Here is a 121,896-nt window from a genome sequence, read left to right as displayed (position 1 = left end):
TTGTAACTGCAATCAGGTCTGAACAGACCAAATACCCTCAGTCACTCGTCATACAGCATCCCCTCAAGGCCCTTCACCATCTTTGTTGCCCTCCTTTGGACACTCTCTAATAGTTTTGTATTTTCCTTATATTGCAGCATCCAAAACTGCACACAATATTCAAGGTGAGGCTGCCCCAGTGCAGAGCAGAGCAGAGCAGGACAATCCCCTCCCTTGCCCGGTTGGTGATGCTGTGCCTGGTGTGCCCCAGGACAGGGCTGGCTCTCCTGGCTGCCAGGGCACACTGGTGACTCATGTTCAACTTGATCAGGACCCCCATGTCCCTTTACATGGTGCTGCTTTCCAGCATCTCATTTCCCAGTCCGTCCATGCGTTCTGCCCCATCCCAGGTGCGGAATCCGGCTCTTTCCTTTCTTGAACTTCATACAGTTGGTGATTGCCCAACCCTCTGATTTGTTGAAGTCTCTCTGCAGGGCCTCCCTGCCTTTGAGGGAGGCAACAGCTCCTTCCAGTTTTGTATTGTCTGCAAAGCTGCTTAGTATCCCTCCCAGTCCTGCATCCAAGCCCTTTATGACGATGTGTAAGAGCACAAGAACTATGATAGAGCCCTGTGGAGCCCCACTAGTGACAGGTCACCAGTCTGATGTCTGTATTCACTGTAATCCTTTATGTCTGACCTGTGAGCCAGTTGCTCACCCATCCTATGATGTGTTTATCCAGCTGTGTGCTGGACGTTTTGTCCAGAAGGATACTGTAAGAAACAGTATCGAAAGCTTTACTGAAATCAAGCCCCTGATCACCTGGGTGGGTTACTTTGTCATAAAAGGAAATCAGGTTTGATAAGCAGGACTTTCCTCTCATGAAGCCATGCTGGCTGTGACCAGTAACTGTACACCTGGCTTCTCTCAAATCAGCCCACAGAGAAACTGAGAGGTCTGGACTTGTGCCAGCGTAATGATCTGGAGTACACAAGACCAAGGTAGTTAAGAATGCTACAGTTTTCCTGCATCATTTCCTTGCCTGTGTAGATGCTCAAGATTCACATCAGGTGTACATGCAGAAAGATGAACTGCTACCTTCTGAATGTGGCTTTGTGTCTGAAGCCACTTCCACCCAACTGCTTACCAACCCCAGATTAGAAGTCTTCTCTGCTTTTGTCTTACTTTCCACTTTCTTCAGATCCTCTGAATTTCCATCGAGTCTCTCAGAATTTCCGTGACATTTTTGACCTTTTGCAGGTCCTCAATCTCTGTTCCATTTTTGGGGAAAATGACACTGCAAAAAGTCCCTTCTGCAGCAGCCATCCCGCCTGGACCAGCTTGTCCTTCCCACTATTCTCAACGCGTCCCTTCTAAAATGTGAGCTACTAAATCTGGTTCCATATGTGAAACATGTGGTATTGCACATGTTGGAACATCTGATGACAAAGTAACTTCAAAAATAAGGACATTTGTCCTAGCTTGTCGGCTTCTGGAAGGTTTTTAAGCTGCTACTAACCACAGACTTCCTCTTGGCTGAAGCCTGTGAGTGACAACATGTGCAAGCAGAGAGCTCATTAACAGTCAGGATGTTTGAGGGCGGTGCTCTGTGTGGAAAGCATGTTTAATTTTATCAGCAAATCAAGCTATTTTTACTCACAAAGTACTCTGTGAAAATGACAAGAGCATGGGAGAGCTGAAAGATTGTGAGATTTAGAGGCAACTATTTCTATTTTGAAGCCTCTGCTGAGAAGATAAAAATTATTGAGGCTCAAATGCTGCATTCCAGCATTTACTGTCTCTCTTGACAGTAGAAGCACTGTGGGAGACAGAAGAGAAAAAATTAAGTTAGAGAGATAATACACAGGAAGCCAATGTTATGTTATATTAAAAACAGCCAGTACTTACAGTGACAAGCTTGGAAACTAGAAAGGAAATACTGCAATACTAAAGTATGCAGAACATGTTATGCTTATATTCTTTACCCCCCCCCCCCCCTCCTTTACAAAATAATATTAAGCACAGAATTATCACCAAAAAATGGCAAGAGATAGATGCCAAATGGGCAGACTACTTCACGGATCAGTGAAGAAGAACCTGGCTGTCTCCCTTGGGTACAGAACTGTTCTGATCTTAGAAGCAGATGCAGATCATTTGTATATGTGAATGGTGTCTTTATGGTTTATAGAAAAAGCCTAAATAAGGAAAATCATCTCTCTTACCTGTGCTGAAGAGAGAACACAGTACAGAACCGAAAATCAAGAAAAGAGAAAGCTGATCTCTTCCCAGTCTATTCAGACCAGCAGTCCACTCCCCAGTGCTCAAATTAGGTACTTCTTGTGAAGTAGGCACTTTCTTCAGGAAGGCTGGAGCTCAAGCATTACAAGTCTAGCTCAGGCACCTGCTGGGTGGCAAAATAAATACTGGCTTTGCTGGAATCTCCCTGTGCAAAAAAAAGCTCTAACCCAAACAACTGAAGTAAACACTTACAGCCTAATCCTCTTGCAGTAGAGGAACTGTTGTGAAGGTGCAGAAGAAAACAAAACACTTACTGTCATTCTTTTTTGATCTGATAATCTTTTAACAACTATGGGTTTATCTTTACTAAAACATGTAGCTTGTGGTAAAGCTATTTGTATATTTCATTTTTTCTAGAACAATTGCCACAGAAGTTTGTAGCTCCATTGTCTGAAAAAAGATCAGCATAAGGTGTACATAGTTTTATTTCTATGGCTTTGCATTTTTCTGACGGGTTGTCTTACTCTGTGAGACGCTTGATTCTTTGTGAGGCAGCTTTACTTCAGTTAGGCAGGTTTAAGACCTTGATTTTAGTTCTTAGGCCTAAGTATGTGTCATAGAAACCCATACAATAGCTTAAAGTAACATGTCTTGCAGCATGGCTCATTGGCCATCAGTGGTGCTGATGCTACTGCCAACCCAGTATTTTGTCTTACAAAGGGGAAATTCTGGCATCTCAGAGTTCTCCATTCTCATCAGCACTTCTGAGGATCCCAGCTTGGTAAATCTATCCAAATTACTACTTTGCATGATGCCACACAAGTCAGCTACGCTGGAGACTCTCAAAATACTAAATATGCATGGGTTTTGGATGGTGAAGGGGGCAAGACTGTAACCTGATTTTGGCAAGTGTGTTTTTATTCTGTCATCCTCCTTTAGTTGTTTGAGAGTCTGGGTGAAATCCTCGTATTGAATCAGAGGTGAAACTCACACCGTTAAGTGTGAGGTGCTGGTGTACTTTGGTGTTTAAAGATCACAAACAGTGAAATATATGTTGAGGCAGAATTTCCTTTCCAATGCTATAATTTTGACATTCTTCTGCTAAGGAGCTCACAAATCTTATTTGGCACCATCTACTCAGCATGCTATAAAGGGCAGGAAGCCCAGTCTTTAACACTTATTAACATGGGGCAAGTAAAGCATTAGCAGGCAAACTACTGGCTCACCACCTGGACAGAAGAGAAGCATGCTTTTTCTCCCTCGCATTGATTTCTGGTCCTTGTGTTTTGCCTGATAAATCAAAAATTAGATTATTATTTAATAACTAGGTATTCATAATATGTCCAGCATCTTCAGGCTGTGTATCTATATGTCTGTACTACAGATGAAGCGTTTTTAGAACCCATGAAACTACTGGCTTGTTTCTGCTGTCTGTTGCATGTGGTGTCATTGACAAAGGCTGTGTCGTGTGTCTAACCACAGGTGCTTATATACCATAAAGACTCTTCTGGGAGCCAAAGCATCATACACTGAGGGCAAGAACTGTGTTATCCTCTCTGAATTTCACCCTGCACACCATACTCAAATATTAGTAGTGTTTTACAGAGGATGCCACCTATTGCCTAGAGGTCAGCACTGTCAGCAGCTCTCACTACACCGTCAGCAGGACAGGGACCTCACTTTCCTGACAGCTGGATGCCTTAACCAGGAACAAGGGATCAATCTCCTTATGTGAGCATATTCCAAGGTCAGGCAAGGGCTGGAGATTCTGAGACTATACATTTTAATTCAAACACCTGAAGTCAACATCTTGTTGACTTTCCATCTCCCAGGAGATTTCAACTAATCTTAGACGTCTAAAAAACCAAAAATCTACGTTTGAACTTTATGCTCCTACTGTAGTTAATAAAGAGGGCTTTTAGGAAGACATCCACAATAGGTTGAATGTCCCTCTGTGGGTACCCATTTCTTCCTTACAGCTGCAAAGGGTGACCCGCTCAGACAGCTATGGAACTTACAGGTGTAGAAACTGGAGCAATGAGTCATGATCCACGATCGAGATGTCCGCATCCCATCAGCACACACACGTAGACGACAGCGTGGCTGAGAAACCCCGCAGCTGTGTCTACAGCGCCGAACTGCAGCATTTCTGAAACTCACTGCAGATTTTAATAGCTGTCGTCTACCCTAAAAATACATTTGCACCTCTTCTCCTTTCTGTAGCGTCTTGCGCGTTCTTTCTCCGGAGCTCCGGCGAATAGCAGGACCAACCACTCCTCCTCGGGACACGCTCGGTACCTGTCCTGCTAACACACCTCCCGCTCGGTGCGCCCCTTCCCGGGCGGGGGTGAGTCCCGCCGTGCCGAGCCCGCCCCTCCGGCCCTGCCCGGGGGGAGGGAGGGAGGGAGGGAGGGAGGGAGGGAGAGAGGGAGGGAGGGAGGCCGGGCGAGGGGCAGCTCGGAGCCCGGCGCAGCGGCACCGGGAGCAGCAGCAGCCCGCGCCCCGCCGGTGGCAGCGGCTTCTCGGGCGGCAGCGGGGGCAGGTGCGGGCGCTTCCGCGTCGCGCTGCGAGGAGGAGCAGGACGAGAAGGAGGAGACGGCGGCGAGAGCGGCGGGCGGCGCGGCCAGCGGCCCGGAGCCGGGCCGGCGTGCCCGTGGGCGTGCTCCCCGGCGGGGAGGACCGCCCGCCGCCCACATCCCCGCCGCCGCCGCCGCTAACTTTGCTTCTCCGCAAAGAGCCGCCCTCCGGCAAACAGAGGGTCGGCGGAGCCGGGGTCCGAGCCGGCCCCAGAGATGAAGGGCCGGCGACGGTGGCGAGGCGAACATCGCCGCTTCGCCGCGGTGCTGGTGCTGTACACGCTGCTGCTGCTCCTGCTGGTGCCCTACGCGCTGGACTACGGGGCCAGGCGCGGGCGAGCGGACGAGGAGCCGCTGCTGCGGCGCTGCCCAAGCCTGGAGGAGGCGCTGAGCGAGTGGGGCTGGGAGCAGCGGCCGCCGCTGGACGAGGAAGAGGAGGAAGATGAGGCGGGCACGGCCGGGGCGGCGGGTAACGGCAGCGCGGGGAAGCGGCACATCTACCTGCACGCTACCTGGCGAACGGGATCCTCTTTCCTCGGGGAGCTCTTCAACCAGCACCCCGACGTCTTCTACCTGTACGAGCCCATGTGGCACCTTTGGCAGGCGCTCTACCCGGGGGACGCGCTGAGCCTGCAGGGAGCCCTCCGCGACATGCTGCGCGCCCTCTTCCGCTGCGATTTCTCCGTCCTGCGCCTCTACACCGCCCCGTCCGGCCCCCGCGACCCGCTGGCCCCCGCCCCGCCCGCCGCCGACAACCTCACCACGGCCAGCATCTTCGGCTGGCGGACCAACAAGGTGATCTGCTCGCCGCCGCTCTGCCCCGCCGCCCCGCGGCCCCGCGACGAGATCGGCCTCGTCGACGGCGCCACCTGCGAGGAGACGTGTCCGCCCCGGGCGCTGCGGGAGCTGGAGGCCGAGTGCCGCAAGTACCCGGTGGTGGTCATCAAAGACGTGCGGCTGCTGGAGCTGGGCGCGCTGCTGCCGCTGCTGCGGGAGCCCGGCCTCAACCTGCGGGTGGTGCAGCTCTTCCGCGACCCCCGCGCCGTCCACAACTCCCGCCTGAAGGCGCGGCAGGCGCTGCTGCGGGAGAGCGTCCAGGTGCTGCGCAGCCGCCACCGCGCCGAGCCGCGGGGCCCGGCCCGCCACCAGCAGCAGCATCTGCTGCTGCCGCCCGGGATGCCGGGCGGCGGGCGGCCGCCGCAGCCGCAGCACCGCGCCGAGTTCTTCCTCGGCGGCGCGCTGGAGGTGATCTGCCAGTCTTGGCTCCGCGATCTCCTCCTGGCCCGGCGCGCCCCGGACTGGCTCCGCCGCCGCTACACGCAGCTCCGCTACGAGGACCTGGTGCGGGAGCCCCGCGCCGAGCTGCGCCGCCTGCTGCGCTTCGCCGGGCTGACGGTGCCGCCGGCCCTGGAGGACTTCGTGCTCAACATGACCCGCGGCGCCGCCTACTCCTCCGACCGGCCCTTCCTCATCTCCGCCCGCGACGCGCGGGAGGCCGTGCACGCCTGGCGGGAGCGCCTCAGCCGCCAGCAGGTGCGGCAGGTGGAGGCGGCGTGCGGAGAGGCCATGAGCATCCTCTCCTACCCCCTCAGCGCCGCCGACGCCCGGTAGCGCCCGAGCCCCACGTCCCGGGCGCGCCCGAGGGCGGACGGACGGACGGACGGACGGGCGCCGTCGGGCAGAGCTGGGCGCGGGGGTCACCGCTGGCATGGTAGGCGCTCGCTTGGCGGGCCGGGCGTTCCCTCGGAGGCAGCCCCGGCCGAGGGACGCCTGCCTCGCCTCGGGTACGGGCAGCGCTGCGGGGTCCAGGCCCCCCGTACCGCTGTGGCTTCACTGTGGCCGTGTTCCTTCTGGGCTGCGTGAAGAGGGCAGGGGGGATGTTCTGTTTACGAGAAGCGTTTGGTAAGAGGTGTCCTCGAAGTACAGCGTCACTCTTGGAGCCTTGTAGCGTGAAACCGTGATCGTGTGCAAAGCACAGGTATGCTACAAACAAACTGCATGAAAATTTAAAAATCCCGCAAGTCAAGACTCTCAGAAAGGAACTAGAGGGCCTGGAAGGTGCTCCTGTGAGAGTATGGCCCTTCTGGAGCTCCGAATCACACTGACCTCTGTCTTACTGCTACTGAAACACGGGAGGCTTCTGTGAAGTCGCTGCAGAGGTCAGCAGGGGCCTGGACAGCCAGGGGGGTGCCTGCTGCGGGGTAGGACTCAGCTCTCCTGCTCCAAACCTGCTCTGCAGGGATGGTCTCTGCCCCTGTTCATTGCTGGTGCTGTAGGGAGGGGGCTGAGGGAAGGGGAGCTGTGCCCAGCGTTCTGAGCAGCAGGGTAAGCGGTTGTGCAGAGAGGGTAAGCATTCGCCTGCTTATGTGTTTTGAAGATGTTTGTGGCAGAAATCTTTGCTTTTCTAAAGAAATCTGTAATTGTTTTGAAAGTAGGGGTTTGGGGTTTTTTAATATATGCGTATATTGATATAGTTTGGTGATACTCATGTGAGATATAGGTGACTAACGTTTCTTTGGAACACGTGTAAGGGCGAATGAAACTGGAAGGCAAATGCTCGACATTTCCGTTTTGTCTTCTCTGTCAGATGAGAGAATCACTTTTCTTCCCTTGCTTCCGGGCTGACACATTGTGCCACGCTCAGGATCCTCCTTGATCACATCCCTTCCAAACAACAACATCCTCTCAGCTGGCAACTCTGGACAAAAGCAAATGTTTCCTAAGAGGCTAAGACAAATTAATCATGAAGTTCCCAAATAAAATCTTACATTAAAAAATGGAAAAACAAACAAATGGAACAAACAAACAAAAAACCCCTGAAGTTTTATTTTGGATTTTAAAAATGACGTGTCCCTGCAGATATCCTGCAACTTGTGTGAGAAGAGAGTGTGCTTATCTGCAATTTAAGTGTATCTGCAATAAAAGGTGTATTTGTTTCTTAACTTCCTGATATGGGGATAGAAGGTTCAGTTGTAATTTAGGGATGCAGTTTCATAACTTCATGGAGACTACTTTGGAATCTGTTACAGTCTTTAAATGGCCCCACAGGAGTGTACAGGATTACAGGGGTGTTTACATGCAGTCCTCAAATACAAACCCAGAATATGAGTTTCAAATTGAGGATAATCTAGGATCAGGAAGAAAGAAGTATTTATATAAAGTGCTGAAAATAAAGGCAGTTCAAAGATGTTATGTTATCATGGAGGAGGTGTTTGAATTGCACTGTACATTTTTGTGCTCTGAGTGTTTAGCTGTACAGCATGTCACTAACTTGGGATGAATCTTCATTTATTTTAGCTCTTTTTTCCCCTTGATCTTCCCATCTGAGAATATGTTGGCACAAGAAGCAGGTTTCTTTCATTATCTGACAGGAAAATGTAGTCATAAAAGTGTTTTTTAACAAATGTATCCATTTTCCTGCAGCATACTTCATACAGTTTTGCAACCTTGGGCTTCTGCTTGAAGTAAGAATTACAGGGTCTCATTTTGTGCTGGAAAACCTTCTGTGTTATCTGAGGGATGTTTCTGCATTCTCTCACTGTGCCTGTGACACCAAAATTTGTCTCTGGATGTTCCAGTGGCATTTAATAATGGTATTTTTATCGATAGATAATACCTGTACAATGCCTTGATAACCTGCGTCAGGGAACCTATTTTGGAAGGCTTTTCTGGGACTACACCCAGCCTGGCTTGTACTGACAGGTTTGAAAAGAAATTAAGATTTTTGTGCATACCAAAAGATGACACGGTACTTATTTTCTTAAATCGGATGGGAGATGAAAGTCTATTATATCCTGTTGATTTGTTCTTAGCAAGTTGCAGTCACAGAATTGTGTGATGCAACAATTAAGCATTCTCCTCACCTTGACAGGGAATCTCGTCATGCTCTTTCAGCTGGTAAATATCTTCCATGAATCTTTCAAAATTCACACTTAATTTCACTTAAAATGATTCATTATGATGAGCAAAGAAGTGTTAACATCTAGCTTAACTTGATTCTTATAGCTGGGAGGAAATCGACGTATTGGAAATTATTTGGTATTTTCTGAAACTGCTCCCATGTTTGAGCTTCAGAGGTGGTAAAGGGCCTTGAGGGGAGGATGTGAGGAGCATCTGAGGTCACTTGGTCTGTTCAGCCTGCAGGAGACTGAGAGAAGACCTTATTGCAGCCCACAGCTTCCTCATGAGGGGGAGTGGAGGGGCAGGCACTGATCTCTTCTCTCTGGTGACCAGTGACAGGACTGAGGGAATGGCCTGAAGATGTGTCAGGGAAGGTTTAGGTTGGGTATTAGGAAAATGTTCCTCACCCAGAGGGTGGTTGGGTACTAGAACAGGCTTCCCAGGGAAGTGGTCACAGCACCAAGCCTGACAGAGCTCAAGGAGCATTTGGACAATGCTCCGGGCACATGATGTGACTGTTGGAGCTGTCCCATGGAGGGCCTGCAGCTGGACTTTGTTCATCCTTGTGGGTCTCTTCCAACTCAGGATATTCTATGATAGGTGCATTTTCTGTATCAATAAATATTTCTGTTAGCAAAAGTTGTTCACTAGCCTGGTTGCTCTCCATGAAGTGATTATTTTATTTTTTTTTATTTTTGTATAATGAGAAAAGGGCTCCATTGGGCAAAGTGTACAAAACATAGCAAGTGCAATTTTTGGGTTGTATTCAGTGCTCCTGAATTCATTAGAAAACTCATCTAAAAAATCCATAGGGACTATCTGAGGCTGAGAAAGGAGCAAGTAGGCCAGAGTGACATCTTAGAGCAGTAAATGGATGACAATTGCTTAATGACTGGGGATGTGACATGTGCGCTTCAGCCACTAGAAGGTGTTCTAAAATTCTCCCGGCCAAAGAGGACTACTAAGGCTCACCTACAAACCCAGCTCATTTTTCTCTTCAGGGTGTTTTGATGGCATTGGACAGCATCATTCAGGGTGCTTACAGCACATACTTGGTCTTGAAACTCAGGCCTTGAAGGAAAAGCAAATGTACTGTCAAATATCAGTGTTGGTATTTACCTGAAAAGACAGAAACAGGCCTGATTAGGACAACCAGCATGGATTTTCAGCGGCAGAGATCTTTGGAACCAACCAGAACTTGCTGAAAGCAGGACACCTATAGTTAGACTGCATTTTGAGAGCAGCTGGATGTTCATGGCTTGGGCGGTTTGAGGTGAAGTCGCAGTTCTACTGGATGGTGTAAAAAATTGAACCGTAACTGCTCGTTTAGTGCAGAACATGGCATGATAAGCAAGAGAATAGCAAACACATTTTTATAGCCAACTTGAACTTAGAATCAGAGTGCAGGACTCAGCCGTAAAGTTTCAGTATTTCAGACTGAGGTTCATGAAAATTACCTGCTTGTGCTATGTTGCATACAATGAATTAACAACTTTAATTTATTAAAAAGTCATAGTGGGAAATGGGTACGGAACTGACAAATGCTCACAGACATTTCTGTCATCTTTTTTTACTTCTGGTTGTCACTCGTCCAATTAAGGGACGTAGAAACTTGAGCACTGTAATTATTCATGAAAAGCTGGGATATTTCCATGCCATAATTGTTAACTGCTCTTTTACAACTTCATATCTGTATATAAGTTGTTTCTTTTGGGAGGTAAACTAATGACATACTTGTGGGAAATTATGGAAGTCCAGGGCCAAGAAATACTTATTTCTACTTCTTAGGATATTACTGCTGGAGTCCTTGTAGATTCTCACAGTATGTACTTGCCGGGACAATAGAAATAGTTTGGTATCAGTTGCAATATCTAACAGAAGTGTTAGAATGGTTGTGGAGTTACTTATTTAACAACTTAAGTATTGCATGAGTCATTTTAGCCTCCTCCTCCCCCATCAGTCTGGGCATCAAGAGAAGTCCTGAGTTCCTACATTGAGTTCTCAGTATCACCACTTTCAGTAACTCTCAATGATAAAAATACCGCAGAGTTTCTGGGTTTGTTATGGTAACGCAATTAAACAACTGAAAGCCTGAGAGCCAACAAGCCCGACAGCATGTTCTGTTCCTTTCTTGAACACAGAGAGCTGTCATTGAGATTCTCTGATGGTGCATGTCATTTCTCAGAGTCACCATGCAATCCTTGACACACTGGGACTACCTGGGATGTTGTTTTGTCTTTCCTATTTAACTTGACGTCACACCTACCACGATGGAGAATGACACGGGAGGAAAACGATTTGTCAAACTTTGCACTGGCAGTTTTCAACACCCCACTGACAGTGTGTGCGTGAACGGGAGGCCAGGTCTAGACTCTTCTTCTGGTGTGTTTCAAAGGGGTGAATGCTGGGTGCAAACACATTGAGGTGGGTTTCAGTGGTGAAGGGGCCTGCTGTTTGTTGGTGAGACGTATATCTGGCAGTCTCTGCGCTGAACAACAGGCCGCAAGCTGATATAAGTTTTAGGGCTTGCAGTCTGGATATTGAGTACTGTGAAATTCTTGCTTCCAGCACTGAGATGTTAAGCTCTGCTGCTAACCTGGAGCGCCTGCAGTGCCATTTGTCGTTGCTGTTAAGTGGGAGCCCAGTCCTTCCCTGGAGCTTCCAAACTTGTTGCCCTGTTTCTAAAGGTCCAACTTTGCCAAACTTCAACTGTATATAGATTGAAGCTTTTTGTTGTGGGCATAAGGTTTAAGTCTCTTGGAATTTCAGTCAAAACAGTTGCATATTCTTTTCAGCTTAGGATGTGGCGGTCTTTTGCCTGTGTTCAAATATGCTCAAAGATATTTCTTTGAAATCATTTGTCAATTCAGTGTTTTGGGACAGGAACTCCAGTTTGCATGGGGGAAATTACCTCTTTGTAGAGGATGTCCCCTGTGTTTTCATTCTTACCTCTGCTTTCTAATCTGATTTGGCCAAATGTATTAATGTTTGTATAAAATGGATAGCACGTGCTCAGTAAAAGTGGTTTTGGTATGTGTGTGTATCTTTATTTTATACCAAATAAAATCTGCATTGGTCTTACCTCCAATGAGCATATGCAAACCTCTTTCTTTCACATGGAAAACTCAATGTGGTACAGTGGGAATCAAAACGATGTAACTACGGCAGGGGCTGCATCACTGGGCTGAGCAGGGAGGAGTCTGCCATTCCTGGTTCCCACTGATGCCTTCTTCCCTATCCCCTCTTTCCCTGTTGTAGTTGTTCCTAAGAAAGACCCCCAAATCCAATGTTCAGCTTTCCAATGCTTAATAATGGGAAGGACTATAAGTGAGAGGGTGAAGACATTGATGAGAGATGTGGTAAACATGAGGGAATGGGGAAAGGAATTCACTTTTAGTTGAGGATAGTGGGATTTATTGGGCAAAGGACTCGGGTGTGAGATGAAAGAGGGACTGAGATTTGATGGGGAGAGGCAGGAAGTAGTGACTGCTTTAATTGGAGAAGCTGGCTAGGAGTGTGTGAGGGAAGGAAGGAACATGGAGAGAGCAAGCTAGAAGTAGGGACCAAGAACTGGGAATTCCCCGAGTGTATTTTTGGAGGAAATAGAGGGGCAAGGCTCAAGGCAGGAAGTGGGGGAAGATGGAGAGCAGGGTGAGTCTGATTGCAGGGGGAAACTGGTAACCTCAGCAGCAGCTCTTGCTGTGTCCCGGTTCAAATGGCTGTGCAGACAGCTGGCAGTGGACCAGCCCCTAGGTGGAGAGCTGGTCCACAGGGCAATGGTGACTTGTCTTCCCCTATACTTTTCCCAGCCCACATAAACACATTTCTCCTACATACTAGACTTCCTTTTTTTCCCCTCTGTATAAGGAATTTATTAAATCTCCCCCTGCTCTCCTAGCAGCATTGGAGTGGAGTGCATGGGAAGAAATGCTCTCCTGCAAAACTGAAGTTTTAAAGCTCGAATTTGTAAAAGTAAGGTCTTTGCCCACCTTATGCTACTGTTGGGCTCAGTCTGTACCTACAAGAGATGTTGTGAGAGCTGTCTCACCCAGCTGTCTTTGTCTGAGCTCCATTTGGGAGTGTCTTTGCAGTCACTTCTGCTGTGGGCATTAGCACCAGCCACCAGAGCAGAGGAGTCTGGGGGAGGTCCTTGTCCATGTGCATGGTTCAAGTGACAGATGTTTGTGCACTTTTTTAAAAGTCCCAGTTCTAGCGGTGACTCACGTGCATATCACTGACATCTATTGTTTTCAGTACAAGCTTTTTAAAAAATGCCAGGAAACCTCTTGTCTATGCACATTGTTACAGAGGCGTTCAATGTCTGTGCTGCGAAGTCAAGAACTGAAGGAGTCAGATTCAGTGTCTGCTGCCTCTCCTTTCATGCTCCTTATCAGTCACGTATCACAAGTGGTTGTTTTTTCTCCAGTGCAGCACTTGATCAACACTCAAGGTTAGACACACCTGGGGCAGGAATGGATCATGCAGCATGTCTGGCACCATGAGCCTGGTCTGTGCCAGGGGTTCGAAGGTGTGCGGGAATCTAGTAGGAGACTGAAGGAGGTAAAAACTGAAGGAGGGTGATGGAAGCAAAAACTGAAGGCAACTGATGGAGGCAGTATCTCATGGCTGAGGTATTTAAAAGCTCTCAGAGGAGCTGGACTCAGTCCCTGGTGCCACCATGTCTGTGAGATGTTAAACAAGTAAGTTAAATTTTCTGAAGAGGCCGAGTCCAAATCAAGCAGAAGCTGAATGACACCTTTGGTATGCTGGAGCTGGCTTTGCAGAACTGTTGTAGCAGCAGTCAGGGTTCAGGTGTGCCTGGTCAGGGGGCACTGGTCGCTCAAGAGGTGACTCTGAACCCCTGAATGAGGTAGCTGTGAAAAGGGCAAATGTACGGTGGTATTTAAGCATTCTTTGTCATAGGCACCCGAGCCCCAAGGGGGTGAATTAATATTTTTACTAGATACAGAGAAATGTCAGATGAAATAACTTTGTGGAGAAGACCAAGCTGTGTGGTTTATTTAGTCTCAAAGCCAAGGTTGAAAGAGGACAGCAGTGCACAGCAGCATGAAGAGCAGTGTGGAAGAGAGGTAATCAAGCTGTGAGCAATGCTGGCATAAGAACAGATTTTTACACATCAGCAATGAATCATTTCAACCTGGAAGCAGGTTTTTCTTTTTAACCATGAGAACAGCATGGCAGGAAGGGATGGAAGAGACAACTCATTCTAAAAGACTTATAATTTAGAAATAGAAAGGAACTGATATGGTAGTGTACCATGTTATGACTAGATATGAAGCTGGTGGTCCAGAAGCCCTGTGATCCATAGGAAGTACTGTATAGAGTGCTGAAGTCTTCTGAAAAATCATCTTTAATGCACAAAAAAGACAAGAAAGATGCTTTGTACATTTTGTTTGTGCTCTGTGAAAAGGAGGGAATGCTGACTTTCATGGAAATGTTGTTAACTCCAGACTCCAGTTTGTTCTGGAGTACTCTGCAATAGGTTAGTGTCTCATAACATTTCCTATGAGAAAATCATTATGCCTCTGCCAGTATTTGAATAAAATATATTGGAGTTGTGTAATAAATCAAGAGGAGCACAAACACCACACCATTAACTCAGTAGTTTTTGCCCTTTTTTTTCTTGAGATGAGAGGAGCTGAAGGGAAAGGAAAGGTGGGGTGTGTTTGTGTAAGCGAAGGCTGCATGGCTGTTCATTTGCCATGGGTAAAAATCCCAGCTGTGCCAGCAAGTGCAGGATGCAGGACCACCCAGCCCTAGCACTGACCTTGCTGTGGCTGAGCTGTCTTTAGTGCTTTGCCATACAGCTGTGAAATGATTGGTCCCTTGTTTATTTATGCACAGGCATGAAACAGGTTTCAGGTGGGCTCTGGATAGGATCTGAAGTGCAGCACTTGTTAAAATAATCAGAAAAGGCTGTGGGGGATCAATCCAACTACAGCAGAGGCCTCTCTGATGGAAGATTTAAAAACCTTTCCTTGGTTTTCACTGTTATTTCAGTTGCTGCTTGAACAGGGATGACTTGACTGAATTGTGAGTATTCACCCACCTCCCTTTTTTTTTTTTCCCTTTTTTTTATAAAACCTGTTTAAGAACATTTAGTGATACTTTACTCTTTCTCAAATAGATTTAGAGATGAGAGGGTGGAGGGTGGGACATTTGCTACCTATTCCAAACTGCTTTTAAAACCATTAAGTACAAAGATTTCATCTAGCAGTTGTTTAGTCCGTTATGTCTGTATGCACACTGTTAAAAACTGCTCTCCCTCATCTGTTTGAATCATTCTTGATTCGGTTTAAGCCTGTTACTTCTCTTACTGGATGCAGAAAGCAGCCTGCTACCATTGCTCTTTGCTAACTTATTCTTGTCACAAGCATGTAACTATAGAATTATTTTTTTACACAATATAAGAACCCTCCCCCAAACAGTCAGCTTTCAAGCTTATTAATTTCCAATTCAGGTCTCTGTTTTACAGTTTTTGTTTCAATACAGCACTTTGGTTTGTTCATCCTTGCATATTGATCAACCTCCATACTCAAGTCCCACTTCTGTCTTCATGCCCCCAAATCAGATAACCAGATAAATATTTCAGTCATTTATATAACATCAATATCTTGCATGAAAAGAGGTGTGCTTTTGCTCACCTGAAAATTTGTTTTGTCTGTTCACAAGGTTTTTAATGTCTAAAATGTGGAAATTGATAGAAAGCAGGCCCCAGCCTCAAGGTGCCGCAGCAAATGAGGAGTTGCTTTAGCATGAATTTATTTTTGCATCCTTAAATTGTAAATTGGAAACCATATCTTCCTATTGACTCTCTGTAAGTTCTTATTAAAATATTTGCTGGTTGACTCTTCTAAGATCTTATAATCAAAGCAGTTGCATCCAGTTTGGACGATAATAATATTAACTTCCTGATATTTCTGAAACTTTGTTCCTTAATAGGAAAAGGAGTTAAAATCTTGACAAGCAGTATAGGTTATGTGTAGCTGCCTTGTTCGTTCTGCCCTGGAAATTTGCCCTCCTGCTGTTTGTAGCTCTCTAGTGTCGGTTAACGTGTTGCCTGTAAATTGGTAATGCTACCCCTGAAGGAAGCAGCTACTCAGCAATCTTAAGACTGCATTAACTTGGCTTATGTCTAAACTGAGTTTCAGGTTGCTTGAAGCTGTCAAAGTGTGTCTGGTCATGCCTGTACTATGGCTTCACAGGTACCTGCCAGGAGGGATTCCTGAGATGCTGAGCTGCTGAGGGCTGGCCTTGGAGCACTCCTCTGTATGCAGAGAGTAAAACTCCTTTACTGGCTGCTGAGCAGGTGAGTGATGCCCCAGCCCTCACAGCAAAAATCACATCCTTCAGAATAGTTAGGCTGTGCCTTTAATAAACATTATTTTAAAAATCTTTACTATCGCATGAAAGAAAGGGTCCAGGGATAAGTGGGAGAGAAGTCTCTTGTGATCTGTTACAGAATAGCTAGAATAATTTTGAGCTAGGCATTTAATTAATAAAACTTTTTCATCTTCTAATGATGCTTTGATCTGGGGAATGCACAAGTAGTCTAGGACCCTACAGAATAATCCTGGGACTTATTTCTGAATGCCTGCAGGGCTTCATCACTGCTCTACCCATGAGAAGTTCACTCCAATATTGAGAAGTTTTAGACTAGTGACAGTAAAAAGCAGGCAGGGAAGGTGATAAACCAACTGTAAAACATCTAAACCAACTGTAGTATTAGACGTGTCTAACTGTAAGCAGTAATTTGAGTACCTGTAATATCATAAGTATAATTAATACAGAGTGATCTTTACATCCTTTGAAATCCTTTACATCCCGACTCCACAGTCAAGTTTTGGAATAACTGCTAAAAGATAATCAGGTTAATTTTTGTAACCAAGTGATTTCATATGAGCATAGTATTATTCTCCAAATAAAGTGTGAAATTCTACAAGAAAAATTGCACATCCATCTTTGCAGATTTTTTTGGCTAAAGGCCCAGTACGGACCACCTTTGTACTTTCATTTTTAGAAGCTTTTTGGATTTTTTTTTTTTTTTTTAACTTACTGCTGCCCTGCCCCACACAGATATAGCATCTGTACTGAAGCATGCAGCTATGGATAGCTTATAGTAACCTGAGGGTGGTTTGCATTTGACCATAGCATTGTAACAGTTAATTCCTTCCTAGTGAAGGGAAATCTGTGGAAATTTGCTGCAATTCCCTTCTCCTCCCCTTCTAAATACCAGTGTCCAGGGTAAACCACATCTTGCCCTGTTTGTTTTTCCAGTAGGGCTTTACCAACGTGGATGTTTCTTGTGCTTGAAGATACTTTCTCCCATGATCCATTAGATGAAAGTGCACTATGCACCTTGGGGTCCCCTCTCTTTCACTGCCTGAAGCTGCTCAACACTGCTGCCTCTCTGGGGTCTAACCCCAAATTCCTGCTGTTGGCTGAAAAGCCCAGCTGAGCTGGTTTTGGCTGGGGAAGGTAAGTTTTTTCAGAACAGCTAGTGTGGGGCTGTGTTTTGGATTTGTGCTGCAGACAGTGCCGATAACACCGGGGTATTTTCCTTATTCCTGAGCAGTGCTTGCAAGGAATCAAGGCCTTTTCTGCTCCTCACCCACCAGTGAAGAGACTGGGGGTGAACAAGGAGCTGGGAGGTGACACAGCCAGGGCAGCCAACCCCAGCTGCCCACAGAGGTGTCCCAGAAGATGTGGCCTAATGCTCAGCATATAAAGCTGGGGGCAGAAGAAGGAAACGGGAGACATTTGGAGTGATGGTATTTGTCTTCCCAAGTCACTGCTGTGTGCGATGGGGCCCTGCTCTCCTGGAGATGGCTGAACACCTGCCTGCCCATGGGAAACAGTGAATGAATTCCTTGGTCTGCTTTGCTTGTGTGCACAGCTTTTGCTTTTCCTATTAAACCGTCTCTATCTCAACCCACAAGTTTTCTCCCTTCTGTCCTTGCTATTCCCACCCCCATCCCACTGGTGGCGAGTGAGCAGGTGGCTCCGTGGCCTTTAGTTGCTGGCTGGGGTTAAACCACATCACTGGGATGCATACACACAGTTGAAATCCCACCCTGCAGTTAACCCAGCTGGTCTATCAAGGTCTCAGGACAGAGAGACTGGGTGCAGGCAGGTGGCTGGAGCTCACAGCCGCGTCCAGCCCCAAGCATCTGGTCCGGTGTCTGGGAGCTGCCTGCCTCCCGCACACTGAGGGCAGCGGGAAAGCTCTGCTTCCTACTGAGTGCAACTTGTGTTTGCTGTTTTAAAACCTACCACTGCTGTAATAGCTCAGAAACAATTTTCTGCATAGGATGACGAGTGTACAGAGAGGAGTGGGGCATAGCAAACCATGGAGAAACGCTTTCTCCGCATTGTAGTGTAAAAAGTAAAAGCACTGCTGAGCAGATGAGGCTGGCAGTTCTAGCAAGAGAGACAGGTGCATTTCTGTACTGCAATTGTTATAGAAAATTTCATGCTGTAAACCGATTTTCTCTCTATGGCTGTGGCATGTGTTTAATTACTCATCCTTTCTTGAACAAAAGGTGCTTTCAAGATAGCTGTACGTTTACCTCAGGTTATAATTCCTTTTTTCAGATTGTATGTAATAATTTACTATTTAAATTCGCTTGCTTGTCCCATAACAAGAGAGCAGACATGGTTTTGTTTGAGATTTTTAATAGGGATGGATTTGATAACTTTATTTCATTGATGAATGTCTTAGGACACATAGTGTATATAGAAATAACCACATTTTCAATTATTACCCTACACAAAAACCGAATGTAAGCTGTCACTTTTTATTCTTAAAATTCTTCAGAAAAAGAAAACATCTCCTACCTTCAAAACACAATGGCTTATTTTACTTTAAGTGCTTCTTAGAAATCACTTTGTCTTGGACTGTGGATTAGTTTAGCAGGAATAGTTTTTACTTGGTGAACTCACTCTTGGTTGGGAAAAATAATAGATACCTGGATTAACAAAATTCAGTTGCTTTGAGACTACTGAACTCAGTTGTGGCAGAGGTGCCCTGGTCTTGGAACAGAAGCAATGTTAGATTGACAAATATCCTTTATTAAGGATGTTTAAGAAAATACAGAATGGTTGAGGAAAGAAAGTCAATGGGCAGAATGTCTGTAAATCTTCACGTAGAATGAAACTCTGATTGTCTCTTTTCATTATTTCCACTCCTCCTTTGTTTGATCCAGTTAAAATATTCAGCTGATGTTAGCATTCTGGAAAATTACTGACTATATATGATAGGATAATGGCAGACAAAGCAGGCTGTCCTCTGGGATCTCTACCGAGGCTCCACCTCCCATCCTCTCAGAGGACCGGCAAAGCCACCTACACATCGCTGCTCTGGACAGCACCAGCAAGCAGCGCCTGCACTGGATTTATAGTGCAACAGATGGTTTGTGAGTTTGGCTTCAGCTCTCAGCATTGTCTTTTTAGTCACTCCTGCTGTCTTCTGAACACTAACCAGCATGATTCCAAGCTCTTCCTGACAGGCAAGCAGCTATTTTATAGGTCGTTGCACCTGTAGGCGCACATGCACTGGAGATGCTTTTCACTAAGTGCAACAACCCATTTTACAATCAAGCTTGGGTTCCAAAATTAACTGAATATCCCCCACATTTTTCACTTTCCAATGATTTCCTTCTCTAGATCCAGCCCTACAAATCTCTAGATGACAGTGCTAGTAATCTCTTTCCATTGTGAAAATTGATGAAAAGATAAGAAACAGAACAGAGAATAAATGGTCAGTTATTAATCCACATAGATTCATCTTCCTTCAGTGACTAGGACAGCATGAGCCAAGGCTTCTTGAGAAAGGACTTTCCAAATATCTTATGGAATGAAATATATCATCCAGACCTCCTTCGTCTGCGTGATCATTCACTCTTTCTAACAACAGATTTAAAAGAACAGATTTAGAAGATTTAGAACACCTCTCTATTCCAGTCATGTTGATGTAAATCTGTATTTTATTTCTCTTCATAATAATGATTTCTTTTTTTTGTACCTTGCAACCCTTCCTAAAAGACAAGGGTATCAAAGCAATTGGTGGGTGCTCCAAGGTGGAAACCATTAATTAGATTCTAAGGAAGGGAATTCCAGATCAGTTCCATACTGTGCGAAGAGAGCTGAATTGCTGGCTTTGCCTTGGGGAAGGACCTGACAGTATCAGCCTTTTTCACTTCCAAGATAAAATATAAAGTTCGTGTGTACCACAAATGTGTCAAGCCACAGTAAGTTTTGCATTACTATCAGCCAAATAAGAAGAGAAGACATATTTCTGACTTGACTACAACTGACAACTATGATTATTTGTTCTAATGCAGCCAAAGGTGTAACTCAGTGTGAAATAATGAACTCCATAAAAGCTACCGCCACCTGGTACCTGTTACTTCCCAGTGACTCCAAGGTCTACTTGAAGTAAGGAAGTAAAAAGAAATGGAAAGATGATGCTGAGCTAGAACAGTAAACACCATCTTCGTACCGAACCTGAAATTTGTTAACAGAGCGGGAGTTCTAAGCAGCACTAACATTTCTTCTCTTCAGAAATTCTTGATGCTTGAATGAGGTCTCAATCAAGACATTCAAAGCTGAAGTTACTGCAGTGTCTTGTCCACATGAATGAAAGTTTAGCCAAGCTTGTACACAAGCCAGCTAGTGGCAGAAAGCCCAGCAGGTGTTTATTCCCTATCCTCCACTGCTACTATTCTCACAACACGGAGAGCTTTCACAATATTTTGCTTTCTCTCTCCTCCCCACCCACTGTTGCATTCAAATGAAAATTCCTTGTCATTTAACCTCTTTAGAATACTGAGTGCTCAAAGCAGGACTCAGAGACCTGCACACCGTTGGTGTGCTGAAGACCATGAAACCAAGCCCTGGTACTGCAGAGAGTTGCTGTACTTTACGTCCTCACTGCTTCAAGTGCAAATATTGAAAGGACAGTTGTTCTGTAGCTCTCAACACAACAAAGAGGATATGTCAGGGATATAGTAATATATCCCAGGTCTACTAACCTCTGCTTGCAGCAATTACTTCAGCAATGTTAAGGACATTTGGTGCAGCAGCACCCAGTTTCTTGCACACAAGAAACCATGTTTATCTCTTGGAAGGATAGGGCTTAAGATATCTTACAGCCCTCTGTGACAGCAGTTGGACCACTCCCAGCCTGAACCTATCATACCATGCAGGCTTTAGGTGCCTCAGGGGAACTGAAGCAACAAAAGATTTGGGCAGACAATCTACCACAGCAGCCTCGGTCAGAACAGCATGATTATGCTTTGGATACTTAGTGCATTTTTATGTTTGAAATTACTCTAAGACACCTCGTGAAACCTTACTGATACGTTTATATCTTAAGTGACAAGAGGGTAAGAGCTACAAGAATGGCAAACTGGAAATTTAGGTTAAATGCTGCTTCTGATTTTGAACATTATGAACAGACCAAAACTAATTAACAGGCAACCTGTAGCAGCCAGCCTGTAACTGTAAAGGCAAGGCAGAGCAACCTGTCTCCCTTAAAGGAAGGACACAAATTTGGGACGTCCTTAGGTGGCTCACATTCTCCTTGTTCCACCAGAACTGGCTGTGGGTCATGTGATTTTACCTCTCTTTCTTTACTTCTGATATCCCAAACTCAAATCAGACAAACTTACCTCAAGTGACCCTGTGTGCTGGAAGTTGTTATTTCACAACTGCTATTACTAATCGGCTGATGTGATCCAGAAGAATGCCTTCTGGTGTTCTGCTTTCTGGTATTAATCTGTGTCAACATCAAGACATTCAAGCCAAGCAATTTAGGACTGAAATTCAAAATCAGGCAGTGGAGGAAAACCTCCCTGATTAAACTAAAGTCTGGAAACAAAAGTCATAAATATATTAAAACACGGAACTGCATGACCTACTTCTCCCTGCCTCAGTAATAACAACTTCTGAGATTTTACTAGTTAAAAAATAAATCCAATTCATTTCTCATAGCTTAAAGTTAAGTATTCTAACATTGCAGCAAAAACCTTTCAAGTTGGGCATTCACTTTCTCTGAGGGAATGCAAATCTGGAGGGTTGGTTCGTTTTGTTTTTTTTCAATTAGAAACAGGAAAGTGACCTTTAATTGCAGCGTTTCAAATTATTGCCATTTAATTAATCAAATTTGCATAAGTTAGCAGTGTAGCATCGCTTTGAAATTGTACTCAAGCATCAAAGTGAAATTGGACTATTCTGCCTCTCTCTCTCCTTTTTAAAAATCTATTATCTAATACATTTATATGTGACAATTTCAAGCTCCAAAATGTAAAAAAAACCTGCAGGAAATGGGGCTTCAGAAAATTAAATTAAAATTATTATGTTAATAAAAGCTAGAACTAACACAAATCTTTTCCATTTTCCTAGGACAAAGATTCCTGCTCCCTTGCATGCACCAATAGAAATCCTTTCTGGCCCTGTACTACTGCACAAGAACCTGAGGGGAGCACTGGCTTTAGCCATGGCAGCTTAGCAGGTGTTCAATAAGCCAGGGCTTCTCTCCCTCCCTGCAGATATCTTTCTCCACCAGCAAGTTCCCTGACAGAGACAGTGCAGGCAATTAATAAAGGCTTTTACTCCAGTATAAATTATAACGAGCTGTCACCCAGTTAACATTCAGTCCCTAGATAAATCTTGAAACCCCCTGGCATTCTGGATGTCAGCAAGTCCATGTGGGGCACTGCAAAATAGATTATTATCAAGAAAGTACCAGAGGAAGAATGAATAAAGCAGCCAAACCAGATAGATCATTTTATTACCTGAAATTCTGAACTGATTCTAATATTGAATTGCTTTGCTATAACTGTTTAATTTCCATAACAACAACTTCTATACATTGCAAGTATCAAATTACGATATGAAATGTCATTTGAGTCTGCAACCCAGATTCAAATATTAGGTAAGCGTTTGCATCCTGTTTGTATGTGTGCATATTTCATAAAGCAGCTCCATATTTATCACATTAATGTTACCATAGAACTGCTCTCAAGATGACTACGGGAATTGTAGAATCAAGAAAACAGTAATGATATAAGGTTACTTTAAAAAAAAAAGTTCAGAGTTACTTTCCTTGCTCTGGAGTAGAGGCAAGTCAGTACTGCCCTGTAAAACCCTTTGGTTTTGTGAACAGTTAGGATGGGGTGCTTTTATTACTTTTGCATTATCCCACTGCCCTTGTTTTAGATAAGGTATGCAGAAGCCAACATAACTTCTCAGCATTTAGGACCGCAAGATTAAGGATAGCAATTGTTTATGGTGCTGTTCCCACAGTCGAGCTGCCTGTTTAAACCATTTCCTGGCTTTGTAACTCACTGTTTCCTCCGCACTTTCCTCCTCTTTCACTTTGCAGGCTTATTTCTACTGGAAGTTATTTTTCAGAATGGCACTCCCGAAAATTCCAGACCAAGCAGTATCTGTGGTTTTTCACTGCATCATATCAAGCTCTCCCCTAAACCTTGGGAAGCAAGACCCTGCTTCTGCATTGAAAATAAGGTTTGCACGGGCTGCTTCTTACAAAGAGTGTTTTCCAGTATAGGAATATTTGAATTTGTTAATCTGCGTGATTTCTACTGATTAATGTGTTCAACCTACTCAGCAGCTTTGTCCTACTTTCTGCAAGTCTGATTATGACCAAGATTGTTCATAGCCAGTCCAGAATATTTACTGGCTGCTTTTCTCCTGGATGGTCTGTGTGTCCTAGTCATGGGTTGTCTTCCCTTTCTTCTAAAGTTTCAGTGGGTCATGAGTTCAGTAATTTTGGAGAGGAATACTCCCTGCTGATGCATCTGTAAGTTCTCTGGTTTCTCCCCCAAAAAGGTCCTCCCCCCAAATGTTAAAGAAAAGCATACAAAGTTTAGACTTGAGAGTATCCAAATTCCATTCCCACACTTGTGCAGAAGCAGACATCATGTCTGCCAAGGCTGAGGTCAAGCATGTTATTCCAGGGAGCTGCTTCAGAGTTAAAAGAAACACTGAACCTTTCTTTGAAAGGCATGTGAAGCATATTAGTTCTTAGGGTTTTACTGTACTGTCCAGAATAAGACTAAAAGACATTCTTCTGACCAATACTGTCTAAAGAAAGACTGCAATTGGAGTTAAATTGATGTTACACATGAAGGACCATGCCAATCTTGACGAAATCACAGATTCTGGCCTCCCAAGTAGCATGAGCAGCTCACAATAGCTGTTAAGGTTGCTAGAAATCCTACTGTGAGAGCTTTCCCTCCCCCCCAGGAGAAAAACATAGTAGCCATCAATTCATTAATAAGATACATCATTTTAACCTTAGCTATTTACTTGCTTCAAATCAGCTCTTTGGAAGTTCAGCCAAAAATGATTTTTTTCTCTCTCTCTCTTCCAGTTAAAATTCCTGCAGTCCTTTCCCCAAAGGCAATTCCTTCATTGTAAAAGTAAATAACTTTTTTTTTTTTTTTTTTAATCTTTTCATAGGCCAGAAAACATGCATCCTTGGAATAGGGATAGACTTGGTCCAGTACCAAGTATGTGATACTTCACCCTTGTTCAGGCTTATCAGAAAAGCCAGCTTACATTGCATAGTAGACACGTAACACAGTGTAAACACACTTGTCATAGTGTTCCTCCTTGCTGATAACTGGAGATAGAGGATCAGAGCTGCTCCTGGAGCCAGCATCAGCAACGCTTGGAACACCTCTCATGGAAAGCACCCTGAAAATTCCAGTGTTGGGTGCCTTGTCCAGTGCTCTTGGCAGTCACAGGATCTGTTCATGGCTCCTCAGCTTTAACTGGTAAACTGTCTGTGCTCCCAGAGAAGGAAGGGGAATTGGCTTTTTTTGCAAAACACAAGGAGTTGTTCTGCTCAGCGATCTTCATTGGAGTTTGTTACTCTGCACCACTTAAGAACAAAGCTCCCTCATCACAGTTACAGCTTCCTCATGAGGGGAAGAGGAGGGGCAGGCACTGATCTCCTCTCTGTGGTGACCAGTGACAGAACCCAGGGAATGGCCTGAAGCTGTGTCAGGGGAGTATCAGGCTGGATATTAGAAAAAGGCTGTTCACCCAGAGGGTGGCTGGGCACTGGAACATCTCCCCAGGGCAGTGGTCGCAGCACCAGCCTGACAGCATTCAAGAAGCATTTGGACAACATTCTCAGGCACACGGTGTGACTGTCAGGGACGTTATTATGCAGGGCCAGGAGTTGGACATTGATGATCCTTGTGTGTCCCTTCCAACTGGGAATATTCTGTGATAATATATTAGTCTTACAATTCTTCCACAAAAAGACTCCTGGTTTCTTAGTCTCTTTTCCTAATAATGTGAGACAGTCATTACAGGTCAATACCCTTTATAAATTTACCTTGTAGGGACAGACAGGGAGGTAGATCATTCATTAGAGAAAACATTTAAAAGAAAGCAGACTAGACAACACAACTGCAAAGTTTCTCTGCAACAGGAAGTTCACGTACTGAGGTTAGCCCAGTAAGTTTAATAGTTAAGGAAAAACAGAGTGGGTATTTACTCACACAATTTTATGAGAGGAACAACTGAAATGGCAGCAAGAAAAACACACTTTTTGGACAAACTGATATTACATCACATTAGTGGGCCACAAACTCTTTAAAAAAATAAATCTTTTGAGACACGAGAATGAAATTACATTTTAGCATGCTTTAAATAGCTGAAAGGCTCTTCAAAGCATACATTTTCAGCTATTGGTAAAGACAATTATTATCTCCTCATCTGGAAATTAAAAAGCATTTAGCAATAAGTTAAAGCTAGCCTACATGTAAGTGGGCTAAATACTAGTCAGAGATTTTTCCCTTTTCACATTTAAGATGATATACTACAGTTCATCACTTCTGTAGCTTATATGCTGTTGTGCAATGCCCCACTGAGTTTCACATCTACTCTGCGAAAGAGAACAAGAGTAAACAGCTTTCTTTTAGGATAGTCACAAATGGTACAAACAGTAGTATTTGTTTGTCCGTTTAATTAGATGTTTGCTGTTTATCACACACAAGAACTGTAAGCAGTGTCCATGGATTCTTCTGAGCAATATGAAACCTCCTGGTTCCATGCAAATTGAATACTGCCTCTCTGTCTTTTTTCTCTCCTCCTCCTATCTGCTGTTTTCCCCAGCCCAAGTTTCCAACTGTCTTCATATGAAAGAAAGTTTTACTTTGTGACTGCTACCTGAGAGAGCCCGGGTCCAGGCTCTTGTCGGCTTCAGGTACATCTTAGACCACAGGAATCTGGATCTGTTTCTTTTGAGGCACTAGATGTTAGGCTAAGAGTAATAGTCAAGTTGCCCAAAGCCAAAGGGACAGGTAGCTCTCACTGCTTTCCTATTTAAACAGCTGGCCAGCGAAGAAATCTTATTTTCCCTTTTTTTTTTTTCTTCCCTGAAATAGATTAAGTACATTTTGCAGTAACAGATTCCCCAGTCTTTCATTCACACATCTGTAACCCTAATGTTTACTGTCCCATTTCACTCGAGTTTCCTCAGCCTCGTGAGAGAAGTTAACAATGGATCTCTCCACATTCAGATACACACACAATAGTTCTTTGTCTCTTAATAATTATCAAGTTTATAGCTGTCCTTTCCCATTCTCAAGCTAAGCCAAGACAAGCTCAGTTCTATGACAACATTTTCATGTATTTCTCTTCAGAGAGAGAGCTGCTGCAGCTGAACAAGACAATTGCAGCATGCTAGTTAGTTATACTTGGATTTGATAAGCAGTTGGAAAGAGGAGAATAACCAGTTTTCTCATCTGTCTATTTTCAGACATATAGAAAACCCCACTGTCAGCATCTTGAGTAAAAAATAGGTGACATCTTCAGACCTTAGTAAAACCACTTATGCGTGTTAACTTGTTTAAATAAACACCCCCACCTCAAGTGACACAGTGGCCTGCAGTCTTCCTTGATCCATTCACAGAGCAAGAGTTATTTTTACTGAGTCAGTAATCATGCATTGTATTCCAGAGGAAATACTAGCCGGGTACCCCTGCTTGTAACTTCATGATCTGCTGCTCCCAAATCACGTTCCAGTGCTTCCTCTGAACTACTTTTTGTTCTCCTGTTGTCAAGGTTAGTGGTAGCTGTGTGGGGGCCAGAAGAACCATTTGCAGTTATTGTTGTATCACCATATGTCACGGTAAGGTCACCATCATTCAGAATAAAATCAGAATCCTCTTCTCGAAGCTGTTCCTGATTCTGAAAAAAAGAAAAATCTTTACACAGTGAACAGCACCTTTCTTTGCCCAGAACACAACTGAAGAGTTTACCTGCATGTCAATACAGAAGAGATAAGGTTCCACCTTAAGAAATGTTAAAAATAACTTTGAACCCAGTGTTTGCAAATCAGCTTACTGTTCCCTGTATAACTACTGCTACTGGGGAGAGATGAGAGGGAGCTGAAGCCGAGAACTAGGTTACAGGACGGGTAACTGGGGATTTAGTAGCGCTGGAAATACACCAGAAGTACAAGACATGAGTGCTCCATATTGGGTTTTGCATGACAATTTAGAAGGCAGTACAGGAGTACAGTTGAGCCACTCCAGATACAAAGTTGCATATGTTGCTAATTATTCAAATTCATTAGTAACCTTTGCATGCAAGTCGATAAGAACTCAGAAAGCCCAAAATCTCTATATTCAAGGATTCCTCAACATGTTTTTGTTATACATCAAGAACTAACAATATTCTTTCAAACTATCTCCTTACTTTTACCTGTTACTAAATAAAGAATTACTTAACCTAGTTCTTCAGAATGCTCCTGAGCCATAAAGGATGGGTACTACAAAGTGCTTGCTTCATAGTTTTGTAGCCAGTTCTGATGTGTTTTCTTCTCAAAATCATTTAAGAAAGTGGTTCACAAAACCCTGTGAATTTATTTTAGCAGAGATGGAATGAAATATATAGTCAGAGTATAGAAATTGCTAAAGTGTAATAAATCCCTTAATTTCTCTATCACAGCATAATACAATAACAAGCAACTGTATCGTGTTCCACTCCTGTTTAACATGGTAAAAGGCAAAATAACTGAACTGGTCAAAAATGGGCTTTCTTCCTATTTGAAGAAAATTCTAATCTGTACTATAAGCTTGCTTTCTTGCAACTGAAAGCAATTACTTCCCCACATGAATGGCTCTGTACTGCTTAGCAGGAGCTGAGATGCGTATTGCCGTTCCCTCGGCAGGCTGGACACGGATCAGGCTGCGCTCCCAAAATACATTATTTTCTTCCACTGCGGCAGAGGAAGGGGGGCACAGGCCATGTGAGATGGGATGTCTGTGATCAACGTGAACAGAAAGCACTGCCTCTACTGCAGAACCGGAGTTCAGGGCACTGCAGATTGAAAAAGCTGATTAACCTGTCCATGATGAAAAATGCAGCTCCTGGCTAAATAAAACTTCCTGGGAAAGCTTCCTGTCATTATGTCAGAAAGATAGTCAGACAAAATAAAGCAGCAGAAGCTTCTAGATGATACAGAATATATAACTAACGAGGACTAGAAGAGGTGTCAGGAGTTTGCCAAAATCCACAAAAGAAATGGTGCAGTTCACTGTTGGGTGGAGGACAAGCCCTGCTTTGAAGGAATGCTAATTATCAGAACCTTCATGGCATCCAAATTTATCATTACTTTTTTTTGACAGGGTTTTAACAGTGCTCTGATAGAGAGCACTGTTCTCAAAGAGCAAAAACAGGTTAGGACTCTTGCTTTTTTTGATTGCGAAGGAAACACTGAACTACTGGCACCATCTTAAATAGGAAAAAAAAAGGTAGAAATTAAAGGGTTCAGCTATAATCAGCAGAAACAGCCTTTGCAATCTTTTTGTTAAAAAAAAAAAAGCTGAGGTACAAGACCAAAATGATTAAAAGGGTCACAAAATAATCAGTTTAAGAAAATGTGCTCTCTGGATATAGATTGTTTTGAAGAAGAGGCATTCAAATAAGGATGAAAATCAGAAAAATGAGCAAGAAGCAGGCAGCACATGACTGTTGACTGATTATGTTTTAAAAAGTCGAAGAAGCTGCAAAGGTGTATCACACACATTCCCCTTCATGGTGTTTGCCCTTGGAGAGGCACCAAGGAGGGGAAGGCAGAGCTAACAGAGCACCAGGAGTTATTGCTGTACCAGGGCCACGTGTGAAGTGGCTGCAGCAAGTTCCCAAAGCACCTCCTGTCTCCACAATGCTATTGAACAGTGAACCCCTCAGGTAAGAAACTGGTAAGAGCACATTACACCTGAGCTCCCCAAAAGAGGAGCTCTTGGAAGCATGACACTGAAAGAGAGGGTCACAGGCTTTATATTGTATGGCAAGTCCTGACTGTCCTGGTTTGTCCCAGGCTACGCTTATGTGTACCTAAACATGATCAGTTCCACAGAAAACACTGAGCTTTCTCTCAAAGCAGTGAACAAACATTGCCTCCTACAAGCCAAGGTCCACTTATTTGTTTCCATTCTGAATAGTACTGCAAGCAGCATAGATCCTATTTCATGTATTTCCCCAGAGAACACCCACGAAAAATCTGATGTATTTTACAGATTTACTATGTTTGCAAACAAAGAGGATTGGTGAATAAACCTATCGTGCTTCATGCAGCATGAACAATTCTTTCAAGAAGGACAGGAAATTTGTATCCAAATAGATCCACAGAGACTTGAAATACTCCCAAGAATAACCCTAAACAGGCCTCTGCAATCCCCTAAGGTTCTGTAGGAAAAGCTTCAATTGACTCAGAAAACACAGGTCTGAACGACACTAAATAAACTGACACACTAGAATGGCTAAAGACCTGAATCCCAAACTCTGCAAAAGCCTGAATTCTGCTTTGATGTGCTGACCATAACCTTGAGGGACCTCCCTGCAGACTCCTCTTTGTGGTAAAAGCTGTTCCTGCTCCTAAGAATGCATGCTGGAGATGCCCTTTTATTATAAAAATGAGTTCCTGCTTACAAAGGCAGTCTTTATTGCCTCCTCAAACAATGTTAAAAAAAAAAAAAAAAAAAAAAAAAAAAAAAGCACAAGCCAAGTAAGATGCATGTGCAAAGTGCTGGCAGTTGTCACAAATGCTGGTGCTAAACACAGCACAGGCACCACAGATAACAAAACTTGCATCAGAGGTTACTTATCTTGTGGCTCCAAAATGAAAGCATAAGTACCATGCATACAAAATATATTCCAAATTTAACCTGATGCTCTGTTTAGTTTCTCTTTCTCAGCTGAATTTAAATTCATCAAGGAAACAAAGTAATTTTTGCTATGAAGCTAGAGCCACTGAGGAGGGGGAAGGGGAAAGCCTGGCTGAACAGTTTTCTTATCCATTTTGAGAGTTACCTTCTCCAAAGATTGCAAATCAAGTTTCTTCACTGGGCTTGCATATTTATAAATTACTTCAATTCCTCCTAATTTCATACTGAGTTGTCATACTGTGTATGTGCAAGAAATACACTTTTTTTAAAGTGTGAAAGAGCCCCAAAATAAACAACAAAAAAGTATCCCAAGGTGTGCTTCTTTCAGTTAGAATAAATGACTGATAGAACAGAAATTTACTAAAAGTTTCAAAGGACGTTTCAAAAGGAAAAGTAAAATAACTGACCAACATCAGTTTGGGATAAGCTGGAAAGCCCTGCCAGTGCAGGTCATGCACTGAAGATAACACCAGAAGAGAAAAATAGTGATTAAAATTACAATTTTCAAAATTTGACTGCTAACTGCAGCAACTTCTCGAGCTTTAAATTCCAACTTGTCTCTCTGGGTTGGAAGCAGCCTAGTGGCACAGCCTTAAAGCAGTGGGTGAATGTCAGCAAGGAACAGTAACATCATCTCTGGAAAAAATCCACTGCACGTCACCCCTGTGGGCTGACTCAGAGCCCTACACATACTCCATGCAAATTGAGGCCTAGAGGACACGATCTTATGCTGAGGAATAAGTTGTGAGTGGGCTGCATTGTAGGATTATTTAACTTTCAGACTTTCAAACTCTCCTTTGGCATTTAATTAAAAAGACCTACTCCCACTTGTGGAGTGAATTCTAAGTAAGGTTGTGATAAAGTCAGAGAAAAAAAAAAAAAAAAGAAAGAAAAGAAAGAAAAAAAAAAAACCTGAAACAACAAAAGCAAAAAAAACCAATCTATAAATATACAGTCAGCATAGCCACATACTTACTGCTTTCTTCTCTATATAGCCATCATAACTCAGCCATGCACCTGGACTGAGATCCAGGATTTGACACTTGTTTGGGAAACATATTTTACAGCTATGTTATACTTTATTAAGTATTTACAGACTTTTTTCCTTGTTTTACTGAAAATCTTTAGTCTTTAATTCTCACAGGTGTACCATTTAATTGTCCTGGAAATACCTCACAAAAGCACTATTCTGAGCAGTTTCTTTCCCCACAAAGACATGACTGTTCTGTTGCTTCACCTGCATCTAATAGAAAGGCAAAAAGATTCCACAGCTTTTTAACCAGTAATGATATGTCATAGCCAAGTGTTGTAGCAAAGTCAGCCATGTAAAGAAACAAAAAGAGACACACAGCAACTGCAGGGTTCAGAAACCTTGAAAAGAAGCTAGAAATAAAACTTCAAAATTATATTCTTTCCTAAGACAAATGCAGCACTACAATGAGATAGGAACAGGAAAGAGAATAAAATAGGAAAGTTCCACATTTTACACCTTAACAAAGTATACAGCCTTACAAGCATTTTTAATGAAGTTAATGTCCTGTATCTATGAGCCAATCCATTAAATAGTAAGTTTCCACATCTGGTAGTAGCCAACAATGATGAGTAATGAGGGAAAAAAAAAAGAGCCAACTATAAGAGAAAATGAGAGCCAAAGCTTGCATGTTCATTTTGGCTAGATCCTCAGTAACTGGACAATTAATCTCATAAGATCATACATAGAGAGACATATAGGTAATGCACAAGTGGGCTAATTGGTCTGATGGATGCCTTCCAATCTAGGCACGTTTTAAGAGCTCCAGTGCCATTGCAAAGATGGGAACTAGGCCAATTTCTTGCATTACTATAGTTCCAAAAGGACAACAGGTATCTCAAAGTTCTTTGAAATTTTTCTATCAGGTGCAATTAAGATGGTAATGATACCCAGAAAGAAATGGAGTGAAAGATTTCAAAACTGTAATTAGAATTCCTAACCCTCTAGGAAAGGATTAATAGGCAATTGGTCCAAGGCTACTTGAGCATAGAGATATTAATATCCCAGAGAACCTGCAAATTTGAGATGTCCCACATAGTACTATGGGTTTATTTACAAGCAGCTCATGAAAAGATGTAGATTCCAGAAGCACTGTACAGATAAGAATTACAAGTATCAGGATCTTGCAAGAATAATAAAATAGAGCATTAATTATTGCAAGACAAGGCTGTTAAGACAGTGTAGTGACCTGCTACACTGAGATAAGTAACTGATTAATGGTTTCTGAAATCTAATCTCAAATTTCACAGTGGAAACAATGAAGGGAAGCGCTACTAGTTGGTTTTTTTCCAGCTGGGTAAGTGTGTCAATGCCATCTCTAAGGAAATCTCAAAGTTTTGCAGTAACAGGCAAAGAATCTTGTCCAAAAGTCTTGAGAAGGGACTGAATATTTTGAAGTGAGTCACTGGACTGGGTTATTGACTAGGCATGCAATTTCCCCATATCCTTAAATGTTATTTGTCTAATGTAGTATTTGAACAGTAAGATAATTCCTGATCTCAAACAACAGAAGCTTTTGCCTCAGGGGCGGGTATCTTAAATCTTTTCTGTCTAAGAAAACCGAAGACCAGCTGAAACCAGGACATTACCTAAAAAGAAAAAACAGCAATTTGCTGAAGTTTAATGGATTAAAACAAACAAACCAACCAACCAACCAAAAAAAACCTCAAAAACAAACAAACAAAAAAAACCCCACCCCCAAGAGGTATTGAATTGTTCTACTTACATCATAAACCTGGGGACTTGTCAGACAGCGGGCTACGAGGCCACACCAGCTGGGCAGCGTTGTGGTCAACGGAGGGCCACTGTGAGTGAGAATTGGCTTTAAATAACTTAAGTAGTTAAGGAAAACACCAGTGCTCAAAAACCACTACTGAAAATAAAGAGACAATTGTACATAAATGTGGTTCTGCCTTTGAACTGTGATATGCAATAATTGTACATAAAACACCCTCCCAACATTTTCCCCTTGATTGTTTCAAGGGCAGTTTCTTCACTCACTAATCTTCTGCAAGGACCACTAGCTAACTGTCTTCTTACAAGTTTCAAACAGTTGCAGTGTTTCCAGCTTCTGTGCTCTCAAGTAAAAAGGAGAAAGCAAAGGTACTTTAGTGTTGAAAGGTCCAAGTGTATTTCTTGCCCTGAAGATGTGAGCATGGTGTCAAGGTTGCAAACTATAGGTAGCAAGGTGACATTCCTGTGTGGTTCAATATAGGGAAATAGAGAAAATCTGTTCATTCAATGTCCTCAAAGCAATATAGCCACTTGATCTGCTGATTACTGAGCCACAGAGGTGCAGACAGAGATATTACCCTGGCAGTGCTCACAGGCATTTCTGAAGTGCACATAAGTTTACCACATAGAGCCTCAGAAAGGTAAAGGGAAAACTGTATGCAAGAACCATGTTCCACAGTGTTGAAGGAAAGCAGTGATGACACTGAGGGTACGTGGGAAAGGAAAGTGTCTTTGCCCCTTTTTTACAGGTCGGTGCCCCGGTAAATCCACACTTTTCACATGAGTACTCCACACTGATGATATGCCTGAAAAAATACCCCAGAGTCACAATACGTGTCTCTGTTAAAGAGCAGAATGTTGATCTTGACTAGCACATGAATCAATCAATTTCATTTTAAATACAAATATATTAGTTGCAGGCATTCTAGTTACTTTCTTAGGCCTCTAAGCACAGAGAGAATCAAGTCCATTTGTAAATATAAGTTTCCCTCCCAAGCCATTAAGATGCTCCAGGCAAAGAGGGGTTAAAAGGGGGCTGTTTTAGCAGAGCGCTAGCCCTTCCCTTTAGCAGAGCCTGGCATGAGCAGAGTTATGTTTCCTCCTTTCCTCCTTCACTGAAAGTGTGGTTACACCCATTCCTGGAAAGAAACAAGCTCTTTTCCCTTGCACCAACGCAGGCTCCACACTGCCCTGTGCCAGACAGGCAGCAACTCAGCCCTGAAAAAGCAAGCCCAGTTAAAGACATCTGCTACTTCATCAAAGTTGCAGTTTTCTCCACGTTTAACAGTTGTGGGTGAACCCACACTGAGAACAGCCCACAACATTAAGTGAATTCCACATTCCACAGGAATGAAGTTCCCACTTGTCCATGCATACAGAGCTCTGCAGACCATAGTGAGCTTTGGAGAACACTTTTCTGTCACTTACTTGCATCTTTTTCAAGTTAAGCTCTCTTAACTCTCAGCAAAAAAAAAACCATTTAGCCATGTGGCAGGTGGCAATTCTAAATATCATCCCATCCGTACAATTTAAGCCCACCCAGCCAATGCTTATCTGAATATCTTCTTCCAGCAGGAGGAGCAGATTTTACCTCTACACACAGTAAGACAGTTCTGCCTCTCAATGTCAGTGTCCTTGGCACAAACTTCACAGAAACTTTTCCTAAATATTGCTAGTCACCACTAGGGAAAAAAAAGGAATGCAGTGTCAGGATCCTTTAAGTTTCTGTGAAACAGGTAATTAGGCAGTAATTTTCTCTAGGCACTCCCCCCGGCCTGTGCTGCAGCGGCTAGGGAGGGACTGTTCTCTGCAAGCATCAGCTGAGGGAAGTCAGCATTGCCAACTACTCCTTTCATCGGGCACATCCCTTTTGTAAAGGTGGGGGGAAGAGGACAGCTCTGCTTCCTTCTTAAAATGACAAAAAAGAAGCAGTCAGCCACAGCCAGATCCTTTCTTGCTTTTAACACAAAAGCCTCTCCTTTTTTTCAAATAATAAAAATTAACCTTGAGGCACTTTGAAGCCAGTCACTAGAATTCTAAGAGTTAACTTGGAATTATGAACATTTATGAATATTTAAAATAGCACATACACTCCCTTCTGTGCTTTGGGTCAGTACTACTGCATCTGAAAGTATTGGTCACAGATTATATCCCAAAGATGCTATTAGGATCCAAACATTTTCAACATGTTAGCTGGGTTTACCTGGGTGTGAAAGCCTCATGCACAAGGCCTGGAATAAAACTATCATGCTCCAATCAGCTGGGCAATCTTTCATCAATCAAAGGCCAAGACCCCAGTGAAAAGACTCACATGCAAGCTGCAAGAACATTAGGGCCCTGTCACTGGTCACTGTGCATATTTAGCTGCTCCAGAAATTACTAGGAGCTCAGTATTGAAATTTCTTTGGGTTTCTAGGTGCAAGTGACTTGCCATGGCCACAAGATTATCTTCGTAATTTTCTGTTAAGTGACTGTAAGCTGTTGAGGAGGCGCAGCTGTGACATACTTAATGTGTCATAATTAATGACATACTGATTAAGTTAAGTAGATTAGAAAAAACCACAAACCCACAGGCATGAAATACAGGACAGCTACACAAAATTTGCTCTTAAGAATCTTAAGGTTATCTAAATAGTATAATAATAGCTTCAGAAAAGTTGTACAGTACTATATATACTCAGAGACACTCTGCTTTAACACCCACAGCACCTCCTGGATATACGTAAAGGGATAAGCTGGATCTCGTGTAGATTTTTAATTGCAGAACTTCCTCTTTAGAAATCAGCCACAGATTTTGGGACATCACGAAAGCAGATGGCTCTGCAGAGCAATGAGTCGAGGCTTAGACATGTACAATGAACTGGAAACCTAGTTTGTGCTACGAGCATCACTGAAAATAAGAACAGATTAATAGAACAAATCAGAGGACTAACAAATAGTTAATTATCTGTCCTATTGTTTAGGAAGGTACTTCATCTCTGTCTGGTTTCTGTCCTCCAGCAAGTGTCACACACCCTGCTTTAGGAAAAGGAAGGGTCTGACTGCTGAGCCAGTGAGTTCAAGCTTCAGTTCTGTGCCTTGAGCCTGTCAAAATACTTGAGAGAGTCAAACTTGAAAGATCAAGTGCTTAAGGCTACATATGGGTACATGGAAAGGGAGAAAGTGAACATTTCATGCCTTGAAACTAAGCTGTGTTTTCAAAAGGATACTTATGATCAAAGCTATACCACAGCCTGAAGAGCCAAGCACTTTCCTGCTTCGTCCTGTTCCTTCGCGCAGAATCTTGGCCATCCTAAAAGCAAGATAAAAACATGTTCAATTACTTCAGGCAGAAAAACGCAGAACTATACACTCCAATAATTCATAATATAATGTCCTGTAAAAAAAAAAAAAAAAAAAAAAAGCCAAATTACTCCAACACTGTACTCTAAATGCAGAAGAAAGCTGTTTAGAGACTTGCTTGTAGTGAGTTTACTTTCCCTAGAAAGACCAGAAATGACTGCAGAGAACCAGGCTGCCCTCAGTGCACTCAAGCTACCTTAACGACTCCTCTACCACCAAGCTCCCTGGAGCCTAAAACCTTATCTCACTGCTAGTATAGTAACAGATATAGAAACAACTTCTAAACTGACAAATAAGCCTAAATGATATTCCAAGACTGATTCCTATTCATCACTTGGTTAGCTTCCTTAAGCCTGGGTCTAGATCTAACTATAGATGTTTGTGGGTTTTTTGATGTTTTTTTCTTAAGCATGTTGGTTCCTTGGAAGAACAAAGGTAATTACCATATCTGATAAATTCTCAGAAACCTGATGAAATATATCTCATTTAAAAGAAATGTGCTTAACAGAGAATTCATGTAAAGATCACAACTGAGGGAGGTCATGTAAATCTCAGAAATGCTGGATCAACCTTGAAAGGGCTAATGTGTTAAATATAATCTCTTAACTAGCTGTGTTGCCAATAATCACACCATCTGGTCTGCAGCTGCATTTATTTTTACGTTTTTGTTACTGTTCAGGGTTTGAGTGTTTTGCTTTGTGTTTTTGTTTTGTTGTTTGTTGTTCAGATGAGGGGGGTGTTTATGGCCAGAGGCCAGAGTTAAACACAGGAAAACAAATGAATGCCTTGTATGAATCATCTTCCAAACTACTGGGAAAGTACAAGAGAGGATTACACTGTGTGCTTCTGACCTACAAAAAATCCACGGTCCACCAAGAGTTAAACCTAATACATTTTCACTCCCTCCCCATCCCAAATGATATATTTTCTTTAACTGTGACATATTGTTAATCTTGGCTTAGTGAAAGAAAGATGAATCCAAAGGGAACTGACTAATGGACTACATTAGCAATGCAATGCACAGCTAAAGAGGGAAACAAATGGGTAAGTTCTTTATGTTTACATGGGAAAAAGCAAACATGATATTTCCACAGCAGACACTGAATGAGAACAGAATACCCATGCTCTGTTTCCCGTTAAAGCAATTCCTCAATTACTGACAAGCTCAGTCTGAACTGGCCAAGCCATCTTTCCACAATAACCACTTCCTAACCTTGGTTATATGCTATAATTGTGGCCTTCACTGTAAAAGGTGTTTTGAGGCCTGGACTTCTGGTTGCTTCCAGATAGTTTTGAAGCAAAGTTCACCCTTACTGGTAACCAGCTCCACCATTTCAACATCTATTTTGTATGCTGGACACAGGCCTTTACAAAAAACACAGAGATGCCAAGTGCAGTTTCTTAAAGTGATGCTTCCTGAGCAAATACCTCTTACCTGTGCAACATGTAACAGGAAAAAAAAAATGAAGGATTGGAGGAAAAAAAAAAACCAAACCCACACAACAACAACAACAACACCACAACAACCCCAAGGTTTTCATAGAAACCACTATGAAAAAAAGCCAATCCCAAATACATTCATCTATCTCTGACCAGCCTGAACACCAGCATCATCAAACAACAATTGTTCCCTAAGCATCCCCTAGATCCAAAGTTACCTGTCATTCAACTTCCTCAAGTATGTTCCTACATAAGCAACCAGCTGTACTGCTGAACAGTGTCAAGCAGAACTCTGGAAGAGTTCAAACTAAGGTCTGGACAGAGGAAACTCTCATTTAAGCCCAAGGAATTTTTGAGTTGTTTTGGTTTTTTCCAGACCTTTCACTCCTCCTGTGAATCAACTCAAGTTTATAGAAGAGCCAAACTGAAAATTCTGTTATGAACAACATCCTTACAATGACCTTGTTTGCCAATAGCCTATTTCAGGGAAAAATGTCAATCCTTGGGTTGTTATGGATGCATGGAAAGCTTCACTAAAGATTCACAACAACAGTTTGCTGAATACAAACAGCAATTTGCCTGTGCTCCTTCTGCTTCAGCTAGGTGATAGGTAGTCCAGGCAGGATCCAGCAGGCATGTGGTTTGATATACAAGAGTCAAGATCTGATTAGTAAATTTAATCTTGGGTTCTAAGCAAGTCCAAGGGCTGAAATTTGGTATCCGTTAATGAAGAGCAGCCAAAAGTATAACCTCTGAACTGAGAAGAGTTATTAATGCAGCAGCATGCTAAGAGCAAGCATGTTGGGTAAGGGTCAGGGAGGTGGGGGAAGAGCAAAGTACATTGTTACATAGAGTATATTAGTAGATTTGGGAAGGTTTGTGATGCCTTACATATACACAAAAATGTGACCATGACAGCATTACACCCAAAAATCACAGAATGTTTTTCAGTGGGCATTACTTGAATATTACAAAGCAAAATCCCCTACTGACTTGCCATCTAGGAGAGAAAGGTTTTATCCACGCACACAATTTCTGCAGTTTTCTATTTTCTTAGTTATAAAATAAGACCAGCCTAATAGAGAAGTTATGTAATTACTTACTCCTTGTAAGACTTGAAAGCTGTCATTAGTAGGTGGAGGATCCTGATCTGGGTCAACCCCAACCCTACAGAAACATTAGGAAAACAAAGCAATTGGTGTTATTGAGGGTTGCAAATGCTGTAAGTTTGGTAGAATGCATTTTAAAAGCCCTTTAAGCACCCAGCAAAGCTGCATCAGAGGGGTTATAAGAATAGATTGAGGAAGAGCTGTCCATTACTCCCCTGCAGTTACATAGCTATGAACAAGATACTTTTTCACTCAATTAACTGCTTTAACTCTATGTTGGCATCAACTGTAACTGCTTACCTTTGTTGGCTATTTTTTTAGAACACTGGAAAATACTGGTTTTGTGTTAAAATGTGGATGGCATCCTCTTCAGTGGAGAGTATCCCTCATGTCCAGCACGAAGAAAACACAAACTAAGGATAAAGCCCAGCCGAAACATTTCCTGCGGCAAATAACTGCCAGGTAAATCTGATAATGGCTGAAATACACGATTTTTAAGAGACACACACATTCCATGTTTTAATGCACCATGGGAAGCACAAAAAATATTTGATAAAGGGACACAACATTCATTTGCTGCAAGTTTCATTCACCTAACACAACATAGCCACAGTGGACTAATAAGTGGCCTGTAGTGCAGCCTCCCATCTGAGTGAGGCAGGGTTTCTGTAACGAGATGGTGGGTGTTGACAGAACAAAATGTTAAGAAGAAACTGTCTACTCACTTTTGCATAGTTAGAAAGCATCTGTCATGGGCTGACACAGGTTTTTAGTTATGGAGGAATGTCGAGTGTTTTTTCCCCTGTCAGGCCCTTGGAATTGCTTTAGAAAGCACAGGGACCTATCAGGAGGCTGGTTTGGGATATTGGCATCTGTTTTGACCACTGAGGATGTCAATTGCGACTTTGGGCAGTACCCATATAAAAACCCTGATTCTCTGCAGGTCAGTCTCTTGCTTTCGGGTCAGTCACAGGTGACATCGTGGGCAGCAGAGGAGGGCCCGGCTCAGGCCCCGCTGCCCTTGGGGGTCGGGCTGGGCCCGGCCAGGGCTCCGGGAGCCGCTGCCTGCACAGGGAACGGCCCGGGCCGGCTGAGCCCCTTTCCCCCGGCTGAGCCCCCTTTCCCTCAACTGAGCCCCTTTCCTCAGCTGAGCCCCCTTTCCCCCAGCTGAGCCCCTTTCCTCAGCTGAGCCCCCTTTCCCCCAGCTGAGCCCCTTTCCTCAGCTGAGCCCCCTTTCCCCCAGCTGATCCCCAGCTGAGCCCCCTTTCCCTCAACTGAGCCCCCTTTCCCCCAACTGAGCCCCTTTCCCTCAATTGAGCCCCCTTTCCCCCGGCTGAGCCCCTTTCCCCCAACTGAGCCCCCTTTCTCCCAGGTGATCCCCCTTTCCCCAGCTGATCCCCCTTTCTCCCAGCTGATCCCCCTTTTCCCAGCTGATCCCCCTTTCCCCCAGCTGATCCCCTTTCCCCAGCTGATCCCCCTTTCCCCCAGCTGATCCCCCTTTCCCCGGCTGATCCCCTTTCCCCAGCTGATCCCCCTTTCTCCCAGCTGATCCCCCTTTCCCCAGCTGATCCCCTTTCCCCAGCTGATCCCCTTTCCCCAGCTGATCCCCCTTTCCCCCAGCTGATCCCCCTTTCCCCGGCTGATCCCCCTTTCCCCAGCTGATCCCCCTTTCCCCCAGCTGATCCCCTTTCCCCATCTGAGCCCCCTTTCCCCTGGGCTGATCCCCTTTCCCCAGCTGATCCCCCTTTCCCCTGGGCTGATCCCCCTTTCTCCAGCTGATCCCCCTTTCCCCAGCTGATCCCCCTTTCCCCATCTGAGCCCCCTTTCCCCAGCTGATCCCCCTTTCCCCCAGCTGATCCCCCTTTCCCCAGCTGATCCCCTTTCCCCAGCTGATTGCTCTTTCCCCAGCTGATCCCCCTTTCCCCAACTGAGCCCCCTTTTCCCATCTGAGCCCCCTTTCCCCCAGCTGATCCCCCTTTCTCCCAGCTGATCCCCTTTCTCCCAGCTGATCCCCTTTCCCCAGCTGATCCCCCTTTCCCCAGCTGATCCCCTTTCTCCCAGCTGATCCCCTTTCCCCAGCTGAACCCCCTTTCCCCAGCTGATCCCCTTTCCCCAGCTGAACCCCCTTTCCCCAGCTGATCCCCCTTTCCCCAGCTGATCCCCCTTTCCCCCAGCTGATCCCCCTTTCCCCAGCTGATCCCCCTTTCTCCCAGCTGATCCCCCTTTCCCCCAGCTGATCCCCCTTTCCCCAGCTGATCCCCCTTTCTCCCAGCTGATCCCCCTTTCCCCAGCTGATCCCCCTTTCCCCAGCTGATCCCCTTTCCCCAGCTGAGCCCCCTTTCCCCAGCTGAGCCCCCTTTCCCCAGCTGATCCCCTTTCTCCCAGCTGATCCCCCTTTCCCCAGCTGATCCCCCTTTCCCCCAGCTGAACCCCCTTTCCCCAGCTGATCCCCCTTTCCCCCATCTGATCCACTTTCCCCATCTGATCCCCTTTCCCCAGCTGATCCCCCTTTCCCCAGCTGATCCCCCTTTCCCCCATCTGATCCACTTTCCCCATCTGATCCCCTTTCCCCAGCTGATCCCCCTTTCCCCAGCTGATCCCCTTTCCCCAGCTGATCCCCCTTTCCCCAGCTGATCCCCTTTCCCCGGCTGTCGGTGAGGGAGAGGGGCGGCTGCAGCTCGGCAGCGCTGGCCATGTGCCCGGGGAGCCAAGCCATGGCTCGGCTTAATCACCGCTGGCAGCAGAGAAAGAAAACCTGCAGCTTCGTAACAACTCTGAGCTGAGCCGCCCTGGATGAGATGCGGGGTGGAAAGCAGGACATCCACCGGCCTCCCGACAGCGGGGCTTTGCATCTCTGCAGCCCGGGGCAGGGAGCACACGGCGCTGCAGGCCTGGGCAGATTTAACCCTTTCCTAGCAACATGAAGCTTCCAAGGCCTAACCCTTCCCTGAGAGAGAAGAAAGAGAATGGACATAGAAAAAAAAAAACCTGCATGAAATCAGTGGATCAAGAGTGAAAGAACTGATAATATTATTGGACAATGGGATTGAGGAAGTGGACATTTTTAACTGGCCTTCTCTGGGGTAAACTATGGAGAAATGGACTGTTCCTTGTAACATCTTCATGTTGTTTGGGGGAATTCTAGTTCTAATCAAAATTGGGGACTGATATGCTTGAGATCTAAGAGAACCTCTCAAAGTCCTCACTCCTGGGTTAAAAAGAGGTCTCAGCCTTTGAGACCTTTTAGAGAGAGAGTGATTTAAAGCCCTTGGCTCCTGGGGCAAAAGGAGGTCTTTATTTCTTTTGAGATCGAGACAATTTTAGAGATAGAAGAAGAGAATCCTTGTTTTGTACTAGAAGAAGCGTTCTTAAACAGTACCCCAGATACACTGAGAGGCCCATGAGTCGCCAGGGGAAAGGCTGCTAATGGGTGGAACAGCACAATCTGCAAAAATTCCGGGCGGTTGCAGATTTGCGACATTGGGATCCACAAGACTGTTTTTGACTTGTGGCGAGTGTCTCCGTGGTACTCTAGAGGGACTCCTCTCCCAAAGTGATATTAGATTATATTTAAATAGTGAAACTGACTGAAAATCAGAGGTTGTATCTCTCTATGTTGTTTAGTAAGAAGGTTAACACTTTGCAGGGGGAAGAAAGAGTGTTTTGGAGTTTCATTCAGTTTTGGTTTAGTTTTTTCCCAACTTTCTTTTTTCTATCCTTTTAGTGTGTGTTAAACAAATAGTTTTATTATCTTTAAGCTTGAGCCTGCTTTGCTTTTTCTCCTAATCTTTCTCCCACAAAAAGAGAATAAACCCTAAAACCACCACACTATATTTGGCAACCAAATTTTAGCAAACATGAAACCACTACAGCATCTTATTACTGAGCCATCCATGCACACAGGGCTCCTAGCCAAGATTGGCATTTAATCCTTGTAATTATGTTCGGGTTTTTCTGGTCTGGACTTGTCTATTTTATACTCTATTCATATCCTGATCTCTGTCATCTCTTGTAGAACTTAAACCTCCAACCTCAAAAGTTAGATAAGATGCTCAGTCTCAAATGTGTTTCAGTTCCACCATGTTGCATAATAAGTGGGGGAAAACACATGCAACAGCCATTGCAGACAATAAAATTTTGTTAACATCATCACTTCTACTCTCTTAGAAGGGACTGAGCTGGTGTGGTGCAATTTCCTTGTTACTTAGACTATTTGGCAGCTATTTATAGCCATGATGTTTATGCAACAGCCCTAAGAATCACCAGAAACCAAGAGAACCTTGCTGGTCAGACCATATCATTGGTGTGTCCCAGGGGCACAATGCTTGGATCAAATAAAAAGAGAACACTTTCAAATAGCTTCTGGAGCAGCATTTGTTTATAGATCAATAGAAGAAGAAAAGTTTTAAGTTATCCTTGTGGACTCACAGCCAGCTCAAGGCCTCACATGAATTAATGTAGTTCAGGGAAAATCCAGAAGGCTGTTCTGCAGCAGCCTCATATACAACTAGTGCTGACCCCGTCCTTTGCTTGGACTTTTTCGTTTTTCTGAGCCTCTTGTTCTTTCCTCATGACTTCCTTTTTCCACATATAGAGTCGCCTTGAACTGCAGGCACATTCAGCCTGGAAATTCCCAGGCACTGACCAGCCTCAGAACTGAAAATCTTCACCAGTTTAAGGGAACACTGGATAGACAGATTGAGTATTGGATTGTAACACATGCTAAAATAAAACACCACACCCAAGAGCTCTGAGAGCTTACAAGGGCTGAGATGTTACTGCTTTGGTTATCACTGCATAAGAACAGGTTTTGGCAGGGAAACTGGTTATCTGCTGTAGAAAGCTGGCAAGCAGCCTCAGGAAACCGACTCAGTACAGTAATGTATGTATACACATAAGAGTATGCATTCCTTTGTAAGTACACGTGAAAATAAAAATATTTGTGGCTTTCCAAACTGCACATGGGGGAAGGTTCAATGTGTTATGCGCAGCAAACAGGCTCACGTTGGCTGTGTAGCTGAGTGTGAATGGGAAGTTCAAGAATCTCATTCCAAAAGATGAACATAGCTTGCATTCCCCAAATAGTTTTTACTCCCTGGGCTACCTATTCACTTCACAGTACATAAGGAAACCAAACAATTCAGTGTCTCAGCTTTTACTTGGCTTAGAGGGTTGTGCATTTGTTTTGAGGATTTTAACTGTCCTTAGGCAGGGGAATGGGGCTTAATGGAAGCCCAGAAGCAGGATAACCACACTGTTCAGTGTAAAGTCATAGTATATCACAGACCAGGAATTTGGGTTCACTGTTGTGCTGAAGAGGCAAAGAAAACTTTCCTATACTAGAATGGTTCAAATTTTAGGAAAAAAAAAAAAATCATACTACAGATGTTTCTTTCGATATTGAAATAGTATATCCACGCAGAGTTGTCCATTTAATTTTTTTCAGTTATTCTTCAAATGAATTTGTATTTTGAATGTTTATATTTAATTCTTTTCCATAAATCATGTTAAAAAAAAAAATCTCTCTCGATGTCTGTTCCTCAGTTCAGAGATTAACACCAAATACATTTCCATTTTGAATTCTCACAACCACTTTCAGTATCTTTCAAACAATATGCTGCCATCCTCTACTCTAGCATCTATTGTATAAGAAACTTTACTTTTTGGTAGCAAGCCTGCCTGTTTAAGTGTCAAGGTCAAATACCCTGATCTCATGACAAGCATAACTTTTTCTTGGCCCAGCCTCAAGAATTCTAAGGAAGTGTCACCTTTATCACCTGAAACAAAGCAAAACCAAAAACCAGTCAAGTCTGTCCCAGCCTCCTTTACAGTGAAAAGAAGCACAGAAAACACTTTGTTCCTTCATCCTTGCTTAACTCCTTCAGTAATTAAAAGTATGAATAAAGCTGATGCATGTGTGTCTTCAACATTGATTTTCTTCTTATACTGAAGAGAAAAAAAATCCATTTCATATGCTTAATATATTTTAAAAGCTTCCTGTAATTTAAATGTGCTGCAAAGGTCAGTATCAGCTCTTATTTATTGAACCTGTTTTATAAATTAAGCTGTTACTGGATGGATTTACACAGATCCCCTCCCAGAGGTCAGGGGCACAGAGAGGGCAGCCTTGCTATAGGCTGGGCTGTTTTGCTCAAACCCCATAGCAGAAAGACAGGGTGAAAACAGAGTTTTATTGCAGAGACACCTCTGTGATGGGGACTGAGGGGCACAGCAGATGTGGCACAGCCAAGGCCAGGGTAGTGCAGATGCCAGCATGCATCTTTCTTTTCCCCTCTACACTTTCTGAGAGCCCTTTGCAGCAGTTGTGTGGGGATTCCCCAAGGCTGTACACGTAAGTGACTCTTAAAAAGAAGAGTTCAGATAAAAAATATGAGCAGTCTTTTACAGTAACAATGCATATATGTTTCAGAATTTGTGAAAAATCCATTTATTTTCCCCACTGGAATCCTTTTGGTGTCTGATAGACACCTTATTCCTTCAGTACAGACAATTACTAGCATGTAAAATTTAGACACTTTTATTTCAGCTTTGGGAAGGTCATGCAGGCAAGAGTATGTACTACAGTATAAAAATTAATCCCATTTAAGTGTATTTCTTCACTCCTCCTAATGAAAACTATTTTTAAGATGAGAAAGGCTTTTCATGCTTTAAGATCTCTGTAATAGCAAAGGGACTAATCTTGAGCTCCTAATGCCCAACACCAAAATACAGCAGTTCTGGCCTTAACAGACTCCTGGACTTCTTGGTCTTTACCCTACAGCTACATCTCCAGCATCACATGTTGGAGACGAGCTACTCAGATTTGATCTCTCAAAACATGAAGCTTATGTATAATTCAGTAATTTAAACAGTGTGGGAGAAAGTGGCTCACACACAAAACTGAACTAAGTGGATGGAAATGAATGGTAAAAAGGCATATAGAACTACATCAAATTTTCTAATACATTATTTTAAAATGGGTGGAATAATTTCTTCTGATACTTCAGAAACTTTTCCAGGACCCTACAACACATGGATGACAAGTTACTAAAATACTGGGCATTATTAGATTTAGCATGTGAAATTACTATGGCAACAGCCAAGAATGACTGGAAGAGATAATAGTTCTCAGATGGTCTGCACAAACTAACATATTGCATCTCTGGCAAATCTAGTAGTTTGGTGGAAACCTTCAAGTGTGACAAGGTACATGAAAACTTTTCATTGCTCCATCCCAAAGAGTTTTCTTTACATAAATATTCTGTATGTTTTTCTATACTTACACACACACATACACATCCCCTATAGATGTCAGTTAGAGATTTATCTTACTTTAAATTCTCTCTCTAACCATTTATCCATTCCAAAAGCACCAAACCAGAACCTCTACTCTTCTCTGGTTGATATCTGTTTCTAAAAATATATCCCCAAAGAGGCTGAGTTAAATAATCTATGAAGTTTCTTCCAACCTGAAGAGTTATACAAAATAACTTCAAGCAATGTTTAAGAATACCTTTGTGACTAAAGATCATATGATCAAATCCTCTTCCAAAGCCAGAAATTCAAGTTTTGCTTTATTAAATATCTATACACAGAGTGAAAGAATGTTTTATAATTTCATTTTTTTAGACATGATGTGTGATCCACACTCTCACAGCTCAGAATAAGTGAGTAGACTCAGAGCTGAGGAACATCTACAGCACTCTCAGAAAAGAAGCAGCAGCAGCATGCCACAGTATAGAAAAAGAGCACACACTCAGTGTTACAAAGATGAAAAAAGCCAAGCACCAGGTTAATGTGGCATCAAGGAAAGCACAGTGTCACCTGAAATACAGCCAGTGGCTTTCACTCATCTCTTCCACCGATGGAACATGGTCACCAACTCTGGTACAGTACAAGAATGCAATGTGAGTAACAAAATGCTCATGAGATGAGGGCTCTACAGAGCTCTTCAGCAAAACAAAGCAAACCAACAAAACAAAACAAAAACAAACAAACAAACAAAAAAATCCATACCCAATCAAAAAAGACAAAACATACATGAACAACAATGGTAGAGCAACGACAAAGTGACCAAAAATCCAAAATTAGCAACAGCAGCAATTTATGATTGACACATCCAGTAATGTTCTTCATTTGATCAGATCCCAGCTGACAATATGTCTGCAATAATGGCAGACTACATCCCCCAGAAAACCAGATTCAGTAGCTCTCTGGTGCTGCACACAGCCAGAGCCAACCTAAGACAATTCCTACCACTTCAGATCTGCACATGGCCTGAAAGAGAAAGACTTCACAGGAAGTAATCACGGGAAGCGATACATCTATGAGAGGGGTCACCAACACTGCCTGATTTCAGAGCACTCCAAACTCACTGGTAACAAGCACTAAACCACTCCACTGCTTTAACTAAAAATTGACTATCAGTTTTTGATTTAATCTCCAGTCATAGCAGAGTCTGTTTTTACTCCTTGCTTTCCCTTTTTCAGCTGTGTTTGCCGGGTTTTTTTTAGGTATAAATGAAAGCATTTTAGCCTTCCAGTATTTTTCACATACATTCCTTAGCAGCCTGTGGGGTTTTTCCCCCCATATTTTTCCACGAAGGTATGTGTCAAGAACTGTATATTGCTTACATGAAATAAAAGCCCAGATGATCAGAAATCCACAGAGGCCTCACTTTAGAAAAAGCAGGTGTACACACCCTGGTTGCAAGCTGACATCTTGACTAACCAAATATTTAAGGCCATAGCTTGTGATACGAAGAGCATGTACTCATCTAATCCTTGAATATCAAGGCAAATACCAGACTTTAGATAGCTTTTTTTCAGACTCCAGGTTCAATAGCTCTTTTCCCATGCCAACATACACTCCAGGTCAGAGTACTCTGCTCCCTAAAGCCATCACGGAGATGGTTCTGCACGTACAGGAAAAACTAAAATTAAAAACTGCCCAATAACTTCCCTTCTATGACTTCTTTCTCTTTCCTGTATCTTTGCCAAGTTAGTATACTAAAGTTCTCCCAGATGTCTGTAATGAGTGCAGCAGTTTTGGAAAATTTTAGCTATTTTGGAAGAGTTCAACTGTTTCTCAGAGGATGACTGAGAAAGAAGAGACCTCCCACCACCATGTTTTCAAAAAATTAAAACCCAATCCCTACAAACCTCTGGAATTAGGAAAAGTTTTCTCAGATTGTTTTTAGGATGCCCTTGGGTATTTGTTTACTTCACCTAACCAAGACAGTGACTCCTGAAACTGCTGGCCGAGGCTTGCCAGACCTTGGCAGTTCAACTCGTCTCAGCTGTGTGCTCTAGATGTGTCTCAACCCAGCTCCTGCAGTGTCTTCCCCACACTTTTTCTCTGTGGTGTGAATTGCTCTGTTTCAGAGAGCAAGAAGAGAGAAAAGGAAACTTCTCCCATGCTTACTTCCAGAGGAAGAGGTGATCTCTTTCCTACTAAGGGAGAGGCCCAGAGGGGTGAGGCTGGAGGCTGCACTGCATCACTATTAAGGGAGATTCAAGACCAGTGGTGAAAAACTGGAGATTGGGAAAGAAGGAGGAAGAACAGAAAAAATAGGGAAAGACAACTGGGAGAAACAGTACAGAAAGAGATGAGCAAGGAAAAAGGCCACAACAGAGGGCAAGGGACAGCCCCTGTGCCTGTGCATCTGCCCTCAAGGGCAGCAGAGAGTGGGTGAAGGATCTAAGTAATACAAGAATGGAAACAGGCTGCAAAACAGGAGGATGTAACCTCCTATCAGACATCCCCTATCCCATGGAACAGAAGCATGAGGCTGGATCCCAGCATCAGCACTTGCCTCCTGCATCCCAGCACACCGAGGTGTGGTATGTAATGCACATTTTACCATTGCACCACCCTGGGTAAGAGAATGGAGTAAAACTACCAGATCAACACTTTTACCACCATCACAGATAGTTAGGTAGCTCACATAGCAGCTGGATGAGAGTTAATGTTCCACATTTCTTTTTCATTTTGCTCTTTAACAGAAAAAGAAAAATCGCTAAATAGAAAGCTCTTTAAAGAATGTATATGCAAAGTCAGACATAAGGCACTAAATATCTAAGTTGACGTTGTCTGTGCAACCTTTAGCTTTTAAGGTAAAAATAAACTCAAATTATTTTAAAGTGTAAAGTATAATGCTTTGAGGTTTATAAAAATGTTTCTGAGTATAACTGAAATTACTTCATTAAGATAAGCAATAACTTCCACATTTGCAGCACGTTATGAAGGAGAGGAAGGTACTGATTCATGTGTTGCTTCATTCAACATGAAAAGAATCAGGTCACTAACCTCTAATAAAAAATGAAAACCACATTGTTTTGCAATACAAGTGCTAAGAGTTCCTTTTTTTTCAGGTGACAGATACATGGAACAAGAAGTCAGCTTTTTTTTTTAAAGGAGGTATTTTGCCAGTGGTTTTGATTTACATAGCTCTCAAGTTTGCTGAAACTGTTAAAGCTTCACCCAAGAAATTGTTTCTTTGTTTAGGTCTTAAAGGATGAGACTATTTTCAATATGCAGGTCATGCTTTAGTTTCTAAGAAAAAAAAATCTGCTACTAAGAAAATGTAACTGTTTACCACTCAAATGCTTGGATGTGTCTCACTGATTGTCAGCCAAGGAACTCTAACACATGATATCATGGCTTTAACTCCAGTTACTGATGTCAGTTTTTAGTTTCCTCAGCATTAAGTAGCAGATATCAAAAGTATCTAAAGATCCTGTTATTTTTTACTCATATTTTGAAATTGCGACCTCATTTTTCCAACCAGTTAAGCAGTAAACTAAAGTTATGCCTCTGCTACAAACCATAGGTCCTTTGCTTAGCTGCATATGAAAGCCTGGTCAGCGGTCTCTGGTAACCTACCCTATCTGAAAAGATACCTGCTCACCCAAATATCTGAAATTTTCAGAACACCAAGAGGAGGCAGAGAGTATTTTTGCCTATTTTTTTCCTTATACTGGTTTTTGCTTTAACAAAACTTAATTTCCATGTTAACCTCTCTACCCTTTACCTACATTTAGTATTTCGTATCATGGGAGGGAAGGGACCGACAGTAGGTAAAGAACCAAGCATGCATTCCAAATGCTACACAACTAACAGTGTGGCCAGAAGGCATGTGGGTGCCTCTTCCTGTAAGCAAAGCAATTGTGGATCCCTGTGTAGGCGTTGTCCCTTGCATGCACACAGCTGCTTCCCCAGGAACTCGGTGGTACTGGGGCAGGCTGAGACTCCTGGCTGGAGTCAGCTTCCTGGTACAGCTCTACTTAAATCATGCAGGCACCACCTTCAATAAGCTCCTTTGGTTCTGATGTGTGTCTTGGCTCCTCTGACTTGCCCAGACATGGGTCTTCTATTTACATCCACACTGAATAAAGGCCAATTGCTTCATGAGCACTAGGTAGTGGCTGACTAACCTGCCTTCCTTCCTTCCTGATACAGCTGGTACGACCTTCACATCGGAACTGGACTCCTAGGAGTCTCCACAAATCCTGACATTGAAGTCCAACATACACATGGCCTTCCTTTCACTTCATCCAGGAAGCAAACCGTCTTCTATCTTGTAGCCTTTTTTCTGCTAAACAATCCTGTATGCGACCATTACTTATTTCCAGCCTCTGGCAATCAAATTTAATGGGCAAGTACCAAGGCTCAGAAAGTATCCTAGGAACAAGTTAGCTACTGTACAGCCTCAGGACTGCATCAGCACTACACGCTCTGCTGCTGAGTGAGGCACTGGGACAGCATCACAGCTTCATCTCCTCCTGTCTACTTCTTCCACTGAGTAGAAGGGGATGGAAAAGAGATAACTGGTATAATTTTAAAATTCATCTGGAAAATAATTTGCCCCTTTTTTTTCTTTTTAAATCTGTAAAATAAGGTGGGTTTTTTTTTTTGTTGTTTTTTTTTTTAAAGGAGAAAATTATCTAACCACTGAGGGTACCACAACAGCGCCGAGTTTGTAATTCTCCATCAGCTGCACACAGCCGCCACCTCCTGGCACAAGTCTGATTTCATGTGTTCCCAGAAGGTGCAAACTCCATCTCGGGCAGGTCGGTGCCCACCGAGCCAGCTGTAGGCAGACCCGTGCAGTTCTCTAAAATGCTTCATACATAGAGCTCCCTTGTTGTAGATGTTATCCTTCCTCTGACAGGAAAAGTGACCTTTTAGTTTCTGCCAACCATGTCAAAAAGTGGCAGTTAAAATTACTGCTTACTCACAAGGATGGGTAAATCTCCCCCTAAAACTACAGCCAAACACTCAAAATTCTGCTTCAGTCAGCTACCTTTTGGTAGTTACCTCTCTGGGAATGGTACCATAGCCTTTACAGCTGTTCTGCCTTGTTGGTCACACTAATGACTTCTGCAAGCCTAGCCACCTCGAGGGATAAGCCTGGAATGGATATGGGATTAGTCCTCTCTGCCTGCAGCACCAGCTCATCAGCCAGGCTCATGGAGTCTCACTACTGAGCTAGATTAGCTAAAGGAGGAAGTACATAATTTTGGATGCTTCCTGGTTTCGATGGAGGAGGATGGCAGGAAAAAAACTGCAACTGCAACCGCAGAATGATTTTGCAGTTGGCCAAGGGCTGGGCCACATGCAAGAATTCAGTCCTGTCCTACTGCTGATGACTGAAGGAGCCCTGTGGCAGAGGCAATGGTTCATTGCACTCAGGGGCTGTACAGTTTGTACTGTGTTAATTCCCCTCTATCTTTGTCTCCCAGATTTCCAAAAGTTCCAAAATTATAATGTATATGTCTTTAACAAAGCTGATTTCTGATTCTCTTGCTAAATACATTCTCTAGCTACATCTCTTGATAAATATTCTCAAATATAAAAATACATGCAGTCAAAAGTATTAAGTATTAGCCAGGATTTATAGTCAGACGTTTGTAATCATGCAACTTACCATTTCCACAGATCTCCTCAAAACAGGAGGAAACACACCCTGAAGACCAGCAGGATCCCATTTATCCCAGTTGCTTAGATAACATCAGGTGTTGTTTAGCTTAGCACCACCCAATAAAGAATCCACTGAACTTAAAAACCTTAACAGGCCCATTACGAAGAGCCAAAAGAAAGGGAACAGTCTCAGTATAATAAGACTATAATATACTATATTATTAGTATAATATGAAATTTATATGGGACCAGATGAATTCTTTCTTTTCAGTATAGAGCTGCTTTATCAGGCAACACTATTGCATAACCTGCTAGAATGACAAAGACCTAGATACCTACTTGCAGAGCACCTTTAGGCTGAATCCCAGCAGCATCAGTACATTTTATTCACCAGACTGCCCCAACACCTTGTTCTAGAAAATACCATGTTCTAAATACCTACATATATATATATACTATGTTCTAAATGCTTCCAGCAAGCATCAAGCAAGTACTGTGGAGCTATATCAAATTAGCACAGCTGCCTGTTGAAAAGTGAAGTTTCCCCAGCACACAGCTGCACACCTACCTGATGTTCAGCCATGACAGCATGGGGGTTGTACCTCCACCAACAATCCACACAGTGAAAAACACGATGAGCAGAGTTGTTGAGAACATCATTTGGTGGGAGTAGGTAGCAGTATCTCGTATAGCCAGTGCAAATGCCATGGCTCCCCTGAGACCTGTCAGAAAGAGTGAAACAACACAGCTTCAGAAGTGCAGCCGTGACTGTGGAGAGCACAGCACCTTTCCTTGCTCCCTCCCACAAAGTGTCAGGCAGAAAGCACTGGGCTCCAGCAGGTTTTAATTTCTTGAGATTCCCTGATAAATTATGCCCTGGGATAATTTACAACAGAATGTTGTAACTGTTCTGGTTTCCTATGACTTATAGAATCCACAAGTGCTGTGAAAAGGTGTAAATATTGCCAGAAATTGACAGGAAAGGAAGACAGAAACAAACAAGTTGTGGACAACAGCAAAATGTTGTCTAAGTCAAGCAGATTCCTGAATCCAGATGAAAATTCAGACTTTTCCAGTTGAATTCATAATTGAAATGTGAGTTCTTGACATGACATTTTTATCAGCTAGAAAAATGTTCTAGTTAACTACATGGTCACAGGCAGACTATACTTTTCCTCCTCTCTTCTGCTCCCAGTTATGAACTTCACTATCAAAACCAAGCCATGGCATTGTGCCATCTGCAGGCTTCTTATGTAGAGGAATCACAGGATGGTTAATGTTTCAAGGAGCCCCTGGAGTTCATCTGGTCCAATTCCCCTGTTTGAACAACCCCTGCTCAACCTGCAGTAGGTTGCACACAACCACATCCAGATGGCTGTTAAATATCTCCATGGATGGAGATGCCACAACCTCTCTGGTCAATTTGTATAGTGCTCAGACATAGTAAAAAAGGTTTCCTGATGTTCAATCAGAAAGCCTCGTGTTCCAGTTTGTTCCCATTACCTCTGGGCCTGGCACAGGGCACCACTGAAAATAGCCTGGCTCAATCCTCTTTATATCCTCTTGTGTACAGAGGATTTCCTGGAATTTCTTGAGGATGCACATGTTTAGACCCACAATACTCAATTTGCCTTAAATTACAAACTTAAACAGTCATCTGTGTGATAGAAATTAGAAGGCAATTTAAGTCAAATACCTTTGTCCAACTAAGTGGGAAAGGTCACCCATAAATACACCTTAATTTTCTCAGCAGGTACCTGTTTCTTCACAACATGAACATCATCTCAGCTAGAAATAACCTTTTGGAAGAGATAGGTCTCAATTCCCATGTCCTTCACAAGCACTTCATATGAAAATGCTCTATTCCCAACTTGAGGTGCTGCCTGCTGTGAGCAGGTAGCATTTCAAGATGTCACCCACCCCAGACATGGCACACTTTCTTTAAAGGCTGAAAACAACCTGATGGCATACTGCAACAATCAGTAAGCCTTCCCTTTAGGATGCATGAACATGGATCATAAAACCAGGAGGTCACACTGTCGACTGCTTATGAGTTAAAATTAAGACTTTTTGCATTGCCCAGAATTTTTGCTCTTACCTGAAAACATCATCATGTGCTGAAAGCTCCAGCTGATCTTATGCCTTCTGCCCAAATTCAGCAAGAAGGAGAGGGGGTAGATATGTGCAGCTCTGCCCAAAAAGATTGCAACCTGTTTGCAGCTGAGGGTTAAGGATTTCTTTTTCCTGAGGTATGCAATTTTTGGTACCTGGCTTTAACATGAAGCTTTTGTTTTAGTGAGAGATTTACATCATGATATCAAGTGTTCTTCCTATAGCTGTGTATCTAAAGCAGATTTTCGCCAGTTTTATGCAACTTGTGCATTCAAAGTGATTGCACAAAATGCAAATTCTTACTGATACAGCAAGGTTTTTAGATGCACAATGAAATTACACCTGGTATTTAAATGACCAATTGTACAAAAGAAGTCCTGCCTTTGAAAATTCACACTTTAAACAATTATCACCACCACCATTCAATTTTGAGTTTTGGAACAACAGAAATGCAGCCCTGTATACAGAGGAGAAACCAACTTAAGACCAGCAAGTGGCCGCTCCATTATGAGTCCTGCAGAAGAAAAATCTCCTATTGGCTAGCAAATACGTACCATCACGGAGTTACTAGGAATATAAATCCAAAAGCCATTTGTTAGCACTAGAATGAAGTTGAAAAAGAATAGCAAAAGAGTATTGCAGAAATTCATGACAGTAGGTGGTAAGCAGCCCCACTGTGGTACAAAACATCCAGTGAAGAAGCAGAAAGCTGAAAACATTCTCCCCTGTATAAGAAGCACTTTGGGAAAAACTTGAATTGTGGGCTGAAAACCCACAAAATGCTAACACGGCCAGAAGCCAAACAAATGCTGATCACTTGCTGCTGGGATGGGAACATTAGAAGAATAATACATCTCCCATGGAAAAGAAATAAAGAGAATGTAAGAGCTCTAGACACCACTGGGTTGTTGCCATAGCTAAAGTAAAGCAATACTGTCAGCAGGGAATATCTCTAGGAAAATCAGATTTTGATTATTACTTTGTACAATAACACTCACATAACTATTCCAAGCAACTTTTATACCAGTCCTTTTGAGGACTGCAGAAATCAGACATCAGAAGTCATCAAGACAAATGTATGTAGGAATAATAGCTAAGATTTTCCCAAGGATGCTGAGGCTCTAGCTCTGCCTTTACAGTCCAGCCTTTCCTTTCAACAGCTGGTGATGTCTCTGCATTTCCCCCCTTCGAGTTGTTAACTCCGTAGGAACCACAATGGGTGCTAGTACTAGCTCCCCTCCTCACAAAGGTAGAAAAGCACTCTAGAGGCAACAGAGTGTAGTGGTAGAAAAAAGATATGGAAAATGTATTAAAAGGTGAGTAGGTAGAGAAGCAACTACCGAAAACAAACCCAGGGCAGACAGCACAACTTGAAAGAAGGTGGAAGGCCACACTAAGCATGAAAAATTGCATTGCTTAGTATACCAGATGCAACTATTCTGTTCATATCCTTATCCAATGTCTGTGGGGCTCTGGAGCATTTCTTAGGTCAGAAAAGTGGATGTGAGGTGACACAGGAGGAAATTTATTGCTGTTCCAGAAAAAAAATAAATGGCCAAAGGAAAATAAACACAAACGTGATAAATCCCAAAAATTAGTACAGAAAACAGTAGAAAGAAGAGAAAATAAGTACATCTCATACATGGCCATTTTTATATGTCCTTCTGTGGAGTTTTATCTCCATTGCCAATAGCCCTACTCCTACAGCAGGCAGGGGGAAATGAAGACTGGAAGACTAGTTCCCATTTCTTCATGCATACTTACAATCCTGCTGAATTTTCAAGCAGCCAGGTATATAGTGAGCAGAGAGTTACACAATCCATTTCAACAGGGGCAGGATGCAGAGCTTACATGGGTGACTACTACAAAGTGTTCAGTTTTGGGGAATTTGAGAGTCAGGTACCAAGTCAAACAGAGACAATGGCAGAATCTTTAATTTTAATTGTGTATCCTTCATGTCATGGTCTGCACCCCAGATCAATTCCTTGCTCCTCCCTTCTTCTGAGATGCTGAACTCTGGAGCATTGCTCAAAGATGATCTATTCGCCCATATTCCTTTTTCCATATTTGAAGTTTGCCCCTTACTTTCTCAAGGGACCACTGGAAGAGGAGAGAAAAATAATTCCTTTTCCAGGTCTCTAAAGTCCAAATACAAGAACAACACAAGCAGTGTTGGCTGTCAATGGCCAAAGCACACAGTAAAGCATATTAATTTATTTATCTAGTGAAATTATATGGCTTCTAACATTCAGGTACAGAGCCAACAACTGCGTGGCACAGAAGCCTTAGGGCTTTCATTGTAAGGTGTAACCAAAGATTTTTCTCAATATTATTATGCCTGCAAGACATTAGGGAAACTTAGGCCAGCCACCATCCTCTGTTTGGTAAAGCCGACGGACATCACAAGTTTTTGGGCACACAGGGCAATAAAGAAACCTCACACAATGTGGAAAAGGATACAAAAGCTCCAATAATGAAAATTGGGCTGAATATGTGCTTCTGGAAAGTAAACAGTGCCAAGCCCATATAAGAAAATATGAAGTTCTCAGCCAAGAAGTGCAGCACCTCAAAGAGCTAGAGAGAAAACCATCACATGTTAAAGGCGAAGTAAAAAAGATCCTGCAAAAACAAAAGTACATGGACTACTACAGCAATGCACTGTAAAAAAGATAAAAGACATCCTTGCCTGCTTAGTGCGACTTCTTGATTCAACTGACAAGTTATTGTATGTATAATGTGCCTGGGTAATTCCGCAGAAGAGGACAGCCACCACACCTGCAAACAGAACCACATGTAAAAATCAGCCTGTTTACTGTCAGCCCACCACCCTTCCCCTTCACGAGCTCTGTTTGATTTAGACATCACTCTTAACCTTGAGATTTTATGACTCTTGCATTCAAGTGAGGGAGATTCCAGGTTAGGGAGATGTTGTTTGAATCAAACTTTGTTACACAGTGAGCTGTAGCTTCAACATTAAACAGAATGCAAAGAAAACAACAACCCAGCTTCAAGCACAAACATATTTCTTGTTGAAAAGCTTTAGTGAGAAAGTGGAAAAATGGCTGCTGAGATGGACTTCTGTCTCCACGTGCTTGAATCCAAGCAACTCACCAGTAAATCCACAAGCTTCTGCAAGCAAGAAAGTGCTCCAGGACATCAAGAAGAAGAGAGCCGTTTCCAGCAGGGGGAAGCAGTGCAGCTTGGTAAACTTTGTCACGTTAAGTCACTTGTTAAGGGATCAAAAAGAAATCCTTTGGCTTCTCTGTTTCCCAGTATTTATGAAAAACACTTTTACGTACTTACGAAGCCCATGCTTGTTCGAAAACAAAACCACTTTTGATGCTGAAAAATGCAAATTCCAACACATCGAGGCAAACTTCAGACTCAACTTGCAACGATCAATTTTAGATATTTGTTATATATCTGTGGCACAAAGTGTGGCTCCACCTCTTAGAGATAATATTGTCTTATTCTATGGTTCCCTTTGAAGTTCTAGCAAGGAAGGGATATATACCTGCTGCTCCTTTTAGATTGTGTGTGCCTTGGCTTTTCAGGAGATTGGTGGGGGAATGGTGTTTATTTCCCCCTGCCAACTTCAATTACGAGTCTCACTCCCGCCTTCAAATAAAGCATAAAATGCATTCAAGAGCATTTAATTTACAGAGCTGTTCTTGATTACAGCAACCCTAAGATCAGTAAGATTTACAAGAATTTTTCTTCTCAGATTTGTTAATATGTCTTTTCCAGCAAGCATAGCTACTTCAGTACTTTTAAGGCAAAACAATTGCTGCCTACAAAATGTATTTCCTTTCCTTGTGCTGATGTGTTTCAGAGAAAAAGCCAACTCAGAGCAGCTCAGTCTTTCAAAGGAAAGAAAAAACTTGTTCATCTTGCAGAGGAGAGCAAAACCTGAGGAACATCAAAGCACACAATGAATTAATAATTCATACAACTACTGAAGAAGCAGAATAGATTTCAGTAGTGTTAAATTTTGCTCTTCACACACTACGAAAAATAGTTGTTCACCTATTTATAGAATCCTTTTGGTGGTTTTTTTTTTCCTAAGCACTACTCTGGCAGCAGGTAAATACCGAACAGCACATTGTATCTGAGGTGCAAACAGCTATGCACAGTTCATATGAAGGCAATCAGTACCAACTCTCCACTCACACCTACATCTTGCTGACATCCTCTGCTGACTTGGACTGGGGCAAACATATACTCCAGACACACCTTCAGCCATGACCTTACTTTGTCAGAAGGTTGCCCTCAAAACAAAGCCCAGAGCATCATTAAAAAAAAAAAAAAAAAAAAAATTATCCCTGTTGGCATTACACCAAATATAAAACACAACATACTTTTTAAACAGCTATTACTTCTGCACAGAAACCACCTCTAAAACTTTTAAGCTCAGCTGAATTCCTCCCCGCCAGTTGCCCCAAACAGATCCCTTTCCTAAGATCATGCTTCTGAAGCAGCAACATCCACCATAACAAAAATTGGAACCAATTTCCCCACAGAGTACTCAGATAATCCCAGTGCCTGGCTCAAGGGACATTCATGGATGCCTTAGGAAATTGAATATCCATAGTCACTCCATGGGAGAGGAAGGGGTTGAACCTTGTTCCCCTGAAGTCAGGCAAGGGGCCTTGTCAGAACCAGTTCCTTATTTCCAGTGTTTTCTGGCAGTTTTGTGAATCAAACTGTTTATTCCCCTTGCTGTTATTGTAAGTGACCATACCAAAATATTTCATTAAATCTGAAATTAAAATCTTTGTTCATCATTTTGGAGGAAGATCAAGGTGAGAGAAAAGCAAGAAAAAAAAATCAACATTTTATTATTTCATATAAATGATCAAATTGAAATGTTAACTGAAACTAAATTATTATTTATTTTTTCTTAACTCTTTTCTTTATTTGGTAGACATGATCTTGTATTTCTCATCTTTTCAACCTGTCAGGTGTTGCAATTTAGTAAATATATACAATGTGGTATTATAACTTAACTATTTTTAAAAAACATAGCTTGCTGAAAGCCAGAATAAGTCCTTGTATATTATCTGCATCATTTGGAAACCAAGTATTCTATCTGTTCTCAAAGGACAGTGCATCACTGAAGCAAACCCCTTACTCAGAGAGGTACAGGTATAGGTGCTTCAGGCTATAGAAATATTAACTTAATCCATAATTTATGGGTTCTAATCAGCTAAAAATAGTAAAATGCAACTTTTTTTTGCCTCTACAGCATTGTGTGACATTAAGGATGTTTCCAAAAGAAAATAGTCATATAATAAAACAACCAAAGAAAAAGAAAAAAAACAAAAACAGAACAAAAAGAAAAATATCCCCACCACACAAAATGCCACCACAGAGGCTTTGTTCTGAACGGACTCACATCACCTTCCTGAGCACAGCCATTAGAAAAAGCAAGGGCTGGTTGCTGCTTCAGAAGCATAATTTTACAAAGTGGATCTGAATGCATTTCAGCCTTAATTAGCAGCCAGCCAGCAAGCCAAAACCCGAGCAGTGAGAGCTATGGATGGCTGGTAGCCTAAAAGCCAGAGGAAGAATCGTGGTTCTGGGTCACACTGATTGCAGGTCAGTGGAACTGACACTGAATACTAAAGCATCAACAGCACATCTCCCCCATTACACTTAAAGGGTTTCCATTAGGCAGGTATGGCAGGAAAATCTGCACAGTGTGTATATAAGATACAGTTCAGACATTACTGCTTCAGAGTCACAGGCTCATGATCATTGTACAAAACACCACATTTTACCCCTCAGTCAGTGTTCAGAAGCCTAAGCACATCAGAGCAGCCTGGGATATATATAAGATAGGGTTTTACTAGCTGGTCAGAAAGCAAAGACTGAATTTTGTTCCTGAGGAAGCATCATGACTCCTGGAGCAGGCCCAGCTGAAGGTCTACTGCCTGAGCCTAAAACAAAATCCACACAAAATGCTTGCTAAGCTTGCTCAGAGATCTGACCAAATAGCAGCAACAAGCATCAAGAGAACAGAATAGTTCATGCAAGGCACATCACGTTATTAAGTTAAACTCTCATAGAGATACAATCTTTTCCAAGATGTATGACATCAAATTTCTGGCAAAAAGTTTAAATTCGGGACTCAATGGATGCTGTGGGGGTTAGAAATAACTGAGATTTTGCTTAAGACAGGATCAAGTACCATCTATCATAGGAGATGTCTTTCAAGACTAATAATAAAAACTAGGTTTTCTAACTCCATAAAAAGTAACTAAACATTATTAAGATGTGCCTGTTTAAGGCTCTCTCTTGGTTTCTTGCAGCAACATCACTAAAACTTCTACTATGACCTCAATTTTATTGGAAAGTGTTGATTTCTGTGGGTACCTATAGTGTCTTCCTATAGAAAAGAAGTCACATGAATATGATCACATCTTCTCACTCAGAATTAAACAAGCTAGAGTCAATTCTGCCATAATGGGAAACAGGAAAGCCCTGATAATATCCACATGTGCCATCTCAGCTGGAATAACCAAACATGAAAAAGGATATCAGAGCTGTCACAACCCCTGTCACTGCTCCCATCATGAAAGAACCACTGAATATGCCCAGGAAAACACCAACAGACTTGAAAAATGCTGCAGCATCAAAAGCATGGGTATTTTCACCTGTTGGCTGGTAGGCAACTATAGATCTAGAAAGAGAGAACACAATGATAAGTTAGAAGTGGCATCAGAGAAGATTTTTTTGTAACAGCTCCCTGAGCTACAGGGAGACAATCCCATGCTGAAGCCATGTGTGTCATTCTGGCCTGTGTGTGCATCAGGGGCCTTGGCAAATGTTTGCAATGGTTATCAATCCAGTTAAAGGCAATCCATTTAAACTTGAAATAATGTTTCTCGAAAAATGCATTTATTTTAGACAAATGCCAAAAGCAATTTAGTAATTTCAGAGTAGGAGTTCACGTGGTTACTTACGAGGACAATACAATGGCAACAGCATCATTCAACACGCTCTCTCCAAACAGAAGGGCATAGAGATCCACATCAGCATGCAGCTCATTAAATATTGCTAGCACGGTAACTACAAAAAGAAAAGAGGAAAACAACACTGGAACAACTGCATGAGCTCTGGAGCACACTTTCCAGTTTGGCTAAAGCAACAAAACTCAGGAACTGAAGTACAGGATCAAAACTAAAATAAGAAACAATAGTCGTGTTTACCTACAAGTAAGCAATTCCTCCATCAGTTTTAGGCCAGCTCCATTAGGAGGCGGCTCTTTTGCCCTCCCATCTGCGCAGTGCTCATAGCAAGGCCTCCATGATCAAGGGCCATGGGGCAGACAAAGCCCTTCTACCAAAGCCCTGATATTATTTTAAAGCACTTTCCATATAAAACACTAAGCAAAATGTTGTGCAGCTCTTCCTGCTCTTAAAAGCTGCATGGAGTGTTGACACGGGTTTATTATTTTAGCCACTGTAAAATGGTACAAATAATGCTAAGTGTTTACACTTAGGATACACTATGCCACAGGTGGGAGTTTTCACATAATTTAAAAAGGACAGGAGTGCTAAATATTTATAATCATTCTTTCAAGAAAATTCTGAGATGAAAGACCACAATCTAGAAGATGTTCCCATATACATGCTTCAAAAATCACATGGTGATTTTTTGCATAAATCGTATGCAACCACCAGCTATTCAGAGCTCAGCTCAATCACAGGAGCTACTTCCCATTTTCACACGAATCACCACTAAGCACCTCAAATAAACTGCTTTAAATGTCAAGCTTCACACTTCAGCACTCCCCACCCTGGCCCTCGAACTTTGCCAGCCCTGCAAACTGGTTTGTCAAGTGGAGACTTCAATGTGAGCCTGCTTGACTCTGAAGGATGTCTACGTTATTTGGGCAAAAGCTGAAAGTACTTGGCCAGAAAAGCATTCTTCTGCCTTAACTTGTAAAACATGAAGTTTATTTGAAAGAGGAAAAGAAAATCCCCCACCTAAAGAACTTAAAAGCTCCAAATGTTGCTCTTAAATTACCCAGCCTCAAGCAATGTAGCTGAAAAAGGAAGTCTTGCTATCCAGAAAATGCAATAATTTCATCTATTTGCAGTCTTATTAACAAAATATATTTAAGTATTTGAACAGGTGAGTTAGACTTTTCTCCAAATATGCCATGATGTTATACCAGTTCAGTCACCAATCAGCAGAGAACAGCTTTCAAAATACACAGAATTTGCATGCATTTCAGAGATACTAATATGACATAACTGAAAATGAGTCCTGTGAATATACAGCTGAAAATCCTAACAATGGGGTTATTTTGGAAGGTTATTAAAAAATGTTCATGGAGCTACCTGGATCAGTGGCAGATATTATCGCTCCAAAGAGGAGGCAGTCTGTATAATAGAATTTATCCGACAGCTGACCCACCAACTTCATTAGTTTCACAACCCCATACATGAGATTCCTGCAGAGAAGGAAGATAAAACGTTCCAAGTCAAACAAGCTGGCGTGTTTCAGACAGGCCGGAGGAAAGCAGAAGCAACAGTATTTCAGACAGTCTTGTTAATGCTACAGCACCATGGGACACTGCCACAGTGTAGCACAAAGCTCTCAGAGTGAACTTTCCTCTTTTGCCTATGAAGAAAACCAAGCAATATACGATCCAGAAGATACCATATAAAACCAGTAAGCAAAGACTGAGATCTTCACACAGTTAGCACAGAGTCTACATACTTCTTCTGTTTTCCCCCAAATTTTCCCTGCTCAAAATTCCCCTTGGTGATATTTCTCCCAACGCAATACATAGGCCAAAAGCTCTGAGGTAAGAATAGTCTATAGAATAATAGATTATTTCTCTAGTGAAATTCTTTGAGAGACAAGCCAAGGTCACCAATGCAATTCAGGATTTTTGTTATTCATATACAGAATATCCATATACAGGACACAGTAATATGAGCAGCGTGAGAGATTGTAGGCAAGCAAACCAACATGACCAGCTGTCAAACTAAATGTGTGTGCATATACATATATAAATATATATATATGCAGGCAAAGAGAGAGAGTGAGCTTTATCAGCTTAAACTTTAGTGTAGAGAGGAACTGATACTGGAGTTCACTTACCCAATAATAAAGCAAGACACTGCTGTTCCTAAAAAGGCATAAGCCAAAATGGACCCCAAATTCCTGAAAAAGTGTCTCTGCATAGGAAAAAAGAGGTTTATAGATGTACTTTAGAAAAGTTACATTGCTCATTCAGAACCACGTAGCGCACTACTTCATTTGCATCAATACACAGAAACACACCTCTATTTCAGAGAAACATTTCAATTACTGCTCTGTAAATTCAATCCAACTTCGATAAATTGAATAAACCAGATCAGTGCCATGCATTAGATTCTACATGTAGCTTACTGACAGAAAGCTTATTGACAGAAACCAGCACCACTTCATGGTGTCTTCAAGCAAGATCAGAATCTGGGCCCTTCTGCCATTAAGGGTCTGGCACATCGCCACTGGGATTCAGGGTTAGATCTGCTTCCCAGCATAATTTACTGCATTTTGGACATTTGAGAAGGACCAAAACAATTCATAATAGAACATCTTTTACTTTAAACAAAACTGACATTAATGTCTGGCCTAAGTTCAAAGGAAAACAAATTAAGTAGATGTTAATACATTTATACTCAAAAATATATGGGTTTTTTCTCTTAAAACAATATGACCTAACCATGTCTGGAGGAAATGAGATTTTTCTCACTGTAAGTAAATGCCTGAAAGGAACTACAATCCTGAACAAATCAGCAATCTCACATTAATATTTAAAAAAAAAAAAAAAAATCTATTCTCCTCAGAAGTTATTGCACTTACTTTCTTCAGGCTATAACCAGCATGAAAAATAATAGGAGGCAATAGAATGTTGAAAAAAACTTCTGGGTCAAATGTTACCTAAAAATAAAATACAAAATTTCAATTAGAAACAGACACACACAAATTGTTAGGACTTTTTCCTCCTTCGTTTTCTGACAGCCACTATTTTTGCTTGCTGAAATAGATAAGCCAAGCTTTTAAAACATTGGCCAGCTCTATTTGCACATAGGAGCAAAAAGCTGCAGCCCTTGTTGGTAAATAGCATCTGGAAAGAACAGTCATTGCATTGGTTGCTTATGATCTGGCAGCAGCCCCAAACACAGTCCCCTATTTTAAATTAAAAATTTCTAGTAGAAACTATGCTGGAGAAGATCTCTCTTATTGTGATACCTGATATTGGCATAGCTGCAGATGAGATGCTATTTTAGATTACTTTTTTGTGCAAGTTTAGCCACTGAATAGTTATTGTAAGCCAATCAAGTCAGATACAAGACTGGTTTTCAGAAATTTGGATCATAAACCTCTTCCATGTATTTCAGTAGTGGTTCCAGATATCCATGAAGGACTGTGCTACACTGAAGAACAAAAAGCATCAGTTAAAATGCAATGTGAAGACCTTCACACATATGAGACTAACTAGACTCTCTGCCTAAGCACAGGTTAGAAAACACCACAACTGTGCCCTCCCAGAGTAGGACTCATTTCAGCTAACTTGAGATACCTACAACAGATAGATACATATAGACAGCTACGCTCTCTTCATAATCTGCAGAAAGAAGTACTTTTAGATCACAATCATTTCCTTCAAAGTCTAGCTTTGATACACACTGAAGGTGATTAATTCCTGACACTGAATAAAAAGGCAAATAACACATCTGAATAACCGCTAATAGGTGAATTTCACTTCCAACACCAGACTGTCTTATTTAATGGTTTATAGGGTGGAAGCAGTAACTATTTCCTGACAATAAACAGATTTTAAAACTCTAGGGGGGAAAAAACAAAAAACAAACAAACAACAACAACAAAAACCCCCAGAACAACAGGAAACAATCACTTTTCACTAAGAAATTATCATTCTCCTTATACTGCATTTATACAAGGCAGCACAAAGCTCTTTTTTGTTTTGTTTTGGTTTGGTTTGTGTTTGCTTTTTGTTGTTGTTGTTGTTCAGCTGGTCTCTGTGAATTCTACATATGTTAGAAACATACATTAAGTCTTCAAACCAAGGCTTTTGGGAAAGTTGGGAAAGCACTACATACATGTAACAGAGCACAGTTTCTCCAGCAATGATATAATACAGAAGGTGCTTTTCAATTAAGCATTAAAGTGCTGCTACTATTAGGAATTCTGACACTTGACACTGCCTAAGGTTCAGATGGGATGGAGCGGGGAGGAGGGAGGGAAGCATAGATGAAGGAGAAACGTTTAGCCAAGCATACAAAATGGCACAGCCTCACCTTCCTCAACATGTCATTTTGCTCCACGTTGTGGATCTTCCCAGGGCTTATTTCCCCCTTGAGCGTATACTCGAAGAACTTGCCGCTGACGTTGACCAGCAGCGTGGTGAAGGGCCTGTCCTCCTGCGAGCAGCTGAATGGTTTGTCATGGCCACTCGTGGAGGGAGTCCCGTATCTCAAGATCACACCAACTATGAGTCCTGGAAGAGAGGTAAAAATCCATCAGGCTGATTTGCTACTCCCATCATCAAAGGGATCGTGCATGAACTTTACAAGCACGTGGGCATCAAAAATGCGGTGAAGTGAATGGTTACAATCAGTTTTCTGCAGAGGAAGAGAGGCCCTGAACACATCAAAACTACCAATGAATCTGAATAATCTGGTATTTGACTGAAGTGACAAACAAAAGATCCCATTTCAGTTTTTGTCTTCCTCACCCTCATTCACACTTCAAAACTGTAGACCCTCAGTCACATGAGAGACTGAACATTAGGATGCATCAAATACATTTCACCTGCCTTAGGACAGAAACGAGCAAACAGATTATTGCCAGAAAACGACGACTGCGGGAAACACGTGACCATGACTGATCTGGAATGCTGATGTTTGCCATATTATTTTATGTTTGTCATATTATTTTAACAGCAAGGATGCAGTTTTTAGTCTTACGATTCTAGGCAGGTAAACAATGCCTGTTGCACAATCTTCTGTGTACTCCAGAAACTTTAAAACTAAAAGAGAGATGACACGCACAAAGAAGCTGCTACATGTCATTTGCAAGCCTTTTCCACATTTCATATAAACAAAAATAAGGTGTAAATAAGCAATCATAAGAAATTTGGGATTCAGGAATATAGGACAAATTACTTAGGCAGCAGAGAAAATCCAACCAGAAAACACTACCAATAACAAATGCATCAGACACAGTAACAAAAATAATTCATAACTTAATGCCGGGGGCTGGGGAAGCACAAAGTTCTAACAGAGCGCCATTCCTGTTACAATGTACTAAGAAAAGAACATCTGCAGAGAGAACATTTAAGAGCAGTCAAAGTGATTTTGGTCTGGTAAGTGAACAAATGATACCCACTTACTAAAGGCTCCCCTGTTGCCTTAGGATGATCTGCAATTTAATCCTTATTCCAGACAACCACAAGATGCTTTTGTTGACAAGTCAGTAGTCAATTGGGTTTGCTCCCTGTGACCCTTCCTCTGCATCCATGGTTTTCCCAGATAGTAAATGAAGCTGACAGGTAATAACCAAAAAATAAATGAGGTAAAACAAACAAACAAAAAATCTTCCACACATAACAAAAACCCAAATAGATTTATTGTTATGACACACTGCAAAGAGTAACCAAACTGTGCCCCTGAAAACCTAACAAAGGAACACACCTCATTCTCCTAAAGTCCATAGTGACAAAACTGTTTTAGTGCAAGAGGATACAGCAGATAGCAGCAGTGACGCTAGCACAAGGCTCATCTCTAGACTTCCTTCTCTAAGAACAGAGCAGCAACATGATCATTCCAAAGTAACTGGAATTTTAAGTTACATTTTATTTAGAAAAGGGAAGTACATATTCAGAGAGAACATGGGAAGAGATCCCCTAAGCAAGATAAATCTATTTACTGACATTTCAAATGCTAACAATTTAAATACACAGATTTATAGAAGCATCTCCTAACAACACCAGAGCATTTTAAAGCTGTACATGATGGATGAGGCAGAAACACGGCTCTGCCCAGTGACAGGTTGCAGCCAGTCACCTCTAAGCCACTTCCTTTACAAGTTGTGCCTACAGACACCTTCACCAACCCAGCCAGGTGAGCAGCCTGAGATTTCTGCTGCTCTCACCCTACTCACAGCCAGGAAGAGCTAAGCTCACAGAATACATCAAGAAGACTGACTGTGGTAAAAATTCATCTAACCAGCATCAGACAGAAATCCTGTAGTAAATCAGACTGCAAAAAGAAAACTACAGATGAGCTTACACATATCTGTGGAATAAACAAATTCTATATTGCTATTTAGCTGAGAACAGAGAGAGGGACACTGGTAGCTTCTTAGGATCAGAGACTGCCCCTACTGAATGCATTGCAAAAGCAGATGGGAAACCCCATTAATATCGCGTTAGGAACAGGAACCTGAGAGCAGGAGGTGATTGCACTATATAACTGGATATAATCCACTTGTACATTTTCATCTATAATAAAATATACCAGTTATATGAAAATTATATTCATAACTAGTACATAGCATTTGAAATTAAACTTTCGATTCTCATTTTCCCATGGCCCAGTAGCACAGCTACAGGGAATTTTCATACACCTCCTATTGATAGCAAAGTGGATGAGTTTTTTACAGTGAGCACCATGCAGTTTAGGAGCATGTGGTCTGTACTGTCAGAGTACTGTCTTGCACCAGGATGTACCTGGACCAGGTGCCTTTGTTGGGGCAAAAGGCTGTCAGAAGCAGTCAAGTGGGTAAAGCTACCCAGAACTCAGTCATTAAAGGAAATATGTATGAAAACAAAAAGGGTCCAAGAAAGACACACAAATTCCACAGCCAGTTTCATTAGCAAAATACTAGACACTTGTTAGTTCAAAAGATGAATTAGAAGAATGGAAAGCTCCCTGACTTTACAAAGGTACCGGCAAACTGCTACATATATCATATAGTCCCAAACCATCAGGCTTTGGATATTAAAGTGAAACATTAAAGTACTCATTTGACAGAAGTCATTAGTGCTTTTCCTAAAATTATTTAAAGTTTTCACAGAAAACTTTATGGAAGAATTTTCTATTTTCCAATGAACATCATGTCTTTTTGCACACTAAAAAGTTACTTGATTTATGTGATTTCTATGTCACATCTCACTTGATAAAGCGACATTAACAAAGCTCAGACAGCTCAGTCATCCCCCCAAGATCACAAAAAACTAAAACCCCAAATGCTTTTCAGGTAGAAGACACAGCCTGATGTATCATCAGCATCAGGAAGGATGCCCTTCTAAGCTGTCTGCCGTTAGGTGTTACACAGAAGACCAGGTCAGCCTCTAATTCTCTCTGCTTCCTTGATTTCAACCATTCTGAATTATCAGAGCTGCAGCTGGAGAACAAAAGTAGAATAGAAAGAAAGATACCTGGAATTTTTCAATGGACAAGCCTAGACTAAGATTTACTTATAGGCTGTTAACATAAGCATAAATTCAGCATAAATATAGCTCTGTTGTTTATTTGGAAGCAATGAATGGTTGCTGGAATCTAGGAACAGATACAAAAGAATCAGTACATAAACTCTGTGTTACTCCTACCCAAGGTGTTACTGCTGAAGAATTTATGGAGAACCTGGAAGCAAAGCAAGTATTTTTCTGACTGCTTAAGAACACTACCTCTTCAAAAAGAGAACCTCTAGGCCAAATAAATCCAGCGCTGCTTTTTATTGCAAGACTGCCACAAGAGAGAAAAAGCTAAAAATAGGTACAAATACTTCAAAATTTGAGGAGGGCCTTACTTTCAAAATTTTGGGGTGTGGCAGCTACTGCAAGGACAAGTTTACATCATTGCTCAAAGACTCTTACGAAGGATTATCTTAAAAACTAATACTTAATAACCTGTATGCACAACTTTTATTCTCACTTTTAACAGAGCATTTATGCCAGCAGCTTGCCTGTACAATGCTGATCATGCAGGTTGTACACAAAGAACATCTTACTAGAAATGAGGTGTTAAAAGCTGGGAATATTTTGTCCTTTCTGAAACAAATCACTATTGATAATGAAAAATATTAGATTTCAGACATAGTCATAGAATCATTTAGGTTGGAAAATACCTAAGATCACCAAGTCCAACTGTTAACTTGGCACTGCCAAGTCCACCACTAAACCATGTTCCTAAGTGCCACGCCTACACATTTTTTAAACACCTCCAGGGATGGTTACTCATCCACCTTCCTGGGCAATTCCAATTCTTGACCACCATTTCAGTGAATAAAGTAAACCTAATATCCAATTGAAACCTCCTTTGATGCAACTGGGTCGGTCAACACCAATCTAACAATACACCATTTAAAATGTCATCTTTACTTTTGGTTTTGTTTGGCTACAGAAGTCACTGAAGTGAGAACACGGGTTCAGCAGGACGCACAACCACGAGTACCTTTATCTGGTAAGAGCTGTGGTCTGTGTGATTTCCAGCCCAGTTCTCTGCTGAAGCAGCCCTGAGGGTTCGGGGAGTGCCAGCTGGCGGCTGGCTGCAGGGACCAGAGGCGTTCACACTTCACATCACACGGCTTGATCAGTGAATTCACCCTGATCCGTGAATCAGGGGAGTGGATCAATCTGTGAGCTCAAACCTGTTTAGATACAGTTTCTTTCATACACTTCTGGTAAAGAGCCAGGTGCTGAAAACTGAGGGTCCTTCCCTTCCAGCCTTCAAACTGAGGGAGACTTGGCAGAGATTTTATTGCTCTTTGCAGCTACTCTCTGGGGAGGCAGAGAAGAGAGGGACAGAATCTTCTGGAAAGTGCACAGTGATTAAGACTAAAAGCAACAAACTTGTTGCAATGAAGCCGAAAAAAAATTAGGCAAGGTTTGTTTTTTAAAACAATGAAGTGGCTAAGCACCAGAACAGGCCGTCACAGAGGCTGCATAATCTCCTTCCTTGCATATAGCCAAAGCTCACTGGAGTATGGCAATGAGCAGCCCAAGCTGTGAGGGCCTGCTGTGAGCAAAGGGCCGGATAAGCCTGCCTCCCAAGGTCTTTCCCATGAACATTCGGGCCCCTCAGACAGATATTTCATACTGCAAAACTTTCTTTAAAATCACCTTAATTGCTTTCTGGATCAAGTCTTGGGGATTTCTGTTGCTTTGGAGCTGGGGTTTTATTTTGTTTAAATGACAGACTGCGCACCTAACTCAGTAAGTCAGAGCAAAAGAAGTAGCAATGGGTCTCATCATAAAAGCCAAAAAGATCCAGCAGACGAGGAAGGGGCTGCTTTTACTGCCTCAGTCCGCCCTGACTTGCCACCTACCTTGGGCCTCAACTGCCTCAAAAGCAGGCAAAAGGGGTGACCAGGAGATACTCAGCTAATTCCACCTAAGTACAGGAAAGCAGGTGATGTGATAGATTACATAAAGCGCTTGATACCAGTACTTCTCTCTCTCTCTTTTTCTTTTCTTTTTTTTTTTTTTTTTTTAATGCAATAGTAGTGTATTTTCAAAGTGACACTACAGCAAACCACTGACAGGTTTGTGAAGCTGAGCAACACCGTCAGTGGTGAGAGCCAGTCTTGGCTTGGCAGAGTTTGTCATCTCTTAATGCAGCCCACCCAGAGGCAGAACAGCACATTTTATGTACCTGGACACCAGCTTCTTTGGTGATAGAGAGTAAAATACTGTTTGCTTTTGAGAATACTCACAAAGAATATGTGGGAAAAACAAGGATTTCTTATATTTAAAAGTCTAGATTTTTCCTCCTTACTTCCAAACTGAACTTTCTAACAGCTTAAGGGCAAAGAAATAAAGCTGAAAAAAACTTGGCAAGAAGCATGAAAGAAAACCCTGCATGTATTTTCAAGGTGAAAGACTAATAATACATAGTGTTTATCACATAGGTCATTTTTCTTCTGGATCTTTGCATGCATCAAGATACCATACTTGGAAAGTTTTACTTTAAATAGCCTGAACACCAAGAGACAAAGTATTTTTCCTATTACAGTGTCAGGCTTTGAGCCTCACAGCCCACATCTTCAAATTTCACAGTGCTTTTGAGGAAGTTCCAACACTTGTACAAAATAATTCAAGCATTTTTTTTTTTCTGATCCAGAACTGAGCCAGTAACACTGCATATTAAAAAAAAAAAAAAAAAAAAAAAAAAAAAAAAAAAAAAAAAAAAATCTGATCACACGTTACATACCATCTCCAGAAGCATTAGCAATTTCATTCTCTGTACCATTTGCTTGCCATTCACTGTACTACCCTGCACAGGAGGGCAGTGGAACACCACTATACAAGCCCTTGAAGAAGGGTTAAGCAAGTGTCTGCAGAACCTCAGGCCTCCAACAGCATCTGCATTTCCCCTGCACTCAGCGCTGGTGAGGCCACTCTTCCAGTCCTGTGCCCAGTTCTGGGCACCTCACCTCAAGAAGAACATTGAGGTGTTGGAGTGGTTCCAGATAAGGGGAAAGAAGCTGGTGAAGGGTCTGAAACACAGGTCCTGTGAGGTGCAGCTGAGGGAGCTGGGGTTGTTTAGCCTGGAGAAGAGGACCAGGTCACCAGGGGTGACCTTATCACTCTAGAGCCACCTGAAAGGAGGCTGTAGCCAGGCGGGGGTCAGCCTCTGCTCCCAGGCAACCAGCCACAGGACAAGAGGAAATGGCCTCAAGCTGTGCCAGGGAAGGTTGAAGCTGGACATTAGGAGGAATTTCTTCACAGAAAGGCCAATTAGACGTTGGAACAGACCGCCCAGGGAGGTGGTGGTGTCACCATCCCTGGAGGTGTGTAGGAAACAACTGCATGTGCCACTCACATGTGGCACTGCATGTGCCATGGTCTATTGATGTGCTTGTGTTCAGCCCCAAATTGGATTCAACCTCAGAGGTCTTTTCCAACCTAATTGTGATTCTGTGATCCTGTCTTGCACTCAGCATGGCTAATCTATTAACCACTTTCTCAATGGTGCAATATTGCCTGTGTGGCACTCACCAGCTTGTCACATTGCTGCAGAAGATGCAAACTTTGAAAAATGGGAAGAATTTTATGTTCAGCAGTGTAAGCACATGATAAATCCTCACTACATTTCAGTAATTTAAAAAAAAAAAATAAATAAACCCAGCTTTTTTCAACAGGAGAAGAAGGCAGAAGACGACAATTCTTGAAGCCTGGAAGAAATTTTGAGGATATCCAAACCCTAAATTTCTGAATAACAGATTCCAGGTCATGCTTTGTCATTGTCTTAGGGCTATTTTAGATAAGGAAGTTAAAAGACAGTAAACAAGTGGGTAGTTCTTCCTCCTTGTAGGCAGACACAGCAGTCTGCTAACAAGGGCATCTTTGTAATAAGCGTTTTATTCACTTTTAAAATAAGCAAAACTAAGCATAGTTTTGAGTTTAAATAAACAGATTACACAAAAAAGGTTTTGGCACACTGTGCAGAACCAAATGTCAAATTAACTTGCTGGCTTTGTGCTGCCAGACATGTGCACTGTGCACTTGTGCCTTCTTGCCAGCCTTTGCTTCCAAAAAACTCACAGGAGCGTAGGGATCTTGTTCTTTTCTCATATTGTGCGATATATATACATGTATGGAAAAATGGTAAAAAAAAAATTATGAACTACAGGGGCAGGCAGATATGCTTTATTCTGTAATGCACATTCCTACTGGTGGTGGGGTTAAAGAACAGTTTCAAGGTAGAAGAATGATTTAAAAATACAACTATCAAGAGATTTAAACAAAAGATTGCTTAGGAATTTCATAAGTTAGTTTCCGAAGAACTATTAAATTTCACATACAGCTTTACATCTTTACATTTGCACATGAGAGCTATAACCCCAGAAAAATTAGTTTGTTCCAAATAATTTGAAGGGATGAGTAGGCCCTATTAGCAAGAGAGGAACCACAGAAAGATAGTAATAAATATGTCACAAAGTGACAGCCAGTGAGGAAAAATTGCTCTTTTTATTCTCCCATAGAATCTAAAATCCAGAAGAGAAAAAAAAAAAAGGAAAAAAAAAGGAAAAAAAAAGTTTAGAAGCATTAAAATAAACCATAAACCCACAAAACACACACCCCAACCTGACAGCATCTGTCAAACAGCTTGAACTGACAGGCAGCCCTGGAAGAAGCTGCTGATCTGTGGTAATCACGTGTGGCCTCTGGTCCAGGCACGAGACTATGAGTCAAGGCTCCTGAGCCAACCCCAGCCGTGGTAATGACCTCAGTGAAAGACCTTGGAGAAGCCACAGAAGACAAGTTAAAGAGACAATCTCAACTTAGAAATAAAATACCACAGTTATAAAGGGCACAGGTATTCGTCAGAAATTACAGAGTCTGCAACTAATCTCTACTCGAGTGTTTGCAAATTTAGTTACTGAATAGTCATTGTTTCATGCAACACATTTAACAAAGCATTTGCTGTTAAATACTTTGTAGATAACATTTTAAAAGCTCCTTTATACTTCTCAAAATATAAACTTCCCTCCTTATTTATAAAACCCAAGTAGCGAAAGCCATACATGTACTAATAGCACATTGGTTCCTAGAGGCATGAGCAGCAATGGGCCATCACAAAGACACCAACCTCTGCCCCACTGTGGCTCCCTTTCCTTCCCTCGAACAGGACTGACTCCCTAACAGAGTGTCATCTGCAGCTGGTCCCAGTCCCCTGCAGCAGCAGCAGAGCTGAAGCATTTCTTTCAGCACAGACTTCTAAGCCAGATGAGTAAAACCCCAAACACCGAGATTCTTTCCCCCTTCCCCCGGGCACGTCAGTGACCATGCTGCCAGGCACCAAGAAGAGCAGGACTAGCAGCAGTTTTTATGGTGTATAAGGTGCATAAGAAAGCTTTCTATTAAATCCTTGTGTTCTCTTACTGCTTTTTCTGCATGCTAGAACACTCAGCATATCTCAAAGAGGAGGCCACAAGTGCCTCAAAGTCTGAAAAATAATAATGTCAAGTCTTTTGTTACAAAAAGATTTACAGTAACAGCACCTGGCTCAGGCAGTTCTTCTGTTACAAAAAGATTTACAGTAATAGCGCCTGGCTCAGACACTAGCAAGAAATGAGCTTTCCAGTTTAAAAAAAAAAAAAAAGAAAAAAAAAAAAAACCTAGAAAATAATTATCCCCCCTACTAAAGCTTCAGCAGAAGGAGTTATTAATCTGTCATTGCAAGAAGTCAGGCTTCAATCTGTAACCTAATTGAAACTCATTAAGCAGCAACAATTTCTCTGCTGACACTGTCATTTAATTTTGAAGGTTTGACTTAAGGAGAGGAGGAAGGGGGATGGGGCAGGAAATACATCCATCTTGGTACAGTTTTGGGTTCAGAGATCTCACAATACCTATGAGGAGTGCAGCTAGGTGTGTTTTCTTACTAAACATTTTGACATCCCAGCCTCAGGCCTTCGGTCATTTGTAGAAGGTAATAAATACTGTGTGGAGGCCTTCATCCTAGAAACTATTCCTGGGAATTTCTGGTTAGGATAGGGGCCAAAGCAAAGTCTTAGGAGGAAAAGGACAAGAAGAAATTTAAGCAAGGTAAATGAAATAAAACCTGTACCAGAAAAGTTCTGGAGACAACTGGAAACATTCCAGTACTTCTCTCTTCCCAAAGATTTTTTGTACCAAGCTCTTTCCAGTTACTAACAACATAGCCTTCTACATGTAGAAGAGGCAAAGGTTTCAAGTTAAATGAATTTTCAAGAAAATAATTTTTTGCTGTGGCAAGCCCCATGGTCTGTAGTTGTGGGCAGAAAAGCACCCAGCACTTGTAGATAAAATGGTTTGTGGCTTACAGAGAAATGCACTATCCCAAAAGACAGAAATAGCAGCAAGATGACAGCTCTGGCTTTCTGTGATCATTGTGTCTGCCCATAGAGGCCTTGTTATTGCAGCATCCAAACACACACAGTCCAACAGAAGATCTAGCCCATCTCATAGAAGCAATCTGCCCCTTACAGACACATCCCAAAGAAGAGCCAAGAAGCCACACGTTTCCCGTTCCTCCTTTCTGGGTGACTACTCCAAGCACAGGCACTTCATTGACCATGGCCTTCTACAACCACACCACAACTGTCAATCCCACTGTACAGCTGTTCTAACATCCATCCCAATACATGTGCTTTGGGGGGGGGGATGAAGAGCCAGCAAATGCTCTTCTAGAACCTTATGGAAAACTGTCCAGGGGAGCAAGGGAATCTACTGTTATGTGGTTTCACATGTAGCTTGAAATTTAAGCAGTTGTTTTAGTACTAGCTGCAGAAGCCAGCAAATGCCTTCTGCCACACCTGCGGTGCGTGAACGGTTTCACGACACTTCTGCCTTCCTGACTGATTCCCATGAGCTGGAGAAGAGGAAAGAATGCACTTTGAGCTGTCACAAAAAAAGCCAGCCAAAAGCTCAGCCTGCTTACAAGCAGCACATTGTCCAGAGGTCCCACAGCTGCAATTTCTGACCTCCTACACAGCCTGTTACCACCCTCCTTCTTTCCTCCTAAATTGGCACAAGCTTCATTTTTTTCCAGCTGATCTCACCCTACAGTTCTTAGCCACTAACTTCTTGCTCTTCTCCCACTACACACTGATGCCTCCTTGCCTGCTCCCAATCTCAGGTGCTGCTGCAGCCTAACATTTCTGCCATCCCTTACATCTTTAGCACCAGTGGTGCCAACAGGGTGCCCGAGCAATCACATCCATTTCATCTCTTCTCTACATGCTGCCTCAACTCTAACCCCAGCACGTCTCACTACTTGCACAGAAGAAGATGGGGACCTATGATTTCATGTTTTCTCCTAGGCAAAAGGTGTCAGATGAGGGCTAATAAAATCAGATTTACTGGAGATGAAGAGCAGCCAATTGCTGCTACATGGAATAATCTGACCCACTGACATCCAGGGCAGCTACTGATACCACAGGGGTTTGGTGCAAGGCCCTTCAGCAGGACAGAAAAAGGTAAGGATTAAAACTGCCTTCCAAAGGCTGATCCCACCTACATGGGCAGAACCATTGTGCACCCCATGAGCTTCCTCAAACAACCCATTTTAAATGTGTAAACCATATTTTACTTATGCTGTCTTTTGGGTATTAATTCCTCACCCCTACATATTCTCTTGAACAAATGTGAACATATTCTCAAGAACAAACATAAGAAATTCTCAGGTTAAGACAGCAGGTTTTCCCCCACACAGTTTCAACAGAACAGCTCTCAGCCCAACTCTAAAATTTTAGGTTTGGACGTGTGCCAAACATTCACTATAAAGCAATTCTTGCATCCTGAGGTAGATGAGTACTCTGTCAGGAGGATAACAAGCCAGAATAAGGATCTTCATTTCACTTTTTTCATACCACACCACTTTCAGGGCTCTTTCAGATAAGCATCACCAGAACACCCTCCAAAATTCCTTAATTTTCTCCTGACATGATTTATATGGGTTCAAAAATATCCAGTTTCATCAATAAAACTGTCTAACCAGTTCAGTTGAAAATTTGCTTAAGTCAAAATTTGCTCTTTAGATAATTTACTACACATGATACTTAGAAAACCCCATGAATTTGTACATTTGCCAGAAATATGAACAACTGCCTCCAACATAAAACTAGAGGATGGGATGGACCCACACCCATGCTCATGATGAAATACAGAGAGCAGCAGGCCCTGAAACCAAGCTCACCATGCACATCCTTCACCCTTTTTGCATACATGAGTTTAAGTAACCTGCCACATCACTGCTCAGCTGTAAACTTCACAGCCTTTTCTTTCCACTTTCCCCTTTAGACTTTTCAAGTAAAATACAGTATCAGCTAATTCTGGCTTCTGTTCAATTTCACTTCTCCGAAGACTATGAAAATTGCATGACAGGATAATACAAATGCCAGTGACAGCAGCATGCAATATATTATAATGCATTTTGTCCAGCTTGCCACAGCCATCCCAAACCACAGGAAAAACAACCAAAACCCACAGAACAATGGTATGTATAGATAAAATGTTATTCCACTCTGCCCTAAGTGCTGAGGCAATCTATATCCATCAACACTGCTCATGGAGAGAGCTATGGAGAGAGCTACCTTGGAGAGCACACAACTGGATTTTTTTTCTTCTTTTTTTTTTTTTTAGTTATGTGCTAGTACTGCTGCTTTTGGACAAATGGTTAAGAGATAGATGACTAATTAGATACTCCTTTTGAAACTTTAAAAAGTAATTATTCCAAGATTTTCTACTATGTCAATTTGCAGGTTAAATGGCAGTATATCTGCACTTATTAATATCCTTACAGCACAAAAGCTTGACAAGTAACTAACACATAAAGACCTCAGATTTACTTCAGTGTCTAGAGCAACTCATTGCAACTCCTGTTTTTCCTCCACCAAGCTTTGGCTTGGTACCAGCACTCTGTATATCTTGACATTTAGGGAAGCCACTAGAAGTGGTGAATGGCACTTGCCCAGAGCCAGCAGGAAACACAGCTGTCATCTCTTCCTCTTCCAAGCAGCCAAGCATTAAAACAAAGATAAACCAGCCTAGGATTTCCCTTTTCTCCCCTTGCTGCTCAAAGCATCAAGTCAGAAGGTAAATAACTTTTCCTTTCAACCCACTGCTTGAGGCTTCCAGCTCAACAGAGCATTTTCAGCACAACATGATACTTTTTACGCCACAGAAGACATATTTTAATATGTCTTGAAGTATTGGAGTTGAGTTCATATACACCTCATAGGCAGACACTGAATGTCTTTTGTGCAATTCATGTTTAAAAAGCCACAGATGTGCTTTAAATGAAGTTCATTTTTTTAGACACAAAGTCCCTGTTGCACTTGAAGAGATTTCTGATATAACGATTTGCCTTTTAAAAGCCATTAGCAGTTTGCAGCAGCTTCCCACACATTTCTCTTTCAGGCTGCTCATCACGATGGGTGGGGAAAAAAGGAAAGTACAGCTGCAAGCAAAACAAAGTGTTGAGGAGTTAGAACTGACTTAAGTCTGACAAACAAATATAAATGTTCAAGTCCAGATTCAAAATTTAAAGACCTATTAGAACAAAGCATTCACAACTTACAACTGTCATAACTACAGAGAAAAAGAAATGAGCAAAAATTTACTCAAGCCTCCAGGGAAAAAAGAAAAAAAAAAAAAAGGATTTTTTTTTTTTTAACCTTAGATGTCAGCTGAATGTTGCTTGCTAAAACCACTTTTGAAACCTAAAAAAAGCCACTTCTGTGGTTTTAAAGACTGAAATGTTTTGGAATAGTTTTAGAAAACTCCCAAACCACATAACAGAGCTTTTCAATTTCAGCTATGCAGCTTCTTACACAAAAGTAAATCAAAATGTTATTACCTATAGCATGGATTGCCTTGGTGAAATACACCAATGTAATAATAAATTTTTAATTTGTGTACTATTTTTTACTGGTTGAGGGTTTGCAGACTGAAGGAAGTCAGATTTTTCACTTAGACTGTCCAAAAACTGGGAGAGGTAAATTTGGAGTACACAACACAAAGGATGAATACTTTCCACTATGACAAGTAAGTCCAGCTAGTGGGAAACTGCAGATTTCAATCCTAAAAATTGACTCCTGTGTATACAAAGAGAAAAACAAAGTTGAAATCAGAAGTTTGGGATGAAAGAGCCCTTATGTTCATAGATGCTGCCAAAACAAGTTTATTCAGACAATATTTCTCTAAGATTGTCCATGGTTTTTTGCTAGAGAGAAACACAAAAAAATTGTCTTTATGGATCAGGCTCAGCTGCTTTTTTCTAGCACATCAGCAGACCTTTTTCTGCTGCTTTCACTGTTGCCATTTCACTGACAGATATTCAACTCCTCTGTTCCCTATGGAAAATCTAGGTCCCAGTGAACCATTCAGCAACAGGTAGACAACCACAACATGCAGGCTGCAGCACTACCTGGACACTTCTAATACTCATCCTCCTAAAAAGGCAACTTGAGCCTTGCCACATCCCCCAGTGATCAGGAGAAAACCCAAGGTCCTAATGTGCTACACAAAGTATTCATTCTGCAAAATAAACTTAAAAGTTTAATACAACAGGAGCATGGAGCCACGAAATTGATGACTGCTCTACCCATCATACACGGTGTTGCAAGCACACCTCTAACTTTAAAGAGTCTGGTAAGAACTCTGGCAAAAGTAAAAGGTGGTTTTTAAAAGAACTGCTCTCACTGAGGTTGCAGAGTATGAGGCTTATTAAATATTAAGGCCAGACAAATTGCAGAGATGTCAGCAAGAATCAAGACTTTGCAACCCAATACTGACAGGCTGAGCAGTCACTGTGGTATCCTCAACTAATACCGCTGTGGATTTTGCAAAAGTTGTGATTGCATAAAAAGTGATTTGATTTCTTTTTCAGACAAGGAGTAGAAAATATTTCTGTCAACAACATTTCACAGTTCCAGTTTCTGAGAAAATGCCTCATGAAAGCAAGGCAAGTTCTATCAAATAAAATTTGTATAATTCTATCTTGCTAGACTTAAGCCCTATCCTCATTGATGCTTGTGCTTTAAAATAAATTTACTGTAAAAGATTAACTAGAGACCTCCATACAAGATTTTTAAAGGGGATTTAAAAAAAAAAAAAGTCAATATATCTTAAACAAAAAATAAACCAAAGTAGTAAGATGCTGTTAAAACAGCTAAACACTTACTACACTAGGAAGAAAAAATCCAAATAAAGTTATGAATATTTCCAAAGAGGCTTCCATCACAATTCTGTCATTAGTTACAAAATATTAGAGACAGTTTTGTATATTTAGCTAGGCTTCCACATTTGCCTTGCTCAAAACTAAAACACTGACTCATGGGACACCAGAAAACTCATGAATGCTGGGGCAGGGAAGGCACTGTGGTACAGAGAGAGCAAGGAAAAGGGCTGGGTGACAGCAAACAGACTGGCAACAAAGCAAGGATAAAAACACTTCCCAAGAAGCAAAGTGCGAAGAAGCTGTAACCAAACTAGCGTGGAGCTGCATCTCCTGGCTTTTCTATTCCCTCCATCACTGGTATCATTTCTTCATCTTAACTCCAATAGCATGTTTCTCGGCAGAACACAATTTTCTAAAGCAGACTGAAGTGTTCCACTCTGCACAAGCAGCGCAATAAACTTAATTTCAGTTTGCTTTAGAAAATTGCTCTCTACTCCCAGAAATCAACAGGCAGAACATGAGAACACTGCGCTGGGTTAGATAGCTCAAACATCAAACCCAGCCCCATTCCAACACATGCCTTGGATTTACTCTAAGATTAGCCTTGCTACACCTCACAGAAGGTAGCTGTGCACTAGAATAATGTCCAATTTGTTGAAATTTGTTAGGGATATCAGCAAGGTGGCTCTCTTCCAGGAGTGACAAAGCCTTCAAGTAAAGCCATGCTGTTTGCAGAGCTAGATTCCAGGGCTGAGCCTATAAGAGCTACCAGGTGATGGCAACAACCACAAGTCCCTTTTCACCAGAAGACATGACATGACTTGGCCTTCTAGAACTAATAAGTATTTAGGGGTTTGGTTGAGAAAACTAGTGGGCTTTCCAAGTTCCACTGATACATGAGAGCATATGTGGGAGCAAAAGAAAAGAAAATCCCAATTGCGGGCATCGGGAAGGAACAGCTGAAAACTTCAGTGAATGGTTTAGATTTTGTTCCTTGCCACAACTCCTTTCCTGCAAGATGAAGCTCTGCAAATGCATCTCAGGGTTTAATGATCATGTGAACCTCTGGAGCAGCCATTACATTCCCAAAGAACAGAAGGAAGGAAGAAAACTTTACAGAAACACATTACATGATAACAGCTTGATATACCACATGTAAACTCTCTGCTAGAAGCTAACAGACACCACCATGAGTAAAGCAGGCCTTTCAAGTCAACTGTTCCAGGTGATTTCCTATTTTGGATACACCATCTCCAACACTACCCAGGAGCTGTTCCTCACTGCTGCTGGAAACACAATACCCTTGAGTCTCAGATGAAGGACAAGTTGGACTAGTGCAGCTGAAGCACAGGCGAGGCACACTAGCACAAACAATGATACATTTCCTTAGGATGGAGAGAAGCAGTGCACAGGTTGATCTGATACACTTTCAGAGTATGAGTATGACAGTCATTATTTTTTCAGTATCCAGAGACCTGGTGAAATATCCTAGGAGTCTACATGAACATGGGGTATAGTTATATTGGACATTGTTATTCAATTTTCTGTGCCAGAAGTAGCATGGAAGTTGGTTCATACAACCATACTATACAGTCCAGTTCCTTCAGTGTGACCTGTCAAAATCATCAAGTAGGAACATGAAAATAATTTTATCTATGACATGGCTATAGTAATACAAATCCAGCCTGACAGATAACAGCTGGGCAACTGATGTCTAAAGAAGTGCAAATATTCAATTAACAACATCTCTGAGCAATAATCACAGATGTCCTGATATCAGGAAACGCAGTCACACCAATTCCTGTCAAACTAGGCAACACACATACATTAGCAGAGAACTGCAAAAAAGCACACCACTGTGTGCTCAAGTCTAGCACTAGCAAAGATCCTAAAGACGGCAAGTACAAAATAACTTCTCTGAAAATCCAGAGAAAACAGTGTTCAAAATATGCACCTAGGTGGTTTATATAGCACTGTGTCTTCATCAAGATATTTTCCCCATTGCTTGCTTCCTTTCCTCTCTCTCCCTCTGTCTGAAACTGCTGCTGTTTTCAAGCTCTTAGTTTGCTGTTCAAGGGCCTTCATGCAAGAGTTGTCAGTATCAAACTACCAGTAGCAAAATACTGTTCAGAGAAGATTGTCTTCAAAAAGCACCACTAGCATTCACCACTTCAGTAGCTGCATCGAAGTCTGGCTATATTTGCTTGTTGACTCAACCAGAAGAGATTCCATAGTGAAGTCTCAAAGGCAAGAAGACCTTTTTCAGAGCAGAATATTAATACTGTGTGCAATAAATGACACTCACTGAAATGCTGTAATTTTACTACATATATTTGGTTCGTGCAGTTGCTAAACCAGCTACTGCCAATGGAATCAGAACCCCCAGGCACTCAAGACATGCCTGTACCAGACACACTACTCACACATACCCTCCAAACGCCGAACAATTTCACTGTAATTCTCTACTTTAAATTATATTGTACTAGCTTCCTATGTTTTATCTATTTGCAGTGTTGGTTGTAGTTGAACCAGATTGTTAACAGGAGATATTTCTAAATTGCTCCAGTGATGGAGCACTGGGAAGAGCTGCATGCCACCTGAGAGTACAGCAAGTGCCCAGCAGTCATTTACTCCAGATTAACATCTTATGCAGAAGAGATTTACCACTGAGAATAGAACTGCTAAAGTGCTTTATCCAAACATCATGGACAAAAGTCTGCACCTACCAACACCTACCCCATCAAGGCCAAATTGGAAGACACACAACTCTTGGTCACAGTACTATTTATATTTGAGAGACAGGGAACATCTCAGACTCCATAATCAACTCTGATCTTGAGCAAGCACAGCAGAGTATTCCTCGTGTTCCTCATTCAGTGCTCCTGCCATACACAGTGCAGCATCCCACTCAGAACTGAAAGCACCTTTTTGATAAGGTTTGTCTGATAAGGTAAGCACAGCTAGCAGTGCAAAGTAGAATTAAAATCTAAAATTACAAGCTTTCAATGAGAAATAAACAAATCAATCACACTTAGGAAGAGAGACAGCATGTGCTGTGCTAGTGTGTCTTGGACTATACACCCTCTCTGAGTACTCTACTGTGTTTTAATAAAAGGAGTATGTTACCCAATGCTAACATTTTTTTCAGCCCAAATACTCCACAATATACTGACAACTGAATAAATGCCTGGGACAATCTTCCCATTCATGACTGCTGGAGTTCATCATTCCTACTTATTCTTCATCCTTTGCAGATGCAGTAATCCTTATGAATGCAGGCTTTCTTCAGATTGTAAAGAATTGAAATAGGGCCATAATGAAAACCAATCCAAAGAAAAGCTTTCAGAGCATGCACTGAAGATTTGCTGATCTGTGCAATGGTCAGCTAGAAAACATACACATTACAAACAAAACAGGAAAATGTTTGAAGTAGAGTAAAAATGGCTTATGGAGCACTGCACAATTTAAATGTTCTATTTCAAAAACCACATGTGCTTCCATATGAATAAAGTTTTTTCACAGTACCTTCCCTCCGAAATACACAGAAGGGCTACCTTTTCCCATTCCTTTTTATTTAGGGATCAGTAAGTTGCAGAAAGAAGGAATGACAAAAATAGGGAGAGGTTGCAGATATGCTGAAACATTGTTGCAGGTACTGTGGAGTTTCCTGCTGCTTCCGTACAAAAATATGTTCATGTCAGGTCCTGACAATGATGTGCTCTGAAGCAATTAAAATAGTTCTTGAGAAAAGGAAAATTGTTGCTGCAATGCCTATTCATGCCAAGGACCTGAAGAGAATTACTGCTTCAGTGAGCCTCTCCTCAGTAGCAGGCAAACCAGCCAAACAGCGTCTTTGCTAGAGCCCAACACACATACACAAAAATATATATATATATATTTTCTTCCAAATGCTAAAAACAAATTACACAATTACAAATGTAACCCAGTAAAAGGCTATATTTTTCGCTTTTGATTTTAACAAGCTGTATCAATTTAAGCAAGAGGAATTGTTATGAAATATGAGCAGGTTAAGCAACAATAAATGGGAGATCAAATTGGATAACTGCTCCTTACAGTGAAGTGTTACCTAGCTGTTAGACTCAGGTATAGAGAACCAGTTTGGGGATTGGAGTTAATTATGGCATTCTATTTGCTGAGAAAGCAAATAGACTCTTCAGACTACCATATTCTTCTGGAATAAATAGCTGCAATATTTCAAAAGGAGCAGCAGGACTTTGGGGATGAGCACAGCATTACCATTGTTACCATAATGTTTCAGGCTATGAGATCCAGATGGGTGCAGGGAAAATGTCATATTTGTTATAATAGCAAAACACTGACAAAAGGTGTGCCCAGTTGCTCATGCTAAATGCTAACAGACTGAACTGCCAGATCATTGGGAAAACACTCAGAGTGTCAGGCTGCCAAGTTCTAGGCCACAAACACAACAATTTTTTAAAAAAGTTGTCAGACAATATCATTACATATATAAATTAACATATTCATTATCCTTTATAATGACTGGTCACTACTAAAGTATTTGCTTTGAGGACTGGATTTAGTTTTGGTTACTCTCTGAGTAAAAGATCATATTTTCCAGCAGTCTAAGTGGAAAACTTTCCATTAAATTCAACTGAAAGTTAACAAGGTGTGCCACAATCCTTCTGCCACAACAGTAACTAAAAATTTTCACCAAATCAAGATGAAATAAAGGACTGAGAGGACCTTGCAACATGAATAATGCACACAATACCCAATATTAAGACACTTGTGGCAAACACCAAGCCCCCACTAGGCAGGAAACCCCTGTTGATTGTTTTATAAATACTCAGGCACCCTTGAAAAAAAAGAATTAGTCACCTCTTTTTATAACTGTTGACTTGAAGAAAAGGGCCACAAGAAGTGACTCCACTCCCCTGTGCCAGGTTAAGATGCAGCCATGGGGGAGGGCACCCCAGCACCCCCACACTCTGTAACTCGCCCTTCTCCCGTGAGAGACGTGGCAGCCTGCCTGCTTTGCACTGCTCTTATAAAGGAAAAAGTCCGGATGTGCTGCAGGCACAGGTAGATACGCAAAGTCAGAAGTGTGATCATTACAAGAGCAAAGAGCATGCACGGCATCAAGGGCTTCAGAGTAGAGGTTCCGCTTTTCCTGGAACTGTGAAGACAACGCTGATGGAAATCACTGAGTAACGACAGAATCACAGCTCGTGAACTGATTCAGCAGTGAGTTTCCCAAGCAATGTTGAGCAAGCCTTGCACTTCAGACCTCTTCCATCTTGAAGAGGCAAAAACTTAAATGAAAAGGTTTTACAGTACTTGGATACTTGGTATTTCATGGCGCTGTAAATACACACACATATTTTTATCTCCATCCCATATAAACAGGCAGTGATAAAAACTGAATTCTAGCTTCAGGCTGATGAGCAGCATTAGCCCAACTATTCCCCTACTCCCTGCTATCAAACAGTTCCTGTAGGTGTACCAAGCAAGGAGGAATACAAAGAAAAAAAGCAGCATCATAAACAGGTGACTAAAAACATTTATAAGGGCTGAGCAAATTACTTGTGTTAGTTCAGAGATGGTGCAACTGACACTGATTTCTGAAAACCTTTGTCGCTCTATACCTCAACAGCCTAACCCCAGTCACAGCCAGGACCCCCCTCCTTAGTTTAGTTCCTAAGAGAAAGTGCTCTTTTTCAGGATTTCCTATTTGTTATCTCAAAGATTTGAGGTTACTGGACTGTGACCCACAGACTAAATAGAAAGGTCAAACAAATAGCACAGGAATATAGCAAGGAAAACGAGACTAGTAAGTCAGAATATTTTTCTTCTTTGAAAAAATTCTAGTTTTTTAGCCATTGATTTGCCACCTCTAAAAAGATTCATATCCTCTCCCAAATATTTCTGTTCTCCCGTAGTCTACATCTCAATCCATTTCAATTGAAATTTTTTCAATTTTCATTGAAAATGAAATCATCTCTCTCTGTAGACACAATTTAGCCAGGCATTTCTCCTTGGGGTACCTGTTGCTGCAGAAATCTGTTCTGCAACTTCTTCTGGCCAGGTTAGGTGACTTCTTCAGTACTGGCTGACTTCGTGCTCACTGAAGCTTCCAACAGGACTGCTTGATTCTCAGCCCCATCAAATCCTAAGCCATTGATAAATTTTCCTGGCCAATATGACCACTTGTCTAACAGAACATGTCCTGCAAATGTGACATCCTAGTAGTAACTCCTAGTCCAAGGAACTTGGTCAGTTCAAGCTACAGTATGAAAGTGAGCTTTGTTCCAGACATTACAGACATTAGAAAAATATGATACTGTTTTAAAATGAACTTTCCCTAACTTTGAAGCCCAGCATTATGGAATGGACCTCTGGAAAACTAACAGAAATAGTAATGTCTTCCCAAACCTTCTTAGCAGCTCTACAACACCTTCCTGATGGCACCAGCCCTCTGCCTCCAAACCTCAGAAAGCCCATAAATCTGTTTGTCAGCAAGCTGGCGTTTCAAGCCTCTCAACAAGTAAGGTAAATACAATGTAACAGGAAAATCACCTGCAGTGAGAGAGTTAAATTTAGGAGTATACCTAACTATTAACTTAAGGTGTATCAGCTTTCCACCAGTCATATATTTATCTCAGTATATGATTCACAGGCTTTTTATATTCTCCACACAACATACAGTTTATGTATCAGGACAATAGAAAGAAGAACCTATGTTTTAGCTGACAAGTTTTTCTGGAGTAAACAAAAAAATACCATATCCACATGGAAAATGGTATATTTTCTACACTAAATCAAATGTAAATAAATACTATTTCAAATCAAGTGAAGCATCAGAAATCTGTCTCTGTGCTCAGACAGAGTATTACACAAGAACAGGCTATTCTGGAAAGTGAGCAATGCAGCCCTGAGGTGTGCATGTCGTGTGTGGGTGCACACATGGGTCGAATGTGATCTGTTCAAGGATCAAAAATGCCATGCACCTGTTGCATCATTTGGATTCTGGCACTGTGATGTAATTACAAAAGCTCCAATTATCGTTCTTATGCACTGCCCTTTTCTGCATTTAAGTGTTCCGAAGATGTTGGAAGCTTTAACTTACTGAAAGATTGATTTCCTTACAAACTTGTTATAAATTTGTTACTTATTACAAATGTTACAAATTAACTCAAATTTCCTTGCTGACTGTTCAAGGAAAATTCTATAACATAATCCTGGTGGTAAATAGGTCCAAGTTTTCCTCTCATAGCTGTGAAATCCATACATTGCTCACGAGTCAAATTTTAAGCCTTTTTTAAAGTATAAGGGCTAAATTATAAGTCTTGGTCTTGACACAGTCTATTAGCAAGTTAAAATGTTAGTTTGATTCTTGTTATGATTAAATGGTCCTAGAGACAGTGGCATCTTTATCTTTCACTTTACTGAGGACAGCTGAGAACACAAAGCAAGAGAGGGTCGGGGGGAAAAGTTTCTTATAACACAGACAGCAAATGTTTAATCTGAATGAAATTCTCCTGTGCCTTGAGAACCAGAATAGCAAAGGAGCCAATACTGAAGTGAAAGCCTGGACTGTAGATGACTAGAGAGACGTAGGAATTCGTGCCTTACTCATATGTTAGCTAGAAATAACTTCCACAGCTTAAACACCTTACAGGTGAAGGCTAGGCACAGATAGTTTCATTAGTGGTCAGGGGAACCTCAGTGATGAAGACTGTGACAGCAGGAGGAAGATAAAAATGACAAGCTATTTCAGGCGTTCTGATATTGAGCCAATCCTCACATTCCAATGAGGCAGGGAAGTGAGCGAAGATTTTTAGTTTAGACTAGAAAAAAAAAGTAGGTCTGATGTATGGAGAGGAATCTAGGCTGTCAGCTTTAAATAAGCTATTGGATGCACCATGGAGAGAAATGAAGTAACAAGGAAAGAGTGTTAGGAGATTCCTAAAAAAAAAGCAAGCAGTCAGCATAATACAATTTCTAAGAGAACTAAAATACATGACAATAATAATATCCACAGGAACCATTGGAGACCAAGGCTTATGTGTCGTCATCATATGAATGAAGGAAGAAGAGCAAAAGGAGGTTAAAAAAAGTTTTATAGACATCAAGCTCCAAAAATTGTGGTAGTCTCAACTTTCTCTTAGAGCTGTGGTAAAGGTATCACCTAATGAAGAAAAACAACTTGTGGCCTGGTAACAGAGAAGTAAAGACAACCCCCGACTTTGGCTAGTGAGCTTAGCAAACCAAGTGTTTCAGAGGCAGATTTTAGGGTTGTTGGTCTGGTTTTTGTTTTAAGAACATAACTGTAAGTTTAAGTAGTACCTAGAAGACTGAGATCCTGATCCTTAGCCTTAGCTTTCACAGGCTAAGGATAAAGTGATCATAAATGTGGGGTAGATTGTGCTTACACCTCCTGCCCCAACCATTCAGTCTTTAGAAGAGGGGCTATATCATACGTACGGACAAAAAATAATGCAACGTTTCCCCTGTCTGTAATTAGGGTTCACAAAACACTATCTAACATCATAAGCACCTGGTGCAATGAGATTAGGTATTTGTGTTTGAAGTACAGAGAACAAAAAATAAATGTAACTGTCACATCTTTTATACTTTGGAAGAGATCCCAAAACCATTAGGATTAAAAAATGAAAATGTTGAAATAAGTAGACTCAAGCATTTGCCAGCAAAAGCAATAAACTGTTTTTATGGCTCCCTGAGGAAATGGGGGACATAATCAAGAACTAAGTATCACCAAGATATCTATGTTGACATTTCTCTGTTTCACGCAGGCACATGTTTCATGCAGCACACTATGCTGCAATTATATTTTGTTGCTGTAGCTTTACAAACATCATTAGGAAATCACTCACTAACTCTTCAGTCATGTAGTGCTGAGGAAAAGATTTATTTTATATCTATGTATCTCTGTAAAAGGTAATCAGAAAGATGTTATGTGTGCATGTATACAAATTGCTTTAACACAAATGAATCTGGTTGAAAGAAGGTTAAAAGTCTCTAGATATAAAAATCGACTTCATAAACAAATTTTTGCCAAGTCAGACATACTGCTGTACAGAGATCAAAAGCAATAAAGGTTAGCCTGAAACAATGTCCTGGCACCCAGTTGCCTATATCAAGGTCTATTCTAGCATTAAGGTTATTTCACACACACCAGCGCATCTTCGAAATACTCATCCTCTTCCAAGAATGATTCACTGTAACCCATGTCTGGTGGGAATATGTTCTCTGTAAGACACTAGTATTGCAAATAGGTATGAAAAAGCCACACCCTTTGAGCTGTGCAGAGTAAAAAGATGACTCTCAAAGTATAAATCTTCAGGACAAACCAAACAAGAAGTGCCCGCTTGAATTTTGTGAGCCAGGAGACAATGCTACAGCCAATCCTGCCAGGCACGTCTGTGGAAGGGCACTTACAGTCAGCCTCCTCTTCTCTTCATATACAGCATTATATAGTAATCAACTAAAATATCAAAGATAACCCAGGAGAAACAATCGGGTGGCACTTCCCCAACAGAAATAAGGATTTAAAACAGTTTTCTTCTTCCATATTATTCCTGTATTTTCCAGACAGTGCAAAACTGCAGTGTAGCCTGTGATGCCAATTCCACTCACTGCTTTAATTCTCCTGTGAATATCCTTCCTCCCAGCTAGTGAGGGACCCCTCTGTGTTTGCCACTTTAAACTCTTCTAGGGAGCCTAACTTCTAATGGCTACTTCAAAAGCATAAATTACACAAGGCTAAAAGCCAATTAAAAGAGGTTGATATTCACTCACTAAGAAAGCATTTTAAGAAGAACAGTCAAGTTTTCTCGTGGATAAGGAAAAACTTTTCAGGAGAAAGGCCATCACACAAGCAGTAAGTAAAAGGAAGACTGTCACAAAGGAATGAGAAATAGGAAGGATTGTGCAGCAGTAAAACAGTAGCGGAGAGGCATATGGCACTTAAAATGCAGGTCCCCTTTCACTACTGAAGGACTTGATATCAAGTGCTAAAAAGTATATGTGTGGGGAAATCACTTCTTGCTTTCAAAGCATATAGCACTCATTCTAATGGATTCTGAGTAAAAACCAAAAGCAAGTCAAACCCATGTGGGACACTTGCTATTTATAAACTATCATCAGTTACAACGTCTTTCTGTTAGCATCTCATATTCAAAGCAATGGCAAAGGTTAACAGCAGTTTTCATATTTAATCCAGTTCTTGAATTAATGGAACAGCCTCTGAGCTCCAGAAGCAATAACTCTCTTCCCAGTGTGTTGGCACTGCTCACGGACACAGCATGCCCTGCTGCAGAGCTGACACAGGGAAGACTCTCCCACGTAGGTGACACCAAACCACATAAGCAGCTTTCTCTTTACCTACCTACTGATGGCAAGAGATGCAGGTTGCACACACCACACTTCCATAAACAGCCAGCACATTAAAGACTGTCATCTTATGCACAGACAAGTTAATTGCATAATTACATTTGAGAATACATTTGTATTGTGTTCCTTTGTTTCTTTTTTTTTTTTTTTTTTTTTTTTTTTTTTTAGGTCTTAGTGAGAAGTGAAGACAGCTATGGAAAGGCATGGCATTCTGAATAAGCAGATCACTTTATTTAAACATTTCCACAAGTCCAGTACACCAAGACCCACAGCTCTGTTGTTCAAACTCCCCTCTCCAAAGAGCTCACAAGGTAACAGAGGAGAAACCAGCAATGCACTCAAATACACTTAAAATATGCGACAGGTGTTCTGGTGGCTTCAGCTGCCTTTAAAACCATCTACTACAAACCCATTTCAACAAGGAAGAGGCATTTTGAAAAAAGCTACAAACAGAGAAAGTGGCAGCTGTGGAGAAGTGACCCAGGCTACAGCAAACCTGCAAGTCCCCTAGTGCAGCTTTAGGGCCAGGACCCTGCCGTGGCAGCAGTTCTACCCCATTGCTGAGCCAGCAGGAGTAGCAGTGTAGCCAAGCCCACAGATGCTCCTGGCAGCAGGGCTGCACCCACAAGAGCTCTGCCAGGAGAGGCTGTGATCTTTCTCCATGTGTCACTCACACGTACATCTGTATCAAGGGAAATGAGGAGCTTCCACACAGCCTTCGAAAAGCAGCATGGAATACCAAAGCCAGGAAGAAAGCACAGGAAACTACACATCTCCTTGGGCTAAGAGCAGAATTTATCTCCTCAACTTTAATTTAGAAGGAGCCTTCAATTCTTTCTCCCCAGTAAAAGAGGAAAAAAAAAAAAAAAAAAAAAAAAAAAAACAAAAAACACAAAAAACCAGTTTCTTCCACTATACTTCTCCAAACTGTTTCTTCCACTATAGCTCTCAAGGCTGTTTATGCACTTATAAAGTAAAGTGATTTGTCTGATTTCAGGACATGGAAAAAACCCTAAACCAAATTTTGGTTTTTTCCCCACAATTTTGCTTTTCTCCCTTTGCTTTTCTCCCTTCACACTCAGCTAATTGCAGGCTGAAGTGCTTTTTAATAGGGGAGAAAAAAAAATCAGTGCATTTTAGCTAAATTACCTGGCAGACCAAAAGTATCTGAACTGCTGAGAATGACTCTGTATTCTTTACAACACGAGTAGAAAACCCTTCAACACAAATACTCTTCTAAAAAAATTGCTTGCATCACATTCTTTCAATATAGAAACACCAGTTAGTCTAAAGCAGGGCGAGAAAGGCTATATTCAGTGTTTAACATGGATAAAGCTTTAATCCTGAGTCACAGATAAGTACACTGTGCTGGGAAAAAAAAAAAAAAGTCTACAAGCTGGTATTTCTGGCTGTCAGCATGGACACAACACACTTGAGTTAAATACTGAGGTGGTCTCTTGAACACACAGGGATGTTGAGCAGCCCAGTGCTGGACTCACAGCATTCAGCACGTAAGCAAGGAGAGGGCATCCATGATACACAATGCCTGCTTAAGACCTAGATAGGAACCACAAAATATTTTTACTTCTGTCCCCTAGTAGGCCAAGATATATAGTTCTGGACTGCAAACTGCATCCTCTTTTTTTTTTTTTTTTTTTTTTTTTTTCCTCCATTTATTAATGGTAGAGCTGAGGTTCTTACTTCAGATATCTGGTTTCTAAATCAGTTGAGGGTGAAGCTGCCACCTCTACCTAACAGACATAATGGTTGTTCAGATAGCCGAAGATGGGGGTGGAAAAAGGTCCCTAGCAGATGCAAGGAAAAGGTGTCACCCAACCCTCTAAGATGTTTTGAACTACTCTGCAGAGTCAATTGGTAAGGGGATCCCAACTTTCAGAGGGAAGGAGTCGGGGAAAGGGCTGCTACGCACCCACAAAGCAAGGTTTGGGAGGCTGAGGACATAAGAGGGTCATAGCTGGCTGAACCATGACAATTTTCTGTCACAGGGAGCTAACTGAGCCTTCCCAACACTGCTTCCAGAGCTACCTATGTGCACTGCAGGAAACCATCCCAGCTTGGAGTCAAGGCCAATCCCTTAAGAAGGGAGAGTTTGGGTAAGTCAGAGGCAAGGCTTACCTCTGCTTCCAGTTGTGCTGGGAGCACACAGAGCAGAGGTCCAGAGTTCTCCATAGTCACTGTTAGTGAGCCCAGGACACGCAGTACTTCATAAAGATGTTTCACAGGTTACACAGTACTCCTAAATGGTGCCCTGGACTGCCCGTACAGATGACCCAGAAGCACTTCACACTGTGTGGATAATTGCTTTGGGCGAAGGCAATTTCAGTGTTCAGGTGGTCTGATCTGTCTATAGCACAGAAGTTGAGAAAGGTTTATTAAAGATACATGGCAAAGGAATACACAGCTATAACCACTTCTGTTCAGCACAACATTTTAAAATTAAATTTCTGAAAGAAGAGTATCTGAATTGTTCATTCTATTTGAATGATCAATTGCAATTCATTACAGAAAATTTACAATGCAGTATTGTGAAATCCAGAGATAAGACTGTGTACTAGTTGCCATGCAGATTTTTGTTAACACAGCCAAGGAAACTTGCACTATCACCTTTCTGTGACCATCTTTAAAACAAAGGCATACTTTATCAAAGAAAAAGGAGAAAGGTGAGAACCCAGGCCTCTCTCCCATCAACCTCTTGCCAAAAACATAGACCTTCAAATACTAAGTAGAGAAGCACTGAGATGGGGACACCATCAGCACCTGAGAAGCGATTCTGGGCATCCTGATGGACTTGATAGTTTTCATATACTCCCTCACCATCTCCTTTTCTGTTTTCTCATCTGCACCAAGAGCGGAAGTCACTAGAGTTCCTGCAGATGTTCTGCGTCTACACAACAGTTCAGTCCTTGCGTACTTTCAGGGAGAATCATAGGCAGACCTCTTTAGAGACATATTTATATTGCAAAGTATCAAAGGAAAAACTGAGAGTGATTCCAAAAGAAATTTTCTGAAGTGGACAAAGGAAAACCTCAAGTTCCTACAGGGCCCAGACATGGGCAACATTAACCTGTCATGGGACCACCTCCCTCTGACAAGCAGCTTGTGCACCAGACATCAGGTTACCTCAGCTCAGCACACTCCAGCCAACACAGCCAGAGCACTCACAGAGGAGCAGAAGGCAGGCAGGCGTGTGTGCTCTGCAGTATTACAGATCTGGCATATGTTTGTGGTAACTTTCTAATTCAGATGACAATCACAGCACATGCAGGGGAACACCTTCCCCCTTCAGCCTCCGTGTGGTTCCTACAATTACACGGTGCTGCAGAGCAGTACCAACTCAAACAGCCAGCTGTGTCACCAAAGGCTTCCTCATGCAAAAGAAATCCCAGTTGCCATTTCTCTCTTCCTTGGTTTATGCCATGATCAGAAGGTATTCTGGTGCTGATTTGACAGAACTTCTCATAAATATGAAGTTAACAGACTAATTTATCTTAATTAAGTACACTACCCTTATAGAAACAAATGAACAAAACCCCCAAACCCACAGAAACAAATCCCTAACCCACAGAAACAAAAAAAAAGAAACCCAAAATCACTGCCCTGAGGACTATAGATGAACTGTGCTCCAAAGATATTTCAGAAACACAAGTAATAATAAGCTATCCAACTATGCTTGCCTGAAGAGCAGGTCTGAAATACATGCAGGTTAATAAAAGCTTCCTTCTAAATTTCTAGCATTCCTTCTAAATTTCTCTCACAAGAAAAATTTATAATTTTTCCATTCATCCACAGACCATAAAGCAAGCTGACAGAAAAGATTTGTATTACAATTAAAACATGCTGAGCAGACAAAAAATTGAGCAAGACTCACTTTAAAAGCCTGTAACAAAGTAATTTTAAATAATATTCAGGAAGAACAAGCAGGTTGCTAGAGAAAAGATAATGTTCTCAAAACTGGGGGCCCAGTTATGATCCTAAATCTAGTAATAGGAGGTTTATGTCAAAGTGGCTTATTAAGAACCGAGACTGACATTATTTTGCTGGCAGTGGAGATGAGTTAGGTCATTTCTAGCATGTGTAGATAGATACCAGGACTCTAACAGAAAGCGCTGCAGCCGGAGGAGCTAAAAATAGACCTTTTCTGTATCTACTCTGAGGATACAGAAACTTAGTGTGATACAGAGTATTCCAGAACAGATATAATGTTTTTATCCTGAAGATTTACAGCCTCTCTCTCATTCGTGTTCCACGAGAGGCAACAGAAGCATTATATCCCTCTTCATTTACTATTTTTCTTTCACAGTACCCACGTCCAGTTTGCTTTTACTTTTAGCTGCAGCACGAGCATGTGTGGCCCCCAGACATTCCAGAACAACCTCCTAGACAAGAAGGTACCTGATAGGAGTGACACCTATGCTGATTCATGGCCAGTAGCCTGAATTACCAGGTATGAAAAGGGACAAAGTAATTGCCCAGTGGCAGTGATACCACTGGATCTGCTGGGAAACATCTACTTATCCAGGTGGCTGCCTCCTAAGGAGCAGGGTACTGGGGGCCCACCATCACTTCCTACCCTTAAGTCCGCCCTGAGCTCTCCAGGTGCGTGGTCCATGTCCTGTTCCTACCACATGGTGATGCTTCTCAGCAGAGAACCAAGAGACCCACCAAACAAAGTCTCCACCGAACCTCCTCAGGAAGGACGTGTCTCGGAACACTTTATCCCCCAACTCAGACCAACACTGAGAACAGCAAGCGTCGCGATCGTTATCACAGGCTGAAATACATGTGTCAGCAAAGTTTCAATTCCCTTACTTCTCTGTTGTGGATTGGTGTTTGCTTGAGTTGTGTTGGATTTTTTTAATTGTTCCATAATAACTCACATTAGCAATATTAGCAATACTGTCACTGGAGCAGCTGACATTTGCTTTAATATTTGTATTAAACTTCCACAGAGCAGCAGCCTTGTTACAATTTCAACACTACAATTCCATTCTATTTAGCACTAATAGATGCTTGTGCTTTTAGGACTACAAACTCTTTCTTCGACATATTTATTGTCTTATGATTTTGTGTTTAAGGCAGAAAGATCAAACACATGCACTTTAAACACACATGTAGCTTTTTTTGAAGTGCATTTCTCAAATAGCGAGTTATGAGCAGAATAGAAACCCATCTATCAGTTTAACCACTGTCTTTTAAACAAGGAAGGAAGAGGAGACTTAAGCCCAGTTATCAGAAGTATAACAGAAAGTTACTACAACTACACTTGCTGTGTTGTTCTTTTTGCTCTATAGAAAGTCTGTGGAATGTTAAAATGAAGCCAAGTCTCAGCAGAGCTTTACCAGCATGGAGGTTAACCATGTCAGGTGGGAACTGAACTTACTAAACATGCTTCCTAGGGTGTTTTCCATGAAAAGACAAGAGTCCATTTGTTTGGGAGGGAGAACAGCACGTATTTTGATATAATAAGGGGACTCATTTAGAAGGCAAGTATATTGAGGAACAATCTATGAAAACAAAATTATTTAAGTGAGGGCACACCTAGAAAATGCAATAGTTTGAGCCAATTATTCTTTTTTGGACGCTGCCAGTGGCACTGAAAGAGATGTACCATATTGCCTCTCATAAGACAAAATTTCAGCATTTGCACATCAAATTGGGAACCTAACACCCCTTTCACAGATCAGGACCTGCATGTTAGAGCAAACTAATTTGAGTTTAATGAGAGGCAGAATCTCTCCAGCTGAACAATTTCTCATTTCCCACGCAGCTCATCAAAACGCATACCTGAATGCCCTTGATGCCCTGACACTTGTACTGCATGCATTAGCACACCCACATACACAAAATTTTCAATGTAAACTAAACCATTGAAATGATCATAAAACATCATAAATTAATTTTCCAGAGGTGACAACACTAGGGTGATATCTAAACATCCTCAATACCACCTTACCCCATCTCTTTTCCAATCTATACAGTTTACCGTCTCCTGGGCACTCCTCAGCTGCTAAGCATAATCATGCCAGTGCATAACTTACTTACATACCCGGTTGTTTTTCATGTCGGTTTTCAGCAATGAGCAAATGTGAAGTACACAGCAATGCAGCAAAGAGATCAGTGACTAAGAGCAAATTGGGATGGTTTAAGAAAAGCATCAGCAGAGGAAAATTCCACTGCTTTGCAAGCAATCACATAGCTTTCAAGAGCAGTAGTACTCATCGGGGAGGAAACGCTTCACTTTCCCCCTCCCCTCAAGTGCTGAATTTCTCATGTGTGGTTACCCTCAATATGTTTGTCCCGACCAACGTCGGGCAGGTGTTTCACACGGTTCAGCAGGAACAGATTCTGCCGGCAAAGGAGAAGTGCCCCTGGCGCTTACGGCAGTAGCCAATCACCAGCAGACAAATAATTTTTCAAATGGTTGGCTGCTCTTCACTGCAACCCACTATGCTCCGTGTAGCAAACTGCACACCGAAAAGAACCACGGAGTTCCCCGTGGAGCCAGGGCCCTGCGTCCCCAGTTCAGGCTCACCTGCTGCCCTCTGCGCCAAGCATTGACAGCACCAGGAAGAGCAGACCAGCACCATTAACATCATCCAGCACAGCCCAGCTCCTCTGGACCATCAGCCCCACAAACGCAGGGGAGACGCACAGCTTCTCCTGAGGGATCTAATTTCCCTTTATTCACATCCGCCGAGAAGAGGGGCCTGGAGTGGGCGAACTCAACTCAACAGAGCCCTCGTTCCATCGGGAGGGCCCGGGATGAGCCGCGGACAGTGTCAGGGTGCCTAGTCAGCGTCACTGCGGTCAGTCGGGATCCGCAAACCCGGGCCGCCGGTGACAAGCAGCGCGCCGACAGCCAGGGAGCAAACCCGGCCGGAGGCGAAGCACGCTCCTTTCCGCCTGGTGCGGCCAGAGCGCGGCGAGGGCAGCGCGATGGCGCTTTCCAAAGTCATCGCTGCGATGACCTGCACGGCTCGGCGCTCCGTGCTGCTGGAAGGACGGCCGCCGAGCTGCCTCTCTGCGGCGGGAAGGGTCGCTGGAGCGCTGTCCCCGGCAGCACGGCCGCAGCGGTGGAACGCACCTTCCCGCGGGACACCGCTCCGCTGCCGCACGGGAGGCTGCGGACCGCGCGTCCCCCCTTCAGTGTCCTTCTGTCCCCAACCCCAGGAAAGGCGCCGGAGAGGGGAGGGGATCCAGAAGCACTGGCGGAGATGGTCGGGCTCTGCGGCGAGGGGCTCACGCTGCCCGGGGCTCGGCCTACCCGGGCTCTGCCGCCCGCCAGCCGCAGCGGCTCGGTGCTCCTCTCCTCCGGCGGCACGGAGGGGCGCGGCCGGTACCGGGCCCGCCGCCCCCGCCCCTGCCGGCACCTGCCGGGGCTGACAGCGGGGGCCGAGGAGCGGGCGGTGCCGCGGCCCCGGCGGGACTCACCGTAGATCATGGCCAGGCCGGTCTCGTGGAGGAAGCGGACGCGCCGGTGCTTGAAGAGCCAGATGGTGAGGATGGTGAGGGTGAGGAGCAGGATGAAGGTGAGCAGGCTCACGCTGTCCTGCCGGTGGCTCTCCTCCGCCTCCTTCTCGGTGGCGAGCTCCTCCATGGCGCTGCTGCTGCCGCCGCTCCGCTCCGCCGCCCGCAGCCCCCCGGCTGCCAGCAGGAGCAGCGACAGCAGCGGGAGCCGGCGGCGCAGGGGCCCGGCCATGGCTGCGGGAGCCGGGAGATGCCGCGGCGCCCCGGCCCACGGGCACTGCCCACCGCCCGCCGGCGGGGGAGGGAGAGAAGGGCGGTGGGAGGGAGCGGCCCCGGCGCACAGGAGCCCGCCCGCCGCCGCCTCCCCCGGCCCCTTAAAGGCGCAGCCCCGGCGGCGCTCGCCGCGGCCGGGCGGCGAACGCCGGTCAGCCTGAGAGCGCGGTGTCGCGGCCGGCCCCGCCCGGAGGAGGTGTAGGGGTGGGTGAGATTTCCCTCCTCCCCCGCGGGGCTGGTTCTGCTCCGGGAGCTCCAGGTGCCGCCCCGGTGGCGCGGGCGGAGCTGCGGTGCCGCCGCCGCTCTCCCTCGCCGCGGTGCGGAGCGAACCTGTGAGCGGCTCTTACACCGGGGCGGTGGTAGAAATCATCACCCCAGAGCCCGCCCTGCCCCGCACGGCCCCAGTGAGAACGACAGGCTGCCGTGGGTTTTTTGTTTTGTTTTGTTTTTGTTTTTAATAACGCATAGGAAAACTTACTAAACGCAAATTGCTAACTTGGAGGTTTTCATCCAGGTACATCCTACTGGACATTTGCTTCTAGGAAACAAGACAATTGTAGGAAATGAATAGAGAGCTACTCAGCAATTTTAATTTGATGATTTTTTTTTTTCCTGAAAAGAAAAAGAGCATATGTTTACTGTTTTAAAATCATCTCGAGTTAGGGGAAGGAAAGAAAAGTCACTTTTTGCAAGAAACCCAAAATCAGCACTTTTCCTTTTTTTTTTTTTTTTTTTTTTTTTTTTTTTTTTCTTAAATGAATCACAACCCCTTTAAAAGATGAAATACTGAGGAGGGAAATTGTTCGGGTTTAAAGAAATACTAACGGCTGTAAAACTGCGTTTGTGTTTTCTTCTGGGGTTTTGTTGGTTGGTTGTTTTTTTGTTTTATCAGCTGTGGCAGGAGAGTGTTTTGCCTTTGGGTACCAGAGGAATACCCCCCAGCTTCCAGTGGTGGTGTAAGCAGTGCTGACATTTCTGCTCCTGGGGCCTTTCTTGCACAGTTACTTTCAATCACAACGTCTAACATGTATTTTTAGCCATTATTTTGCATAAAAAGAAAGCACAATACCTTTGGCTGCATGTTTAATTTGTTACACGCCAGTTCTTATCTTCTTTAGTGTTGTGCTCTTTCTTAACATTGTTGCCATGTTTCTGAGGATATTTATTGGGATGCTCTATTTATAAGAAACTTTTTTCTCCTGCTAATGAATCTGGAATTCTCATATGCTATTTTTTAGAAAATCCCTTTGATTAATATTTAAGACAACAGCTATGTAAATCTACACTTCTATTTATATGTAGTCCTTTTAAAGACAGCATTTATGCAAACTCTTCTTAACAACCTTAAAAATCCAGAGTAATTGGGTGCAATTATATTTAATTATTTGATTGTGCAGGGCTGGAAGCCTACTTTGATAGTGCCATCATTTGTAAACCTCTTAGAGATGAAAAGAAGTAATTTGCCTTGAAGACCTTGTTCCTAAACTTATGTGAATCACTAAAAATTACTGCCTCAAGACTGACTTTTGTTAAATCTCACATTCAAATTTAACATTTCTGGTATAATGAGAGCATTATAGCACTAAATCTTTACTGTGTTTCTTTGGGATATACAATCTACATACAACGTAACATATATCTTTAGTATATAACAACCTACAGGCCGCCTATGTAGCAGACTATGGTTATGCGCTACAGTGCTAAGTATGTGTAATGCTAATAAAGTTGTAAAAGAAGAAACTGGATAGCAATAACAGGCTCTCCTCTGTGGGTTTGTTTTTTATGTGCTGCATAGTGCTGGGCAAAGTCTGTCACTATGTGATGCTCTTTTTAAAGAGACAATTTCCATGTGTATTGTAACTTTATCCAGCTCTCAGCTGAGCTGCAGTCAGCGTCTTAAGTTACTTCCCATCAAGTCTTCCACGAGTAACCTGTGTTTTATTCTTCTACAGTTCACTGCATCTTATGCCTCTTGCTTTCCACACAACCATGAGGAATATCCTAGCAATTTTAATACTTAAGGATAATAGAGGGGTTTTTTTCCTTTTTTTTTTTTTTTTTTTTTTTTTTTTTTTTTTTTTTTTTTTTTTTCCCCCTTCCAGATGAACTCTGTTGTTTATGGAAGGAGAGGAAAGCACTGATCCATGGCTGATGTGTCAGCGCTATCATCAGCTCAAGCCTTGAGCTCCCACACTCACATTTACCAGGCTTTTTCACTGCTGTCCTGCCCCTGTAGCCTTGTACAGGTATCACTTTGTCCTAGGAATCTTCCCCCAATTATTTTTATCAAATTAAAAATATAATGTTCACTACTGTTTTGTGTGAAAGTGAGTACAGCTTATTCTTTCTCTGGACAGTGTGGGTGTAACTAAACCCTGTATGTAAAATGGTGATGGGAGCATGATTGCTTCTGTCTGTGTAGAGCATCAAAGTTTAATAGTGATGTAATTGACTTCTCTTCAACTCAGTGCTCCATCTAATAAGTTCTTGCCAGGGAACTTGATATGCAGAGCTTATTTGGTTCATACAGGCCAAAACTTGCCGTCGCTTTACACTCATGGGTTGGTATCACAGTGCATAAATACTTAAACTGATTCAAACAGCATAATCTAGAGTGTATGCTATCAACTAAGGAAGAAAGGCATCGAGTTGAGCTTCTTTATCCATTATACTTTATATTTTATATACTTTATATCCATTTATATTATGTTTTATCCTGTAAACCAGGCTGCATCCTTGTCAGAGACCTGTGCTGACACAGTTCGTTTCCTTGCAGTGGTGTAACTAACTCCCAGGTCTCCACACTGTTTTCAGTCCATTAGGAGCATCAGTAATCTCACCTCAAGGGGTAGCTCCGCCACTGTAATAGCCCTGCAGTTGCAGGTTTTTTCCCAGACTCTTTCTGTCAGGCTTCCACCTGCCTTCCCAAGCTGTTTTGCACTAAAACTTCACGTACTCTACAGGTGGGACCTCTGCCTGACAGCCACCACACATGTTGCAGAAGTCAACCTGCCTGCTTAGCAGAATTGTAATTTGATTCTATTCCTGCCTGCTTTCCATTTGTTAATTTTGGTCTGGGCCCAGGGAGAGGTCTTTGATCTGCTTGCTGTTTGAGAGGCCCTTCTTGAGGCAGAAACAATGAGGTATGCTCTGGGAGATGGAAGGCCAAGTGGATAACAACAGAGGTATAAAAATCTTTGAACTAAACTATAAGATGGCAGTGAAATAGGTCAGAGGACAAAATACAGCCATTCACCAGGGTTCAGCCATACTTGGAAGGATGCAGGAGGATTTTTGTATTAAATGCTAATAAATATTTACACTTGTACAAAATTGGCAATAGCCTAGCAGGATTGAGTCGCATGAGCCAAAACACCACAGAGACCAATATGGTTCAGCATACCCTTTGTCTACAGTCTTGTCTAATTAAAATGTTCATTCTGCCAGAAGCACCATCAAAGAGTCCATTCAGCATTTTTATAGCTTTGTTTGTTAAGAAAGTCATTGTTATCACATGAACTGGTACACACTTTGGGTTTATTCTTATTCCCAGAGTTGAATGTAAGGCAAATGCAAGGTCCTATTTTCTATCTCTCTCTCTCTCTCCAACTGTTGGTGGTAACATCATCCACCTCTTGTCAATCGCTCTGGAGATCTGGCACTCTATTGAGACCTCTTCTGTATTATGCAAGTCTGTTGAGACTGGCCCTTTGTGCTGCTGAAAGCAGCAGTTTTGAGATTTTTACGGATCTAACATGCTGTTGTAGGACTGATTCTGGCAGAGAAAGGTCTCTCTGCTGCTTGGGCTTGTACAGAATGGAAAATCAAACAAATCCTTATCTTAATATATGGCATGTTTATGCAACTGCCTTTGCACACTCACATTTTCTAGCACACTAATCCAGAATGCAGTAGCAAGTTGATTGGCTGTCAGGTCAGCCTTGTAGAGCAGCTGCCATGTCAGCCATACTCCTTTCTCCCCATTTTTTTTTTTTTTTTTTACTCCTTTCTTCCCTTTTAAGCCAGACCCTCCCATCACTGTGCTTTCAAGTGGCAATGCATTCTGAACCTACAGCTAACCTCTGGCACCAGCGGCATCATCTTGTGGGTAACTCTCCTGTGTTCATGTAAGATATCCACATACTCCAGGATCCCATAAAACACACCCTATTGAGACGTGAGGCTAAAGACAACTAAGTGTTCTGCAATTGAATTTTGAAGAACATGTCATGTTTTCATGATTAAATGAAAACCATTTCTTTTTAAATCTCTAGCTTGTTCTAAGTGCTAACAATTGTGACACATTTCTCTGCTTGTACAGTTCTGCAGACGTGTCATATAGCTGATAAAATGTCAGAACTGCCATTTTTCACCAATGCAAGTGCAGAAATCATAATTAGCTTTTCCAGTTGACAAAAGTCTAGCTAGAGTAAAAGCTGCTTTGTGCTATTTGCAAAGTGCAATAGTCACCCATTATGCAGCCACATCTCACAGCTTTTGAGTCATGGTAAACTTTCAAAGCATCTGAGAGGGGTATGGATAGAAATTTTATCTATGTAAGAGTCCTCTGTCATCTCCCTTTTACCCAAACAGATTTATTTCCCCTTCTAGTTGCATGTGATATCAGCAATTGTCATTCTACTAGGGGCAAAGCAAGTGGTCTCTTATTCCTCAGTAGAAGACAGTTCATTACCCTTTGCAGGTGCACATTATGGTTATTACAGCTTTCAGAGCTGTAATCACTCAAAGAAGAAGCTAAGCAACCATTCCTCTCATCACTCATCATTTCCCACCATGTTCCCCATAAATATTAAAACAAGTGAATATCACACCTCAACAAGTGCCACAACTTAACCTGTGCCAGAAGAGACTGAAAAAACATTCTGGAAAAGAGTAAGTGAGCCTTAGTTGAGGCTTGTGAATTATGGTTTGACCTTGTGCACAAAAGAAGGGGCTGCGTGAACATCATTTGGAACTGTAAGCATGCACATAGATGCTCTATCAGTGACAGCTGTCAGTTGACCACTACCAGAAACAGTGTCTGTGAAAGGTTTCCCTGAATGCAATTCTGAATTGTAAAGGAGGAAAGATTGGGAAAAATGTGGGTACAGTGTTGTGGCATTCAAATTTGTTGTAAAATATTTCTATTCCATATTTACACAATTATACCAAACCTTATGATTAAAAAAATAAAAAAAAAACAACAACAAAAACCCACAAAAAAACCCCAAAGAAACAAACAAACAAAAACCAAAGAAACCAAACCAAGCCAAACACCTTTGTTCTCTTCTTGATAGAGAAAGAGAAAGTAAAAATTATGTTTCATTAAATCTTGACAGTGCTCAATATGGATGCCTGTGGGCATTGTGCAGGCTAGAAAATGAATCTTACTCAGTAAAGTTATGCTAAGTGTCTTGGTTTCATCTGAATTAGGCAGCCCAGAGGCATGGCGAAACATTGGACAGGAAAAGGTTAGATCTATCTTGAGAAGTTATGTCTGAAGGTGCTTATTTTTGCTCTTGTTCTGGAAAGAAGTGATCAAACAGGAAACTTCTAGTTTCCCCTACAGGAAAACAAGTTGTCCTAGAAGTATGAGATCCTAAAACACCCATGGATAAATGACTCTCATCATGCTAGACAACAATTGGTCTGCAATTTTGAAAGAAGCCTAGAAATCTGAGGTATAACTAGAGGTAAGAAGGTATAACTTGGCTGGCATAGGCTCTATTTCTGCTGAAAGAGCTGAATTATTAACAGTATACTAGTACAGTCAATTCATATAATCAAAAAAATATTCTGCACAAATTAGGAATGACTTACTAAGGGAGAGACGAAATGTCAGCTAACTGGCCAGAAAGCATAGGATGGCTGAGGTTGGAAGGGATCCCTCTAGTCCATCTTGCCCAATCCCCTGCTTAAGCAGACAAACTTAGAAGCGGTTGGCCAGGACCATGTTCATACAGCCTTTAAACAATTCCAAGGATGGAGATTCCACAACCTCTCTGGGCAGCTTGTGCCAGTGTTCAGTCACCTTCAGAGTTAAAACCGTTCTGATGGTCAGAGGGAACCTTCTGCGTTCCAGTTTGTGTCCATTTCCTCTGGTCCTGCTACTGAGCACAGCCTGGCTCCATATTCTTTACAATTTCCCTTCAGATATTCATAGACATTGATGAAATTATCAGTAGATGATAAAATGAGATTAGATCATTAATTATGAAATTGTGAATATAGTATCTAATTTAGCAATAATATTTATCTCCAGAGCTTTCCATACTGGCAAAAGTCTGTGAGTGGTGTTTTGAAACCAAATTTAATTGTAAACTTTTGTTACTGAAGGAACTAAAAAACTGATTGACTGATACTGACTGATTTTGAGTTCCACACAAGTTGTGAGAATCCTGAGTCAGTGGGGCAGAAGTGGCTGTCTAGCTGAAAGATGAGGATTAGACATAGGTCCAAAACAAGACCAGGTGATCCCACTGCTGGGAGCAGGTTGTCCTTTTCTGAGAATAAGCAAATTTAGGCTGGTGCAGGCAGTGTTCTTCTGGCAGACCCTGGCTAATACTAATGGAAAACTCTAAAGGGAAATATGCTGGCTCCAACAGTTGAACCCTCTCAGCACAGGTCTGCATCTATTGGAAAAATTATGATAATAGGTCTGGGCCAAGCTGTGACAGAATGAGAAGTCTGACAGCTCCCTAAAACATTTTTATTGGACATGGAGCATTCGTGTGGATGTTGCAGATAGGGGTCTTTTTTATTTGGTTGATTGCTAGGCTGCTGGCCAAAGGCAAAGAGGAGAAAGATACAAAAGACTGAATCAAAAGACAGAGAGTAGTCGTCAGCTGCTTCGAGGTGCAATCAATATAATTGCAAGCTGTAACCCCAAGATAGGAAACATCCAAGACAGATGTGTTAGTGGAATCAGCATCGCCATAGTCAGGTCAGACATCATTGGTGTTGTGGGAACAGACGCCACCTACAGCATTGTGAGGAAGGATATGATGTTATACTGCACTGTCTTTACCTGGTTATTCCTTACTTTAATAAACAGAGTATACTTCATTCTATAAAGAAGGTTTTCCATGTTAATATTACTTGCATATTCCCAGTGCCTCATGCCTCCCCTGTTGTGCGCTAGTGGAGATAAGTTCCAAGTTTGGGCGGTAGAATAGACGGGGTGATCTGTTGCGGTGTAGTTACTATTTGCATGCAAAGCTGGGACATCTAGAGGCCAGAGCAGTGTCTGCAGATACCGTCAGTACAAACACATCTACTAAATGTGGGTATTAGAGCATTTTTCGAAAGCAGCTTAGATAATAAGTACATTGCATGACCTCTAGTGGAATTAAGCCCCAGGCACTGTCAAAGTCACTTACAGCAGTTTCATGCTGCTGGGGAAAAGCCAAGGTCACAGAGGAATTATCACATATGTGATAGTTCTGTGCTGCTGTACCCCACCTTACTGCCAGATGTATGCCAGCCTCAATTTTGTCCCGTTGCCAGGGTAAGACTGAGAAAAAAATTTAATTCAGCAAAAAATTCCAAACACTCAGCAGAGGGAATGTTTTGCAGCAATGTTTTCACTGTCAACTAATAACACACCATCGTTAATCTTTCCTGGAGTCATGGTTTAACCCCAGCCAGCATCTCAGCCTGACCCAGCCACTTGCTCACTTCTTCCACAATGGGATAGAGAAGAGAGTCAGTAGGGTAAAAGTGAAAAAACACTGGGGTTGAGACAAAGACAGTTTAATGGGGAAAGCAAAGGCCATGCAAAATGAAACAAGGAGTTAATTCACTTCTTCCCATGGAGAGACAAGTGTTCAGTCATTTCCAGGGAAGCTGGGCTCCTTCACATGTAACAGTGACTTGGGAAGACAAATGTCACCACTCTGAATGTCCCCCCCTCTTTTTTTAGTTCTGCCCAACTTTACATCCCAAGCATAAAACCACATGGTGTGGCATATCCCTGTGGCCAGCTGTCCCAGCTGTGACCCCTCCCGACTCCTTGTGCAACCCCAGCCTCCTCCCTGGTGGGTGAGGGGCAGAAAAGGCCTTGATCCTGGGCAAGCACTGCTGAGCAAGAAGGAAAATATCCCTGTGCTATCAACACCGTTTCCAGCACAAATGCAAAACACAGCCCCACGAGATACTATGAAGAAAATTAACTCTACCCTGGCCAAAACCAGCCCACCTGCTATTACCCTCTTGTACAGAAATAAGGAACACGGGCATACCAGTGCAAGAAAGAGTAGCAATGAGAACTAGGAGGTAAAACTGGCAGTGCTTTCTCTGCAGTGACTCTGGAAGTCAAAGAGGAGCAAGGGTTCCTGTTAGCATCAGCAGAAGAATAATGTTCTGATTTTCTGTTTTTGTGGGTTCTATTTCATCGAAGAGGTGCAGCCATCATTGCAGACATCCTCTCAGAGGGTCTGGAATCCCCACAGATTGAAAAAGAAGCTAGAAACGATCCGCTGCCTGGGACATTAACTTTGGCAGCAGGTAAAGGCAGGACCAGGTCTCCCAGAAAGAAATTACTGACATGAAGGTGAAGTGGAACTGACAACCAGTGTGGCAACAGAAGGCACTGAACACCTAATCAACAGTGTGATTAGGAAGCCAGGCTTTCCAACAGGTCTGGCTGGAGAAGCCTTCTCTCCTGAGTTGCTGATGCAGCCTCTGAGTGTAACAAACAGGAGGTTGCTGGACACCTTGAGACAGACAAGGTAGGTTCTTTAAAGCTTTAAAGTTCCCCTTCCCAAACATCATATTCTGTGGCCCCAGAGACAGGCAGAGTGTGCAATGAGTCACTCCCCAACAGCCCTTCCATGGAAAGTATTTCAGTGCTCTGCCACAACTGAGAGAGATGCACTCACATTTTGATAAAGTGCAATTGCTCATTATAGAAGATGTATTTTGTTTCGTTTGCTCTTAAGTTTGGTTTCACTCACATTCTGGTGTTTGGGGTTTTCTCTAGTGTACTTTTTTACATTCATGGCACCAGACTGTTTTGATGTTTTCTAATTATATTCCTGTTGCTTTCTATTATTTACTCTTTAGTCCTTTGGTGTGTAAATAGAGAGAGGGACTTCAAAGCAAATTATTTTAAAAAGAAAAAAAAAAAATTAAATAGGCAATGCAAGAAATTGACCTCAAGCCAGTTTAATCTAGAAAATTAATATTGTGTTTACCATAACTCATTTAAATTCTAACATCTTTTTGTATGCCTGAATAAGAACTTAAAGGGATTTGTTTCAGGGTATGATCCAGGTTATTTACTCATTATATTTACCTCAATAGATCTGTCATAAATAACAAGTGATTATAATTTAACCGGTTGTTTGAAGCCGAGTTGTTATAGCAGGCACTTCTTTAATGTGTGTGTGAATTGATTTGACCTTTTATTGTGTGTGTGAGCTGATTTGACTTAGCTGTTTTCCAGATGTAAGTAGTTTCTGGCATGGACCGTGGCTTCATTTATGTATAGCACCTATAACTTAAAGAGAACAGGAAATAATCAATGACAAACAATGGAACATGAGAAGTGTGATTAACCTAAAGTTTTGATATCTGTGTTTGTGTTCATCACTCTTTGTTTGCTTTACTAAGAAAGAAAAATTGGAAGTTGAGACAGGTCGGTTAGCTACCATCCAAAAGCGCTTATCTGAGATGAATTGCCACCCCCACATTATTTTTCATGGCCTACAAAAAGATTGTTTTGGGTGACAAATTCAGAGCCCCATATCTAACCAGCAGACCTGCCATACTATGGCTGAGGAAGTCAACCCAGGACTCTAGTTTGTTTAGCATCAATGGATTCCAGTGAGTACTGTGAACTGAAAAAGAAAAAAAGGCACATTTTGATCACTTAGGAGTACTGAATATGTTTAGCCACTAACAGAACTAACTAACTCCTGTCCTCTACAGGAGAGACAGGTTTTTTCCTTATATGATTAAAACCGGAGACAACTATTAGATTGTTTTTCTGGGCACATAGGTCCTTCTCAATAGGTTTGAAACAGAGTAAAATGTGAGTCCCAAACTCAGCTTTGGTTCTTTTTTTCTTGTCCTTTTTTTTTTTTTTTTTTAATTTGGCTTTGCCCTGATGACTCTCTGGAAGAAAATTTTTAGAGAGGTTACTGCAGTATGAATAACCCCTGAGATCCTAAAAAGGGAAGGATTGAAAATCATCAAAGGTTGAATGAGAAAATACTTAATTTGCCTTAAATCAAAGATATTCCCCATTTTCACACTGCTCAGTGGCCAGCTCTGCATCAGTTTCTCATGACTTGGCTGTGCTTCCCCTCTTTTGACTTTTAACTCTGGACCAATTTGCCTAACTACATGGAGGTCATGTGTAGTGTACTTAACCCTGCTTATGATCACAGGATTCCTTTGGGATTTCACCTTACGATATTAGAATTCATACTTCTCTCTAGTGAATGAGTCTATTTTGCAAGAGACCACATCTTTCATTCCACTCCAGTTCCTCTGTGTTTGAGGATTTTATTTACCGATTCCTACACTGAACACTTTCACTCCTTCAGTGCAAAATACATTATTTGAAAACCAGTCTAAGTGTGAGTCTTCCTAATAGCAAAGCAAGCTCTAGAGTATAATTTCTTCCCAATAATAATTACTTCAGTATTTTCTTTCCATCTGCTGTCTCTTCAGTATCCCTTGCTATTTTGTATTATCAACAGTTTAACTAATTTATTCCTCAGAGTCTTACAGAGACATAGCACTATTTCCAAAAACAGTGTCTAGAATGTTTATTGCACATTCTGCTGAAAGACAGAAAGGGAAGAAGAGGCAAAACAAATAGAATCCTGTGTTTGTTTACTTTAACAGCAGGATTTTTTCACAGTTAACACTGAATATTTTAATGTGCAGTTTAGATCTGATTCACCGGCTCATTACTATGCTGATGAAATGTTATAAAGTCTTGACCTGTGTGAGAGTTGTTCAGGCTTATAGATTCCTGTGTAATTCCCTAAAGTTAATATAGGCAGAATACTGCCTTACCGCAGCTCTTCAGTATATTTTGGCAGGATTACAAGGTTCAGATCAGTGATGTCTTCTACATTTTTGTTGAGGATCCCACTTTTCTCACTTTTTGCCAGTCTCACTGGAAGCATCAGGCAGCCGCTGTTCACACTCACAGGAACAATATGCATGGCAGGTTGGCACCACAGGTAAAGACATCCCACAAAACTAATGTTAAGAGCTTCAGATTGGAAGAGCATCAATAAACTGTGTAACAATATAAAATGAAACTTCAGATAGACAAATTATGATGAATTGTGCAATAGCAAATTAACATGTTGCCTCTTCTGATTACCCCTTTGTCATGGTCAGCTGCACCAGCATTAGGAGGAAAATCAAGTCTCAGCAATCCTTTTTCTGTGCCACAGCAGCAGATGAAACCAACAGTGAAAGAGGACTAGTATTATGTCGGACACTAAGCAAGAAACACTCCCTCAAATAAATATAACATACAGTCAAAAACACTCTAAAATTCCAAGTGATAAGAGCAAGCCATCTTTATCAAGTGTTTTCTTGACTTATCTGCATTGGGACTGTGACAGGGAAACTTTCTATGACCCTCCCTTTGCAACAATACTCCACTGAGCACCCCAATGTCAGATGCTAGAGACCCAGATAAAGGATAAAGAGATGTAACTGGAGACAGATGCTGGCAGATGACTTTGTCAATTTTAACTCAGATACACAGAGAACCAAGGCACCTCTCACTTTTACCACAAAAAACCGCAGAACCTCTAAGCTTGGGAAAAATTTAAGGGCTGCTGGGCTATGATGCAGCAAGCTCTTAAAACACATCTTAATTTTAACTATGAGTCTAAGTTCCCACAAATCCCAATGAAATCTGTAGGTTTTAGCATACATGACTTGCTGAGTCAGCACTGCAGCTTGCTATCTGAATTGTTGCCCTAATAAACACGAACTAAATAGATACACTTCATAAACTTTAACATAGCTACATCGCATTTTCATTTAATATTAAACTGAAGGGTCTGTCTGCTTCAGCTAGAGGCTCAGATGGAACACAAGGCTTTCTGGCAACATGAATGTTGGGCAATACCCTCATTAAGGCAGCTCTCTTCATGTTACAAAACTGGGTCTCAGATATAGACTCTTGTGTGAGATCTATCAACCTGTAAGTGTTGCATAAGAATATGCTTTGTAGCTGAAAACTTAATTGTGCTGTGTTTGAGTAACATTAGCCACCCTTAAGCCAGTTGTGACCTTTCCAGCTGCAGAATTTCTGTCTCAGAGACAGTTTTAGGCAAAATTTAGAATTAGTGTATAGGGGTTTTGTATTGTGCCTTATGCTGTCCTTTATGCTTATATAAGGATACAGTCTTTCATTGCTTCAGACAACAAGATTCAATTTATGCCTTTTAAAAATTATTGACTATTTGGATCTTGAGTAAAAAACACTTCTAAAATGACTTGTAGTTCTATATGGTGCCTTTTAAGAACTATTTTAAATACTGTGCTGTCTGTCTGAATCTCATGTGTTGCATAGAACACTGCTCACTTTGGTTCTGAACACCAGAGACAGGAAAAGATCTGTAGACAAGCTGTAATTTCTTACAGGGAGGGTAATTTTTCTTGGAAGCATGTGGAAGGTAATTTTTGAACAAACAACTTAGCAAACATGAACTATTCAGTTCGGCTGTTTGTGCTTTTCCTTGTCCTGTCAGGTAAGTTCACAGTGACCTGGGACACAGGCACACCTATCCGCTGTTCCCACTTCAAGAACCCCAGCATTAAAGCTGCATATCACAGATTCTATGCTAGGGACAGCTACCCAAAAAACTACAATAAAAGAGTGCATTTCCTTGTTGACCAGCAGTAATGTGATTCAGCAAAGTTACTGGTGACCAGGGCTAATTTCTGTATGTAAGGAGATGCTGAAAAGCCATTTGGACATTAGTCCAAAATAACCCTTAGCAATACAAAACAGATTCTAGTAAATCTTGCCGCAAAATTAGACATATTATTTCTTCTATCCAGTCTCAACTCGCAGGCTAGCTTCTCTTAGTGTTCAGTCTGGCAAGAATCTCCAGCAGTAGAGAATCTGCTAAAGAGACCAAAAAAGGCCAATATGATATCATAGTATGTGATGACTCTGTGTGAAAATCCTCATCTGTATATTCATCATCCGCTTCTGAAAAAAGAAATAAAAGAAAAAAAAAAAAGTACATGAGACTGAAATGCACAGATGTTTGATTGAAATTGTTGTTTTACACATTCATCTGTTTCCCAACACAGTTTACCAAGCCTGTGCCAACATTTGTGCTGTCCCACTGCATAGGTGGTTGGGGATTTAGGTAAGCTGCTGGAGGCAAGGGATGCTTTCTGTGACAGATCTCTCTTAAATGTGCATGAAAACAATCTCAGAGAGTGAACCCAGCAGTAACGTATCCTTCCCTTCCTTTCTGTTGAATACTATGTAAGGTATTGAATATTGTGGAAGGATTCATCTGTAATTCACAATTCTGTATGAGTATAGGTTAATCTAAACTTAACTAGGAACTCTTTTCAAAGCTTTATACCAATTTTAGATAAGTTGTTAGGATTTATAATCTTCCCTGATAGAAAACATGAAAGGAGCTTTTAGAAAGTAATAGTATTTAGACTCTTTTGTTTTCTTTATTTTCATGTCTTAGAAACAATATTTTCAAGATCTTCTCTATAACCATCAGGATTAAAAACCTGCTTTAAACAAGACACATTTCAATTTTGTCAAAAGGTATGATTACAAGAGCTTTAGGAGACACACAGAGAATACAATGAATCTTACTAAGAAGAAGGCTGTAAGAGTTTGGTTTTGTGCATTCTGTCATGCTTCCAACACCACCAACAGATTCTAACCCATGATAGGAGAAGTGCTGATGTGCACACAGTGAGCTCTTGCTTTCTTAAGATACCTGCTCAATACCTGGGCAGATTTCCAGGTCCTGATGTTTACTGAGAACTCCTTCTCTGTGCTTTTGGGGCAATGCAGAAGAGTGTCAGACAAAAGGAGTTGGAATTTTATCTGCGGGCATGCAAGCACTACCGAGCAATGTGGGGATAAGAGCCAGTCCATACAGAGACACAGACCAAGCATGTGCTTTTCCCATCTGCCTGAGAATGGCATCACTGCCCCCCTGGCAAGGACAGCAGGGATCTGAAAGGCTCCTTGCGAGCTGTGTGTGCCCGGAAGTTATTGACACAGCAAGTCTCTTTCACCAAATACCTTAGAATACAACCTTTACAAAGAAAACATTTTACTTTCCAGTTACCTAGATACCACTTCTGCAGATCACAAGATCACTTTGTGTTAGACTGTAATTAGGTATATTTCACAACATCTCCATGAGGGAAATCACTAATTACAGCAGTTTGTTGAAGTTAAGGTGAGTGTAGTCATGGTTGGTAGTGACTATGATACTATTGCAATCTTGTATTGCTGCACTTCAGGCTATGATTGTATCAAATCTCAGAAGTCAAGAGGGTTGGGTCTGGCTGGCAGATGAATAGAGAATGAAGAACTGAACTAGGCATTTGCGATTTCTTAAGAAGTTATGTGCTCATAAATCACAAGTCATATTAATTTGCTCAGGAATGAGTACTCTGGGGCTTTGGCGTCAGGAAACACCCTAGAGCTTGAGAGGTTGTGTTATGCCAGAGAAATAAAACCTATGGCCTCTCCTGATCAGCTGTAGTCATACAAAAATCCAGTGTACTTATGGGACTGATAATTTTGCTAGACAAGTATATTGGTCATGGCAACATGGGAAAATCCCAACTCACAAACTTGCATTTACCTTGCATCTTCTCGTCAGTAATGTAAAAGTAACTTTATTTTTCTTGCATTTGAATACCTTTCCGAAGGATTACTACAGCAATGGTGAGATACTTCCATCACAGAGCTGAGGGCAGCTCAGCAGGGAAAGAAGTCTCTTAACACAGAGACTATAAAGTTTTCTGTTACGACAGGTAATCCAATAATTGATGTGAGATAACAATGCTCTAGTAACATAGTTTTAGGTTTTGTTAGTTTTAGATTAATTAAAGGGGATTATTTTTCTTAACAAAAATGTATCAAATGGTGCTGCTTATTTTATTTATTTATTTATTTATTTATTTATTTATTTATTTATTTTTAATGGATGCACAGAAAGAGGACCCTGGTTGCCTAAAGGCTGCAGAACTTTGCTAATCTGTATGAAATACACAGGGGTCTGAGAAGACAGACTTCCAGAGAGTGAGCTAGAAGAGATGAGGATGTATCAGACTCCTGCACTCACAAACAGTCTCAAACTGTCCTAGTTGGACACACCGTGTGTCCTGGTTTGAGGCAAAATTTGGGGGGAAATACAGGAAAATGGCTCATAGGACAAATCCACTTTTCAACTGAGACATAAAACTGTGCTTGGTGGTGTTGAGGGTACCTATTGACTTGAATTGTAGCTTCCAAAGCCCAGAGCAGGCTTCACTACTGCCCAGGCATATGGTTTTGCAGCACAGATAATGCCAAAAAGGGTGTCAGTCACCCCTCCTCTTTAGCAACCGTTTATGAGCAATTGGTTTCACTTCTCCTTTCTGCTCTTCTCGGGGCCCTGAGCTGGACAAGCCTTTCAGCCTGCTCAGCTGGCAGAGCACCGCTTCTCATCTCTTCTGTTCCTACAGCAGGAATGTCATCCTCTAACACAAAATGTCTCTGAAGTTTTGTTAGTGGGCACGGACCGGGTGTAGGTCAGGTGCTGGCAGCACGGGCGGTCTCTGGGAGCAAACAGGGCTGTCCCATGCCGGACACAGCCACTTCCAGACAGCTCCACCAGACGGGGAACGCCTGAGCCCCACCGGTAACAGCGGTGGCAGACACCTCTGGGAAAACGTTTAAGGAAGGGCAAAACCACTAAGTACCAGTGAGAAAGAGAGGAATGAGGAGAAAAAACTGGGGAATGCCACTGTGAACAGCAAGGTAAAAAAAGAAGGAGGGGATGGAGGTGCTGCAGGTGCTGGAGCAAGGATTTCCAGGTAGTCCATGTAAAGGACCACAGTGGGTGCAAATAGCCGCACTGTGGCCCACGAGAGACCCCACAACAGAGCAGGTGGATGCTTTCTGAAGGAACGGAACAAAGCATCAGAGACAATTTTGGAGTATTTCGTCTCAACCACAGAAATCATATATGTAAAATCTCGGGGGAAAATATTTTTAACCAGTTGGACAGTCTGATAAAAAAAAGTATGGGTTTTTCCTCCGGGAAAAAAAAAAGAACAGCCAAAGAAAACCAAGCCAAACAAGAAACTCACTAACCACAACCCAACATAGGAAGCCCGACTATTTGCAAAGGGAGGCACAAAGCAGCAGAACGCTCGGGTTTCTCGTGCCGCCACTTGCTGCTTCTGCTGCTCTGAAACACTTGCAAGAGGCCGGGTCTGCTGGGAGCCGTCTCTCCCTTTCAGGGAGGCCAGCACGGCGACGGCTCGCATCCCGAGGGGACCGCGCCGGCGTATCCATAAGAAAACGACGTGATGCAGGATTACTCGTTGTGTATTTACAAGCCGCTGAGGGCGTTTTGCCTCCGGCTTCCACAGCCGAGCCCGCACACGGCTCGGGGCGGGACACGGGTTTCACCTCCGTACCGCTCCGGGTTCCGCCTCCTCCGAGCCGCTCCCGCGGGCCGGGCCGGGGGGTCCCTCCGAGGGCCGGGGGAGCGGTGGCGATCACCGACACATCGCACCGTCCCTCCCGGGCCGGGCCCGCGGGTCCGCCGCCGCCGGGCACCGCCCCGCCCAGGCGCCTCCGCGGCCCGGAGGCGATGGTCGGAGCGGGACGGGGCGGGGAAGGGGAAGAGGGAGGCGGGGGGAAGTGTCGTGGTCGCTACGGGAGACGGGGGAAAACCGGAAGCCGGCGGGGCGGGGCGGCGCGGCGCCGGCGAGCCCTTCCCCGCTCCCAGTCTCTCCCTGCCGGGCGGCGGCAGCGCCATGGGGTGCTTCTTCTCCCGCCGCAGGAAGCCGGCCCAGGGCGGCCAGCTGCCGCAGCAGGCGGGAGCCGGGCAGGACGCGGCGACCGGCGAGCAGAAGGCGCCGCAGTACAGCTGGGACCTGCGAGCCAAGGTACCGCCCCGGCCGCTGCCGCCGGCTGCGGGACGGGCTGGGGCTGGGATTGGGGCTGGGGCTGGGGCTGGGGCTGGGGTTATCGCCTCTCTCAGTGGGCAGCGTCTCGCCCGCTCCCGCCGCCCGGGGTTTGCGGCGGGGTGTGCGCTCGGGCAGGGAGCACGCCTTCCCCGGTCCCGCTGTTACAGCTCGGTCCGCAGAGTTCAGTGCGTTTATTTGAACAATTAAAAAGTGTTTAGCCTAAGGATTGCACCAGGCAGTCGCAAGTTGTGCCAGCTAGATGCCGCGGGTGCCGGCGGTGCGGGCGTCTGTCCCCGGTGCGGGGCTGCTCCGGAGGGGGCTGGCGCCGCTTCCCGGTGGGACAGCGCCCTGTGGGCAGGCAACTTGGCTGTGACAGTCTGCCGCCGAATTCCTGATACAGACCTGATACAAGTCCCCTGGCTACGTGCTTCACTCGAGCAAACCGGGATTGGGATTTGTCTGGGGAGCTGCTTGTGCCCGGGAGAGTCCCTGCACCTGGCCTTGCAACGGAGGCATAAAACTCGTGCCGTGTGTCCTGGCTGTATATATATATTGATTCTTCCTACTTGGGTGTTTGCACTGTTGGTTTGCTTGTTGTTGTGGTTTTTTTGTTGGTGGTTTGTTTTTTTTCCCCCCCACCCCTTAAAAAAAAAAAAAAAAAAAGAAGGAAGTAGAACTAGATTCTTAGCCCCTAAAATGACGGATGAAGGCAAATCCTTTCCGATGCTTTTTCCAGAGCTCCTGGAAGCAGTCGCGAAGACTCGAGTGGGAAAGCATTTAAGTGCCAGATAAAATGTATTTCTTCCTAGCCTCATTTCAAGTTTCACTTCCTAAATAAATGACGACATTGTAGCCCTACTAGGCCTCCCTTCCTTGCCTCTCCAGCTGCCTTCGGGTGGGGGAAGCAGAAACCGGGGCAGGTGATAATCTTAATTGATGTGGTTTCAACAAACAAAATCCTCAAACCTTTAGGCCATATTTTACAGGTATGGAAAAGAAAATGTGTGAACTTATTTGAATGTTTAGCTTGCTTGTTTTTTAAGCTTGGCCAGATGCTCTAGGGTGTCCATTAAGTCTTCCAAGTAGGTTAAGAGAAGCTTAGATGGAGATGAGCTAGAGAGTGTTCGTGTGGCCTGGAGGAGTCGGTTCCTCCAGGATAAAGGTGAGCAATCTGTGTTAGGCTTGTTGCTTTGACTGCCTAGCGGATATATAGGGAGCAGACAGAGAAGGGGAGGATTACAGCCTGTCACTTGGATAGAGACTATTCTCTCAGCAGGAGAGGCAGAAGTGAAGCCATATTTTGGAGTGACAGAACAAAACTCAGTCTGTCTAAAAGTAAATTACCAAATCAGCCTTTGGAATAATATTTTTTAATTTTAGAGCAAATTTACCAGCTAAAGCTTAACAGATATGAGAATTTTTATCCCATCTACTTATATACAGCTAACTTTGAAAACTAAAAGAAGGAAAGTCAGGATATAGAACGAGTTGATTCAGAGAATAGCTGGCCTTGTTGCTAAGGAGATGATTGTTGTTAACTTGCCGGAAGTAGGCTCAAGCTAACATATGAAACTGTTACAGCACCAACAATCTATCTCTGTGGAGTAAAAAGACTGCGGTCATGTATTGCATGTAAAACTTCCTCCTTTTTTATAAAAGACTCTTAGAAACCAGAAGAATCAGTTTGGGCTGTGCTAGTGAACTGTGTAAACCATCAAATTAGCTGCTTAATTTTGTACTGTACAGCTTCAAAATGGCTATTTAATGTTCATTTCTCTTGTTCTTTGCAGCCTTGTTTTTCATTGGGTTTTTTGGGGGGTGTAAGATTCATACATTAAACCAGGAAAGCACGTGGAGTCACCTTATCTTAGGTGAAGAAGTACTGAGCACTTGTTGCACTAAAGTTGTTGATCCCAGATTGTATTAAGTGATACCCTGTCAGTGTTAATGTAGTAGCTTTAAATATTGTCTGAGATACCTTTTCCTGTTGTCTATTGCTTTCTCATTTCTGATGTTTCACTATACTTATTTATTTCACAAGTTTGTGTTTGTACACAAAGTTAAATTGAAGTCAGTTGGAAAACTTGTGACATCAAAACTCCTTTTTGTTCATCAAGTGCATTGACTCATATCTTAAACCCTGAAAACCTCAACTCTGTCAACAGATGTGCTAAGTTGTCTTTTGATGTTTATTTCCACCATTTGGGTTAGGGACGTGTTTCTAATTTTAGGCTCTCCTACTCAGTGATGCAGTTGTGGCTATAGAGCGCAGTTTTACAAGTAGGTTTGGCAATTGTCTGTAGTTTTTGTAAACTGTGCACTGTACGTTCTTGCAAGTGAGTATGTCTTGCTTCTCAGACACTCCAGCTGTCTTCCTGTAAATTAATGCCATGCTAACATGGCCGAAAAATGTAGGCACACTTGTGTGCGTATTTGTGTGATCAGGGATGTGTAGAGAGGTAACTGAACCTGAGGGGTTCCTCCAACAAAACTATTTCTTCTGCTTCTGAAGGACATCATTGCTAGCTGAGCCTATTTTAATCACGTTCTACTAGTGTAGCCCTAGACAAAGAGTAATATGGTGATATTGCAGTGACCATGTAATCTTGTTTAATTGTCCCAAAAATGGACCATGTGGTAGAAAATTCTAGATAGAAAATATTCTAAGATGCTGATAGTTGAATTGAAATTAAGGAAAGTATATGACTTTGAGGAGTCTTTTCAGATTTCTGTGTGACTTTATTAAGTGAGGACAGAAATTTTAAGGTATGCAAAATTTAATCAAATTTAGATTGCATTGTAAATCTGCTGGAGTTTCTGTAATGCTTACTGAGCCTTGGGTTCAGAGAACTGTGTCAAGATTGCTTCTGACGTGTGAAGATTTCTTATGGCGCAGTAGAAGAACCAAAGGATCAGATTATCTTGAAAACAGAAAGGAGAAGGATGAATATTCAGTTTCTTGCTGCTCTGGGATTCTCAGTCCAGGAGTGTAAGTAGAGCACAGATTATTCCAGAGTCTATTATTACTGCATTTCATCCTGGGGACCTATTATGTCTCTTGATGTCTTTGGGCTGTCATGAGAGTCTGTTTCTGACCAAGAATGTTGGTGCTCAGCCCTTGTCCGCCTTCTTCAGCTAGCTTTCCACCCGGATTGTTTTCCTTTCCCACTGTATGGCTAACAGCAGTAACTGAATGTGGGTATGTACAGACAGGAACTGGGGCTTTTGTGTCTTGTGATGGCAGATACACTCGTGACCTCCACAGGAGAAGAAACACAAATAGCTGCATCATCTTTTTTTTGCTGTGGACTCGTGTTCAAAGAAGTAGGATTAGATTAGTTATGATCACAGTGGCATTTAGAGCTTAGAGGAACTCTTCTTCCCAGATACTTCTTTTTACTTTTAGGAGGAACAAGTGAAGTTTTGTTTTATGTCAACTGATTTGCAACTTAACTGGTTTAGTTGATAGGAAACATGTAGCTATCATTGTTATTGTGCTGTGTAGCTGTATTTAAACAGTTAAAAAACCTCAAGAGGTTAAACTTTTTGCCTAAATCATAGATAATGTTTTGTTAGTTACCTTACATTTGAGGATTCTTCATGAGTGGTCTGAGCTGACTTGGGTGTCTTGAATTGTCTAGACCGTGTTTAGGTAGCCACTTTGTATTTTATTTTGGAATATTAATTTTTTTTTTTTTTTCCTCTAAACAATGAATTATTTTGTCCTTAAGTCTCCCTTATGCTTCCTGGTGCACCAGAAGAACTACTGCTATATTTCTCAAAATGTGGTCAGATCAACTGAGAAGCAGTCAGAATGTTCATATTAAGCAGTATTTCCAGTTAGATCAAATACAAGCCTGTGGTACATTCCTTTCTTCTTTCACTTTTTCTGTATGCAGTATTTGGCCGTGGTTTGCTGAATGTGAGTGACCATTTTATGCTGTAATGGGCATTATGGAAAGGCGTGAAGATTCCCAAGAATAGAATGAAATGAGCGTTCAGGCCGTTGTATTGGCCACTTTTAAAGTCAGGGTGTGCAGGAGATGCTCCAAAACGAAAAACTGTTTACTAGTGACAGGAACCTGCACTACTCTTTCCACCTTCTCTGGTTGTGCAAGAATCTTGAAATCTGCCAGTGGGTGAGTAACTTCAACAAGCAATCTCCAGAGGATGTTGCAACTCATTACTTGAGGGCACCAAACCCATGCGAGTATGAATATGCAGAAGTGTCTAGGCCTGGGAATGCACTTTTCTTTCTTATTTCCCTTATGTTAATTCCCCTGATGACAAAAATAGTGCTTAAAGCTTCTTAAGTTGGTGTGCTCACCCTATAGGCGCAGGTTTTAATGTCACTGGGTCAGCAGCCAACTATTGTATGTCATCAGCTGTATATAAGTTCATTTCTGAACTGCCATCTGTAGTGACTTAGATAGGGGATGATTTTTTGAGAATTATATTTATAAGAGAAGACCTTAGTGGAGTGGTTTAAAGATACTTTACGAACTGTTTGCTCAGCAGCCTAGACATGGGTAACTAGAGGAGAACTGTAACCTGTTAAGATTAGCCAGTACCATCTCATATTTGTAGGGGCGTGTCACTGTTGACTGAAACTCCCTCCCTGATGGACCCTGTGAAAAAGTCTTGCTAAGACATGAACTCGTACCAGAAACACTTCAAGATGGTGGGATCCTTTTTGATTCTAGGTACAGTTACCACTAACAGCTGTGAAGGTCTAGAATTTCCAAGTCTTCTTCCAAATGGGTGCTGCCCGGATTTGGTGCCAGTAAACAGGATAATGGTGGCTGAAGAGATGTACGTCATATGCAGCTTTCACATAGCCTCTGACCTTCTTGCAGGACAAGTGTTTGCAGGAAGAAAAGCTGCTTAATGCACCTGCACTTGTAACAGGATGTAAGCAGCTGTGAGAAACTTGTTTACCCTCCCTTCTCTCCTTTTGTCTGTTCTTTAAAATCCTTGCTCCTTATGATTTGTCCTCTAGCCCTTTGTAACAGTCTTCTCAACACTGTAGTTGCTAATAACCAAAGATAAGGCCTCTGTGCCTGTTTTGAGAAGGAAAAATATTAACCCTGTAAGAAGCGCTAACTTTTTCATCATCACATCTGGTTATTTTAGGTCGTTCTATGGAGTAATTCCTGAACCTGTGCATAGCCACTTCAGTTAGAAGGTTTCAACTCTTGAGCTGCGCCAATATCTATAAGATAGATAGAACTCTTTAAATCCAGCTGAAGATACTAAAAGTTACTGCTATGAATACTGTCACCTTTTGAACTTTTAGCAATAAGTTCAAAAGGTGACAGTATTCATAGCAGTAACATAGCAGCTTGGGGGAAAAAAAAGACATTTAAAAAAACTTTAAGAGCTGTAGAGTAAAGTGTTTGCCTGGGTGAGATGGGTGGATTTGGACAAAGTTTTTTGAAACTTTATCCAAATACAAAGGACAAGTAGATGAGTTACGAAATAGTTGAGTTTTTCTGACCTGCCATGTGCTTAAGATTTTTTAACCAATGGATCACCAAATGAACAGGCAGAGAAATGTATATAGCCCTGGTTATGGTTGTATGAGACTGCAGATGTTACTTTCTTCACTTTCTTTTGGCTTTCCTAGCCTGCTTTTTTTTTTTTTTTTTGCTATGTTGCCAAGACAGAGCTTAAGAAGCAGTTGTTTTTCACTGTCAGGGGAAGGAAGGTGGTTGCAGTGATTTAATATTAACCTGTTGATGATACCTGAAGACTTCAGAGATGGTGAACATGAACCAAGAAGGCCAATGGCATCCTGGTTTGTATCAAAATAGTGTGGCCAGCAGGACTAGAGCCGTGACCTGTACTTGGCACTGTTGAAGTTGTGCCTCAAATCCTGTGTTGAGTTCTGGATTCTTCTCTTCAAGAAAGACACTGAGGTGCTGGAGCATGTCCAGAGAAGGGCAGTGGAGCTGGTGAAGGGTCTGGAGCACAAGTCTGAGGAGAAGAGCTGAGGGAGCTGTGACTGTTTAGTTGGAAGAAAAGGAGGCTCAGGGGAGACCTTACTGCTCCCTACAGCCACCTGAAAGGAGGCTGTAGGAGGTCAGGGTCACTCTCTTCTCCCAAGTACCTAATGATAGGATAAGATGAAAAGGCCTCAAGTTATTCTACGGGAGACTTAGATTGGACATTAGAAAAAATTTCTTCATGGAAAAAGTTGGAACAATCATCCCATGGAAGTGCTTGAGTCACCATCCCTGCAGGTATTTAAAAGATGTGTAGGTGTGGCAGCTGGGGACATGGCTTAGTGGTGGACTTGGCAGTGTCATGTTAATGGTTGCACTCAATGGTCTTTTCCAGTTTGAACTATTCTATAATCCTATGAGCATGTAAGGAGCTGTTGGATGCATCCTCAAAATCATGGTTCTGCCTTCAGGCCTGTTTCTCTGGCATGTCTCTTACCCAGGATAAGTGAAATATTTGTATCTGCTATATACTTATATTCCCTCCTCTCAGGGGGAATAGCCCAGTGCAGGAGAGAAAGTATCTATCTATTTCTTGCAGTCCCTCCAGTCTGTACTGCAGTGTTAATCAAGAAATACTCGTAGTCTTTAAAAGGATAACTGCAAAGCAAAATTAAAGGAAATGTGCAAATTCCCTGGCATGGTCAACAAACTGAGATGGAAAAGCTGTGTCAGGGTGGAACTCTTAGTTCTGGAAAACAGGCAAATAAAGAGGAGCTCCTGAATCTGATAATAAGCTGAAAATTTATCTTGAACTTGACTACTGTTCTTACTCAAAAACCTCTCATTTGAAACTGTTTATAAGGTGTGAGTTTGCTGACCAACCAGCATTTTTCACCTAGGCCTAAATAAAATTGCAAAGTGAAGTTTCACATGTCCTTGCAAAGGTCACCGGGTAGGATGAGCTAGTGCTGCTTCAGAGGCTTTGTAGAGCAGAGCAATTCCAGAAAGATGTGCTTAGGTTCCAAGTTTCAAATAAGCTGTAAGTTCTGGAAATACTGAACTTCTCATTCCTAAGGGAAGTAACTGTTCCTCTGTGCCTCCTTTGAAAGCAGTAAGTCTGTCTCCCATGGTTATTTAAAAAAAAAACGAAAAACAAACAAAAAAACCCCCACCCACACAAAAAACCCCCAACAACAACAAAAAAAAACAAACAAAACCCCCCACCCAATATAGAGATATACCCAAACATATATAAGTATTCTAGGAGACGCCTGGGAAGAATATGCCCAAAAGCAATTTCAATATTTATATTCTCAAGT

The 121,896-nt window shown here is 42.3% G+C and overlaps 3 protein-coding genes and 2 long non-coding RNA genes across 8 annotated transcripts in view; 3 read left to right on the top strand and 2 right to left on the bottom strand.

Annotated features, from left to right (window-relative positions):
* Window positions 1-1,428: 1,428 nt before the first annotated feature.
* On the bottom strand, window positions 1,429-4,595 carry LOC120748862 (uncharacterized). The gene is made up of 3 exons (XR_005699438.1): window positions 4,235-4,595; window positions 2,201-3,506; window positions 1,429-1,797 (listed from the first exon to the last, which is right to left on the bottom strand). It is a non-coding gene; the product is annotated as an uncharacterized LOC120748862 (long non-coding RNA).
* A 314-nt stretch (window positions 4,596-4,909) lies between these two features.
* On the top strand, window positions 4,910-6,403 carry CHST7 (carbohydrate sulfotransferase 7). Its single transcript, XM_040055746.1, has one exon. It carries the CDS (start codon window positions 5,009-5,011, stop codon window positions 6,401-6,403), a length of 1,395 nt encoding a protein of 464 aa, XP_039911680.1. The 5' UTR covers window positions 4,910-5,008.
* An 8,230-nt stretch (window positions 6,404-14,633) lies between these two features.
* On the top strand, window positions 14,634-17,644 carry LOC120748435 (uncharacterized). 2 transcript variants are annotated; one of them, XR_005699358.2, is made up of 4 exons: window positions 14,634-14,746; window positions 15,919-16,022; window positions 16,994-17,191; window positions 17,289-17,644. It is a non-coding gene; the product is annotated as an uncharacterized LOC120748435 (long non-coding RNA). The 2 variants fall into 2 exon arrangements; XR_005699357.2 differs by having other exon boundaries at window positions 16,991-17,191.
* A 7,527-nt stretch (window positions 17,645-25,171) lies between these two features.
* Window positions 25,172-97,428, bottom strand: SLC9A7 (solute carrier family 9 member A7). Of its 2 annotated transcripts, XM_040054695.1 has the most exons (17): window positions 97,161-97,428; window positions 64,941-65,140; window positions 63,481-63,558; window positions 62,734-62,810; window positions 61,965-62,077; window positions 60,582-60,687; window positions 60,157-60,298; window positions 56,728-56,833; window positions 56,303-56,391; window positions 56,077-56,190; window positions 53,603-53,714; window positions 52,073-52,226; window positions 46,408-46,467; window positions 38,578-38,641; window positions 35,902-35,984; window positions 32,685-32,790; window positions 25,172-26,944 (listed from the first exon to the last, which is right to left on the bottom strand). In XM_040054695.1, the coding sequence occupies exons 1-17, from the start codon at window positions 97,426-97,428 to the stop codon at window positions 26,696-26,698; spliced, it is 2,121 nt and encodes a 706-aa protein (XP_039910629.1). In that variant the 3' UTR covers window positions 25,172-26,695. The 2 variants fall into 2 exon arrangements, with proteins under 2 accessions (XP_039910629.1, XP_039910630.1); XM_040054696.2 differs by lacking the exon at window positions 46,408-46,467 and having other exon boundaries at window positions 97,161-97,383.
* Window positions 97,429-114,467: 17,039 nt separating this feature from the next.
* RP2 (RP2 activator of ARL3 GTPase) overlaps window positions 114,468-121,896 on the top strand; it is a 16,531-nt gene continuing 9,102 nt past the window's right edge. For both annotated transcript variants that reach the window (XM_040057174.2, XM_040057175.2), the window contains exon 1: window positions 114,468-114,611. In XM_040057174.2, the coding sequence (XP_039913108.1) occupies window positions 114,480-114,611 (132 nt within the window). In that variant the 5' untranslated portion in view covers window positions 114,468-114,479. The remainder of the gene's footprint in view (window positions 114,612-121,896) is intronic.

The sequence above is a fragment of the Hirundo rustica genome, chromosome 2, assembly GCF_015227805.2.
Source record: "Hirundo rustica isolate bHirRus1 chromosome 2, bHirRus1.pri.v3, whole genome shotgun sequence".
Classification (NCBI taxonomy): domain Eukaryota; kingdom Metazoa; phylum Chordata; class Aves; order Passeriformes; family Hirundinidae; genus Hirundo; species Hirundo rustica.
Note: the sequence above shows the minus strand (reverse complement) of the source record. Positions and strands in the feature narration are given on the sequence as shown.

What these genes read in the sequence shown, in the direction of transcription:
- CHST7 (XM_040055746.1), top strand. Translation starts at nt 5,009, where the DNA reads ATGAAGGGCCGGCGACGGTGGCGAGGCGAACATCGCCGCTTCGCCGCG.
- SLC9A7 (XM_040054695.1), bottom strand. Translation starts at nt 97,428, where the DNA reads ATGGCCGGGCCCCTGCGCCGCCGGCTCCCGCTGCTGTCGCTGCTCCTG. An exon ending in CAGGGGTTGTGACAGCTCTG is followed by an intron (nt 56,834 to 60,156) that starts ATATCCTTTTTC and finishes AAGTGACTTAAC; the next exon opens with GTGACAAAGTTTACCAAGCT. An exon ending in GCTTTCAAGTCTTACAAGGA is followed by an intron (nt 35,985 to 38,577) that starts GTAAGTAATTAC and finishes TCTTGCTTTTAG; the next exon opens with GATGGCCAAGATTCTGCGCG.